The sequence below is a fragment of the Oncorhynchus keta genome, chromosome 29 (assembly GCF_023373465.1).
Source record: "Oncorhynchus keta strain PuntledgeMale-10-30-2019 chromosome 29, Oket_V2, whole genome shotgun sequence".
NCBI lineage: Eukaryota > Metazoa > Chordata > Actinopteri > Salmoniformes > Salmonidae > Oncorhynchus > Oncorhynchus keta.
Genome location: NC_068449.1, coordinates 46,063,760 through 46,192,292, shown reverse-complemented (window position 1 = coordinate 46,192,292; position 128,533 = coordinate 46,063,760). Strand labels below are relative to the sequence as shown.

At 44.1% G+C, this 128,533-nt stretch overlaps 4 protein-coding genes, 1 long non-coding RNA gene and 1 pseudogene across 16 annotated transcripts in view; 4 read left to right on the top strand and 2 right to left on the bottom strand.

The window, feature by feature from the left end:
• Positions 1 to 16,653: 16,653 nt before the first annotated feature.
• On the bottom strand, positions 16,654 to 23,638 carry LOC118362999 (uncharacterized). The gene is made up of 3 exons (XR_004821303.2): positions 23,376 to 23,638; positions 17,178 to 17,283; positions 16,654 to 17,094 (listed from the first exon to the last, which is right to left on the bottom strand). It is a non-coding gene; the product is annotated as an uncharacterized LOC118362999 (long non-coding RNA).
• On the top strand, positions 21,450 to 50,754 carry stra6l (STRA6-like). Of its 5 annotated transcripts, none has more exons than XM_052486668.1 (18): positions 21,450 to 22,469; positions 26,047 to 26,161; positions 28,309 to 28,409; positions 35,943 to 36,073; positions 36,803 to 36,923; positions 38,235 to 38,280; positions 40,474 to 40,599; positions 42,534 to 42,607; positions 42,866 to 42,977; positions 43,105 to 43,258; positions 43,653 to 43,728; positions 43,850 to 43,931; positions 44,038 to 44,086; positions 45,282 to 45,399; positions 45,710 to 45,829; positions 48,548 to 48,711; positions 49,020 to 49,178; positions 49,784 to 50,754. In XM_052486668.1, the coding sequence occupies exons 1-18, from the start codon at positions 22,465 to 22,467 to the stop codon at positions 50,032 to 50,034; spliced, it is 2,004 nt and encodes a 667-aa protein (XP_052342628.1). In that variant the 5' UTR covers positions 21,450 to 22,464; the 3' UTR covers positions 50,035 to 50,754. The 5 variants fall into 5 exon arrangements, with proteins under 5 accessions (XP_052342628.1, XP_052342629.1, XP_035599646.1 ...); XM_052486669.1 differs by having other exon boundaries at positions 21,452 to 22,469; positions 26,047 to 26,119; XM_035743753.2 differs by lacking the exon at positions 21,450 to 22,469 and adding an exon at positions 25,759 to 25,882 and having other exon boundaries at positions 26,047 to 26,119.
• Positions 50,755 to 56,845: 6,091 nt separating this feature from the next.
• LOC118361858 (tudor domain-containing protein 7B-like) lies at positions 56,846 to 69,035 on the top strand (annotated as a pseudogene).
• A 1,452-nt stretch (positions 69,036 to 70,487) lies between these two features.
• Positions 70,488 to 97,033, top strand: LOC118361857 (tropomodulin-1-like). Of its 8 annotated transcripts, none has more exons than XM_052486665.1 (12): positions 70,488 to 70,934; positions 71,589 to 71,840; positions 72,672 to 72,881; positions 74,489 to 74,645; positions 76,773 to 76,889; positions 80,000 to 80,089; positions 82,746 to 82,876; positions 84,947 to 85,054; positions 86,685 to 86,828; positions 87,774 to 87,918; positions 89,140 to 89,265; positions 89,698 to 97,033. In XM_052486665.1, exons 3-12 carry the CDS (start codon positions 72,756 to 72,758, stop codon positions 89,754 to 89,756), a joined length of 1,203 nt encoding a protein of 400 aa, XP_052342625.1. In that variant the 5' UTR covers positions 70,488 to 70,934; positions 71,589 to 71,840; positions 72,672 to 72,755; the 3' UTR covers positions 89,757 to 97,033. The 8 variants fall into 8 exon arrangements, 6 of the variants coding, with proteins under 6 accessions (XP_052342625.1, XP_052342626.1, XP_052342627.1 ...); XR_008086327.1 differs by lacking the exon at positions 70,488 to 70,934 and having other exon boundaries at positions 71,088 to 71,840; positions 89,698 to 90,958; positions 96,973 to 97,033; XM_052486666.1 differs by lacking the exon at positions 71,589 to 71,840.
• A 1,676-nt stretch (positions 97,034 to 98,709) lies between these two features.
• LOC118362996 (complexin-1-like) lies at positions 98,710 to 109,840 on the bottom strand. Its single transcript, XM_035743751.2, has 4 exons — positions 109,526 to 109,840; positions 108,574 to 108,691; positions 104,501 to 104,679; positions 98,710 to 99,929 (listed from the first exon to the last, which is right to left on the bottom strand). Exons 2-4 carry the CDS (start codon positions 108,602 to 108,604, stop codon positions 99,735 to 99,737), a joined length of 405 nt encoding a protein of 134 aa, XP_035599644.1. The 5' UTR covers positions 108,605 to 108,691; positions 109,526 to 109,840; the 3' UTR covers positions 98,710 to 99,734.
• Positions 109,841 to 118,120: 8,280 nt separating this feature from the next.
• The window catches only part of LOC118361856 (bifunctional UDP-N-acetylglucosamine 2-epimerase/N-acetylmannosamine kinase-like), a 42,717-nt gene continuing 32,304 nt past the window's right edge, over positions 118,121 to 128,533 (top strand). The window contains exon 1 of the mRNA XM_052486656.1: positions 118,121 to 118,390. The gene's annotated coding sequence lies outside the window, so the exon portion shown is untranslated. The remainder of the gene's footprint in view (positions 118,391 to 128,533) is intronic.

Genomic DNA, 128,533 nt, shown 5'->3' with positions numbered 1-128,533 from the left:
GTGTTAACTTACCTCCAAATGAACTTCATTGCCATACAACACTCCTTCCGTGGCCTCCAACTGCTCTTAAATGCAAGTAAAACTAAATGCATGTTTTTCAACCGATTGCTGCCCGCACCTGTCCGCTCGTCTAGCATCATAACTCTGGATGATTCTGATTTATAATATGTGGACAACTACAAATACCTAGGTGTCTGGTCAGGCTGTAAACTCTCCATCCAGACTCACATTAAGCATCTCCAATTCAAAATTAAATCTAGAATCGGCTTCCTATTTCACAACAAAGCATCCTTCACTCACACTGCCAAACATACCCTCGTAAAACTGACTATCCTACCGATCCATGACTTTGGCGATGTCATTTACAAAATAGCCTCCAACACTCAGCAAATTGGATGCAGTCTATCATAGTGCCATCCACTTTCTCACCAAAGCCCCATATACTACCCACCACTGTGACCTGTATGCTCTCGTTGGCTGGCCATCGCTACATATTCGTCGCCAGACCCACTAGCTCCAGGTCATCTATAAGTCTTTGCTAGGTAATGCCCCGCCTTATCTCAGCTCACTGGTCACCATAGCATCACCCACCCGTAGCACACGCTCCAGCAGGTATATTTCACTGGTCAGCCCCAAAGCCAATTGCTTCTTTGGCCGCCTTTCCTTCCAGTTCTCTGCTGCCAATGACTGGAAACGACTTGCAAAAATCACTGAAGCTGGAGACTCATATCTCCCTCACTAACTTTAAACATCAGCTGTCAGAGCAGCTTACAGATCATTGCACCTGTACATAGCCCATCGGTAAATAGCCCACCTAACTATCTCATCCCCATATTGTTATTTATTTTTTTGCTCCTTTGCACCCCAGTATCTCTACTTGCACATTCATCTTCTGCACATCTATCACTCCAGTGTTTAATTGCTAAATTGTAAATATTTTGCCACTACGGCCTATTTATTGCCTTACCCCCCTAAACTTACCTCATTTTCACACACTTTATATATACTTTTCTATTGTGTTATTGATTGTACGTTTGTTTATTCCATGTGTAGTTCTGTGTTGTTGTTTGTGTCACACGGCTTTGCTTTATCTTGGCCAGATCGCAGTTGTAAATGAGAATTTGTTTTCATCTGACCTGGTTAAATAAAGGAGAAATAAAGGGGGAATCCATGGAACTACATCACTGCAACATGTATTTCATAATCTTTGGCTAAGAAAAGTAGGGTTGTGTCTCAAACGGCACCCTGTTCCCTATATAGTGCACCACATTCGACCAGGGCTCATAGGGCTAGGGTTCTATTTAGGACACAACCTCACTTTCCTGTCAGCGGACTTGTCAACCTCATAATAAGCAGTGAGAGACTGTGAGATGGGGCACTCTCACTGTCTATCCATCACAGGAGGTTGGTGGCACCTTAATTGGGGAGAACGGGATCGTGGTAATTACTGGAGTGGAATCCGTGGAATGGTTCAAATATATCTAACACTTGGTTTCCATGTGTTTGATGCTATTCCATTTTGTCAGTTCCGGCCATTATTATGAACCGTCCTCCTCTCAGCAGCCTCCACCGTCTATCCACTGACAACTTGGCTGGAAAAGTAGTGATGCTGCTGTGTGTTATGCACCTCGTCGCCTTTGAAGGTCAAGTAAGCCTGTTTTCTGTGTGATATCTTAGGGTTTCATTTAATTTAATTTAATCGAATTCTCAAAGAAAGCATTGATTAAACCATGGAGTATTTCAGTAACTGTGAGAAAGTCTTGATTCAGGCATCTGCTGGAGTCAAGGGATGATGAAACTATGTTGAAACTATAATGGCTAGGTGGCCAGATGATATACCAGTTTTAATGTACCATCCATGAGATAATGGGTAGATGTGTATGATGTTGTCTAAACCGTCATGGGTTGGCATTGCATTTCACTACACCCGCAATAACATCTTTTGAATATGTGTATGTGACCAATATAATTAGATTTGATTTGATTGTGATAACATTCTTGAGGCGATCTGGAAAAACATTTTAATATACTGTTTGAAGCGAACTCTGGACATCACAGAAAGGTGAGGCTGATCTTGTCATGTTTAATGTATACTGCTGTTGAAAAATTTGGGGTCACTTAGAAATGTCCTTGTTTTCCATGAAAACATACATGAAATTAGTTGCAAAAGGAATAATACATATAGTCAAGACGTTGACAAGGTTAAAAATAATGATTTAAATATATATATTTTAAATTAAATAATAATTGTGTTCTTCAAACTTTGCTTTCATCAAAGAATCCTCCATATGCAGCAATTACAACCTTGCAGACCTTTGGCATTCTAATTTGTTGAGGTAATCTGAAGAGATTTCGCCCCATGCTTCCTGAAGCACCTCTCACAAGTTTGATTCGCTTGATGGGCACTTCTTACGTACCATACGGTCAAGCTGCTCCCATAACAGCTCAATAGGGTTGAGATCCGGTGACTGTGCTGGCCACTCCATTATAGACAGAATACCAGCTGACTGCTTCTTCCCTAAATAGTTATTGCATAGTTTGGTGCTGTGCTTTGGGGCATTGTCCTGTTATAGGAGGAAATTGGTTCCAATTAAGCAGGGTAGCCTTCCTTCTTCAAGATCCCTTTTACCCTGTACAAATCTCCCACTTTACCACCACCAAAGAACCCCATACCATCACTTTGCCTCCACCACGCTTGACAGATGGCGGCAAGAACTCCTCCAGCATCTTTTCATTTTTTCTGCGTCTCATGAATCTTCTTCTTTGTGATCCAAACACCTCAAAATTAGATTTGTCTGTCCATAACACTTTTTCCCATCTTCCACTGTTCAATGTCTGTGTTCTTCTTAATATTTTATTTTTATTGGCCAGTCTGAGATATGGCTTTTTCTTTGTAACCTCGCAATGAAGCCCAGCATCTCAGAGTTGCCTCTTCACTGTTGACGTTAAGACTGGTGTTTTGCGGGTACTATTTAATGAAGCTGCCAGTTGAGGACTTGTGGGGCATCTGTTTCTCGAACTAGACACTCTAATGTACTTGTCCTCTTGCTCAGTTGTGCACCGGGGCCTCCCACTCCTCTTTCTATTCTGGTTAGAGCCAGTTTGTGCTTTTCTGTGAAGGGAGTAGTACACAGCGTTGTACGAGATCTTCAGTTTCTTGGCAATTTACATTTACATTTAAGTCATTTAGCAGACGCTCTTATCCAGAGCGACTTACACATTGGTGCATTCACCTTATGACATCCAGTAGAACAGTCACTTTACAATAGTGCATCTAAATCTTAAAGGGGGGTGAGAAGGATTACTTACCCTATCCTAGGTATTCCTTAAAGAGGTGGGGTTTCAGGTGTCTCCGGAAGGTGGTGATTGACTCCGCTGTCCTGGCGTCGTGAGGGAGTTTGTTCCACCATTGGGGGGCCAGAGCAGCGAACAGTTTTGACTGGGCTGAGCGGGAACTGTACTTCCTCAGTGGTAGGGAGGCGAGCAGGCCAGAGGTGGATGAACGCAGTGCCCTTGTTTGGGTGTAGGGCCTGATCAGAGCCTGGAGGTACTGAGGTGCCGTTCCCCTCACAGCTCCGTAGGCAAGCACCATGGTCTTGTAGCGGATGCGAGCTTCAGTTATATATATGTTCAAGACGGCTATCTCAAAACAATACCTGGGAACATCTGCTGATGGAGACTATCTACTAGTTAAGTGCTAACTTTTTATCTTTCTTATTCACAACTAATCACAAGCTAACATTACTTCTCCTTCGCTAGCTAGCCAATTTAATCTGTATCAAGGAAATTCAGTGTTGCAGCGTAACACAATCACATCAAGCAGTTGAAATGACAGCAAACTATGTGCATTTTCATTTGTTTTACCTTAGATTCAATTGCTGGGAAAAACACAAAACCCAATATCAGCGTCTAGAGGCAACAGGCAACTTCACCCTTTTCTGTGAATTCAGTGGAATGAAATATTCAGAATGTGGCAGCAGATAGAAATGTAATCAATAGAGCTTGACACAATCAACCCCTATTCTATATGACATGCAATAATATCATACTTGTTGTACACAATGCATTTCTAACTGAGCGTTATTTAACGTTACACCTCTCCTGACTGCCCATATCCCTGGTCTTATTCACCTTATAGTCGTCAGGCAAGGGAGTTGCTAGGAGGGTCTGACATCGACACACAAATTACATCATCATCACCAGATAATAAATGAATAGGAAATAAAGAAAGTAACCTCTGTCAGTGCCAGTTTGTCTTGTTGCCAAGTCAATCAGCGTTTTTCTCTCAGCTCCTGTTTTTTCCCAGTCTCTCTTTTTCTCGTCCCCCTGGTTTTGACCCTTGCTAGTCCTGACTTTGAGCCCGCCTGCTTGACCACTCTACCTGCCCCTGACCTCGAGCCAGCCAACGAGAGCATAAGGTCACAGTGGTGGTTAGTACTGTATATGGGGCTTTGGTGACAAAATGGATGATACTGTGATAGACTGCATCCAGTTTGCTGAGTAGAGTGTTGGAGGTTATTTTGTAAATGGCATCGCTGAAGTCGAGGATCGGTAGGATAGTCAGTTTTACGAGGGTATGTTTGGCAGTGTGAGTGAAGGATGCTTTGTTGCGAAATAGGAAGCCAATTCTAGATTTAATTTTGATTTGGAGATGTTTAATATGAGTCTGGAAGGAGAGTTTACAGTCTAGCCAGATACCTAGGTATTTGTAGTTGTCCACATATTCTAAGAGTAGTGATGCTAGTCGGGCGGGCGGGTGCTGGCAGCGATCAGTTGAAAAGCATGCATTTAGTTTTACTAGCGTTTAAGAGCAGTTGTGGAGGCCACGGAAGGAGTGTTGTATGGCATTGAAGCTTGTTTGGAGGTTTGTTAACATAGTGTGTGTTACGATAAATGAGTGATGAGGTGTGGAGTCAGGCGCAGAGAGCAAAAGATGTGGGAAAAAAACACGCTTTAATATCCCGGAAACATAACATGAACAAAAGTGGAAACACAAATGAACAGAAATATAAACGGACAGTGTGAAACCCAAATGCAAACAAAAATACACTCAAACAACAAAACAGACGAACAAGCCCGCACGAAACAGAAGCGGGCTGAACAGACTATATATAACCCTACCCTAACAACAAAACAAGAAACAGGTGCTACCAATTAGACAGAACTAAAGGAACACAGAACAACGGATCGGCGATAGCTAGTAGACCGGCGACGACGACCGCCGAGCGCCACCCGAACAAGAAGGGGAGTCACCTTCGGTAATATTCGTGACAGCACCTCCCCCCTGACGCGCAGCTCCCGCAGCGCGCCGATGCTGGCCTCGGGGACGACCCGGGGGCCGAGGCGCTGGGCGATCCGGACGGAGGCGATGGAATTCACTCAAAATAGATGGATCTAGAATATCCCTCACCGGAACCCAGCACCTCTCCTCCGGACCGTACCCCTCCCAGTCAACGAGGTACTGCAAGCCCATCACCCGGCGTCTCGAGTCCAGAATAGCTTGTATCTTGTACGCCGGGGACCCCTCGATGTCCAGAGGGGGCGGAGGAACCTCCGGAACCTCATCTTCCTGCATGGGACCAGCTACCACCGGCCTGAGAAGAGACACATGAAACGAGGGGTTAATACAATAATACGAAGGAAGTATTAATCGATAACAAACCTCGTTTATTCTCCTCAGGACTTTAAATGGCCCTATACACTGCGGACCCAGCTTCCGGCAGGGCAAGCGGAGGGGCAGGTTTCGGGTCGAGAGCCAGACCCTGTCCCCAGGTGCAAACACGGGGGCCTCACTGCGGTGACGGTCAGCGCTCTTCTTCTGCCTTATACTCGCTTGGCGTAATGACTATTGGACAGCCCTCCAGGTCTCCTTAGAGCGCTGTACCCACTCCTCCACCGCAGGAGCCTCAGTCTGGCTCTGATGCCACGGTGCCAGGACTGGCTGGTACCCCAACACACACTCAAATGGTGACATGTTGGTAGAGGAGTGGCTTAGTGAGTTCTGGGCTATTTCTGCCCAGGGAATATATCTTGCCCACTCCCCTGTCCGGTCCTGGCAATACTGGTTAACTGGTTAACTTATGGTTAACTCTCTCCACCTGCCCATTACTCTCCGGGTGATACCCTGAAGTCAGGCTGACCGAGACCCCCAGACCTTCCATAAATGCCCTCCAAACATGGGAGATAAATTGGGGGCCCCGATCAGAAACTATATCCTCGGGCACCCCGTAGTGCCGGAAGACATGGGTGAAAAGAGCTTCCGCAGTCTGTAGGGCCGTAGGGAGACCGTGCAATGGGATAAGACGGCAGGACTTAGAGAACCGATCCACAATGACCAGGATTGTTGTGTTACCCTGAGAGGGGGGAAGGTCAGTAAGAAAATCCACCGATAGATGGGTCCACGGCCGTTGTGGAACGGGAAGAGGTTGTAATTTACCTCTTGGCAGGTGTCTAGGAGCCTTACTCTGGGCGCACACCGAACAGGAGGAAACATAGAATCGCATATCCCTCCTCAAAGTGGGCCACCAGTACTTCCTCTCAAGACCTCTCACTGTCCTAAAAATACCTGTGTGACCCGACGAGGGTAGACAATGAACCCATTGAATCAATTGATCACGAACAGCCAGCGGCACGTACCTACGACCCTCCGGACACTGTGGAGGCGCAGGTTCCTCCCTTAGCGCCCGCTCGATGTCCGCGTCCACATCCCATACTACTGGTGCCACCAGCTTAGCTGCCGGAATGATGGGAGTAGGATCGATGGACCTGTCCTCAGTGTCATAGAGTCTTGACAGCGCATCGGCCTTAGTGTTGAGGGAACCTGGTCTATACGACCAGTGAAATTAAATCTAGTGAAACGAAATCTAGGGAAAAACATGGCCCACCTTGCCTGACGAGGATTCAGTCTCCTAGCTGATCGGATATACTCCAGGTTACAGTGGTCAGTCCAGATAAGGAAAGGGTGCTTAGCCCCCTCAAGCCAGTGTCTCCACACCTTCAGGGCCTTAACCATAGCCAACAACTCCCTATCCCCCACATCATAATTCCGCTCCGCTGGCCCGAGTTTCTTCGGAAAAAAAGCACAGGGGCGGAGCTTCAGTGGCGCACCCGAACGCTGTGAGAGCACCGCTCCAACCCCAGCCTCGGATGCGTCCACCTCTACTATAAACGCCAAAGAAGGGTCCGGATGCGCCAACACCAGCGCCTCAGTAAACATCGCCTTCAACTTATGAAAAGCTCCGTTCGCCTCTGCTGACCACTGCAAACGCACCGGCCCCCTCTTCAGCAGTGAGGTAATAGGGGCAGCTACCTGACCAAAACCCCGGATAAACCTCCGGTAGTAATTGGCAAACCCCAAGAACCGCTGCACCTCCTTTACCGTGGTCGGAGTCGGCTAATTACGCACGGCCTTTACGCGGTCACCCTCCATTACCAACCCAGAGCTGGAAATGCGATAACCCAGGAAGGAAACTGATTGTTTGGAAAACTCACATTTCTCCGCCTTCACATACAGGTCATGCTCCAGCAGTCGTCGAAGAACCTTGCGCACAAGAGATACATGCGCAGTGCGTGTAGCGGAGTAGATCAAAATATCGTCAATATACACCACTACACCCTGTCCGTGCAGGTCTCTGAGAATCTCATCCACAAAGGATTGAAATATAGCTGGAGCATTCTTTAAACCGTATGGCATGACGAGGTACTCATAATGGCCAGAAGTAGTGCTAAATGCAGTTTTCCACTCATCTCCCTTCCAAATACGCACCAGATTATAAGCACTCCTGAGATCCAGTTTAGTGAAGAACTGCGCTCCGTGAAATGATTCCACTGCTGTAGCAATGAGAGGTAGTGGGTAACTAAAACCCACTGTGATGGAATTTAGACCTCTATAATCAATACACGGACATAAACCACCATCTTTTTTCTTCACAAAAAAGAAACTTGAAGAGACAGGTGACATGGAGGGCCGAATGAACCCCTGTCCCAGAGCCTCGGTGATATAAGTTTCCATAGCCACCTTCTCCTCCTGGGACAAAGGATACACATGACCAGCGAAGAAGAAGAGGAGGACCAACAGAAATCCAACAAACTTGACGCCGTAGCCCCCAACAACGCCAGTACACATGGACGGGACTCGACCCAGAATGCAACGGCAGAGTGCCCGGCGACTCCGGAACACACGATAAAGAAGGGAGAGGAAAGGAGGGCAAGACGGAGGAGTGTAAACGACCAGAGAAGGATGAGGAGGAGAGAAAAGACGAGGAGATGGAGACTGATGTGGTGCCTGGAAGAGAGGATGAAGAGGAGGAGGGTGAGAGGAACGATAAAATAGCAGCAGGCAGTCTGTTGGTCAACCCTCTGGAACCTCTCAATGCAGACAAGATCCAGATCAAAATAGCTGAGCTGGGGAATGCCTGCTGGGTGCACAAGCACTTTACAGACGACATCCAAACTCGTCAGTACCGTTCTCTGGAGGTGCTGATGGGAGCCGACTACGGGACGCCTGCTGATATCTGGAGCACTGACGCAATGGCTTTTGAGCTGGCGACAGGAGACTACCTGTTTGAGCCTCACTCTGGGGAGGACTACTCTAGAGATGAAGATCACATAGCTTTGATCATTGAGTTGTTGGGTAAAGTTCCTAAGAAGCTGATCCTGGCCGGAAAATACTCCAAGGAGTTCTTCACTAAGAAAGGTGACCTGAGGCACATTACCAAGCTGAAGCCGTGGGGTCTGTTGGAGGTGTTGGTGGAGAAGTATGAGTGGTCTAAAGAGGAGGCAGCAACCTTCGCTAGCTTCCTTTTCCCAATGTTGGACCTGGTACCAGAGAAGAGAGCTACGGCTGCAGAGTGCCTCCGACACGATGGATCACCGACATACATGAACATATGTACATACACACACACAAACATACATACGTACTCACAAGCATTCACACACACACACACATATAAGAGGAAGCCGTTGCCAGCACCATGCCTGCATTGCCTCCCTAGTGGCTCAACACACGCACAAATCACGCTAGACTGGCTACTGAAGCCCTACTGGTGGCCTTCATAGAAAACACTGGTTCCAGATAAATAAACACAAGGAAGCCCGATCCAGCAGCACTATATCTATTTATGTCTCTCTCTTTTACTTTTTCTTTTGGTACTGACTGGATATGACTTGAGTATCTGATCTCTTTTTCTTTATTTACTCTTGTTTTTGGTCCTTCTGTAGCACAGTTGGTAGAGCATGGCGCTTGTAACGCCAGGGTAGTGGGTTCGATTCCCGGGACCACCCATACGTAGAATGTATGCACACATGACTGTAAGTCGCTTTGGATAAAAGCGTCTGCTAAATGGCATATATATTATTATATTGGCATATATTACTCCTGGGGAGTGCAGCGTTACCCTGGAGGTTTATCACGCAATCCCCCTGCCTATGGGGTGGTAATTGGGTCGCCTTCTTTATACTGAAAACGATAGCCAAATCGTCATACTCAGCTGGAATGCGCACGGTGGAAACCTGGTCTGGACTCTCCACCGTTGTCGCACCGATGGAAACCCCTACACACCTGCCTGAACACTCATCAGACCACCCCTGTAGAGTTCCCTGTTTCCACGAAATCGTAGGATTATGAATAGCTTGCCAGGGAATCCCAAGTACAACTGGAAACGCAGGTGAATCGATAAGGAACAAACTAATTCGCTCCTTGTGATTCCCCTGCGTAATCATCTCCAACGAAATTGTGTCTTTCTTCACCAGCCCTGACCCTAATGGTCGACTATCACTTTTACTAACGGAATCCTCAACCTCTGAGCGAGTCCGCAATCTATAAAGTTTCCAGCTGCGCCTGAATCTACCAGTGCCTTATGCTGGAGAGAAGGAGAATAATTAAGGAAACAAATTAATAGGAACATGTGACCAACAGGAAACTCTGGGAGAGTGTGGTGCTTACTCACCTGGGGTGACCGATGAGTGTTCTGCCTGCCCTCTCGATTCCCAGATGAATTCCTCCAGCACCGACCAGACGTGTGCCCTCTCCGGCCACAACTGGTATAGGAGGAGCTTCCTCCTCCAATCTCCCTTGACGTGGTCCCTCCTAGCTCCATCGGGATAGGAGCAGGAGGGTCAGGAGGTAGAACTGACAGGACCCTTTCAGAACGTCCACGAGCAGCTAGCAGATGGTCCAACCGGATCGACAGGTCTATCAGTCCATCCAGGCTAAGTGTAGTATCCCGACAGGCCAGCTCCCTACGGACGTCCTCTCTCAGGCTACACCTGTAATGGTCTATCAGGGCCCTGTCATTCCACCCTGCTCCAGCGGCCAAGGTCCGGAACTCCAGCACGAAGTCCTGCGCGCTCCTCATCCCCTGTCTAAGATGGAACAATCTCTCACCCGCCGCTCGACCTTCTGGAGGGTGATCGAACACGGCCCTGAAACGGCGGGTGAACTCTGGGTAGTTGTCCCTCGCTGAGTTGGGCCCGTTCCAGACCGCATTAGCCCACTCCAGGGCTCTACCGGTAAGGCATGTGATGAGGACCCCTACTCTCTCCTCCTCCGAGGGAGCCGGCCGAACGGTGGCCAGGTAGAGGTCTAATTGAAGCAGGAATCCCTGGCACCCCGTCGCTGCTCCATCGTACTTCCTCGGAGGCGTCATGAGCAGAGCGCTGGAACCGGATCCAGATGGGGGAGATGGTAAAGTTGCTGGTAGGAGGGTCGGTGGGGTAGTAGGGAGACTATTCCTCTCCCATCGATCCATCCTCTCCATCATCTGTTCCATCGCTGATCCTAGGCGATGGAGGATGGACGTGTGATGATGGACTCTCTCCTCCATAGTGGGAAGAGGAGTGGTCGCTGCTCCTGCTGACTCCATATCGGGGTGCGGGCTTCTGTTTCGATAAATGAGTGATGAGGTAGAAGAAGGGGTAGAAGTATACAGAATGGTGTCGTCTTCGTAGAGGTGGATCAAGGAATCACCCGCAGCAAGAGCGACATTGTTGATATATACAGAGAAAAGAGTCGGCCAGAGAAATGAACCCTGTGGCACCCCCATAGAGACTGCCAGAGGTCCGGACAACAGGCCCTCCGATTTGACACACTGAACTCTATCTAAGACGTAGTTGGTGAACCAGGTGAGGCAGTCATTTGAGAAACCAAGGCTGTTGATTCTGACAATAAGAATGTGGTGATTGACAGAGTCGAAAGCCCTGGCCAGGTCGATGAAGACGGCTGCACAGTACTGTCTTTTATTGATGGCGGTTATGATATTGTTTAGTACGATGAGGTGCACCCGTGATCAGCTCGGAAACCGGATTGCACAGCGGAGAAGGTACGGTAGGATTCTAAATGTTCAGTCATCTGTTTGTTAACTTGGCTTTTGAAGACTTTAGAAAGGCAGGGCAGAATGGATATAGGTCTATAACAGTTTGGGTCTCGATCAAATCAAATTGATTTATATAGCCCTTCGTACATCAGCTGATATCTCAAAGTGCTGTACAGAAACCCAGCCTAAAACCCCAAACAGCAAACAATGCAGGTGTAAAAGCACGGGTGTCTAGAGTGTCAGTCCCTTTGATGAAGGGGATGCCCACGGCAGCTTTCCAATCTTTAGGAATCTCGGTCAATACGAAAGAGAGGTTGAACAGACTGGTAATATGGGTTGCAACAATGGTGGCGGATAATTTTAGAAAGAGAGGGTCCAGATTGTCTAGCCCAGCTAATTTGTACAGGTCCAGGTTTTGCAGGTCTTTCAGAACGTCTAATATCTGGATTTGGGTGAAGGAGAAGCTGGGGAGGCTTGGGCAAGTAGCTGCGGGGGGTGCGGAGCTGTTGGCCCGGGGTTGGGGTAGCCAGGAGGCAAGCATGGCCAGCCGTAGAGAAATGCTTATTGAAATTCTCGACTATCCCTTGGATTATAATAAATACCAGAGCTCAAACCATCTGCCTCCTGTGTCTGCATTTGGGTCTCGCCTTGTGTCGTTGTAGGGGTTTAATAAAGTTTATTCAATTGAAGGGACTATGAAACTATGTTGAAACTATAATGGCTAGGTGGCCAGATGATATACCAGTTTTAATGTACAGTACATGAGATTGTGGTTAAATGTGTATGATGTTATCTAAACCTCCATGGTCTGACATTGTAATAACATTCTTGAGGGGATTTGAAAAACATTGTAACATACTATTTGTTTTCTTCAGGTGCAGAAGAAGAGAACTCTCGACTTTACAGAAAGGTAAGGCTGATCTTAACATGCTTCATGTTTAATGTAATTGCTGCTTCTTAAACTAAACCTTGTGTGAATTCAGCTTGGGTTGAAGTTTCCCCTAGGTACAGATCAAGGATCATCTTCCCCTACCCTAATAATAACCTTAACCATTAGCGGGGAAAACGCAAAACCCAATATCAGCATCTAGGGACAATTTCAACCTATATTGTGAATTCAGTGTCATAAAACATTCAGAATGTTGCAGCAGATAGAAATGTAATCAATAGAGCTGACACAATCAATCCCTATTCTACACGACATGCAATCATATCATTCAGACTTGTTCTACACAATGCATTTCTAACTGAGCATTATGTAGCATTACACTCTCCTGACTGCCCATGCTTCAACAGTAATGTGATATTGTTTTGCAGCCATCTTGTGGTGATATGGGGGAGATCCTAGCTTGCACCGATGGCAACACGAGTGTGCACTCTGTGTTCAGAGACATTGAGTACTGTACATACCTGGGTTAAGCATTGTTTGAAATCATTTCAGATACTTAAACTGGGCTCGGCTAGTTCCAAAACCTTGCCCATCCGGCATTCCAGACAAGTTGAAACACAAAAAGAATTTGAACGATTTCCCTGGAACACAGCTGCTCCTTTCTCACAGCCCTGTCCAACATTGTCACTATAAGGCTGAGAGAGTCAGTTTACAGCAACAGCACTTAACATGTCCAGTAAAACAATGAAGTACAAGGGACTGAATTCAATCAAACCAGTATTTCAGGAAAATCCACATTCTGTAGGCTCCTACAATGTAATGTTGTGCCCACTAAGGCGCTTCTGGAACCACGTTTCCATCCACAGTTTATGTGAGTAAAGTCAAACGACAATTAAAAAAAAAATCATGACAGCTGTGATGGAAACAGGTAGTTTAGGTCAAATTGTATAAATGCAGACAGATAGGCCTAATTTGTTGGCCATGATGGGATCTTTTTGTGTCGGTATAATGAATTATGCGAGAAATGGTGGTGGAAACGTCTTTAAGCGTAAATATTGACATAATAACCATAATATCAAAGTAAACTTGAAGTCACGCAATGATGTGGTGTGTGGTACTCCCACTACAACTCGGGAAAGCACGCAGATTATTAGGATACAGATTAAATCAATTATGAACATCACAGGATTGTGAAAGTGCAAGATGACCTTGATGCTCCTTTCCAATACCTATTGAGGGTCTTATTTTGGTGACATGATGATCAATGCTTGACTGCCGTTTGACAAGTAAAATTATTCTTGCTCTTATCCATAGTAATCTCATCATATAGACTAGTGTCATGCCCTGGCCTTAGTATTTTGTGTTTTGTGTTTTCTTTATTATTGTGGTTAGGCCAGGGTGTGACATGGGTGATTAGGTGTTTTTCTTGTCTAGGGGTTTTGTAGTTTATGGGATTGTGTTTAGTTAAGTATTCTAGGTAAGTCTATGGTTGCCTGGAGTGGTTCTCAATCAGAGGCAGGTGGTTATCGTTGTCTCTGATTGGGAACCATATTTAGGCAGTCATATTCTTTAGGTCTCTTGTGGGTGTTTGTTCCTGTCTCTGTGTTTTGCACCAGTTAGGACTGTTTTCGGTTTTCTTGTTTTGTATAAGTATATTGTTCATGTTATCATGTGATGTTTATAAATAATAACGTTTTGGTCCGCCTCTCTTTCACCAGAAGAAAACCGTAACAGAATCACCCACCACAACAGGACCAAGCGGTGTGGTGACAGGCAGCGGCAGCAGGAGCAGCGCAAAGAGGAATGGACATGGGAGGACGAATTGGACGGTTAAGGACCCTGGGCACAGCCAGGAGAATATCGCCGCCCCAAAGAAGAGCTGGAGGCAGCGAAAGCGGAGAGGTGCTGGTATGAGGAGAAAGCACGGCGGCGCGGATGGAAGCCCAAGAGTCAGCCCCAAAAATGTATTGGGGAGTGGCACAGGGAGAGTGTGGCAGAGTCAGGAGTCAGACTTGAGCCAACTCCCCCTGTTTATCGTAAGGAGCCAAGGAGGAAACCAGAACCAGAGCCGGTGTTGGAGGTGAGCGAAGCAGAGACTGTGAAGGAGTTAATGGGGAAATTGGAGGAGAGTTTTGTCGGGGCTTTGATGGCACCTGGGTCAGCTCTCCATACTCGTCCTGAGGTGCGTGCTAGTTGGCTGGTGAAGATTGTGTCAGCCTCACGCACCAGGCCACCTGTGCACCTCCCTAGCCTTGCACGTCCTGTGCCAGCTCAGCGCTACAGTGCGCCTAGCAGTGCTAACCGTGGCGGGCGTGGTACTGGTCAGGCACGGTGTTATGCGGTGGAATGCACGGTGTCCCCAGTACGCATGCTTAGCCCGGTACACTACATCTCAGCTCCTCACAACTGCCGGGCTAGGGTGAAGATCCAGACAGGGCGGTTGGTGCCAGCCCTGCTCTCAAGATCTCCAGTACGCCTTCACGGTCTGGTCCATCCAGTGCCACCTCAACACACACGCCCTCCGGTGGCAGCTCCCCGCACTCGACCTGAGGTGCGTGTCCTCGGCCCAGTACCACCAGTGCCAGCACCACACACCAGGCCTACAGTGCTACTCTCCCGCCTGTCATGAGCCGCCAGAGTCTCCCGCCTGTCATGAGCCGCCAGAGTCTCCCGCCTGTCATGAGCCGCCAGAGTCTCCCGCCTGTCATGAGCCGCCAGAGTCTCCCGCCTGTCAGCATGGAGCAGCCAGAGCCGCCAGTCAGCATGGAGCAGCCAGAGCCGCCAGTCAGCATGAAGCAACCAGAGCCGCCAGTCTGCCAGGATCCGCCAGAGCCACCAGTCTGCCAGGATTCGCCAGAGCCGCCAGTCTGCCAGGATTCGCCAGAGCCGCCAGTCTGCCAGGATCCGCCAGAGCCGCCAGTCAGCTTATTTTCTTTATGCAGATTTTTAGAATATTTAGAACCTGTCGCCAATTGGATGGAAACCTTGATAATGACACACAGATACTACAGATGTAGGATCTTAATTTGAGCTAGTTTGCTACAGCAGGGAAAAAATCCTGCAGCAACAGGAAATGTGAATTATGTGGATTATACTGATTGGACATTTTTGTAGGGGTTGGCACATTTTTGAAATGACAAACTTTAGAAGCCTTTTTAAAACTCAAATACACTACAAGTTTGCATTTCCTGGAAAATTCAGCAACAAAATAGTGATAAAATTAAGATCCTAAATCTGTTCCTCCCATTCCTTTCTCTACAGGGAGACCAGAATAGACCTCTTGGTCATGGAGGAGAGCTGCTAAGTGGGGTCTGACATCACCAAACAACATGACCAGATATTAAATTAATTGGCAAATGTATTTATTTTGAAATGTTGAACATTTCCTAATTTTTTGAAATGTTGAACATTTTCTAATTGTTTGTTGGAGTTTCCCAATGACTCACACGGTAGCCACACTATAACCCATTAACAAAACGAAAGTTCAGATTTTCACAGAGAAAATAGAGAAAATAACTTAAAAGGAGGAAAGGCAACAAATTCGATCAACAACCATATCAAAAAGCATCTCTGAAACCTTTACATTCCATAGCCCTTGCTTGATGTACACTAGTGTAGAGCAAAAATACAGTATTTGTAAACCAAAAGTAAAGCTGCCTTCAAATGCTCCTTGAAAAGGTGAATGATCAGAGCTGAAATGTCACAACTCGTAAACGTGGGTATCAAAATCACCTCAGACTTTCCCATTTGTAATTGAAACTTGGAGGGGGGTTATTTCAGAGTTGGAAAATTGCATTAGGATTACAGTGAAAGCAGTACTGCACAAAGCTCTGCCAATCAGGCAGCTTGAGGGACAAACGGGCCAATCAGTAGGTGGACATCATGACACCTCAAAGATTCATACTAAGTCAGTCAGTAGATGTTACGTTTCTACAGTGTTGCATTATAACCGCTGCAGCCTCTGCAATAGGTTATTGGTTAATGCAATAGATTGTGTGCTGCTGCCCTCTTTACTCAGCACCTCTCGTACTTGTATGCACAGGTGACAGACGTTTACATACACTATTGACACAGGCCTCCCCTTGACTTCACTTACTTGACTTCTTTCAGCTCCTAGTGGAGCAAAGGGCCTCAACGGTGCATCTCTAGTTAACTCTGTTCTGGGCAGTTTCCTTGACCTCATTCCAGGTGGTTCCTGCCTTCTTCACAGGGCCGGATTTACGAACGGGAACGCGCCCCGGGGACCCCAACCCCCAGAGGGCCCACTGGAGGTCAGGGGCCCTCCAGATAGCATATTAACATGTCATATGCCATGGACAAATATGTAGAATTGCCAGAAAATAACTTTAAATCTGAAACATTCTCTCAGCGGCATAGCAAAACGTTAAACCTGCAACATTCTCTCAGCATCATGGCAAAATGTGTAGAATAACATGAGCAAACAGCACATTCAAATCAAAGTTTATTTGTCACATGCGCCAAATACAACAGGTGTAGTTGACCTTATAGCGAAATGCTTACTTACAGGCTCTAACCAATAGTGCATAAAAAGTATTAGGTGAACAATAGATAAATAAAGAAATAAAAACAGTAAAAAGGTAGTGGATAACAGTAGCGAGACTATAAAAGTAGCGAGGCTATAAAAGTAGCGCTATAAAAGTAGCGAGGCTACATACAGACTAATCAGTCAGGCCCAAGATCCAGCCCTGCTAGTTCATCTCTTCCTCATTCATCCTTTGTCCATGTCTTCTTTATCTTTGGGTGTCATCCCCACATCTACTGTAGTCTTTGTGAACAGGTCATGCTTTTCAACTGCGACAACTTCGTACTCGAGAGAGTGGAGGCCATCAGTATCCATCGTCTTTAACGTAATGGTCTATTCTCTTGAACCTGCAGGGCAAAATAATCAACTGTCATCAACATTTGGAGTATAGTTGGGGAACTTAGTGAATGCGGTTGTTCTAAAGCTTTACCTCGAAGGATGTTCGTTGTTATTTTTGTCTCTTTCGTGATGGATCATTCCGGAATTTTCCGACTACGCCGTACGGACGAGGGATGGACATTCCTCTGTTATTCACCCTATGGAAATAAGACCAGTGAAAGGAATTTGATTAAATTGATTAAGAGAAGATGAAGAAAAAAACGTTTTAACAAAAAGCATCTTCTCCAGCACCACCGCAATGTCAACATAATGCGGCAAAGGCAGGTTTCTATGTTTTTTAGTTGAAAAGATAAGTGTTAAGTGAAAGATGTGTTTCCGATGACATCATCCGGAGATACTGATGACATCATCCAGTGTGCATCACGTGATTTTATGAGCAGGCAAAAGTTAGTAAGATCAAGAGTTACGATGTGGTACAGTGTTAGGGATCTATCTATTCAATCTATTCAATCCGTAGCCCTAAAGTTCTGCGTTGTAGCCAGAGTTACATTTAAAAGCAATGTTCCTGTGTTAGTGGAGACTGCATTCCCGGGGAAACGCTGCATATGTCGGTTCCATCGGGAAATACCTTCACATTTAAATGGCGTAATCTCTACCGCTTCGGCGATACAGATTGCATCGAGCCCTTAGAGTCCTTTCCCCCCCCTGGGTAATACAGTAGGTATGAGGAAACATTAACAACCCCTGAGTCAGCATTTAATCCTTTAAAGTGATAGTTCACTCAAAAATAAAGGTTATCTTTCGAGGTCGACATCGTCCTCGACAAGCCAAACTTGTCCATGGAGACAGACAGGTGTCTGGGCTGGCTGAAGCATTCGTAGGGGTTGCGGTCATCCATGGGGATGATGTCCACGCCACTGAACACAAAGCAGTCGTAGTCATACTCTTTCAGGGCCTCAGCATAGCCAATGTTCACCAGCTTGGCCCTGTTGAACATGTTCTCTCCATCCTAATAAAGGTAAAAGGCATCCTCAAGATGAATATTAAACATCTTACTGTAAACCAATCAAATGTATTTATAAAGCCCTTATTAATTCAGTAGATTTAACATGTCACAAAGTGCTATACAGAAACCCAGCCTAAAACCCCAAACAGCAAGCAATGCAGATGTAGATGCATGGTGGCTAGGAAAAACTCACTAAAAAAAGCAGAAACCTAGAGAGGAACCAGGCTCTACGTCATTTAAGGGCCATATTTCTGGAAACACATTAGGCCTAATTTTGGTCTTAATAGAATGCTGAATGGATAATCTTCATTGTATTATCTATTTAGTGCAGGACTAGGCTTAATCTGTTTCCCGGGAAACAGGCCCTAAGTGTTTCATTCAAGTGTTTAAATGTAAGTGTTAAATTTAAGTTTTACATTTCCAAATGTGTGTTGTACTGTACCTCATTGATCTGGGATATGTCCAGGATAGCCTCAGACAACAACATTGATGTATACGCTGACTCGGTGAGCGAGTTTATTAGCAAGTGCATCGGAGATGTCGTACCCTCTGTGACTATTAAAACCTTCCCTAACCAGAAACCGTGGATTAATGGCAGCATTCGCGCAAAACTGAAAGCGCGAACCACCGCTTTTAATCATGGCAAGGCGACTGGAAACATGACCGAATATAAACAGTGCAGCTATTCCCTTCGCAAGGCAATCAAACAAGCAAAGTGTCAGTATAGAGACAAAGTACAGTCGCAATTCAATGGCTAAAACACAAGACGTATGTGGCAGGGTCTACAGTCGATCACGGATAACAGGACGATACAATGCCTGCTACCAAAGCCTGTGGGCTCTCCTTCTCCGTGGCCAACGTGAGTACAACATTTAAACGCGTTAACCCTCGCAAGGCAGCCGGCCTAGACGGTATCCCTAGCCTCGTCATCAGAGCATGCGCAGACCAGCTGGCTGGTGTGTTTACGGACATATTCAACCAATCCCTATCCCAGTCTGTTGTCTCCACATGCTTCAAGATGGCCACCATTGTTCCTGTTCCCAAGAAAGCTAAGGTAGCTGAACTAAATGACTATCGCCCCATTGCACTCACTTCTGTCATTATGAAGTGCTTTGAGAGACTAATCAAGGATCATATCACCTCAACCCTACCTGACACCCTAGACCCACCCCAATTCGCTTACCGCCCCAATAGGTCCACTGACGATGCAATCGCCATCACACTGCACACTGCCCTAACCCATCTGGACAAGAGGAATACCTATGTAAGAATGATGTTCATTGACTACAGCTCAGCATTTAACACCATAGTACCCTCTAAAGTGTGCAACTAGGTCCTGGACTTTCTGACGGGCCACCCCAGGTGGTGAAGGTAGGAAACAACATCTCCCCCACCACTGATCCTCAACATTGGGGCCCCACAACGGTGCGTTTTCAGCCCTCTCCTGTACTCCCTGTTCACTCATGACCGTGGCCATGCATGCCTCCAACTCAATCATCAAGTTTGCAGACAACACTACAGTGGTAGGCCTCATTACCAACAATGACGAGACGGCCTACAGGGAGGAGGTGAGGGCCCTCGGAGTGTGGTGTCAGGAAAATAACCTCTCACTCAACATCAACAAAACAAAGGAGATGATCATGGACTACAGGAAATAGCAGAGGGAGCACCCTCCCATCCACATCAACAGGACAGTAGTGGAGAAGGTGGAAAGTTTTCAATTCCTCGGCATACACATCACGGACAAACTGAAATGGTCCACCCACACAGACAGCATGGTGAAGAAGGCGCAACAGCGCCTCTTCAACCTCAGGAGGCTGAAGAAATTTGGCTTGTCATCAAAAATTTTACAGATGCACAATTGAGAGCATCCTGTCGGGTTGTACCACCGCTTGGTATGGTAATTGCACCGCCCTCAACCGCAAGGATCTCCAGAGGATAGTACGGTCTGTGCAATGCGTCACCAGGGGCAAACTACCTGCCCTCCAGGATACCTACAGCACCCGATGTCACAGGAAGGCCAAAAAGATAACCAAGGAGAACAACCACCCGAGCCACTGCCTGTTCACCCCGCTATCATCCGAAGGCGAGGTCAGTACAGGTGCATCAAAACTGGGACAGAGAGACTGAAAAACAGCTTCTATCTCAAGGCCATCAGATTGTTAAATAGCCATCACGAACATAGAGAGGCTACTGCCAACATACAGACTCAAATCTCTGGCCACTTAAATAAAAAGGTATCACTAGTCACTTTAAATAATGCCACTTTAGTAATATTACATATCCTACATTACTCATCTAATATGTACAGTGGGGCAAAAAGTATTTAGTCAGCCACCAATTGTGCAAGTTCTCCCACTTAAAAAGATGAGAGAGGCCTGTAATTTTCATCATAGGTACACTTCAACTATGATAGACAAAATGAGAAAAAAAATCCAGAAAATCACATTGTAGGATGATTTTTTTATGAATTTATTTGCAAATTATGGTGGGAAATAAGCATGCACAATTGGTGGCTGACTAAATACTTTTTTGCCCCACTGTATACACTGCATTCTATACCATCTACTGCATCTTGCCTATGACACACACCATTGCTCATCCATATATTTAAATGTACATATTCTATTCATCTCTTTACATTTGTGTGTATTTGTGTGTATAAGGTAGTTGTTGTGAATTTGTTAGATTACTTGTTAGATACTACTGCATAGTCGGAACAAGAAGCACAAGCACTTCACTACACTCGCATTAACATCTGCTAACCATGTGTATGTGACCAATTAAATTCGATTTTGATTTGAAGATTTACATGCTAAAATCGCCACCGCGATATTTGTACATTTTGAAGTGATAAAGTGTTGATTCTTTGAAGTGAAGTGTTTAAACTTCTTTTAATCGTTAAACTAGTCTTCAAGATGAATGCGCGTCTCATGAACTAATGCTGATTAATCACATATCAGAATCCTGCAATAAAGAGGGGAAGGGTTTCTGTCCGTAATGTGTCTGTGTTTCTGTTGTATTCTCAAATGAACATTTCCTTGTTGTCAGGCTGTAAGATCTCTGATCTCTTTTATTTGATTGTCACTCTGTCTCAGTATATCAGCTATCTGAATCCATTTAGCAGCTTGACATACGGCTTGCATCACCAATGCAGCCACAGGCCTACAGTATGATGGCATTACTGGCCTGATGGTAATCTGAAGCAAAGAGTAGCTACAGTGCATTCGGAAAGTATTCAGACCCGTTGACTTCTTCCACATTTTGTTACGTTACAGCCTCTTTCTAAAATTGATTAAATTGCCCCCCCTCATTAATCTACACACAATACCCCATAATGACAAAGCAAAAACAGGTTTTTAGAAATCTTTGCAAATATTTTTTTTTTTTAAACAACGGAAATAACACATTTACATCAGTATTCAGACCCTTTACTCAGTACTTTGTTGAAGCAACTTTGGCAGCGATTACAGCCTCGAGTCTTTTTGGGCACAGCTATTTTCAGGTCTCTCCAGAGATGTTTGATCGGGTACAAATCCGGGCTTTGGCTGGGCCACTCAAGGACATTCAGAGACTTTCCCCGTGGCCACTCCTGCGTTGTCTTGGCTGTTTGATGAGGGTCGTTGTCCTGTTGGAAGGTGAACTTTCGCCACAATCTGAGGTCCTGAGGTTTTCATCAAGGATCTCTCTGTACATTGCTCCATTCATCTTTCCCTCGAACCTGACGAGTCTCCCAGTCCCTGTCGCTGAAATACATCCCCACAGCAGGATGCTGCCACCATCAAAGTTCGCTGTAGGGATGGTGCCAGGTTTTCTCCAGACGTGGCGCTTGGCATTCAGCCCAAAGAGTTCAATCTTGGTTTCATCAGACCAGAGAATCTTGTTTCTCAATGTCTGAGAGTCCTTTAGGTGCCCTTTGGCAAACTCAATTTTGACTCTCATAGTCTGAATACACTTGTAAATAAGGTATTTCAGTTTAAAAAAAAATACATTTAAAAAAATGTTTTAAAAAACATAAGTTTTCGCTTTGTCATTAGGGGGTATGTAACTGACAATTTACCTGTAAGTCTATGTCGTTGTTTTTTTGTTTGAATTGTTTACGTGTTCGCTATGCGGGGAAATTATAAGACAAACGGAACGACGTGGCTAATAACTGTTGTAACGGGGATCATTATCGTAGCAACACACCTTTGGAGTGAAGGCAATACCGCGCTGTGTTAGCTAAATTTTCATGTCTTCGGGTGTAGTTCGTAAAGGTTGAAGTGTGTATGTTAGGATGGAAACGTTAGAATAATTAAGGATGAACCGTGAATTCATGCCAGGAATAATAAATGTGAAGTTTTGATTTCCTCCCTTCTGTAATAAGCAGCCAATGAGGTATTTTTCCTTTGTTCATGTGTTTTAATCTGATACTGTTATTGCTCCGGCTAAACTTGTTTTGTATGTAAGCACTTCAGAGGTTTGTTACCAAGCTAATAAGTCACTCGTAAGACCGGAATGTTGTAAGAGTGTGCTTAACTGTATTTTCATTTACTTTATAGTTCTCACGGAAGGTGATAATTCTGACTAAAACTACAGAATAAACCCGCCAGTTAAAATCACGGAACTGTTGTGCTCGTGGTTATTGGAGGGGCTACAGGGTATTTATTGTATGTAGATAGATGAGGAAAAATGTTTATTTCATACATGTTAGGTATAAGGCCGTAACGTAACAAAATGTGGAAAAATGAAAGTATGAATACTTTCCGTATGCGCTGTACATCTTGTTCCTGCCCTCTCAGGGGACGCCACATGATACACAGAACCGCTTCTACGGGCATGTGGAGAGGGTTCTTAAAATGTAGCATCCAATCAAAATCTTGTCAGCGGACCATTCAAACCGTTTTTACAATACAAAATTCTCCAGGCCCCCTAGGGAGGCGTGACAACAACGTGATTTTGGAGGTATGGTAACGTGAAATGAACACATGGGTAACATGAGAATCATGATGTTACATCATTGTTAGTCATACCAAATTCACTATATATGTATTTAATGTACTTCTACTATGCGAGTCAAGAAATATAACATTATATGAAAGCTATGATCAAGTTATGATCAAATTATTTAATCAACAATAGCCTTTTAGCTTACTATATGCCATACATGTGCCATGAAAGGACATCATTAAGAAAATATTTAGCTTATTTTCAAATGTCTTCACCTGATTTTGAAAAAAATAATCAGTGTCAGAATATCCATATATTTGCATATATTTAGAAATTATACAGCACATTACTTACTATTTTCTTTCATTATTTGTTCTTTTCCGAAGTGACTGCAAGCGGATAACTCTATAATAGACTCCTGATTTTATTAATCCATCTTCAGTTTGGTTATCCTTCAAACTGGACAGCAAAGCATTCCTACTCGATTCAGTAACATTTGAGTACCAGAAATATACTGAGAAATATAAGAGACCTAAAAGCAAAAGCCTGCAGAATATTTTTTTCACCATCTCACCGGTGTGTGCCGTGAATCACAGGCTACAACACAAAAGTTTACTAGTAACAAGCTTACCCACCACACTCGTTGGTATGCTCGACCTGCCCGGCCAGTTTTTCTGCCAACATTTGACGTCAGACTACAAAACAACAATTGACCAACCTTATGTCTTTTGTGAGGCACTTTAACATCACATAAAAACCAACCTGTTGACAAGCCTCTGAACAAACCCGACAGTATCGGTATCTTGCCGCCTTAGTTTCTACCGGCACCAGCCACCACTGGGCTATGGCTGAGAGAAACTATTATTTTCCTGTATTTGATTTATTGTGGATATTGATTGATATGGAATAAACATGATTGTATGTGCCGGAAGACACAGACAGATGCATTCCCTTTACGGGAAGGGAACAGGTGTTAACCAGATATGTGTAACGGTTTTCTAGGTGTGGTGAAGGAGAGTCGGACCAAAATGCAGCGTGTAGATTGCGATCCATGTTTTATGGAAAAAACACGAATCGATACAAAACACGTAACGAAAACAGCCTATACTTGTGTCAACTAACACAGAACAAGGACACTAAGGACAATCACCCACAACACAAACAAAGAATATGGCTGCCTAAATATGGTTCCCAATCAGAGACAACGATAAACACCTGACTCTGATTGAGAACCACTCCAGACAGCCATAGACTCTGCTAGATCACCCCACTAGCTACAATCCCACTATATACCAAAACCCCAAGACAAAACACACCACAATACAAAAACCCCATGCCACACCCTGGCCTGACCCAATACATAAAGATAAACACAAAATACTTCGACCAGGGCGTGACAATATGCTTAAGTAACATATTTAATTTATTTAAATTATTGTCACGTGTTAGTCTATAATTATCTGTTGTAACTACAGTGCCTTTAGAAAGTATTCACATCCCTCGAATTCTTCCCAAAAAATTGTGTTATTAATTATGTTATTAGACATTTTTACAAATTAATTAAAAATGAAAAGCTGAAATGCCTTGAGTCAATAAGTCGCTCTGGATAAGAGCGTCTGCTAAATGACTTAAATGTAAAATGTAAATGTAATAAGTATTTAAACAATTTGATAATGGCAAGCCTAAATAAGTTCAGTAGTAAAACTGTGCTTAACAAGTCACATGCTACATTGCGTGGACTTACTCTCTGTGTAACAATAGTGTTTAACATGATTTTTAAATTACTTTGTCATGCCTGTTCCTGCTCCTCCTCGGGCGCCAGGCTACCCTTCATTACGCACACCTGCCACCATCATTACGCGCATCAGTACTCATTGGACTCACCTGGACTCCATTACCTTGTTGATTTCCCCTCCTATATCTGTCTGTTCCTCAGTTAGATTATTGTGTCAGTATTATTGTCGTTTTGTTTTCCCCTGTCCAGACACTGTCCGTATTCTGTTCCTCTCCGTTTTTCATTAAATGTTCACTCCCTGTACTTGGTTCTCATACATGATTCCATGTGTTATTTCATAGTTTTGATGTCTTCACTATTATTATACAATGTAGAAAATAGTCAAAATAAAGAAAACCCCTTCAATGAGGAGGTGTGTCCAAACTTTTGACGGGTACTGTATATTTATTAAAAGCAGACATTGATTATCTCTTTGAACATGGTGAAGTTATTAATTACCCTTTGGATGGTGTATCAATACACCCAGTCACTACAAAGATACAAGCGTCCTTCCTAACTCAGTTGCCTGAGAGGGAAACCGCTCGGTGGTTTCACCTTGACTCCTATGGTGACTTTAAAATAGTTACAAAGTTTAATGGCTGTGATAGGAGAAAATTAGGATGGATCAACAACATTGGATTGACTCCACAATACTAACATAAATTACAGAGTGTATCGAAAGAACTCAACCGTCAAAGCACTGCTTCCTCAAAATAAAACCTTTTGTTTCTTACTGTCCCTCAAAGCACCATTGAAAAATAGCCCATACAATAATACATTTTACAGTGAAGACGAGTGACAAGCTTAGTAATGATAAACTCACAGGAAAATAACCATCCTTTGGAGAGAGAACCTGAATGGAATCGATGCTATGGTTATCTGTTACTGGGCTCTCTGTTGACCATGCTATCGCACAGTAACATATCAGTGAAGTTTGGGGTCAAAGGTACGTCACATGACCGCAACTAGGAAACGGGGCTTTGAGAGCTATCAGTAGAGAGTACTTTCTGTTGTCGCTTTTAAGAACGGTCTTTTATGTTACTCCCTTGCTCGTTGAAAGTAGTTTCAACATGATAAGAGACAACATGTGAGTGCAATTCAAATTTGGTCCAACTACTGTATCAGTTAGAAGGGGATGCTTGATAACTGTAAATACGCACATCTTACTAATTTGTTCATGGCGGAAATGTATTATTCAGTCTGAAAGTCCACTTCCCTTTTTCTAATTGTTTATTTATCTTTGTCTTGAAGGGGCTCTCCAAACCAGACCTGTGACAGTGGTGTATCCATGGACCTCTTCTTACACTATTCTCTCGTTCCGTCGGTAAGGGGTCTCTGTGTCCTCGTACAGTACATTAACATCCAGGTAACACTTTACTTGACACCTAGCGTCATAACACGTTATGATACAGTCATAACCATGTCATTATATGTCATAACCATGTCATTATATGTCATAACCGCTGCCATGACCTGTCATAATATGATCATAACACTGTCATAATATGATCATAACACTGTCATAATATGATCATAACACTGTCATAATATGATCATAACACTGTCATAATATGATCATAACACTGTCATAATATGATCATAACACTGTCACAATATGATCATAACACTGTCATAATATGATCATAACACTGTCATAATATGATCATAACACTGTCATGACCCATATGTTTACACCTGTTGGGACATATATTGCATTATTTTATGGCTGATTGTGACACCTACATATGAGTGTCAAAACCCACATTTATTCAAATGTGTTTTCTTCCCGGCCAAGAAGTTTCCATTTGAAAGTTTGTTTCTTAAATCCTTTGTTGTTGTAATGAATTCTTTAAAGTCAGGTTTTTACACTTTATGACACTGTCAAGAAGCATTATGACCAGTATGATCGGAATGATGTAAGACAGATAGACCTATCACGTACATGCCCTTATGTCAGTCATCAGTCCAAAAAATGGGTGTCTTGTCCTGCTCCTGAAATCCTCTCCTGTATTCCCATCCCAGTCAACAGAGCATTGGGGTAGGTGCATGTCTGACATCAATGTGTTCACAATTACAATGATAATTCAGTATGGTCAATTTCAGAAAATGTTGTAGGCTATGGTGTAATGGAATGTTTTACGTTGTGTGGTAAGTTTTGTTGGTTTTGACAATCTTTTGTAGGTGTCATAACCAGCCATAAAATAACGCAATCAATGTCACATCAGGTCTACATGTATGTGTTATGACCATATTATGACAGGTTATGACAAGTTATGTCAGCTGTTATGACATTATGACATGGTTATGACCGTATCATAACGTGTTATGACACTAGGTGTCAAGTAAAGTGTTACCAACATCCACTGATGCCAGTAACACTACATTCTTAGAAAAAAGGGTCCGGCTGTCCCCATAGGAGAACCCTGTTTGGTTCCAGGGAGAACCTTTTTTGGTTCCACGTAGAACCTTTTAGGGTTCCATGTAGAACCCTTGGTGGAAAGGGTCCTACATGGAACCCTAAAGGGGTCATCCTGGAATCAAAAAGAGTTCTTCAAAGGGTTCTCCTATGGGGACAGCTGAAGAATCCTTTTTAGGTTCTAGATATCTCCTTTAGGTTCTAGATAGTGTAGTACATCAACATAAGATATATTCTGTTCAACTGTGTTTTTTTTACTACAGATATGCTAATGTAATAAGACAATGCTATTTTTCTGACAAATAATCATGTATTTAACTGTGCCTTCGGAAAGTATTCACACCCCTTGAATTTTTTACAATTTAAGTGTTCAATCCCTTTGTTATGGCAAGCCTAAAAAAATTTAGGAGTAAAAATGTGCTTAACAAGTCACATAATAAGTTGCATGGATTCGCTTTGTGTGCAATAATAGTGTTTAACATGATTTTTGAATGGGGTACAGAGATGAGGAAGTCAAACATACAATTATCTGTAAAATCTCTCAGTCGAGCAGTGAATATCAAACACAGATGATTTTTTTCCAATGCCTCACAAAGAAGGGCACCTATTGGTAGAAAAAAATGCAGACATTGAATATCCCTTTGAGCACGGTGAAGTTATTAATTACACTTTGGATGGTGTATCAATAAACCCAGTCACTACAAAGATACAGAATTCCTTCTTAACTCAGTTGCCTGAAAGGAAGGAAACCGCTCAGGGATTTCACCATGAGGCCAATGGTGACTTTAAAACCGTTAACAGAGGTTAATGGCTGTGATGGGAGAAAACGGAGGATGGATAAACAGCATTGTAGTTAGTCCACGATACTAACCTAAATGACAGAGGGAGAAGAAGGAAGCCTGTACAGAACAAAAGCCCACAAAGGAAATATAAATTATATTTAAATAAGAAATTCCTTGGTTTCCCAGAAATCCTGCTTATTCCCTTCTGATTCCAGGAATCCTCCAACCAGGATTTTGGGAAAATCAGGGAATTTATTGAAAGTTTCTGGAATTTTGCAACCCTAGTCTTTGCTCTCTTTTGTGTATTCTACATAGTTCGTCATCGTGGTTGTGCTGTCGGCCCTGCAGAGGAGATCCAGACACCTGCCCATTGATGAGAAGCTCCCCTTTCTCAACAACCGCTTTGGCATTGTTGTGTGAGTCACACCGTAACCCCTGACCCTTTACCGGTCAACCCATGCTGATCCTTAAAGATAGAGACACACCGGTTTTCATCTCAAATCACATCCTATTCCCAATATACAAATGTAGGATCTTAATTTGAGCCAGTTTGCTACAGCAAACAAATAATCCTGCAGCAACAGGAAATGGGAATTATTATGCTTTTGTCTGGGTTGATCCATTTTTCATCAGGGCAAATTAAGTCGGACATTTTAAAGTGGAAATTAAGAACTTAAAAAGCCTTTTTAAAATTTGAATACTCTACAAGTTTGCATTTCCTGAGGTGCAGGTTAATTGTCAGCAACAAAAGGGTGATTAAATTAGGATCCTACATCTGTAATGCTTTCTATATAGTGCATTTAACTAGGCAAGCCAGTTAAGAACAAATTCTTATTTTATAATGACGGCTTACCAAAAAGGCAAAAGTCCTCCGGCGGGGATGGGGGCTGGGATTAAAAATACAAATAAATTAAATACAAATATAGGACAAAACACACATCACGACAAGAGAGACAACACAGCACTCATAAAGCGAGACCTAAGTGTCAAGCATAGGTGTAATAGGTGGCAGGGAAGTCAGGCGCAGGAGAGTCAAATGGAGTGTAAATATGGAGTCTTTTAATAAAGTTCTACAAGTATGCTCCATAACAATAAATGTACAAACAAACAAAACATGGGTACGAAGACCCGACGCGCACCTATACAAACAATAACACTACACTGACAACAAATCAATCTCTGACAAAGACATGAGGGGAAACAGAGGGTTAAATACACAACAGGTAGTGAATGGGATTGAAAACAGGTGTGTGGGAAGACAAGACAAAACCAATGGAAAATGAAAAAAGGATCAATGATGGCTAGAAGACCGGTGACGTCGAACGCCGAGCACCGCCCGAACAAGGAGAGGCAACGACTTCGGGCAGAAGTCGTGACAGTATCCCCCCCCCCCTGACGCGGGGCTCCAGCTGCGCGTCGAGGTGCAGGGCGATCCGGATGGAGACGGTGGAATTCTGATAACATGGAAGGATCTAACACGTCCTCCACCGGAACCCAGCATCTCTCCCCCGGCCCGTACCCCTCCAAGTCCACGAGGTACTGAAGGCCCCTCGCCCGACGTCTCGAATCCAAAATGGATCGAACAGAGTACGCCGGAACCCCTCGATGTCTAGAGGAGGCGGAGGAACATCACGCACTTCAGCCTCCTGGAGCGGACCAGCCACCATCGGCCTGAGGAGAGACACATGGAACGAGGGATTAATACGGTAATGAGTGGGTAGTTGTAACCTATAACATACCTCGTTCACTCTCCTCAGGACTTTAAACGGCCCCACAAACCGCGGACCCAGCTTCCGGCAGAGCAGGCGAAGGGGCAGGTTTCGGGTCGAGAGCCAGACCCTGTCCCCTGGTGCGAACACTGGGGCCTCACTGCGGCGACGGTCTGCGCCAATTTTCTGGCGCCTTATGGCACGCTGAAGGTGGACGTGGGCTGCCTCCCAGGTTTCCTCAGCGTGCCGAAACCAATTGTCCACCGCAGGGGCCTCGGTCTGGCTCTGATGCCAAGGAGCCAGAACCGGCTGATACCCTAATACACATTGAAAGGGAGTAAGGTTAGTGGAGGAGTGACGTAGCGAGTTCTGAGCCATCTCTGCCCAGGGCACGAACTTCGCCCACTCCCCGGCCGATCCTGGCAATAAGACTGCAGAAACCTACCCACATCCTGGTTAACTCTCTCCACCTGCCCATTACTCTCGGGGTGAAAACCTGAGGTAAGACTAACCGAGATCCCCAGACGCTCCATGAATGCCTTCCAGACCCTTGATGTGAACTGGGGACCCCGATCAGACACTATATCCTCAGGCACCCCATAGTGCCGGAAAACGTGTGTAAACAGGGCCTCTGCAGTTTGTAAGGCCGTAGGGAGACCGGGCAAAGGGAGGAGACGACAGGACTTTGAAAACCGATCCACAACGACCAGGATCGTGGTGTAACCCTGTGAAGGTGGAAGATCAGTCAAAAAATCCACCGACAGGTGCGACCATGGCCGTTGAGGAACGGGTAGAGGTTGTAGCTTACCTCTGGGCAGGTGTCTAGGAGCCTTGCACTGGGCGCACACCGAACAGGAAGAAACATAAATCCTCACATCCTTAGCTAAAGTGGGCCACCAGTACCTTCCTTCAAGACAGCGCATCGTCCGACCTATCCCAGGATGACCAGAGGAGGGTGACGTGTGAGCCCAATATATCAATCGGTCGCGGACAGCAGACAGAACGTACAGACGACCAGCTGGACACTCAGGGGGAGAAGGCTCTGCACGTGACGCCCGCTCAATGTCCGCGTCCAGCTCCCACACTACCGGCGCCATCAGACACGAAGCTGGGAGTATGGGAGTGGGATCCATGGACCGCTCCTCTGTGTCATACAGCCGAGACAATGCGTCTGCCTTAATGTTCTGGGAGCCTGGTCTGTAAGAAAGAGTAAACACAAAACGAGTGAAAAACATGGCCCACCTTGCCTCGCGAGGATTCAATCTCTTCGCCTGCCTGATGTACTCCAGATTGCGGTGGTCAGTCCAGATGAGAAAAGGGTGTTTAGCCCCCTCAAGCCAATGCCTCCACACCTTCAAGGCTTCTACGACAGCTAACAGCTCTCGGTTCCCCACATCATAGTTTCGCTCCGCTGGGCTGAGCTTCTTCGAAAAGAAAGCACAGGGGCGAAGCTTCAGTGGCGTACCCGAACGCTGAGAGAGCACTGCTCCTATCCCAGCTTCGGATGCGTCCACCTCCACTATGAATGGCAAAGAGGGATCCGGATGAGCCAGCACAGGCACCGAGGTAAACAGAGTCTTCAGGTGCTCAAAAGCCCTGTTCGCCTCAGCCGACCACTGCGAGCGCACCGGGCCCCCCTTTAGCAGTGATGTAATGGGAGCTGCCACCTGACCAAAACCCCGGATAAACCTCCGGTAGTAATTGGAAAACCCCAAAAAACGCTGCAACTCCTTTACCGTGGTTGGAGTCGGCCAATTACGCACGGCTGTAATGCGGTCACTCTCCATCTCCACTCCTGAAGTGGAAATCCGATGCCCTAGGAAGGAGATGGATTGTTGGAAAAACAAACATTTCTCAGCCTTGACATATAGATCATGCTCCAACAGGCGACCAAGCACCCTGCGCACCAGGGACACATGCTCGGCGCGTGTAGCAGAGTATATCAGAATATCATCGATATACACCACTACACCCTGCCCGTGCAGGTCCCTGAAGATCTCATCTACAAATGATTGGAAAACTGATGGAGCATCATCAACCCATATGGCATGACCAGGTACTCATAATGACCTGAGGTAGTGCTAAATGCCGTCTTCCACTCATCACCCTTCTTAATACGCACCAGATTGTACGCACTCCTGAGATCCAATTTTGTGAAAAAACGTGCCCTGTGCATTAACTCAATAACCGTATTGATCACTGTGATTTTATTAAGACCTCGATAATCAATGCACGGGCGTAAACCGCCATCCTTTTTCTTCACAAAAAAGAAACTCGAGGAGACGGGTGAAATGGATGGCTGAATGAACCCCTGATGCAGGGATTCAGAGACATATGTCTCCATAGCCTCCGTCTCCACTTGCGACAGGGGATACACGTGACTCTTGGGATATGCAGCGTCTACCAGGAGATCTATCGCACAATCCCCCCGTCGATGGGGTGGTAATTGAGTCGCCTTCTTTTTACAGAAGGCGAGAGCCAAATCGGCATATTCGGTGGAACGGAAACCCCTAAACACCTACCTGAGCATTCTCGCAACCACCCTGTGAGAGCCCTCTGTGGCCAAGAAACAGTGGGGTTATGACAAACTAACCAGGGTAGGCCTAGCACCACAGAATACGCAGGAGAATCAATAAGGAAAAGACTAATCTTCTCCTTGTGACCCTCCTGCGTTATCATACACAAAGGTGCGGTAACCTCCCTGATAAACCCTGACCCTAATGGTCGACTATCTAAGGCATGAATAGGGATAGGCATATCCACAGGAACAATAGGGATCCCTAAACTATGAGCTAGACTTTTATTAATGAAATTCCCAGCCGCACCTGAATCAACTCGTGCCTTATACTGGGAATGCAGTGAAAAATCAGGAAAAGAGACAGAGACAAACATTAGTGCAGCAGAGGGCTCTGGATGAGAATGGTGCCTACTCACCTGGGGTGACGCCAGAATGCCCTGCCTGCCCTCTCTATTCCCAGAGGAACCAACCTGGCACCGACCAGCAGTGTGCCCTCTGTGACCATGAATGGTGCTCCAGCGGGAACCCCCTCCGGTCTCCCTGCGCACCATCCCTCCCAATTCCATAGGTTCGGGAGAGAGGGTGCGGGAGGATGGAACAACCAGACCCCGATCTAGACGTCCACGAGTAGCCAGCATGTTGTCCAGCTTGATGGACATGTCCGCCAGCTGGTCGAAGGTGAGGGTGGTGTCTCTACAGGCCAGCTCCCGACGGACGTCCTCGCGTAGACTACAACGGTAATGGTCGATCAGGGCCCTGTCGCTCCATCCAGCGCCGGCAGCCAAGGTCCTAAATTCCAAAGCAAAATCCTGTGCACTCCTCGTCTCCTGCCTCAGATGATAGAGGAGCTCACCCGCTGCTTTGCCTTCAGGTGGGTGATCGAATACTATCCGGAACTGGCGGGTGAACTCCTCAAAATGGTCCAACGCCGCATCCTCCCTTCTACACACAGCGCTGGCCCATTCCAGGGCTTTCCCGGTGAGGCATGAGACGAGGGCGTAACTCTTCTCACGGTCAGATGGTACTGGGGAGGCCGTGGCTAGATATAAGTTTAGCTTGAGGAGGAAACCCTGGCAGCCGGCAGTATCTCCGTTGTATCCCGTGGGTAGGGATAAATGGATCCTCGATTCCGGAGAGGAAAAAACGTTCACGGGAGATTCCGGTTGTGGTGGTGGTGGAGCTGGAGAAACTCCCTGTCTCTCCCAGCGATCCATTTTCTGGACAATGTGCTCCATGACGGAGCTGATACACTCAAGCTCCCTCGCTTGTTCCTGAACGCGTTCCTCCAGGTCCATGGGTATAGTGTCTTCTCCTGCTGACTTCATATATATTGGTCAGAGATTCTGTCAAGCATAGGTGTAATAGGTGGCAGGGAAGTCAGGCGCAGGAGAGTCAAATGGAGTGTAAATATGGAGTCTTTTAATAAAGTTCCACAAGTATGCTCCATAACAATAAAGGTACAAACAAACAAAACATGGGTACGAGGACCCGACGCGCACCTATACAAACAATAACACTACACTGACAACAAATCAATCTCTGACAAAGACATGAGGGGAAACAGAGGGTTAAATACACAACAGGTAATGAATGGGATTGAAAACAGGTGTGTGGGAAGACAAGACAAAACCAATGGAAAATGAAAAAAGGATCAATGATGGCTAGAAGACTGGTGACGTCGTACGCCGAGCACCGCCCGAACAAGGAGAGGCAACGACTTCGGAAGAAGTCGTGACACTAAGACGACAACATAGCATGGCAGCAACACATGACAGCACAGCATGGTAGCAGCACAACATGGCAGCAGCACAACATGGTAGCAGCGCAAAACAGGATACAAACATTGTTGGGCACAGACAACAGCGCAAAGGGCAAGAAGGTAGAGACAACAATACATCACGCAAAGCAGCCACAACTGTCAGTAAGAGTGTCCATGACTGAGTCTTTGAATGAAGAGATTGAGATAAAACTGTCCAGCTTGAGTGTTTGCTGCAGCTCGTTCCAGTAGCTAGCTGCAGCGAACTGAAAAGACCCAGGAATGTGTGTGCTTTGGGGACCTTTAACAGTATGTGACTGGCAGAACGGGTGTTGTATGTGGAGGATGAGACCTGCAGTAGATATCTCAGATAGGGGGGAGTGAGGCCTAAGATGATTTTATAAATAAACAGCAACCTGTGGGTCTTGTGACAGGTATACAGAGATGACCAGTTTACAGAGGAGTATAGAGTGCAGGGATGTGTCCTATAAGGAGCTTTGGTGGCTAATCTGATGGCCGAATGGTAAAGAACATCTAGCCGCTCGAGAGCACCCTTTCCTGCCGATCTATCAATTATGTCTCCGTAGTCTAGCATGGGTAGGATGGTCATCTGAATCAGGGTTAGTTGTGCAGCTGGGATGAAAGAGGAGCGATTACGATAGAAGAAACCAAGTCTATATTTAACTTTAGCCTGCAGCTTTGATATGTGCTGAGAGAAGGACAGTGTACCATCTAGCCATACTCCCAAGTACTTGTATGAGGTGACTACCTCAAGCTCTATATCCCCAGAAGTAGTAATCACACCTGTGGGGAGGGGCATTCTTCTTACTAAACCACGTTACTTTTGTTTTGGAGGTGTTCAGAACAAGGTGAAGGGCAGAGAAAGCTTTTTGGACACTAAGAAAGCTTTCCAGATATCAACACTAATACAATCAAGGTACGGCAGAGGACAGGGAGAGCTCTAAGGTGTTGATTTAGGACACTTGAATGTGCATTAGATGGCAACAGGATCATATTATACAGCAATTTCATCAGGTAACATGAAACAAAGCAGGCGAGAGGTGGTTAGAATAGGATGGGTGTCCAAAAGTCTGTGTAACCAATAGAGTCAGAGTCCGAATGTGGGAACAAACATAGTCTGTCCCACGGTACGGTAAACAAGAAAGTTCATAGTCAACAAAGCATGCAGGAGTCATGAGGCAAAAGAGCAAAATGCACAAGAAAAAAAAAACGACTTTGGGCTAGCCATTGTAAGTTCAGAGTCACTCGCCCCAACAGTGCCTGTGTGTTGGAGGCGAACGAAAGCTCGATAGAGAGGGGGGTACCTGTACCAGACAGGGGGAGACAAGCCAGGGCAGACGGTGAACAGATCGCCAGGTGGAATCCAAGCAGCAGTGCAGCAGGCAGCGGGAGTAGGTGTCACACCCACTTGGGAGAAGCTTTATTTCTGGAGGCAGATTTCTTTTAGAAAATACCAGTGGATGGTCTCTGAATAGCAGCAGGGTGCTTCAAGGTCTCTGGATTTGGGAGGGGTATCCTGTGAGTCTCCTGCCATGTGTTGGGCTCAGAGGCTTCGACACCTTTCACTTCACGCCTCAGTGCTAAATGAAGTTGTATCTGGTCTGTCCAAAGTTAGATTGTAGGTTTGGAGTTTTGATCTGGAGTAAAGGTTATGCTGCGGAGGGTAGCGTCCTGCACATATCCCTGCCGAAAAATCCAAGTTTCTCTAACTCCCAAACTATGTTATTGTAAAAAACATGTTAAAAATGTTGAGAGCTCACATGCAAAAATGCACCCTAGATGGGGTAGGGTATGTACTCTGATCAAAAGTACTACACTACATGGGGAGTATGATGTGTGGCTCTGGTCCTAAATACTGCACTACATGAGGGATAGGGTGTGATAGAATATTTGAACACTCTTCATAGATACAAACATACTCCTCTTACTACCCCCTCCCTCTCAGGCCTCTGGACCTCATGGAGAACCTCAGTAACAGATGGTCCTATGGGTTTGCCTTCGGAGCTGTATCGTCCAGTGTCTTGCTTCTTTTCTCAGAGCATTACATGACCTTCAACGTTCCACCCTGGGCCAAAGGTAATTCAAAATGTTTCTGAGTGAATGGAATACTGAACAGGGGTGTGTCAGAACGTCGTTTAGCGAGTGGAACGCCAGTGTAGCAGGAGTGTCAGGCAACATTAGAGCCTCAGAGGGGTCTCAGCACCTGCTGGGTTTCTCATCTCCCTAGTATCAAATCAAATGTATTTAATAAAGCCCTTTTTTACATCAGCAGATGTCACAATGTAAGAGCACGGTTGTCACGTCGGTATGAAGGATCGGGAGACAGGCGCAGGAATGCGTAATAAGGTTTTTTTAATGACCCAAACTACAGCGTGCCATGTAAATGCACGGGGATGAAGACCAAACAAACACGTAGACAAAACACAGGGTTGAAACCCAAACAAAAAAGCGAGGAGTACCTTGATTAAATACACAAGCGCACAATGATACTACACGGGTCGAGACCCGTAATCATCTGCACAATGCAAGCGGCATGAAAGCCAAAACAACACAGCACAGGTACTCACACGACCAAAAGACATTGGAACAAGGATCCGTGACAACGGTGGCTGGGAGAAACTCCTTAGATTGGCAGGAACCTAGGAAGAGTACTTGATTGATTCATGAATGCCACTGTTTGCTGTATTGTGCACTGTAGCTTTGATAATGGTTAGGGCTGGGAGTTTTTCCTGACCACATAGCCCTAGTGACAATGATATGTGCACTGCTCTCAAAACAAGCTAAACTTTGTCTTTGTCTTTGCAGCTTTTGTGTACCTTGTGGGTGCTCTCGAGGTGGGCCTGGCCTATTTCCCTTTCTTTGCGTGTCTGTCAACCCCTTGCAGAGAGTTTGGGGCTGTTCTGGGAATCCTCTACTCTTTGACATGGTGAGTGCGCGTTTGATGTGATGTCATGATGTAGGGTCAGGAGTTTTTACCGACCCTGAGACCTGACCGGTTGAAGTCAGGGTCCAGAGTTTTTTCTGGTCAGGCAGGGCACATGGTCAGGACGAATATCTCCTGGCTCTATAGGGACTTACAGTGCTGTGAAAAGTATTGGCCTCCTTTCTGGTTTTCTATATTCTTGCATATTTTTTATGCTGCATGTTATTAGATATTCAACCAAAACCACATTTTAGATCAAGGGAACTACCACCACCATGCTTGACCGTTGGTATAAGGTTCTTACTGTGGAATGCAGTGTATGGTTTTTTGCCAGACATAATGGTAGCCATCTCATCCAAAAAGTTGACTGAAGTTTACCAAAAAGCGTCTGTAAGCACCTGGATGATCATCAAGATTCTTGGAAGAATGTTCTATGGACAGATATATAACAAAAGTATAACTTGTTGGACGACATGGGTCTCATTATTCCTGGCGACAACCAAATACTGCATTCCACAGTTAGAACCTTATACCAACGGTCAAGCATGGTGGTGGTAGTGTGATGGTTTGGGGATACTTTGCTGCCTCAGGACCTGGATGACATACCTTAATAGAAGGAACCATGAATTCTGCTCTGTATCGGAGAATTCTACAGGAGAATGTCAGGCCATCTGTCTGTGAGCTGAAGCTGAAGCGCAGCTGTGTCATTCAGCAAGACAATGATTCAAAACACACAATCAATTCCACATGAAAATGGTAAAAAAGCAAGAAATTGGACGTTTTGGAATGGCCTATTCAAAGTCCAGAAAGTCTTAAGTTAATTGAGATGTTGTGGCAGGACTTGAAACGAGCAGTTTATGCTTGAAAACCCACAAATGTCGCTGAAAAAAGTAGTTCTGGGGGGAAAAAAGCAGTTTTGAAGTCTGCCAAAATTCCTCCACAGCAATGTGAGACTGATCATCAACTACAGGAAGCATTTGGTTGCAGTCAAAGGTGGCACAACCAGTTATTGAGTGTAAGGGGGCAATTACTTTTTACACAGGGGAATTGGATATTGCATAACTTTGTTATTTATAGAAATAAAATAAGTATTTTTTATGTTGTTATTTGGTTCCCTTTTATCTAATGTTAGGTTTTGGTTGAAAAATGATGCAATAACAGGGAAAATCCGAAAGGGGGGAAATACCTTTTCACGGCACTGTACCTGTAGACAGCTTGATTTAGTCATTACAGGAACTGCCCAGCGATTTTACTGAACAGGAGTTGTGTTGATCTACGGACTCCCTATAACAGCCTGGTTGGTTTTATTTGCAGGATAATCATCACGCTGTGGGATACAGTGATGTGTCCCATTGGTAAGGTAGGTGAGTACTCAACAAGCCAACACATAGTCGTTTACCCTCGCCATTCAGTATACTTTAAACAATGTGGCATAACAGGCTGGTATAGCAAGGTGGTTTAGCAACATATACTGCCTGCAAGCAAGAGTACTGTAGTCAGTGGTGATTTTAGCATGTAAATCTTTGTGGGGCAAAAAAAATAAAAAGTGGGATGCATGCCAGCAAAGCCACTACACAACACAACACTAAACAATACATTAATTGCACTATAACGGTGACAAAAGGGTCTTACAATGGGCCTACATAAAGCTGTCCAAACGGCAGTCCCAACATCTTACCACAGCCTCCTTTACTGCCTTTCAAAAAAACAATGCTGATATTGCTGACTTACTTAAACAAATGTGGTTTATAATGACAATTGAAATGTACAAGCTATGGCATAAGGGGACGACAAGCGGATAAAAGGCCATCCGTAATTTCGATTAAGGCATTAATGAGCGAACTAGGACGGACGTAGTCGTTTTAACTATTTGTTTAGCACTTTCAAATGTATGGTGACAGAATTCAGAACATGGGCCGTTCTTACAGTGTTCTCCCTGTACACCAAGTCAGAACTGTAGGATAAATAAAGTGGGCATATAAGCAGACAATGAAAGCTCTTACAATATTCAATGATTACATTTCTCTTAAACAGGTTATAGGCTACAGTAGAACAGTCAGAACAGTAGACAAAATTAAGAGGGGTAAATGAACCACATTTTTAGGGTGAGGCACATGGACTACTACCATCTTACTACACAATATACACTTAGTATTACTTTCTTAGCTACAGTATGCATACTGTATCTCCCTAGCATATTACATCATTTATGAAGCAGCATACAATACATTTTTAGACTCACATTGTTGCACTCGGCTCACTTGAACAGGAAGGTGGCACAGCGATCCTCCAAGTTAACAGTTGTTTTGAGTGCGGCACAAATCATGCTTCATTGACAGTGTGGCCAATGTTGAATTTTTATAATTTTTAATTGGAAAACAGACCCTTAATCCCAGATTTGGGACTACACAACCACTGTCACTGATTCCTTCCAAACCACTCATTGAATTTGCGATTTCCAACTGTAATGTTCAATGGCCGATGAGCACCGATACGATTTACCTATAATTTCTCTTCAAATGACAAGGACTAAAAAGGATTTGTCAACTTGATTCATGTTGATGACTGCTATCTAAGATTGTGAAGTATGATGTTGAAATGATCAGTCCAATCAAAGCTACGGTAGATATAACGTGATTTGACAACCTTTTATCTGTGGCCAATGACCTTGAGCCTTCTTGGATGGGCACTTCTATGGCAGCAGCCGAATGGCTAGAATTTTCAATGTCTCCTCTTACTCTTGGCAGTGACGTAAAGTCACCCATGAGTGATAGAACACTGAGTCAATCACTGCGCAACGCTCCGTATTTTCTGCTGGCTTGCCCCACCACCACAGAAAGCACTGAGCTAGGCTGAAACACCACCATTTTGGAGCTGCCTTACTCAAGACAACAAAAAAGAGACCATGTTTGTATGCTGCTCTATTAACTCAATGATATGTCATTTTTTACATTGTTTGCAAACTGATATGTGACACGTATTAATGCCAAAATAACATGCAAAACAGGCAAGCCCCCCCCCCAAAAAAAGGTGAAAATAAAAATGGATATGCACTCTTCTGGGAAGGGGTGACGAACCACCAATATGATGATTGTGTGATAGAATGTGTTGAATCCATTTTGTGTTTCCGACATCCTGGCATGATAGCACAGAAAAACAGAAAAGCCTGTCTGAATAGCAGACAAAATGTGTCTTATCCTAACTTGATTGGCATTGAATACCTGTCGTTGATTCTATTACCACTCACAAAGCAGGTTTGCATCCGTTTATTAGCATTGTCATTATGTTCAAATGCTTATACACTGTATAACATTTAACATATTTCCCAAGCCATTCATCTCACATATAGTTCCCAGTACAGTATGTGATGTCATTGCATTCAATAATATATCTTTATCACACATGCCAAATGAGTTATTCCTCTCACTTACTACGTTTAAAATCTATATCCTTGACCATATTTTCCAAGTCATTCATCACTCTTTACAGTAGGTGTGGCCTATGTATTTATGTGTCTATGACTGCCATGTGAATTTGAACTTGTACTCTGTAGATACTGGGTAGTCACCAGAAGCTTGTCTACCAGTGGCCGACCATTTTGTCTCTCGTATTCCTCCTGGGGCGGTTCACATACATGCTGGTCAAAGCTGTTCGGATTCGACTCCAGCTTGAAACTGAGGTGAGAATTTCAGTTGGAGAAATAGTTGTTACCACATCCGTTTGAGGATTTGTGTCAGTGAAATGGGGAAATGAATCTCAATAGCGTATATCAGATATGATGAAATACATACTTGTGTTATTTTACGACTCATATTCAAATGAGATTTACAGTTGAAGTCGGAAGTTTACATACACCTTAGCAAAATACATTTAAAATCAGTTTTTCACAATTGCTGACATTTAATCCTAGTAAAATGTCCCTGTTTTAGGTCAGTTAGGATCACCACTTTATTTCAAGAATGTGAAATGTCAGAATAATACCTGAGAGAATGATTTATTTCAGCTTTAATTTCTTTCATCACATTCCCAGTGGGTCAGAAGTTTACATACACTCAATTCGTATTTGTTTGCATTGCCTTTAAATTGTTTAACTTGGGTCAAACATTTTGGTGTAGCCTTCCACAAGCTTCCCACAATAAGTTGGGTGAATTTTGGCCCATTCCTCCTGACAGAGCTGGTGTAACTGAGTCAGGTTTGTAGGCCTCTTTGCTCGCACACTCTTTTCAGTTCTGTCCACACAATTTCTTTAGGATTGAGGTCAGTGCTTTGTGATGGCCACTCCAATACCTTGACTTTGCTGTCCTTAAGCCATTTTGCCACAACTTTGGAAGTATGCTTAGGGTCATTGTCCATTTGGAAGACCCATTTGCAACCAAGCTTTAACTTCCTGACTGATGTCTTGAGATGTTGCTTCAATTTATCCACATAATTTTCCTTCCTCATGATGCCATCTATTTTGTGAAATGCACCAGTCCCTCCTGCAGCAAATCACCCCCACAACATGATGCTGCTACCCCTGTGCTTCACGGTTGGGATGGTGTTCTCCGGCTGGCAAGCCTCCCCCTTTTTCTTCCAAACATAATGATGGTCATTATGGCCAAACAGTTCTGATTTTGTTTCATCAGTCCAGAGGACATTTCTCCAAAATGTATGATTTTTGTCCCCGTGTGCAGTTGCAAACCGTACTCTGGCTTTTTTATGGCGGTTTAGGAGCAGTGGCTTCTTCCTTGTTGAGCGGCCTTTCAGGTTATGTCGATATAGGACTCGTTTTACTGTGGATATAGATACTTTTGTACCTGTTTCCTCCAGCATCTTCACAAGGTCCTTTGCTGTTGTTCTGGGATTGATTTGCACTTTTTGCACCAAAGTACGATAATCTCTAGGAGACAGAACGCGTCTCCTTCCTGAGCGATATGACGGCTGCGTGGGCCCATGGTGTTTATACTTGCGTACTATTGTTTTTACAGATGAACGTGGTACCTTCAGGCTTTTGGAAATTGCTCCCAAGGAAGAACCAGACTTGTGGAGGTCTACCATTTTTGGTGAGGTCTTGGCTGATTTCTTTAGATTTTCCCACGATTTCAAGCAAAGAGGCACTGAGTTTGAAGGTAGGCCTTGAAATACATCCACAGGTACACCTCCAATTGACTCAAATGATGTCAATTAGCCTACCAGAAGCGTTTAAAGCCATGACATCATTTTCTGGAATTTTCCAAGTTGTTTAAAGACAGTCATCTCAGTGTATGTAAACTTCTGACCCACTGGAATTGTGATTAAAACTTTTTTTTTTTAAATTACTTGTGTCATGCACAAAGAAGATGTCCTAACCGACTTGCCAAAACTATATTGTGTTAACAAGAAATTTGTGGAGTGGTTGAAAAACGAGTTTTAATGACTCCAACCTAAGTGTATGTAGACTTCCGACTTCAACTATATATATATATCATGAACTTCAGATCATTCCGAAAAAAATGGCCATCACAACAAGGGGAGAGATCTAGGTTAGCATTTACTAGTCTTCAGCATGCCAAAAGGTCTTTAGACATGCCCGACTTTGAGGAGCAACCATCCAATGAATGATGAGTTTGTCTGTTGACAAGAATCTTCTTTCAGGACCAAGACCAGCTAATCCAGTGTCACCAGGCCAAGCATGTACAGAGGTTGTTGAGGAGGATCCCTATTGAACAGTAAGGAGAAACACTGGCTCATGATATATTCTGTGGTTATATAAAAGTAAATCATTGGTAACAGCCTGTCACACCATTGATAAATACACCACCATTGGCCTGGTTTCAAAATTAGGCCTACTATGTTCAACACGTGACAATCATTCACATTTCATCGTTGGTCATGCAAACATTCAGCATCAACTGGTTGTGTGTCTTAAAGATTTTTCATGGAGCGTTAAGAATGGTTTCGTTAAATTCCGGTAATCGTTTTTATAGGAAACTGGAGGCCAGTTGGTTCCAGAGGAGGGTCTATGACTGGGACCCCCACTTCAAGTTCCCTAACAGAATGATCGGCACATCCATCATATCCCTGATTGGCTTATACACGGTTCGCCTTGTTATATGGGCGGGATTAGGTTTTTCATGTGTTATTTTACACTTATTTTAGGTATTTTATTTGACATATTTTTGTGTGCTTCTGACTGTGTGCTTTGGGTGTGTCTGTCCTTCCACAGATGACTTTGGCTGACTATAGTCTCAGTGACTATGCGTTTGATAAATTGGATGTTCTGAAAGACCAACTGAAGAAGCTGGCTTTTTCCTGCAATGAGACAGAGATATTTGTAGCTATGATCCCCCAATTTGAGGAATTCGCTCACGTTGCCAGAAGTAAGGAGCGTGGTTTAGACTATTGTGTGTGTGCATGCTTGCGTGCGTGTGTTGCCGCACCCACACTCGTAGAAAGAAAGGTGCTATCTAGAACCTAAAACGGTTCTCCGGCTGTCCAAATAGGAGAACCCTTTGAAGAACCCTTTTGGGTTCCATGTAGAATCCTCTGGTTCTACATGGTTCCAGAGGGTTCTATCTGGTTCTACATGGTTCCAGGGGGTTCGACCTGGAACCATAGGGGACAGCCCCATAGGGGACAGCCAAAGAACCCTTTTGGAACCCTTTTGGAACCCTTTTTTCAAAGAGTGCAGAGTTTGCCTGAATATTTGTACCATTATCATTCATCAGTCTGCATAGTTTACGTGTCAGTTTGTTTGTTTGAATGATTTTCCAGACTGCTGGCTAGCCACGACCATCTTTGCCAGCCTAACGTCTGTGTCATACACATTCCATGTGTTAGCATGCTACCGGTATGTCCTGTTTGATGCAGTTATTCCACAAATATTCCATATACTGTATATACACAGTATAGATTATGTAAATTATGTATGATCTGTGAGCATTGCTGTTATAATTTTAGCCCTGTCACAGGAAACATCTGAAGAGATTGTGGGCGGGGGAGAAGGCCTTTCTTCCTGAGAAATTCCATAATCCCAATTCTGCAGTCAGTGTGGTGAGTAGCAGCGCATTCCAATGCCAGAATGTTCCACAGAATTATTGGGAATGTTTTTTGTAGTGTCAAAATATTTAAGAGTCATATTTTGTAACGTTACATACAGGCTGCCATCACAAGATACTCCGGATGGCAAATAGCATTTACTTTGTGGGGTAAGACAACCTTTCCTCTTCCTTTCAGCCCACACGATACATACTTATAAGGGGATATATAGAATGAGACATAAACAGTCACCTCCAAAATGATTGCCACTCTTGATAAAGATGAGCAAAGAATACTGTGGAAAATAAGTAATACCAATACAGAGACATATTATATGATAAACAAAATACTCATTTATGCTAATAAAATTGCTCAGAGAATTTTTTTTCGTTTTAAGTAATAAAATGAAATCTCAAAGATATCTGTGAAAATGATTTTCCTGTTTTCAATGCTTTGTGCGCCTATCCCTTGCAAGGATGACAGCGCTAAGCCTTTCTCCGATAATGCTGAATGAGATTGAAAACTGTGATGGCCATTGCACCCGGTTTTAATCCAAGTGCCAATGCCGTTTAGCAAACTCCAGGAGTTTACATTTGTTGTTTGCTCTCAATAAAATAGCCTATTGGCATGGTGTTGGCGTCTAACTTTTGAGTTGGAGGCTTGGTGACCACAAGATTTTTTGATGTCATCCGAACTGTCTTCCTCACTGTGTGTGGGGACAAGATCCACTTGGGTCCTCTACCAGGGAAGTTTACCACAGTTCCAGTGGTTTAAAACTTTGTAAATGTTGCCCTAATAGTGGTAAGTGGTATATTTGGTTTTTCAGGGTATTTTTTGGTACCCATTGCCTAATTTATGAATGTCAACAACCAGTTGTCTCTTTTCATTTGTGATTTATTTGCCTTTCCGCATGGTGATGGATGACAAAGGGATTTTGCACGTGTGTTACCTCATTTTTATACCCCAGTGAAACAGCAAGCCAAGGAAGGCCACAATACAGTTCCTTAAACTGAGATACATTTTTTAAAAGTAGAATGTTAATGCAGATTTTATTTAGTTTGATTTTATTTATAATAATCTTCAGGGTTGCCAGTAATATTGACAGGTATCTTTTTTAGATAAAAAAAAAACAACTTCTTAAGCGTAATCTCTTTCTCCGAACAATTGTATTAGTATAAAACTATGTAATTGTCACTTTTTTGGGGGGGATACAGTATAGCGCAGTATTTGTATTATTTACAGTCTTTTTTGTTCATCTTTATGAAGGGTGCCAATAATTTTGGAGGTGACCGTGAATAATTATTTATTGGATAGGTAAAAGATAAATAAATGCATTCTATCTGAAAGTTCTCCAATTTCTTCCAGGTTTTCTAATTGTTCACTTTGTCCAGTTCGTCTTTGCGTTGCTCTTTACCTACGGAGTGGTCCTCCCCATCCAAAATGGAAGAGTGTTGGAAATGTTGACCAACATGGGAACCATTCTGTAAGTGTACTCCATGGGACAGTTTCCCAGACCCAGATTAACAGAGAATCTCCATTGAAAGTGTTTTTGAGTCCAGGATTAGGCTTCATCTGGATTTGGGAAACTGGCCCGTTCAGTGCTTTAAACAGGCTCTAACTATTCAGAAATAAAACATATTCAAGGAGCCGCTCAGCTCATATGAAAAAATGTCACTGATCGCTGGTATTTCTTTACCCATTGAGCGTTGACGTAACATATTTCCTGGGTATGTATACATATCCAAGCAGTGTGAGTTTCCTTATCCTGTATGAAGTAACGTTCTCTCTATCAGTTTGACCATAGGTATCGTTATAGGATTGGTTATACTACAGGTGGTGCTGGTCCAAGTGTTCTTCCTTCAGGACAAGATCTCACCGTCAGACAGGAAGAAACCTCTGGCACTCAACAACAGGTGGGGTATTATGCAACACAGGCCATACCTCTTGACCTAACGTTCACCTTAGCCTACTGGTCACCAGTCATTCACCCATCACGGACTCTACCCAGTCTTTGGAATGCTCACACAAAGAAAGAAGAATGCTTAACAGTTCCTTAATTAAAGGATTTCAAGGGAGGACATGGTGCATGATTAAACACCCACATGTACAGTACCAGTCAAACGTTTGGACACACCTACTCTTTCAAGGGTTTTTCTTTAATTTGACTATTTTCTACATGGTAGAATAATAGTGAAGACACAACACTATGAAATAACACATGGAATCAGGTAGTAACCGAAAAAGTGTTCAACAAATCAAAACATATTTTAGATTTGAAATTCTTCAAAGTAGCCGCACTCTGCCTTGATGACAGCTTTGCACACTCTTGGCATTCTCTCAACCAGCTTCACCTGGAATGCTTTTCCAACAGTCTTGAAGGAGTTCCCACATGTGCTGAGCACTTGTTGGCTACTTTTCCTTCACTCTGCGGTCCAACTCATCCCAAACCATCTCATTTGGGTTGAGGTTGGGTGATTGTGGAGACCAGATCATCTGATGCAGCACCCCATCAATCTCCTTCTTGGTCAAATAGCTCTTACACAGCCTGGAGGTTTGTTGGGTCATTGTCCTGTTGAAAAACAAATGATAGTCCCACTAAGCGCAAACCAGATGGGATGGCGTATCGCTGCAGAATGCTGTGGTATCCATGCTGGTTAAGTGTGCCTTGAATTCTAAATAAATCACAGACAGTGTCACCGGCAAAGCACCCCCACACCATCACACCTTACACGGCAGTTGGAACCAGAAATCTCAAATTTGGACTCATGAGACCAAAGGACAGATTTTCACCGGTTTAATGTCCATTGCTCGTGTTTCTTGGCCTAAGCAAGTCTCTTCTTATTATTGGTGTCGTATAGTAGTGGTTTCTTTGCAGCATTTTGACCATGAAGGCCTGATTCACACAGTCCTCTGAACAGTTGATGTTGAGATGTGTCTGTTACTTGAACTCTGTGAAGATGCAATGGGCTGCAATCTGAGGTGCAGTAAACTCTAAGGAACTTATCCTCTGCAGCAGAGGTAACTCTGGGTCTTCCATTCCTGTCGTGGTCCTCATGAGAGCCAGTTTCATCATAGTGCTTGATGGTTTTAGCAACTGCACTTGAAGAAACTTTCAAAGTTCTTGAAATGTTCCGTATTGACTGACCTTCACGTCTTAAAGTAATGATGCACTGCTATTTCTCTTTGCTTATTTGAGCTGTTCTTGCCATAATATGACTCAAACGCGTTAAGAAGGAAATAAATTCCACAAATTAACTTTTAACAAGGCACACCTGTTAATTGAAATGCCTTCCTCATGAAGGTGATTGAGAGAATGCCAAGAGTGTGCAAAGCTGTCATCAAGGCATATTTTGATTCGTTTTGGTTACTACATGATTCCATGTGTGTAATTTCATAGTTTTGATGTCTTCCGTATTATTCTACAATGTAGAACATAGTAAAAAATTTAGAAAAATCCTTAAATGAGTAAGTGTGTCCAGACTTTTCACTGGTACTGTACCACAAGAGGTAATGACTGGAGCAGAATCAGTGGAATGGTATCAAACACATGGTTTCTATGTGTTTGATGCCATTCCATTAGCTTAGTTTCAGACATTATCGTGAGCCGTCCTCCCCTCAGCAGCTTCCATTGTACTATACATATCATACTGCAAAGGTAAATATTGGGACAAAAATTGGCATTGGACTTCCTGGTTTACATCATAATATCTTTTCACAAGTATTTTTCTTTACCCACAGCTATTTATTTTAGTTGACCTTAGTTACGCAAGCTTTTCTTATCCCAGGGTTAACGCTGGGGATTAGTAATAGTGGTTCTCACCTGCTAACGCTAATGTCCACAAGCTAATGTGAAGCGTTAAACACAACCAATAAGTTAATCTTGCATGTCTCTGGTGACAGACTGGAGGAGATTTTATGGGTTGACACAGCGTTTCACCCAAACCAGAGCTAGTTGAGCTTCATAATGCATACATGTGTGGCAAAGACAATGTGCAGTCAAGCTGTTTGCACACACACACAAGAACACACACAACCACAGACACAACACGCATGCCGTGACCCCACTTTGGCATGTTCTGCATACATATCAGGAAATACATACACTGAGTATACAAAATATTAAGAACACATGTGAAAGCTGTGATCTTATTAATGTCACTTGTTAAATCCACTTCAATCAGTGTAGATGAAGGGGAGGAGACAGGGTAAAAAAATAAATAATAATCCTTGAGGGAATTGAGACATGGATTGTGTATGTGTGCCATTCATAGGGTGAATGGGCAAGACAAAAGATTTAAGTGCCTTTGAATGGGACATGGTAGTAGGTGCCAGGCTCACCGGTTTGTGGCAAGAACTGCAACACTGCTGTGTTATTCACGCTCAACAGTTTCCTGTGTGTATCAAGAATGGTCCAACACCCAAAGGACATCCAGCCCACTTGACACAACTGTGGGAAGCATTGGAGTCAACATGGGCCAGCATCCCTGTGGAACACTTTCGACACCTTGTAGAGTCCGTGCCCTGACGAATTGAAGCTGTTCTGAGGGCGAAATATCGGGAAGGTGTTCCTAGCGCTTGGTGTACTCAGTGTACATTGTTGACATGGCACTCTATGGTATCTCCCCTTTTAGGAAGGCGTTCCACAACTTCAACTACTTCTTCTTCTTCTACAACGTTGTGATGGGCCTGAGTAACTGCATCCTGCGTCTGCTAACCAGCTGCGTGGTGGGCACCTGGCTGGTGTCACGCATCGACCGTACCATCATGCCGAAGGGATACGAGTCCATGGACCCTGGTCAGTTTCGTGACCTAGTTAGGGCCCCCCCGCCCCTGAGTTCACCTTTAGTTTTTTGCCCCAACACTACACAGCTGATTCAAATAATCAAAGCTTGATGATGAGTTGGATAATTGAATCAGCTGTGTTGTGCTAGGGAAAAACACCAAAACGTGCATCCAGAGGAGTGGCCCCAGGACTAAGGTTTCGCAGGGCCTGTAATATAGGATTTATACAGAAGGTGGCAGCATTTGACAGGATTTGTATGACAAAGATTGTGTGGCAAGTAAATGTCATATAGAATGTAACTCTTTGACTGTCTATTTTAGGTTACAGTACTTGGATCGGGATGATTTTTGCAGACCACTACCACAACAATCCTGTCATGGTGTGTTTCTGCCATCTTCTCCTGTCCAACACCACGGCGAAACAACAGAGGACCACAGAGGCAGCATCCTACTCCACGTTCAACAACACATCTTCGCCAGGTCAGTTAACATTAAGATGTCATGAACACAGCTGCAGATCAAATAATGGGCTGTTTAAAACATAATTTACTCTAGGTTGAAGTTTCTCATCATGTGAGTGTATATTAGACTAAATAGTCCTTGAGATCAGAAGCTTCTGAGAGCACAAATCATACTAACCTCCAGTTGTGTAAAGTACCTAAGTAAAAATACTTTAAAGTACTACTTAAGTAGTTTTTGGGGTGTATCTGTACTTCACTATTTATATTTTAGCAATGACATTTATGATACTTAAGTATATTTAAAAACAAATATTTTTAGACTTTTACTCAAGTAGTATTTTACTGGATGACTTTCACTTTTACTTGAGTCATTTTCTACTAAGGTATCTTTAAAATGATGTACTTTTTCCGCCACTGCAAACCTCAGTAGCCCAACCCAGACTTGATCAAAAGAGACAAATTAGCAGATCTTGGACGCCCCACAACTCACACAAGTGACATTTGAGACCTGAAATAGGAACACTGGGACAATACATATTTTGTAGATAATGTCAGTCTCTCTCTAATACCACTGTGTTGTAGATTCAGCCCGTGGAAGTTCTCTCTATTACCACTGTGTTGTAGATTCAGCCCGTGGAAGCAGGGCCAGGCGGCGATGGATGCTCCTCTACACCCTGATGAAGAACCCACGACTGATCCTCCTGAGGAAGAACAGGACCTCGTCCAGTCCCACTCACCACCAGGACACTGTGGTCCAAGCCTGGCTGCTGGCCTCTCAGACCGAACAGATGGGACAGGCACCAGAGATGACGGCCACAGCCGCTACAGTTACGTCAGATCAGACGATGACCAATGGGCAGGCATTAACTGACTGATTCTGCTCCGGGTTTATACACGCGCGGCCTGAAATAGTGTAGTACAATACTGTGATGTAACATTTAGTAGACCTACAGACATTCCGAGGACACGTTTTGGCTCATGAGTGCTACACTTGATACTACAGGCCAATTCTTCTGTAGGCCAAGCTCTTACAATGTATTGTATTGTATGTGATGAATAATATGATTAATGTATTGTAAATTCGGGAAATAGCTACATAATTACTTCTACTGTGAAAGATGACAGGACAAATGGACACAGTTATGCTTTTTACCTCATAATGGCCCGTTTGTTTTTAGTAGGCCACATAGCCGCGGGAAGTAGAGGTGCTGAGGGCGCTGCAGCACTCCCTGAAAAATCATCATTAAAAAAATATACAGTACCAGTCAAAAGTTTGCACACACCTACTCATTCAAGAGTTTTTCTTTATTTGTACTATTTTTCTACATTGTAGAATAATAGTGTAACCCTTGAATGAGTAGGTGTATCAAAAATGTTGACTGGTAATTGTATATACATTTTAAAATATGTTTATTCTTAAATATGTTTTTTTTTCTTCTCATAAAAATAGTGCACTGGGCCTTTACTACTATTAGCAGAACAATATAGATGTCTGTAGCTCAAGCAACAAAATAATTCAGCATCTCTGCTCTGGCAAAAAAGCTAGTTGTATAATTAAGAACAGTATTTTGCAGGATTAAATTGTAGGAATTGAAGTCCCTTTCTCTTTGATTGTCATTCTAATGGAATCCAGAAAGAACAAAACCATGTCCTCACATCAAAGGTGCAAAGTTATGGGTAAAGATACAAAACATCCACATCAAATTAATTATTTTTATTAATCAAATGACATCAATCAGTCAATCAATCAAATGTATTTATAAAGCCCTTTTTACATGTCACAAAGTGCTGTACAGAAACCCAGCCTAAAACCCCAAACAGCAAGCAATGCAGATGTAGAAGCACAGTGGCTAGGAAAAGCTCCCTAGAAAGGCCAGAACCTAGGAAGAACCTAGGAAGAAATCTAGAGAGGAACCAGGCTCTGAGGGGTGGCCAGTCCTCTTCTGGCTGTGCCGGGTGGAGATTATAACAGAACAGGGCCAAGATGTTCCAACGTTCATAGATGACGAGCAGGGTCGATAATAATCCCATTGGTTGTAGAGGGTGCAGGTCAGCACCTCAGGAGTAAATGTCAGTTGGATTTTCATCGCCGATCATTCAGACTTAGAGACAGCAGGTGCGGTAGAGAGAGAGAGTCCAAAACAGCAGGTCGGGGACAAGGTAGCACGTCCAGTGAACAGGTCAGGGTTCCATAGGCACAGGCAGAACAGTTGAAACTGGAGTGGCAGCATGACCAGGTGGACTGGGGACCGCAAGGAGTCATCAGGCCAGGTAGTCCTGAGGCATGGTCCTAGGGCTCAGGTCATCCGAGGGAAGAGAGAGAGAGAGAATTAGAGGAGCATACTTAAATTCACACAGGACACCGGATAAGACATGAGAAATACTCCAGATATAACAAACTGACCCTAGCTCCCCGACACATAAACTACTGCAGCATAAATACTGGAGGCTGAGACAGGAGGGGTCGGGATACACTGTGGCCCTGTCCGACGATACCCCCAGACAGGGCCAAACATGCAGGATATAACCACACCCACTTTGCCAAGGCACAGCCCCCACACCACTAGAGGGATATCTTCAACCACCAACCTACTACCCTGAGACAAGGCCAAGTATAGCCCACAAAGATCTGCCCCACGGCACAAACCCGCAACCCGGACAGGAAGATCACGTCAGTGACTCAACCCACTCAAGTGACGCACCCCTCCTAGGGACGGCATGGAAGAGCACCAGTAAGCCAGTGACTCAGCCCCCGTAATAGGGTTAGAAGCAGAGAGTCCCAGTGGAGAGAGGGGAACCGGCCAGACAGAGACAGCAAGGGCGGTTTGTTGCTCCAGTGCCTTTCCGTTCACCTTCACACCCCCGGACCAGGTGGCGCAGGTGGGTGGCCAGGTGGCCCCCGGACCGGGTGGCGCAGTGGTGAAGGGCGTTGTCCTGCAGCGCCAGCTGTGCCACCAGAGACTCTGGGTTCGCGCCCAGGCTCTGTCGTAACCGGCCGCGACCGGGAGGTCCGTGGGGCGACGCACAATTGGCCTAGCGTCATCCGGGTTAGGGAGGGTTTGGCCGGTAGGGAAATCCTTGTCTCATCGCGCACCAGCGACTCCTGTGGCGGCTCGGGCGCAGTGCGTGCTAACCAAAGTTGCCAGGTGCACGGTGTTTCCTCCGACACATTGGTGCGGCTGGCTTCCGGGTTGGATGGCACTGTGTTAAGAAGCAGTGCGGCTTGGTTGAGTTGTGTATTGGAGGATGCATGACTTTCAACCTTCGTCTCTCCCGAGCCCGTACGGGAGTTGTAGCGATGAGACAAGATAGTAGCTACTAAACAATTGGATACCACGAAATTGGGGAGAAAAAGGTTTAAAATTCAAACAAAAAAAATAAATATGATATGTTCGTCAAAAAAGAGATTAGGGTCCAGAGTAACGCCGAGGTCCTTCCCAGTTATTTTTGCGATGGCTGTACAACAGTCAAGATTAATTGTCAGGTCCAACAGAAGATCTCTTTGTTTCTTAGGACCTAGAACTAGCATCTCTGTCCGAATTTATAAGTAAAACATTTGCCACCATCCACTTCCTTATGTCTGAAACACAGGCTTCCAGGGAGGGCAATTTTGGGGCTTCACCATGTTTCATCAAAATGTACAGCTGTGTATCGTCCTCATAGCAGTGAAAGTTAACATTATGTTTCCGAATGACATCACCAATAGGCAAAATACAGTTAAAGTCAGACGTTTACATACACTTAGGTTGGAGTCATTAAAACTTGTTTTTCAACCACTCCACAAATGTCTGGTTAACAAACTCTAGTTTTGGCAAGTCGGTTAGGTGCATCTACTTTGTGCATGACACAAGTAATTTTTCTAACAATTGTTTACAGACAGATTATTTCACTTATAATTCACTGTATCACAATTCCAGTGGGTCAGAAGTTTACAGTTGAATATGCCTTCAAACAGCATGGAAAATTCCAGATAATTATGTCATGGCTTTAGAAGCTTTTGATAGGCTAATTGACATCATTTGAGTCAACTGGAAGTGTACCTGTGGATATATTTTAAGGCCTACCTTCAAACTCCGTGCCTCTTTGCTTGACATCATGGGAAAATCAAAAGAAATCAGCCAAGACATCAGAAAGAAAATGGTAGACCTCCACAAGTGTGTTTCATTCTCGGGAGCAATTTCTAAACGCCTGAAGGTACCACGTTCATCTGTACAAACAATAGTGCCAACTATAAACACCATGGGACCATGCAGCCGTCATACCGCTCAGGAAGGAGACGCATTCTGTCTCCTAGAGATGAAGGTACTTTGGTGCAAAAAGTGCAAATCAATCTCAGAACACCAGCAAAGGACCTTGTGAAGATGCTGGAGGAAACAGGTACAAAAGTATCTATATCCACAGTAAAATGAGTCCTATATCGACATAACCTGAAAGGCCGCTCAGCAAGGAAGAAGCCACTGCTCCTAAACGGCCATTAAAAAAATCCAAACTATGGTTTGCAACTGCACATGGGGACAAAGATCGTACTTTTGGAGAAATATCCTCTGGTCTGATGAAACAAAAAAATAACTGTTTGGCCATAATGACCATCATTATGTTTGGAGGAAAAGGAGGGAGGCTTGCAAGCCGAAGAACACCATCCCAAACGTGAAGCAGGGGTGGCAGCATCATGTTGTGGGACTGCTTTGCTGCAGGAGGGACTGGTGCACTTCACAAAATAGATGGCATCACAAGGAAAGAAAATTATGTGGATATATTGAAGCAACATCTCAAGATATCAGTCAGGAAGTTAAAGCTTGGTTGCAAATGGGTCTTCCAAATGGACAATGACCCCTAGCATACTTCCAAAGTTGTGGCAAAATGGCTTAAGGACAACAAAGTCAAGGTATTGGAGTGGCCATCACAAAACCCTGACCTCAATCCTATGGAAAATGTGTGGGCAGAACTGAAAAAGCGTGTGCGAGCAAGGCCTACAAACCTGACTCAGTTACACCAGCTCTGTCAGGAGGAATGGGCCAAAATCCACCCAAGTATTGTGGGAAGCTTGTGGAAGGCTACCCAAAATGTTTGGCCCAAGTTAAACAATTTAAAGGCAATGCTACCAAATACTAATTGGGTGTATGTAAACATCTGACCCACTGGGAATGTGATGAAAGAAATGAAAGCTGAAATAAATAATTCTCTCAACTATTATTCTGACATTTCACATTCTTAAAATAAAGTGGTGATCCAAACTGACCTAAGACAGGGAAATTTTATTAGGATTATGTCACATCCTGACCTTAGTTCCTTTTTAATGTCTCTATTTTGGGTTGGGGAGTTCATTCTATGTTTTGTATTTCTGTGTTTGGCCTGGTATGGTTCCCAATCAGTCTATCGTTGTCTCTGATTGAGAACCATACTTAGGTAGCCTGTTCCTTACCTGTGTTTGTGGGTAGTTGTTTTCTGTTTTGTGTTGTTTCACCTGACAGGACTGTTTCGTTTCTTACATTCTCGTTGTTATTTTTGTTTCGTGTTCCGTTCTATAAAAATACTTACATGGACACTTACCACGATGCGTGTTGGTCTGATCTTGACTACTCTTCCTCAGACGAAGAGAACCGTTACAGATTAAATGTCAAGAATTGTGAAAAACTGATTTTAAAAGTAGTTGGCTAAGGTGTATGTCAACTTCCGACTTCAACTGTATATAGTGAAAACAAGAGTGGTCCTAAAACGGAAATTTGAGGAACACTGATTTACAGTTGATTTGTCAGAAGACAAGCCATCCACAGAGCCATCCAACTGATAGATAAGATCTAAACCAGGCCAGAACTTGTCCGTGTAGACCAATTTGGGTTTCCAATCTCTCCGAAAGAACGTGGTAATCGATGGTATCAAACGCAGCACTAAGGTCTAGGAGCAAGAGGACAGATGCAGAGCTTTGGTTTAACGCCATTAAAAGGTGAATTACCACCTTCAGAAGTGCAGTCTCAGTGCTATGATGGGGTCTAAAACCAGACTGAATCATTTTGTATACATTGTTTGTCTTCAGGAAGGCAGTGAGTTGCTACGCAACAGCTTTTTCAAAACTTTTTTGAGAAGAATGGGAGATTCGATATGATCGTTTTTTATATTTTCTGGGTCAAGGTTTGACTTTTTCAAGAGAGGCTTTATTTACACATCTGGTGGATAGGGAACCATTTATTATATTCAACATAGGAGGGCCAAGCACAGGAAGCAGCTCTTTCAGTCATTTAGTTGGAATAGGGTCCAGTATGCAGCTTGAAGTTTTAGAGGCCAAGACTATTTTCATCAATGTGTCAGGATATATAGTATTAAAAAACTTGTCTCTGAGCTTTGGAGAAATATGCGGAGTCCGTAAGAGGAGTCCGTAATTTGCTTTCTTAAGATCATGATCTTTTCGTCAAAGAAGTTCATGAATTTCTCACTGCTTAAGTGAAAAGCCATCCTCTCTTGGGGAATGCTGCATTTTAGTTAGCTTTGCAACAGTATCAAAAATCAATTTTTCATTGTTCTTATTCTCCTCATTTAAGTTGTAATGTGGCTCAGTTGGTAGAGCATGCTGTTGGCAATGCTCTGGTTGTGGGTTTGATTCCCTTGCGGGACCAGTATGCAAATGTAACCATAAGTTGCTTTGGATAAGAGTGTCTACAAAAATGAATGACTAGACCATTTCAGTTATTACATAGTTAAACATCACAAAAGTAGTGTACTGGGCCTTTATTACTTCTGTATTAGCAGACTGATGTAGAAGTCTTCAGCACCTGCAAAAAAAAATAATAATCTGCATTCTCCCCATCGCAGCACTCCTACCCCCAAACTATGTCCAGCAGCTATAGTATGCCACACATACTGTACATAGGCCACAGTCAAGTGTATTTCAATATGTAGACATTCTGGTTGCATCAATGATTGTAATTGAGTATCTTTGACTTGAACGTGATTAATTACATTTATGTAAATGTCTTACAATAAAATAAATCACATATTTACTAAAAGCTGCCACGAATGCTGATAATTATTACATTTGACAACCTGAACGCGAGGGAACGTGGGCGCCCCACACGCGACTTTTAACAATAGCCATGTACGTTAGCTAACGTTAGTTTGAAGCTTGGATACTTTCGTTACAATAACTTCCAGTGAACTTGCCCGCTAGGCGCTAGTTAACGTTAGCAGACGTTGGCTAGCTAGCAGCATTTTTTTTGCCAGCAACGTTAAGGCTACAGCTTACCCGTAGACAGTAATATAGTGCAATGACTGACATTGGATACAGTTGCTCAGGACAATGCATGTTTATAGGAAAAGTTACTTTGAAAAACGTGTTTGACCGCCCAAAGATCGGCGTCCCCCCATGACAGGTGCCCCACTGTTTTGTCATCCAGTTCAACTTACAATCAAAACAAACTTTTGTAACCTTCTAAACATCTTTGCTGCAATCACCACTTTTGTTTGGTTGGCTAACAACAAACACTGGGAAAGCCGTAGCCTAAGTGGGCAACCGTATAGCTAGATAGTTTTTGAGCTGGTTATATCGAGGTAACTTTAACTTAACTACATATATACAGCTGAAGTATTTAGCGAGCATATTTGAGGCCTTGGTAAGTGTGTTTGGTGACTGTAGAACCTAACTGACTTAGCTATCTAGCGCAATGATTGAACATTCATTCTAAATTGTCTCTATTTGTTTATTTGTATTTAAGAAGGAACAAAATGGCCCTGCAATACAAAGTAGTTCATTCGTAATTTTGTGTTGATACTGACAGCTGTCTTCTTCATTATGTTCCTGACACCTGTCTGATGAAGAAGATGCTCCGGGCTGTCCTCCAGGCCAATAAGAACGGGGTGTCCATCAGGCGGAATACAGGTCGCTGACGGGGGAGTTCATTCCTGACCGAAAGCTTGGCTACCCTTCACTGGAGTGCTTCCTCCGCAGTACCCCCTCTGTGGTCAGGATGGAGAATTGCATGGGGGAGGCAAGGCCTTCGTCCCAATAAACGGGTGGCTGGTATCCTAGTGGTTAAGAGCGTTGGGCCAGTAACTGAAACGTCGCTGGTTTGAATCCCCGAGCCGACTAAGTAAAAAAATCTGCCTTTGTCCCTCGGGAGCAAGCAGCATAACCCTTATACCATCCGTTTCCTTTCTACCTGCCACTTTCCTTTTAAATCTAATGAAGGGAAGTGAAGACGTACACATTTCAGGAGGAAGGACAGATTTGGAGTTTGAGGAGAGTTGAGCTAGTCAGATTCAAGTTTTAAGCCAATAGGTGTCACTTTGTATGAGCTTGTACTCTCCATATTTCTCCTGTAGATAATGTGCTTTGCTGCAGTCTGTCAAGAAACGGCCCACATCGCTCAGCTGGTCGCTCTTCAGAAGTCCAGCAAGAGGGCGCCTGGCAGCTCCCAGATGCTGAACTGTCAGATGAGGTCGAAATTGGCTTCAAACTTTGTGTTCTATGCTAGGTCTCGTCTGTCCTTGTCACAGTCAGTGTCATCTGGCAATGGCTCTTTTTCTGAATGTGTCTTTCCTCGATGGCCCAGTTAACTATTCCTTTGAGAACTTTATTTTTTTTCCAAAAGAGCTAAGAATAAGGGCCTTTCAGACCAAAATCATATTTCTCTCTCCGTCTCTCTCTCTCTCCTGATTCTTTGCACATATTAATACAACCAGTGAGTGAGAAAGTGAAGCAGGATGCTATCATCACTGACATCTACCTCTTCCATCTCTCCCCTTGTCTTCCTCCAGAGAAGCCTCGCATGTCCCTGCGTCAGCCTGACCGTGCTCCAGTGCGCTCTGGCTGGAGCCAGCCTTACACCTCCATGGGACCCCAATGGCCGCAGAGCTACAACACCTGTGGAGGCTTCAGCGCATGATGAGAGGGTCAACCCCCCCTGCTCCGGCCCCTACAGAGTCAGAACAGGGAGTCCATCACTGAGGTGAAACAGAGTGAGAGGTGAGTGGAAGGAACACATGTTTTAGTATGAGAGGTGTGGAGGGCACTAACGCATACCATTGTGTAAGACATAGGTGGTTTGTGATGTTATACCGTATTCAATGTCATTTGATGTAACGTTACTGCAGAATGTCTTCTCTGCATTCAAATAGTACCAACAGATATTACTCTACCTCTGTTTTTCTTCAGGCCAGACAAGAAATGTACCTTTTCATTCTAGACTGGTGAATGAAGTCAACCATCGCATTATGAATACCACCCAGAAAGCTCCTGGTAAGTCAAGTGGGACCCTCCTTTCTCCAGTTGGAGATTTGGCTAATTCCATAGCAGCAGATTCATAGTGGAGATTTTGTCTGAAATCCGAAACACAGAGTATTTCTTCCTAGGAAGTGTATGCTGTGTATCCCCGTAGAGGCCATCTGGTTTCAAAGAACATTTTATTAGCCACACGCGCCGAAAACAACAGGTGAAATGCTTACTTTACAAGCCCCAAACCAACGGTGCAGTTTAAAAAAGTACCAAGAAGAAATAAAAGGAAGAGTGCATCTGTCCTCTGGACGCTTTAGTGATGGTAGTGTTACTGTACAAAACATTTGAAAATGATTTCACCCTACTGAACATGACTTGCTGGTATACTATGTAATAATGTGTCATCCATTCATCCTACTATTTCCCAGCTCCCTCCATTACCATCAGTAACGTCTCTGCACCTCCTCCGACGCCCAAAGCCCTTCAGCCGGGAGGCTACAACCCCCAGGTGGTCCAGAGTCGGATCTCTGAAGTGCTGAAGAAGTACTACAGTGGTCTGTGGCTGTCCAAGCTGCCCTGTGTGTACCGGAACATGCACAACCAGGACCTACCTGGCCAAGCGGTCATAGACCTGGAGAACTGGACACATGTCTGCTCAGTAAGTATCTAGTGGAAAATCATATTATCTTTGTTTCCCTTCTATCAGAAACTAAAGGAATTGTTTTGAAATGATAGAATAGCTACCAGTTTATTTTTCACCCACAGATTTTCGTAAACATTCGATAGTAGCGCCTTTTTCCTGTAGTGTTTTGAGATGTTTCGTGCACTTTGATGCATTGAGTGAAACTTTGTGTTTCAGGTTGAGAAGCCCGTTAGTACCAATCAAGCAGATAGGCTGGTCTACCCCCCTCAGCCCAACCCACCAGCCTTGCTGTCGCACCAGTCAAACCCGCAACGGCCCCTTATACTGTCAAACCAGCGACAACCCTCCTAGTTAAACCCATCACTACCGCTCCAGGCAAACCAGTCACCACCAACCCAATGAAACTGGCTCCTCTATTCTACTCACTGCAGAGCCCCTCCTTGAACCAGAGTCAGACCTCGCCCACTCCACCGGCCCCCTCGTGGAAGCACTCCCCGACCCATACCCCCACCTCTCCAACTGCCCCCTCTACCTTGTGGAAGCCCTCTCCTTCCCACCTTCTCCCTACACCCACCTGTAATTTGTGGAAACCCCTACTTCCACCTCGCCCTCATGGAAGCCCACAACTACCCCCCCCCCCCCAACTCCTCCCTTCCTCACCTCCCCCACATGGATGGGCTCCCCTACCCCCACCACCCCTATCCCCCCTCTCCCCTATAGCGGTGAGCTTCCCTGCGGAGGCGTGCCTCAGACTGAAGGAGCTGCTGTCTAAATACAGCCACGGCCTGTGGGCCCATGCCCTGCCAGGAGACCTTCAAGGCCCCCCTTCCCAGAGGACATCCTGGCCAACCTGTCTCTCTTACAGGACATCTGCACTGTGAAGTACCCCATGCCCGACAAGAAAAATAAGGCCATCCTTTACGGCCCCGCCACGGAGTACAAGGCCAAGGTAGGGCTGCCTGTTCTCCTCCAGAAATATTATTGTATTTATTCATTGTTTAATTCAGGTAATCAGATATTGGAGTCATTTCTGATTCCTCAATTCCTGGAGTCGGGAATCGACTCTTGAAATTGATTCCCTCTCAATCCTGAGCCGACTCCAATAGAAGAAACTGGTAGAAAACACATTGGCACAACTGTAGTAAGGTATGTTGTTTGGACATGCAGATGAGCAGCACCCCGTCCTCCCCGTCGGGTTACAAGCTCAACAGCACCCACATGGTTCCTCCACTGCTGCTCCCCAAGGAGGAGTTCCCCTCAGTGCTGGTTGTGGAGGCAAGCAGCATCGACCTGGTCATCCTCAGGTAGCTTATTTCTTTGGTCATTTGATTATTTCTTTTGATAAATTGCTCGTCTTTGACATTGCAATTTCGAGGGCATTTCATGAACTTTTCAGGTCATTTTTGCTGCCTAAAGCCTCTATTTTCCTGTTTAGAAGATTCCCTCCCATGCAACATTTCCTGCGGTTTCCGGAAATCCTTCAACTAAGATTTCAGAAAAACCTGAAAACTTTTGGGAAATGTTGGGGATTTTACTTTTCTTACTCAGCTACATAGGCGAGGGCTACTCTCAGGCAATGGAGGAATCCATGACAACGGTCTACAGCCAGCTCAGTGCTCAGAGGCTCCTCCCCTTCCCCTCGGCTGGCCAACTTGCGGCCGTCAAAGTGGAGAGGGGCGAGGAGGTCGCCATGGCCCAGGTCTGTGAGGTCATGACCGACAAAAGTCAAGGTAAGGAAGGTCTTGGAGGGGCAAGCTTGATGGAGAATCTTCATTGAAAGTTCTATTTAGTTCAGGACTAGGCTTAATCAGTGTCCAGGAAATTTCCCCTATAGGTTTGTGAAGCGCTGCAGGGAACTGTGAGTAAAAACACGATTAGGTGGTGAAAAGTTGAACAAACATTGGCCTATTAAAATGTGGTGAAAAGAGAAGTGTGTGATAATGGGTTAAAAGGTCTTTGAAAGCCAAGTTATTAAACAGATTACCGACCATTTCGAATCCCACCATACCTTCTCCGCTATGCAATCTGGTTTCAGAGCTGGTCATGGGTACACCTTAGCCACGCTCAAGGTCCTAAGCGATATCATAACTGCCATCGATAAGAGACTACTGTGCAGTCGTATTCATCGACCTGGCTAAGGTCGATACTGTGAACCATCAGATACTCCTCTCCACCCTCTCCGAGTTGGGCATCTCCGGCGCGGCCCACGCTTGGATTGCGTCCTACCTGACAGGTCGCTCCTACCAGGTGGCGTGGCGAGAATCTGTCTCCTCACCACGCGCTCTCACCACTGGTGTCCCCCAGGGCTCTGTTCTAGGCCCTCTCCTATTCTCGCTATACACCAAGTCACTTGGCTCTGTCATAACCTCACATGGTCTCTCCTATCATTGCTATGCAGACGACACACAATTAATCTTCTCCTTTCCCCCTTCTGATGACCAGGTGGCGAATCGCATCTCTGCATGTCTGGCAGACATATCAGTGTGGATGACGGATCTACACCTCAAGCTGAACCTCGGCAAGACGGAGCTGCTCTTCCTCCCGGGGAAGGACTGCCCGTTCCATGATCTCGCCATCACGGTTGACAACTCCATTATGTCCTCCTCCCAGAGCGCTAAGAACCTTGGCGTGATCCTGGACAACACCCTGTCGTTCTCAACTAACATCAAGGCGGTGGCCCGTTCCTGTAGGTTCATGCTCTACAACATCCGCAGAGTACGACCCTGCCTCACACAGGAAGCGGCGCAGGTCCTAATCCAGGCACTTGTCATCTCCCGTCTGGATTACTGCAACTCGCTGTTGGCTGGGCTCCCTGCATGTGCCATTAAACCCCTACAACTCATCCGGAACGCCGCAGCCCGTCTGGTGTTCAACCTTCCCAAGTTCTCTCACGTCACCCCGCTCACATCCGCTACAAGACCATGGTGCTTGCCTACGGAGCTGTGAGGGGAACGGCACCTCAGTACCTCCAGGCTCTGATCAGGCCCTACACCCAAACAAGGGCACTGCGTTCATCCACCTCTGGCCTGCTCGCCTCCCTACCACTGAGGAAGTACAGTTCCCGCTCAGCCCAGTCAAAACTGTTCGCTGCTCTGGCCCCCAATGGTGGAACAAACTCCCTCACGACGCCAGGACAGCACCTTCCGGAGTCAATACACCCCCCCCCCCTTAAAAGAAAAAGAGTTCAGTGTGTCAAATCGGAGAGCCTGTTGTCCGGACCTCTGGCAGTCTCTATGGGGGTGCCACAGGGTTCAATTCTCGGGCCGACTCTCTTCTCTGTATACATCAATGATGTGATTATTTGATTCACCTCTACGCAGACGACACCATTCTGTATACCTCTGGCCCTTCTTCAGACACTATGTTAACTAACCTCCAGACAAGCTTCAATGCCGTACAACTCTCCTTCCGTGGCCTCCAACTGCTCTCAAATGCAAGTAAAACTAAATGCATGCTCTTCAACCGATCGCTGCCCGCACCCGCCTCCCCGTCCAGCATCACTACTCTGGAAGGTTCTGACTTAGAATATGTGGACAACTGCAAATACCTAGGTGTCTGGTTAGACTGTAAACTCTCCTTCCAGGCTCACATTAAACATCTCCAATCCAAAATTAAATCTAGAATTGGATTCCTATTTCGCAAAAGAGCATCCTTCACTCATGCTGCCAAACATACTGACCATTCTACCGATCCTCGACTTCGGCGATGTCATTTACACAATAGCCTCCAACACTCTACTCAACAAATTGGATGCAGTCTATCACAGTGCCATCTGTTTTGTCACCAAAGCCCCATATACTACACACCACTGTGACCTGCACGCTCTCGTTGGCTGGCCCTCGCTTCATACTCGTCGCCAAACCCACTGGCTCCAGGTCATCTACAAGTCTATGCTAGGTAAAGCCCCACCTTATCTCAGTTCACTGGTCACCATAGCAACACCCACCCGAAGCACGCGCTCCAGCAGGTATATCTTACTGGTCACCCCCAAAGCCAATTCTTCCTTTGGCCGTCTCTCCTTCCAGTTCTCTGCTGCCAATGACTGGAACGAACTGCAAAAATCACTAAAACTGGAGACTCGTATCTCCCTCACTAGCTTTGAGCACCAGCTGTCAGAGCAGCTCACAGATTGCTGCACCTGTACATAGCCCATCTGTAAATAGCCCATCCAACTACCTCATCCCCATACTGTATTTATTTATTTATCTTGCTCCTTTGCACCCCAGTATCTCTACTTGCACATACATCTTCTGCACATTCTACCATTCCAGTGTTTAATTGCTATATTGTAATTTTTTTCGCCACCATGGCCTATTTATTGCCTTACCTCTCTTATCCTACCTCATATGCACATGCTGTATATATAGTTTTTCTACTGTATTATTGATTGTATGTTTGTTTATTCCATGTGTAACTCTGTGTTGTTGTATGTGCTGAACTGCTTTGCTTTATCTTGGCCAGGTCGCAGTTGCAAATGAGAACTTGTTCTCAACTAGCCTACCTGGTTAAATAAAGGTGACATACAAAAATAAAAGAATGGCCTTATAAGGATACTTTTCTGCAAACTTTTTAGCTGGATTTTACAGTCTAGTGTAAAAAATAATAATCATGGGAAGCAGGAAATAATGAGGACGTTTTTATTGGCCCTTCCTATACAGGTGTCCATTCCACATCACCTACAAGGCCCTGTTTATAACCAGTCTTGTCTTGTTGCCCCTCAGGTGTTTTACCTGGACCACTAGCCCAGTAACCAGCCATGCAGGTGTACTACTAGAAGACTGTGCCTTGTAGGTTTTCAGTCCACAGAGAGTTCAAGGCCCTGTTTATAACCCGACTGTCTTGTTGCTCTACAGGTGTACTAGGTGGACCATGGCTTCTCTGAGGTCCTCAGTAGAACCACACTATTGCAGCTGCAGAAAGACTTCCTCAAGCTGCCCTTCCAGGCGGCTGGCTACCTGTCTACTAGCTGGTAACCAAGTTCAACTCCCATTTCCCCCATTTCTTCTGAGCGTTGCAACTACGATGTGTCTCCTGAAAAGGATTCGTTGGAAAGACGAGTTGGGATTTGTGTGATGGAGAATACAAGCAGGTAGCTAAATGTAATGTTTATTTACACGTGACACGTCACCACAGTTAGTGGCATTCCACATTCTCCTGTGTTTAATCCGCTGTCTTTATCCTTCAGGGATCCTCTCATATCTAAGTACCTCTGGGATGTAATATGGGGCAAGAGGTTGATTTTAATCGCTTTTGTTCTTTTTCCATCTCTCTTTCCCGCTCTGTTTTCTCTCTGCAGCTCCCTCTCCCTCACGCTTCTGTCACCATCTCTTTCTCCATTTCTCTCTCTCTCCCTCACGCTTCTGTCACCATCTCTTTCTCCATTTATCTCTCTCTCCCTCACGCTTCTGTCACCATCTCTTTCTCCATTTCTCTCTCTCTCCCTCACGCTTCTGTCACCATCTCTTTCTCCATTTCTCTCTCTCTCCCTCACGCTTCTGTCACCATCTCTTTCTCCATTTATCTCTCTCTCCCTCACGCTTCTGTCACCATCTCTTTCTCCATTTATCTCTCTCTCCCTCACGCTTCTGTCACCATCTCTTTCTCCATTTCTCTCTCTCTCCCTCACGCTTCTGTCACCATCTCTTTCTCCATTTCTCTCTCGCTCCCTCACGCTTCTGTCACCATCTCTTTCTCCATTTCTCTCTCTCTCCCTCACGCTTCTGTCACCATCTCTTTCTCCATTTCTCTCTCGCTCCCTCACGCTTCTGTCACCATCTCTTTCTCCATTTCTCTCTCGCTCTCTCACGCTTCTGTCACCATCTCTTTCTCCATTTCTCTCTCGCTCTCTCACGCTTCTGTCACCATCTCTTTCTCCATTTCTCTCTCGCTCTCTCACGCTTCTGTCACCATCTCTTTCTCCATTTCTCTCTCGCTCTCTCACGCTTCTGTCACCATCTCTTTCTCCATTTATCTCTCTCTCCCTCACGCTTCTGTCACCATCTCTTTCTCCATTTCTCTCTCGCTCTGACTTGCACGCTTCTGTCACCATCTCTTTCTCCATTTCTCTTGCTCTCTCCCACACGCTTAGGTGTCACAATCTCTTTCTCCATTTCTCTCTGCCACCCACGCTATCACCATCTCTTTTTCCATTTCTCTCTCAAGCTCTCTCACGCTTTGTCACCATCTCTTTCTCCATTTCTCTCTCGCTCTGGAACGATAACTGTCACCATCTCTTTCTCCATTTCTGCAATGCATACTCTACGCTTCTGTCACCATCTCTTTCTCCATTTCTCTCTCGCTCTCTCACGCTTCTGTCACCATCTCTTTCTCCATTTATGTCGCCATCTCTTTTTCCATCTCTCTCTCTTTCTGTATCGCTCTGTCTCTGACTTGCTGGGAGCAGCATAGGGTCAGCCTCGGAGTGGAGCACATTATGGCCTTGCTCTATGGCACACCGGCAGTAGGTGTGACAAAGATGACACCCAGGCCATATGCCACCCAGGTTATACTCTATTTTTGAAAGAGTACATTAACCAAGACCATACGAACATTTATGACAGCTGGACGTACTATGGTCAGAAGGATACAGGAAGAAAGATGGAAGCAAGATAACTGATGACTAACACGTGAAACATAAGCATGCAATGCATACATTATTTTTAGGACGTGAAAAGGGTTCTACCATCGTTATAACCTAACCAAAAGCAGATATGAGCTTTAGTGGGTGTGAACTAGCTCTGAGATGAGAAGAAAATAATAAAATGCCACGGGAAGCTATTTTCATATAGAGGGAGGGGACTCTATATGTTATGCAAAGACAGGATCCTATAAAGGCAGGACTCTGTAATATGAGAATTTAGTCTCTTTCTATGGAGGGGCTCGGCCCTGTTACGTTTGTGATAGGGTCCTTCCATGGAAGGGCTTGGCCCTGTTATGTTTGTGATAGGGTCCTTCCATGGAAGGGCTTGGCCCTGTTATGTTTGTGATAGGGTCCTTCCATGGAAGGGCTTGGCCCTGTTATGTTTGTGATAGGGTCCTTCCATGGAAGGGCTTGGCCCTGTTACGCTTGTGATAGGGTCCTTCCATGGAGGGGCTTGGCCCTGTTACGCTTGTGATAGGGTCCTTCCATGGAAGGGCTTGGCCCTGTTACGCTTGTGATAGGGTCCTTCCATGGAAGGGCTTGGCCCTGTTATGTTTGTGATAGGGTCCTTCCATGGAAGGGCTTGGCCCTGTTATGTTTGTGATAGGGTCCTTCCATGGAAGGGCTTGGCCCTGTTACGCTTGTGATAGGGTCCTTCCATGGAAGGGCTTGGCCCTGTTATGTTTGTGATAGGGTCCTTCCATGGAAGGGCTTGGCCCTGTTATGTTTGTGATAGGGTCCTTCCATGGAAGGGCTTGGCCCTGTTATGTTTGTGATAGGGTCCTTCCATGGAAGGGCTTGGCCCTGTTACGCTTGTGATAGGGTCCTTCCATGGAAGGGCTTGGCCCTGTTACGCTTGTGATAGGGTCCTTCCATGGAAGGGCTTGGCCCTGTTATGTTTGTGATAGGGTCCTTCCATGGAGGGGCTTGGCCCTGTTATGTTTGTGATAGGGTCCTTCCATGGAAGGGCTCGCTTTTGCTACTTTGTATTAAAGTGTATATTGAATTCACAAGTTCTTGTATGCGTGTTATATTTCTGAGACGATTCTCCACGACATCGCCTGGTCAAACTGGGCAATCAGTTAGTCAGGGAGGTGACCAAGAACCCAATGGTAACTTTGACAGAGCTCCACAGTTCCTCTGTGGAGATGGTTGTCCTTCTGGAAGGACTCCCATCTCTGCAGCACTCCACCAATCAGACCTTTATGTTAGTGGCCAAATGGAAGCCATTCTACAGTATTTCTAAAAAACTGTTTTTGATTTGTCATTATGGGATATTGTGTGTAGATTGATGAGGGGGGGGGGGCAATTGAATCCATTTTAGAATAAGGCTTTGACATAACACAATGTGGAAAAAGTCAAGGGGTCTGAATACTTTCTGAATGCACTGTGTCAACTGTTTTTGTACTACAGGTGTGGTAACAGCTAGCTGAACAGCTGGTTCAGAATGTCATTTGGGAAGAAATTGCAGTAGGCACACTTTAAACAAAACTATTGAATTTGCTTGCTTCAAGAGCAGCAATATGATGCTTGAAAAAGTGAAGCATAGACGGATGAGAGTTGATTAGACATTTAGAAGCAGGTGTGATCCACAGCTGGCGCAATGAAAGAATTGGGCCACAGAGTTGTCCTCATTAGCATAGCTTTCATCAGCTTTCAGAAGACACGAACTGAAAGTAGGCACACTGGATGTCCAAAAAAGACAAGATGAAAGGCTCTAACTTGGACTGATTTTAACCCTCTCTTCCCCTTTAGTTAAAAGCACTTTGAAAAAGGAAAAAGAGACATATTTTCGATTGATTTTCCTTCTGTACTGTTAGATCTTCAAGGTTTCTAACCCTCTCCCTCCTTTCCTCTATGCGCTGTAGATCTTCAAGCTGAACTTTAAAATGAAATGTTATTGATTTTCCTATGTCATGTTGATCTCCAAGCATTTTTAACCCTCTCCTTTTCTATAGAGCTTGTTTACCTGTTTACCTCTCAGGGCTCCCAGGATGTCACCAACAGTGTTAACCACCAGATGGTGACCTCTGACCTATGGAAGCACCCCGCATTCCCCGGACCCCAGAAGGACGGCCTCCCTACCCCCAGTTTCCTCGACACCATGGTCGCCAACATGGTGGATCAGTTTACCCTCGACAGCCCAGCCTGCAGCCCTATCCCTGTCTCCACCAAGACCCCCAGCCCTCTGGAGGGTGCCGGGGACACGTCAAAAGTGCTCACCCCCACTTTGGTCACCTGCGCTTGGGGAGAGAAGCAGCTGGCGCTGACCCCTCTCATGGAGCTTCCCCAGGCGGGCCAGAACATGGACGTCTACGTGTCTGTGGCCTGTCACCCGGGACACTTTGTGCTGCAGCCGTGGCAGGTAACCAGTTCAAGAGAGCTGTCAATATCTGCGTCCCAAATGGCACCCTAATTCCCTACATGGTGCACTACATTTGCACAAAAGTAGCGCACTATGTAAGGGAAAAGGGTGCCATTTGGGACTCTGCAGAGAAATGGTTAATGGCGTAGCTTAGTCTTAGACATTGATTTTGTTTAGTCTTGGCGATGACGTGTATTTGGATATATGTTTTGTATATTTTAGTCCATATTGTTGAACTCCCGTGACAGCGATTTCTCTGTCAAACTGTTTTTTTTTATTGCTTTCAGTGTGAACTAAGACGACTAAAACAACATATAAAGTATGTAGAAAAGATAACCGTTCTTTATCATTTTTTTAATATAGTCTTTGAGGACCGACAATCATCAAAATAAAAGCTAGACAGTCAGGGAGAATTGAAAGTTCAAAAAACAATGACTATAGCAGTATATATTTTATTATGTCCTTCTATTATTATCCTTGTCTCATCGCACACCAGCGACTCCTGTGGCGGGCCGGGGACAGTGCGCGCTAACCAAGGTTGCCAGGTGCACGGTGTTTCCTCCGACACATTGGTGCGGCTGGCTTCCGGGTTGGATGCGCGCTGTTTTAAGAAGCAGTGTTGGGTTGGGTTGGTTGGGTTGTGTTTTGGAGGACGCATGGCTTTCGACCTTCGTCTCTCCCGAGCCCGTATGGGAGTTGTAGCGATGAGACAAGATAGTAACAATTGGATACCACGAAATTGGGGAGAAAAAGGGTCAAAAAAGAAAAGCCCACTTTTTTATTTAAAAGGTATCTCACCAACAGATGCATATCTGTATTCCCGGTCATGTGAAATCCATAGATTAGGGCATAATGAATTTATTTCATTGACCAATTTTCCTCATACGAACTGTAACTCTTGCATGTTGCGTTTTTACATTTGTGTTCAGTACATTTTGAAATGTGTCAAATAAAACACAGGACCCGTACAAGCTGATGGGAGAGATGGTCCTTTACAACAAGGAGACGCCGGCCCGGAGATGAACAGAAAGGCCAGGCCAAGGTGGACCATAAGTGAGTGGACAGATTAGGGCCTGGAGGCCTCCACAGTTTTTTTGATTTTATACAAATGAAAAAAGCCAGTCACACACTTGTCTCCGGAATGAAGTCTGACTTCATTGTGTTTTTAGTCCTTGCTGATTTATGGGCTTTGTTTGGTTTCGTTTTCACATGGCTGAGGCAATATAACTGTTAGAGAAGAAGCCCCTGGCGGCCCAGGTGGAGTGTGTGGTGGAGGCGGAGCTTCCCTGGGACAGGAAGGCGATTGGTGGATTCATATATTGAATTTCTTTGAGAATGACAAAAATACATAAATAGCCAGTAGCGACATATATTTAAAAAAGAATAACGCAAAGTCACTAGTTGCATCTGAAAGGGCACCCTATTCCTTACGTAGTGCACTGCTTTTGACCAGGCCCCAGTTCAGAGGAGACAGACATCTGTGTACACGTGACTTCCCAGAGGAGCTGAGTACCGCCCCGTAGAACCGGACTGGACAGACCGAACGCACAAGACTGTTGTGGTATCCTTTTCTTATCCCGCACAGGTAGAACTCTGCCAGAGTCTATCATATACGCTGAAATTGTGTACAGCACTGCCTTGCAGCATATAACTGTTGGTATCCCTTTCACTTATTCCACGGGTCACAAAGATCTGCCAGAGTGTCACAGGTCATTGGGGAGCCATTTATGCAGAAGCGTGGTCTTATCAGCATAGCAATGTATGAAGCATAGAGCTGTGTTTTTTTCTTCTTCCTTATCGTATGTGTGGGGGTGGGGGTGAATCTATTTGCAGTTGTGCATATACAGAGAAAGGGATTAAACAGCAGTACCGACCCCCATCGATCTCCTTAGTAGGTTATGTCGTTCATGTGTATATACAAAAAGTGTCCTTTATCGTTCAGTTTCAATCTTCAATCAAATACTTTGCATAGAATGTTATTTGCTGATTTGAGTTATTATTCAGCACCAATTTATGGTCTTTGCAGTTGATCTGTTTTAAGCCATTTGTCCTTCTAACTTGTGATTTTGTTTTTGTCTTTTACTTAAATATATTTGAACTTTTAAATAATAACTTAAGTCGACTGTATTTTATTCGTTTTTCAATACCTTGACTTTTTAAATGCTTGAAATTGATTTGACTGACGCGTATTTTGCTTTTTGTGCGTGACATCTCACAGTACTAACATAACTTTTGAAGGAAATGGATGAATATAGATTTAGCTGAATAAATTGATAATTCAAAAGCACTACTTTGTTATTAGTAATGAACGATAATACAATGTATAACTACTATGCTGTTTTATACCGTCAGTGGAATATGAAAGGAGAATTCTGTTTTGTGAATTTTGTTCATTTAAAACATTATACGAAATGGTATTCAGTGACAAAGGTTTTTATTATTTACGATGAAAACGCGCTATTGTTTTTGCTGTTATTCTAATGTACCGGTAATGTCTACTCTAACGGTAATGTAAATGGCGAGTGTATCATTATAATGGCGCATGTAGCTCACTTGCCTGAAGAACAAGTGTGACATCACTTGACTGGCAGCGCCGGGTGAGGAGGAGTAGGGGTTCGGTGAGTTTACTTTACCTTCGTGGGAGTGTTGTACCACATTACTCAAACCACTGAAAGACGAGTCGAAAGCAAAGTTCAGGATTACAACTCGGCTGCAGTTGACAACATTCGCGGATATCCTTGCGGATTCCCAACTTTTTTCCCACCCCACCCCTGGTTGCGGCGTACTTTTACTTTCCTTGTATGAAGCGACTCTTTAGTGTGACTCGACTGGCCAGAAAATAATCCATATCTGGTCAAAGTATTCAACTGTCACAAAGCAGGACCCGTTCGCTATAAATATCCGGGATAAGCAGTGGAGGAGGTACGTGCATATGAAAACTAGCGGACTAGTCCTTAACAAATACAAAAACTCACGAATAATTAGCATATAAAGAACTTTTGCCATATCCCATGTTTTAACCCAGACTCTAACTAAAGCTTCAAATGAACCGGTGTTCCCTCGAAGTGTGGGGGGGGGGGGGGACTGAAGTATTGTGTTACTTTGAATAAACTGATAGGGACAATTACAAGCGTTCTAAACATGAACTTGTCTCCCAACTCCACTTCTTTCCTAATATAGTATAACATTGTTTGCAGTTAACATAACATATATTATATTGGAACAAATGGGCATTTTAAATAACATTGTGAAAAGATTGTCAATTCAAGCATTTTGACAGATTTTAGTGTTAAGTTCTTGAATGTCACTTGTATTAGCCTAATGTCTTACAATTTGTGCGGTATGTGTAAGTACTAAGTAAGTAGTACTTATGGTATGTGGTTGTCTTACCTAGCTACCTTAAGATGAATGCACAAAGTTGCTCTGGATAATGACCTTTGCTAACTGACTTAAATGTATAGGTAATGTAGTACGATAACCTTGAGGTAGGAAGCTAGGATACACAGTCATTATGTTCATAATCATGCATTGCTACATCAGACTCCAGGCCTCTGTAAATATGTTCCCTTTTCCAAGGTGACTGGGAGTGACAGGGGAGCAGTTTTTATCAGCTGTCCCCCATCAGGGTTTAAGAAGCAGGCCAGGCTTTCCACTGCAGTTTGGCCCACAAACCTTCAACTCCTCACTGACCAGCAGGAGGCTAGTTTAGTTGTGAAGCCAAACAACAGACAGAGTACTGGGGTGTATTTATTAAGCCGATTCTGTTGAAAAACCTTTTTTTTTATACTCCTAATGGAAAACGGTTTGCAACGTTTTGGACAAATTCAGGTAGGTCCTTCCCTGTTTTGTTCCGTTTGTTTCTTAAATGGTATACAGTTTCCGTTTCAAGAAAATTAAAGAACTGCAGGCCTATCTCCTTAAAACAGTGGTTTCAAAATGTTTTTGGGTCGTGATCCTCCACCTAAAGTTAGTAGTTATTTTTTACATGTAGACTACTATCGGAAGTTCAGTACAATGGCAGTGGTTCACAAATGTTTATTTTGACCCACATGAAGATTGTGGTGTTTTTTTTACATGACCCATCAAGCCTGTCCCAATTTACTCCCTACCCCTAGGCCCTAACCCTCTGATGTTTGCAGATCTGAATTGCCTCAGTAGGTATTGGCCTAAGCAATGTAGTGATGACGCCTCCACTATATTGATTAAATCTTACAGATCTGCAAACATTGAAGGGTAAGGGATGTTTTTAGCCGTGCTCTGGGCTTGGGACACAACCCACTAGTAGGAACCTACCCCACCCAACATTTTGAGAAAAAAAACCTATGCCTTAAGGTAGTTGGCTGAAGTGTTGTTGGACCTGGAAACAGCATTCTTAATGCATTTTTTTATTTTTATTAAAAACTTAACGGCATCTCTGGGCATTCCAGGCCATTAATTAAGCAACACAAGTTAGTTTCTGTTAGTCAAGGGCCCACTTTTCAGTGTTTATCCAACACATCAAGTTATTGGTGTTTACCAATAGTCTCTCATCTCAAATGTATTGTATAGATGCAGTGTTTTGATTTTGCTGGTAGGTCTGCCTTATGACTCAGCTAGTTGACCAATCAAACCATATTGACTAAACCTTGTCTTGTCTGTTTTTCATCCACCTTCTTGCAGACTTCCTTTTGAAAACGTCGCTGGGCACTTTTTTAGTTGTCTTTTTTTTGGGGTGGGGGGTCATTGGGATTCTATCGCGCCACCATGTCCACCTCCTATAAGAAGGAAGTAGTGAACTACAGGGACGTGGATGAGGATGAACTACTGAAGAAACTCTCAGAGGAAGAGCTACAGAGGCTGGAGGATGAGCTGGAGGAGTTAGATCCTGACGTAAGTCTAAAACTCTGATCTTCTTGGTGTGCGCGCGTGGTTATGCGTACATCTGGAGCTAGGAGTTCGATCCTGACGCAAATCTAAAACATTTATCTTTGTACAAGCTCAACAGAGATGGGAGATTCTCGGTAACAGGACAGTGCATTTAATCACGCTATCACGTTCAAAAGTCTAGGACTATGAAAAGATCCTTCAACCAAACATACAACCCACTATGAAGTAGACCGTGGAATAACACTTGGATATTAAGGTTTGCAGGTGTACCAGAGCCTTGGTTAAGAGTAGCTCACTATATAGGCATTAGGGTGCCATTTGAGAAACATGGGGAGAATCTCAATTGCGTCCTCTCGCCTCGCCTCCTCAAAACCCATTGGAGGAGATGGTCTGAGGGGTGGGACCTCTGGCTTTCTCGTTAATGGGTTTTAAGGAGGCGAGAAGCAAGGACTTGAGGAATTTGCAGGAACTTGAGATTCTCCCACAGACTAAGACTGACAAATGATACTCAAACCAATTTAGTCATGAGTACATCTTAGCTGGAAGCGTTGTTGGATGATGATGTAGCCCAAGTCTGTCAGATTGATTTCAGATTTCATAACTTTAATTTTTAAATGTTTTTAATATATATTTTTTTAATCCTTTGAAATTCTTATAGAGCATGAACATATTAACCTATCATATCACGTTCATATCATATATTAGCCTATATATCGTATCACTGTATATTCAATTCTAATATGCAGTTGTAGGTCTAAACAATACAGTGATCCTCAAACCATCTTCCAAAGCCAACTTCCCAGTGAAAGTCGAGAAAAACAGGGATTTCTCATAGTGTAGGCCTCACCTGTTATTTATAATATAATATATGTTAAGTTATAGGCCCATCAGATATGTATGATACTGTATAAGGCGGCGGTGCTTGACTTCATCTTTATCCGTAAGCAGTTTGTCTGTCGGTGTTGACACAAGCTGTAATAGGTTTATGATGAATGGCCGACGGCTCACAAAGTCTGGACACCTACAATACCAGGAGTGCCAGCCCAGGCTTAGATGACTGTGTGTGTGTGTGTGTGTGTGTGTGTGTGTGTGTGTGTGTGCATCTAGTGGTGCTAGTCCGTCTTTCCCTGACTTTTGACGATATCGTCCAGATCTCCCATAGAGCCATGTTAAAGAGTTAAACTGATATGTCAGGTATAAATACTGTGTCTTTAAGTGGCCAGTTCACTGTAGGTGCTGAAAGCTAAGATAAGATATTGGTCTGTCGCTATAATATGGACCTGGTTTAGCATTCTGCGGTCTAAGAATAGCTGTCTGGGAACTGCCTTTGTTATTTCTGTTAGTGTTATTTTAACACAGTTAGTGATTGTGTGTGTCCTTTCACTCTTATATTCGGGCTATACGTCACACTAGAAAGTGTGTTACTATCTCAATGTTTAATGTTTCGAGAGTGGGCGGAAATGTTGTATGTAAACAAGTGCAATCCCACCCATTGCTATCATTATTGGCCAATGACGATCCTTCCTTGTGGTTCGAATACCCTCTTACCTAGAGTAAGTGCAAACAATTGTTAGCATTATCGGCCAATGATAAATCCTTCCTGTCTTTAGAATGCCCTGTTGCCGGCCGGGATGAGGCAGAAGGATCAGACCAAGAAGGCGCCGACCGGAACCTTCCAGAGAGAGAACCTGGTAGCCCACCTGGAGAAGCAAGCCAAGGAACATCCTGACAAGGAGGACCTGGTTCCGTTCACTGGAGAGAAGAGAGGTATGACCGCAGGCCCCGGCAGGATAGAATACCACTATAGGCCTGTGCTTCACTGGAGAGAAGAGAGGTAGGAAGGACCCTGTTAGATCTGATCTGAGCATCATCTCCACTTGTGGTGGTGGAGCCATCCTCCTATTGTTTCCATGTAATCCTGTCAGATCTATGAACACAGAAGGGATATGGGCTAGCTTGGCTAGGGGAAGTGGCTGAAGGCCAACGTGGACTGTGGCCAGGGACATATAAGCAGTGATAATAACCTTTTGAGGTGAACCTTACTGCCCAGCGGGCCGAGATCCAAATATTTTCAGAACATTACAGCCATTTAAAGAAAGGCCTAAAGTCCTACATCCATCAGAACCAATCAGTGGTCTCAGACAATATCTAGTTCCAGGAAACTGGACCCCAGTCACAACCCAGTTTGTATGCTGGTTCATCTGTTCTTGCCTATATCTGGACATATCCAGCTACGAAACTGCCTGAGTTGAGTCTGCCTACCTATCAGACCAATTAAGATCTCAGACTGTCTGGTTCTGGGAAACTGGGCCTGCCGCAATTGAGTCCTCTAGTTCGTCCTTCTTTATATCTGGACATATCAAGGTAGAAATCAGGGCCTGGTGCCAGCTGACTCATCCCAGATCCACTCAAGTGTAGATGTAGCCTGCTGGGTATCAGCCTGCCTCTTTGTGTGTACGCCAGACAGCGTACAGTCTGGGGGGATCAGTTTCAGCGAGGTGAGGCCTGGAATCTCCAATCTTGATCACATAAGGAGTATTATTTGGGATGTGAGGTGATTTGTAGATCACTGATTCTGTGCAGACCGGCTGCAATGTAGCCGATCTCCAACACTCAAGCAAGCACTGTGTCTCAGCCAAGCCTGATAGATGACAGGTACCGACCAACCACGGAGACGAACATCCTGCTACATCCTGGCACCCAGCAGCTAGCCTGAAGGTGAGGTGACTTTCCAGTTGGAACATCTCCACTGGTTCCACAGACCCCAGAACAGATAATCCAGGCTACAGTCAAAGCCAGCAGGACAGACGGTGCTGTAACTGATCCTGGACCTGGAACTGATATGAGTAAGACCTCAGACCTCTGGGCATGTATTCATAAAGAGTCTCAGAGTAGGAGTGCTGAACTAGCATCAGTTTAGCCTTTTAGAGCCAAATGAATGTGATTACATGGACAGGGAGGAACCTGATCCTAGATCAGATACGGTAGACTGTGGCTTCGTCCCAATTCTTTTTTCCCCCCAAAGTCTGCACTTGCACACTTCCCGTTTATGGATTTATTCCCTCCAGTCAAATATTCGTTTTAGATCCATGACAGGGAGTGTGCAAGACAACTGCACAGTCTGCAAACTTTGGGAGAACGGCTTATATTTGGACCACACACACAGCCTGTCACTGCAGCCTTCCTCCCCCCCAGTGTTCGTTCACATAATCCTGTTCCGGTGTTCTGAGGTTTGGCCGGGGCGGCGTGACGTGGGGCGCTACATGTCAGACATGGCTGGGTATTCGCCCCCATCTGTCCCAACAGGCTGCCTGGCTTTTTTACAGCTCACTCTGAGTGACGATATGAGAAGCGCCCCATGATGTAAGATGATATTGCATATCAGCCTTGTATTTTCCATTATCAGTCGGTGTAACCTAGATGGAATTAAAATGGAAGTTTTCCTCACAGAATGTATGGTCATGTTCACTATGTAATGGTAGTTGGCTACTGGTGATTGGGTAATGATCGGTCTATTTTAGTATCGAGGCATTGATTTTTCTGCTTTCCTGCAGTCAAATTGACCAATTTAAAGCATTTCATTAGAAACGAGCTAGTTCTAGTTCCAGCGAGCTAGTTCAAATTCAATCAATCAAATGTATTTTATAAAACCCCTTTTTACATCAACAGTTGTCACAAAGTGCTTTACAGATAACCCAGCCTAAAACCACAAAGAGCAAACAATGCAGATTCCGAAGCACGGTGACTAGGGAAAAAGTACCTAGAAAGGCCGGAACTAGGAAGACGCCTAGAGAGGAACCAGACTCCTAGATGTGCCCGGTCCTTCTTCTGGCTGTGCCGGGTGGAGATGAATAGTGGCATGTGTTGTATTAATGATTGTCCCCTATCTTCCAGGTAAAGTCTTTATACCTAAGGATATGGTGGACCCCATCATGGAGAATGTATCTCTGGAGCCAGAGCTGGAGGAGGCACTGGCCAACGCCAGCGACGCTGAGATCTGCGACATTGCCGGTAGAAAAACCATGCACCTTCACGTACACACTCCCCTTTACAGACGGACGTAAACAGATCCCTTTGTGCCATCTTTCCCCGCTATCGCCGTTCCTCTTTTATTTTCAGTCTATTCACCAACTTCAGCTAATATAATCGAAATCCGCGCTAACTAAACAGTCACTTTAGAACGGTCACTGACACTCAATCAACTTCGCTGTTCAGTCCTCCGTCAGTAACTTCCTCCTTTTCTCTAACTCTCTTCTATCTCTTCTAGTGACCCCACCCTTCTCCTTCTCCCCCCCCATACGCTGCCATCGTCATCACCCCTTCCGTGACTGCTGTTGGACACCATGGTTGCCCTCTCTCTGGGCCTTATGACAAGCAGCCGCGGTATTTGCCAGCCCACACACTAGCTAGGGCCGCGACGATACCAGTACCCGTTAGTATCGTGGCAAGGAAGTAAAACACGAAGCGAATTTAGCTTCTTTAGGAAAACGGCTCTAATGCGGGAAACAAACATCATTATGTTGTCATCCAGAGTCACATTCATTTAATTTCCAAACTGAAGCACACAATATTTGACATACAGCAGGTTTTTATTAAAGGACCAAAGAGTTTGGTCTGCTGTTTGGTCTTTCATTTTTTCCTCGGGTACTGCTGGTTCATATACTGCTATCGTCCCGGCCCTAACACTAGCTGCACATTTATCTTGACTGCATTTCTCTCCGCTTCCCTAAGTGTTAGTGCTAATCGGTGACTAGTTGTTTGTTTGCCAGCGTTTTGTTTTGGTCCTCCCAGACATTTCCAATGGTTTGTAATTAATCCACAGCCTCCTCATGGTGAGTTTCCAACTGACTCTTCACGGCTGCTTAAAATGGACGGCTCGTTCTCCATTGTTTATCTCAAAGAAAACAAACTGTTCTCACACTCTATCATTCTGACAGATGAAAATAATACACTGGCTCTTTTCTTTTGTTGCTTCTCTGCCGAACTGCCCTCTTTTCACTCCCCTTTGTTAATTTCTGCTCCAAGTCATCTACGGTGGTTCAGAAAGCACATTTTATTTGAGTTTTCCCATCAAACTGGACACAAGATAAAACTACTACTTCTAATAATAATACATTTGATTTAAAGCGCTTTTCAAAAACCCAAGGACCATGAACAGTAAAAGAGAGGGGGGAGCAAAGCTAAAACTAAGGTTCAAATTAAAGCTAAAACCGTGATCTTTGCGATAATCAAAAACATGTTGATTAGTCAAGCATGTTCCTGCAGTTCATAGGGACCGTTGTAACTGTGGCAGCAGAGGACACCCAAGCCAGGGAGAATGTCTGCATTGTGTGACGTCTGCAACAGTGACATGTGCTATTTAAACAATGTATTTAATAATGACTTGCAAACGCTGGCATCGACGCACGTGTTGTTCTTTTGTATGTCTGGCTATGACAGGGATGACTATCTACTGCTGTGTGTGAAATGTTTTGCGAGCCGATTGTTTGGCTTGGAAGTTTGCGAGGTTTGAACGAGGCAGCTCTCAAGGCCCACTTGTGGGTGTCCTGTCTGCTGTCTTAGTTCAGCATATGATGTTTACTTGGCTAAGGAGAGCGTTGGCACTCACACCCACGTCAACTCTTCTGTGTTTATCCCTCAGTGTTCACGTCATTTGACACAATGTACTCTCGCGCTCTCTCTCTCTCTTCTCTCCCCCTCTCTCTCTCTCTCTCTCTCTCTCTTCTCTCCCCCCTCGCTCTCTCTTTCTCTCTCTCTTCTCTCCGCCCTCTCTCTCTCTTTCTCTCTTCTCTCCCCCCTCTCTCTCTCTTCTGTCCCCCTCTCTCTCTCTTTCTCCTCTCCCCCCTCTCTCTCTCTTTCTCCTCTCCCCCATCTCTCTCTCTTTCTCCTCTCCCCCTCTCTCTCTCTTTCTCTTTCTCCTCTCCCCCTCTCTCTCTCTTTCTCTCTTCTCTCCCCCTCTCTCTCTCTTCTCTCCCTCTTCTCTTTCTCTCTTCCTCTCTCTCTCTTTCTCTCTTCTCTCCCCCTCTCTCTCTCTTTCTCTCTTCTCTCCCCCTCTCTCTCTCTCTTCTCTCTCTTCTCTCCCCTCTCTCTCTCTTTCTCTCTTCTCTCCCCCTCTCTCTCTCTCTCTTTCTCTCTCTTTCTCTTCTCTCCCCCCCTCTCTCTCTTTCTCTCTCTTTCTCTTCTCTCCCCCTCTCTCTCTCTTTCTCTCTTTCTCCTCTCCCCTCTCTCTCCCCATCTCCCCTCTCTCTTTCTCTCTTCTCTCCCTCTCTCTCCCCCATCTCCCCTCTCTCTCCCCATCTCCCCTCTCTCTCCCCATCTCCCCTCTCTCTCCCCCATCTCCCCTCTCTCTCCCCTCTCTTTCTCTCTTCTCTCCCCATCTCTTCTCTCCCCTCTCTCTCCCCATCTCCTCTCTCTCTCTTCTCTCCTCTCTCTCTCTTCTCTCCCCCTCTCTCTCTCTCTCTTCTCTCCCCCCTCTCTCTCTCTCTCTTCTCTTCCCCCTCTCTCTCTCTCTCTTCTCTTCCCCCTCTCTCTCTCTCTCTTCTCTTCCCCCTCTCTCTCTCTCTCTCTCCCCCATCTCCTCTCTCTTCTCTCCCCCATCTCCTCTCTCTTCTCTCCCCCCATCTCCTCTCTCTTCTCTCCCCCATCTCCTCTCTCTTCTCTCCCCCCATCTCCTCTCTCTTCTCTCCCCCCATCTCCTCTCTCTTCTCTCCCCCATCTCCTCTCTCTCTCTCTCCCCCATCTCCTCTCTCTCTCTCCCCTCTCTCTCTCCCTCTCTCTCTCCCCATCTCTCTCTCTCCCCTCTCTCTCTCCCCCTCTCCCCCTCTCCCCTCTCTCCCCTCTCCCCTCTCCCCTCTCTCCCCTCTCTCTCTCCCCCATCTCCCCTCTCTCTCTCCCCCATCTCACCTCTCTCTCTCCCCCCATCTCCCTCTCTCTCTCCCCCATCTCCCTCTCTCTCTCCCCCATCTCCCTCTCTCTCTCCCCTCTCTCCCCTCTCTCTCCCCTTTTGTTTCTAACTACTTTTTTATATTTCTGTCTCCCTCCTTCTCTCACTTAATGTTTCTTTCCCGTTCTCTCTCCTTCTGTCCATCTCTCCATCTCTTCTCTTCCCTCCCTCCCTCCAGCCATTCTGGGAATGCACACTCTGATGAGTAACCAGCAGTACTACGAGGCTTTGGCCAGCAGCAATATAGTCAACAAACAAGGCCTTAACAGTAAGTGTACCGTGTGTGTGTGTGTATGTGTGTCCCTCCTGTCTGTGCCAAAGCTCTCGGCATCGTTTTTAACAATGATTCCTCTGTTTATCCTTTCATGTATTGTACTTATTCGGGTTTTGCTTTTCAAGTGGATTTGAGAAAGAGTGGCACCAACGGCGTGTTTCCAACGGCGTGTTTCCAACGGCGTGTTTCCAACGGCGTGTTTCCAACGGCGTGTTTCAGACAGTTCACAGAAGTTAAAAATAAAACATGAATTGGAACCAACATCAAAGGTCCAAAGAGAACTGGACAAAATGTTCCTGTTTACAACTGAAGACCTTTACAATCCTCCGTTGCACCATTTCTGGCGTTAAATAATATAATTGAAAAACGTGTTGATTTAGCCAAACAAACTAAGTGCAGCAAATATTTATTAACTTTCGACATTGAACATCGAGTGCATTTGTTATTACTGATTTACATTATATGCTGTGCATTCGGAAAGTATTCAGACCCCTTGACTTTTTCCTCCGTTTGCTACTTTACAGCCGTATTCTAAAATGGATTAAATAGTTTTCCCCCCCTCATCAATCTATACACACTACCCCATAATGACAAAGAAAAAACATTTTTTTCCAAAGTTTTGCAAATGTATTTTATTTTATTTTATCGGAAATATCACATTTACATAATTATTCAGACCCTTTACTCAGTACTTTGTTTAAGCACCTTTGGCAGTGATTACAGCCTCAAGTCTTCTTGGGTATGACACAACAAGCTTGGCATACCTGTATTTGGGGAGTTTCTTCCATTCTTCTCTGCAGATCCTCTCCAGCTCTGTCAGGTTGGATGGGGAGCGTTGCTGCACGGCTAGTTTCAGGTCTCTCCAGAGATGTTAGATCGGGTTCAAGTCTGGGTTCTGGCTGGGCCACTCAAGGACATTCAGAGACTTATCCCGAAGCCACTCCTGCGTTGTCTTGGCTGTGTGCTTAGGTTCGTTGTCCAGTTGGAAGGTGACCCTTGGCCCCAGTCGGCGCTCTGGAGTTGGTTTTCATCAAGGATTTCTCTGTACTTTACTCCGTTCATCTTTCCCTCGATCCTCACTCATCTCCTAGTCCCTGCTACTGAAAAACATCCCCACAGCATGATGCTGCCACCACCATGCTTCACCGTAGGGATTGTGCCAGGTTTCCTCCAGACGTGATGCTTAGCATTCAGGCCAAAGACCAGATCATTTTGTTTCTCATGGTCTGAGTCCTTTAGGTGGATTTTGGCAAACTCCAAACGGGCTTTCATGTTCCTGTTACTGAGGAATAGCTTCTGTCTGGCCACTCTACCATAAAGGCATGATTGGTGGAGTGCTGCAGAGATGGTTGTCCTTCTGGAAGATTCTCCCATCTCTTCAGAGGAGCTCTGACGGAGTGACCATCGGGTTCTTGACCACCTCGTTTGTCCGGGCTGACAGATCTATGAAGAGTCTTGGTGGTTCCAAACTGTGTTCTTGGGGACATTCAATGATGCAGATTTGTTTTGGTACCCTTCCCCAGATCTGTGCCTTGACACAATCCTATCTCGGAGCTCTACGGACAATTCCTTTGACCTCATGACTTGGTTTTTGCTCTGACATGCACTGTCAACTGTGGGACCATATATAGACAGGTGTGTGCCTTTCCAAATCATGTCCCAATCACTTGAATTTACCACAGGTGGACTCCAATCAAGTTGTAGAAACATGTCAAGGAGGATCAATGGAAACACGATGCACCTGAGCTCAGTTTAGAGTCTAATAGCAAAGGGTCTGACTTACGTAAATAAGTTATTTCTGTTTTTTATTTGTAATACATTGGGGAAAAAAATGTTTTCACTTTGTCATTATGAGTATTGTGTGTAGATTGATGAGGATTAAAAAAATATGTATCCATTTTAGAATAAGGCTGTAATGTAACTAAATGTGGAAGATGTCAAGGGATCTGAATACTTTCCGAATGCGCTGTACGTATTGATAATAACATATTTCTGTTGTCTGTGTTTTCCAGTGTACTTAGTATAAGCCTGTGTTTTCCAGTGTACTTAGTATAAGCCTGTGTTTTCCAGTGTACTTAGTATAAGCCTGTGTTTTCCTATAGGTGTTGTCCAGTGTACTCAGTATAAGCCTGTGTTTTCCTATAGGTGTTGTCCAGTGTACTCATTTACATTTAAGTCATTTAGCAGACGCTCTTATCCAGAGCGACTTACAAATTGGTGCATTCACCTTATGAGATCCAGTGGAACAGTCACTTTACAATAGTGCATCTAAATATACGCTCTAACACAGATCAGATCTATACGCTCTAACACAGATCAGATCAGTTATATATGCTCTAACACAGATCAGACCAGTATATATATATATATATATATATATATATATATATATATATATACGCTCTAACACAGTATAAGCCTGTGTTTTCCTATAGGTGTTGTCCAGTGTACTCAGTATAAGCCTGTGTTTTCCTATAGGTGTTGTCCAGTGTACTCAGTATAAGCCTGTGTTTTCCTATAGGTCTTGTCCAGTGTACTCAGTATAAGCCTGTGTTTTCCTATAGGTGTTGTCCAGTGTACTCAGTATAAGCCTGTGTTTTCCTATAGGTCTTGTCCAGTGTACTCAGTATAAGCTTGTGTTTTCCTATAGGTGTTATCCAGTGTACTCAGTATAAGCCTGTGCCTGATGAGCAGCCCAACTCTACTGACGTGGAGGAGACGCTGTTGAGAATGCAGAGGAACGACCCTGACCTGCTGGAGGTCAACCTCAACAACATCAAGGTGCTACATTACGTTGATTCACACACACAGTTAAAAAGATGTATACGATGTCATTATGTTCTCCTTCTATACCTTTTCTATTTCCTTTTTTCACCCTTTAGTCATTTAGCAGACGCTCTTATCCAGAGCGATTTACAGTAGTTAGTGCATACATTTTCATATTTAAAAAAATTTAATACTGGTTCCCCGTGTGAATCGAACCCACAACCCTGGCATTGCAAGTGCCGTGCTCTACCAACCCGAGCCACACAGGACCCACAAAGGAGAGACACGTATTTTCATAGTACCACACTATTCTCAGTCTGACTTCAAGAGGTCAGGGCAAACCTCCACTCTGGAGTCCGCGTTACAGTGCCTTGCGAAAGTATTCGGCCCCCTTGAACTTTGCGACCTTTTGCCACATTTCAGGCTACAAACATAAAGATATATAAACTGTATTTTTTGTGAAGAATCAACAACAAGTGGGACACAATCATGAAGTGGAACGACATTTATTGGATATTTCAAACTTTTTTTAACAAATCAAAAACTGAAAAATTGGGCGTGCAGTATTATTCAGCCCCTTTACTTTCAGTGCAGCAAACTCTCTCCAGAAGTTCAGTGAGGATCTCTGAATGATCCAATGTTGACCAAAATGACTAATGATGATAAATACAATCCACCTGTGTGTAATCAAGTCTCCGTATAAATGCACCTGCACTGTGATAGTCTCAGAGGTCTGTTAAAAGCTCAGAGAGCATCATGAAGAACAAGGAACACACCAGGCAGGTCCGAGATACTGTTGTGAAGAAGTTTAAAGCCGGATTTGGATACAAAAAGATTTCCCAAGCTTTAAACATGCCAAGGAGCACTGTGCAAGCGATAATATTGAAATGGAAGGAGTATCAGACCACTGCAAATCTACCAAGACCTGGCCGTCCCTCTAAACTTTCAGCTCATACAAGGAGAAGACTGATCAGAGATGCAGCCAAAAGGCCCATGATCACTCTGGATGAATTGCAGAGATCTACAGCTGAGGTGGGACACTCTGTCCATAGGACAATTTGTCGTATATTGCACAAATCTGGCCTTTATGGAAGAGTGGCAAGAAGAAAGCCATTTCTTAAAGATATCCATAAAAAGTATCGGTTAAAGTTTGCCACAAGCCACCTGGGAGACACACGAAACATGTGGAAGAACGTGCTCTGGTCAGATGAAACCAAAATTGAACTTTTTGGCAAAAATGCTAAACGTTATGTTTGGCGTATAAGTAACACAGCTCATCACCCTGAACACACCATCCCCACTGTCAAACATGGTGGTGGCAGCATCATGGTTTGGGCCTGCTTTTCTTCAGCAGGGACAGGGAAGATGGTTAAAATTGATGGGAAGATGGATGGAGCCAAATACAGGACCATTCTGGAAGAACCTGATGGAGTCTGCAAAATACCTGAGACTGGGACGGAGATTTGTCTTCCAACAAGACAATGATCCAAAACATAAAGCAAAATCTACAATGGAATGGTTCAAAAATAAACATATCCAGGTGTTAGAATGGCCAAGTCAAAGTCCAGACCTGAATCCAATCGAGAATCTGTGGAAAGAACTGAAAACTGCTGTTCACAAATGCTCTCCATCCAACCTCACTGAGTTCGAGCTGTTTTGCAAGGAGGAATGTGAAAACATTTCAGTCTCTCGATGTGCAAAACTGATAGAGACATACCCCAAGCGACTTACAGCTGTAATCGCAGCAAAAGGTGGCGCTACACAGTATTAACTTAAGGGGGCTGAGTAATTTTGCACGCCCAATTTTTCAGTTTTTGATTTGTTAAAAAAGTTTGAAATATCCAAAAAATGTCGTTCCACTTCATGATTGTGTCCCACTTGTTGTTGATTCTTCACAAAAAAATACAGTTTTATATCTTTATGTTTGAAGCCTGAAATGTGGCAAAAGGTCGCAAAGTGCAAGGGGGCCGAATACTTTCGCAAGGCACTGTATATTTAGGTTATTCTCCAGTCTTTTTCAAATGCATTAGTCGTCCGTCCGATTTTAAAACGGTCGTCGGTGTGTGTGGCTTTATTGTGTTCCAGAACATTCCAGTGAAGACACTGAAGGCTTTTGCAGATTCCCTGATCGAGAACACTGTAGTGGAACGCTTCAGCATGGTGGGAACCAGGAGTAATAATCCCGTAGCCTTGGTGAGTATTGCTGTTTTACCAAATCACCTGCACAAATGATTGTAGCAGTTACATCAGACAATGTGAATGTACACGTCTCCACGTCTTAATTAAAAAGGCATATCAATCTGGAAATTCAATTTAAAAAACGACCTGTGGCCTGGTCAAAAATGCAGTACCAGTCAAAAGTTTGGACACACCTACTCATTCAAGGGTTTTTCTTTATTTTTGCTATTTTCTACGTTGTAGAATAATATTGAAGACATCAAAACTATGAAATAACACAAATGGAATCATGTAGTTACCAAACAAGTGCAACACAAATCCAAATACATTTTATATTCTTCAAAGTAGCCTTTTGCCTTGATGACAGCTTTGCACACTGGCTGCTCTTCCTTCACTCTGCGGTCTAACTCATCCCAAACCATCTCAATTGGGTTGAGGTTGGGTGATTGTGGAGACCAGGTCATCTGATGCAGCACCCCATCACTCTCCTTCTTGGTCAAATAGCCCTTACACAGCCTGGAGGGGTGTTGGGTCATTGTGCTGTTGAAAAACATGATAGTCCCACCAAGCGCAAACCAGATGGGACGGCGTATCGCCGCAGAATGCTGTGGTAGCCATGCTGGTTAGGTGTGCCTTGAATTCTAAATAAATCACTGACAGTGTCACAACCGAAGCCCCATCACACCACCTCCTCCATTCTTCATGGTGGGAACCACACATGTGGAGATCATCCGTTCACCTACTCTGCGTCTCATAAAGACGCAGAGTATTTGACTCATCGGACCAAAGGACAGATTTCCACCGGTCTAATGTCCATTGCTCATTTTTCTTGGCCCAAGCAAGTCTCGTCTTCTTATTGGTGTCCTTTAGTAGGGGTTTATTTGCAGCAATTTGATCATGAAGGTCTGATTCATGCAGTCTCCTCTGAACAGTTGATGTTGAGATGTGTCTGTTACTTGAACTCTGAAGTATTTATTTGGGCTGCAATTTCTGGGCTGGTAACTCTAATGAACTTATCCTCTGCAGGAGAGGTAACTCTAGGTCTTCCTTTCCTGTAGCGGTCCTCATGAGAGCAAGTTGAGAGGATGCCAAGCGTGCACAAAGCTGTCATCAAGGCAAAGGGTGGCTACTTTGAAGAATCTCAAATCTAACATGTATTTAGATTTGTTTAACACTTTTTAAGTTACTACATGATTCATGTGTTTTTTTCGTTGTTTTGATGTCTTCACTATTCTACAATGTAGAAAATAGTAACAATAAAGAAAAACCCTTGAATGAGTGGTTGTGTAACTTTTGACTGGTACTGTATGTAACCGGTGTGAAATGCCTAGCTAGTTAGCGGGGTGCGCGCTAATAGCGTTTCAATCTGTGACGTCACCCGCTCTGAGACCTTGAAGTAGTTGTTTCCCTTGCTCTGCAAGGGCCACGGCTTTTGTGGAGTGATGGGTAACGATGCCTCGTGGGAGGCTGTTGTTGACGTGTGCAGAGGGTCTCTGGTTCGAGCCCAGGTAGGGGAGAGGAGAGGGAACGAAGGAACACTGTTACATGTATATAGGGAAAATGGTGCCATTTCAGACACAGACATGCCTGTAATTATAGCCCATATAAATATACTGTCCCCGTTTGCTGTGTCTCTGTGCCTCAGGCCCTGGCAGATATGCTGAAGGTGAACACCACACTGAAGAGTCTAAACATAGAATCCAACTTCATCACAGGGACAGGTATCCTGGCTCTCATTGCCTCACTGCAGTCCAACACAACCCTGCAGGAACTCAAGATCGACAACCAGGTACAATGAAATACAGCACAATCGTTATTGGAGACCTGGGTAAAGCCAAAATGTCCCATGTATTTCTCAATGATGCTTTACGATGCCAAATGTCAAATACATGTCGACAATCCTTCCTCCGAAAGGACCGTTCTCTGGAAAACATTTTGTGAAAATCCCAAAGAAATCGTGGTCTTTTTTTGTTGTCGTCCTGGTTTCGTGAGGAATCGCCTGTGTTTTGCCGTCACGGTACCCAGCCCGACCAGTTACAATAAGACGTCACGAGGACCACTTGAGTCTACTGTTTCAACAGGGTCAGATTGTAAAAAGCAAATCATTAAATTCATTCATTGTGGTGTGATATTTCTGCCAGTGGAACACTTAGTAGCCGTTATTCCTTCCCAGTGGGGAAAAACTGGCTGAAAAGGACATCACTGCAACCTGCTTAATCAGATTGCAGCCAAAACGGGTTGAAATCTGGTTGTTGCAACGACCTAATTTCAACCAGTTTTGCCCACGCCGGTCTACTTCTTGCCAGTGAATAATTTTTCCTAACATAAACTATGCTGAATCTCTTTGATTCCGGAATGTTTTATATTTATACACTTTACTAACAACATCACCTTTCATTTTATCCATTGTGCCGAATCGCGGATGAACAATACCCAGTGGTCAAGCTGGTTGAAATGACGACCAGAAATGGCATCATTGTAACCGGTTATTTCAAACAGGACATTGGGAAATCATCTAGGTTCACTGGTTTACACAACGTAATGTCTGGTTTTAAATTGGTTTGTAATGGCGTCATTTCAACCAGTTTTACCCGCTGGGTGATTCCTTCTATGTCCACCCCCCCACCAATTATTTAAGCTGCTCATCTGACAATGCAGACAGGCTCAATCAAACGCTCAATTTGGAAAGGAAATAAATACTATTTGAACCCAGGTCTGATTCCCCTGCCTCCAGAGCCAGCCGCTCGGTAACAAGGTGGAGATGGAGATAGCCAGCATGCTGGAGAAGAACACCACGTTGTTGAAGTTTGGCTACCACTTTACCCAGCAGGGCCCCAGGCTGAGGGGCTCCAACGCCATGATGAACAACAATGACCTGGGTGAGATGACAGTTCTGCTAATGCTAACAACCTGGCTGAGATTGAGGTTCAAAGACTCACTCACAAACAATGGATTAAAATATCTCTTTTGTACTCACTGTTTCTCTCCCATCGTTACTCACAATCTTAGAGAGGTTCAGACACCCACCCACCTCTCACTCCATTTTCCAAAACAACGTTGAACTAATGAAACCTGCTACAGAAGGTGCAGAGCATGCGTCGGCTGTAACTAGACCTTGTCATCCATCTTAATTCGCCATCACTGTTTTATGTAACTAAATAATGGGAGGAGCCAAGCCAATCACAGCACTCGGCTGTTTGGATCCCTTCCTGGATGATGACCTCACTAGAACTAAAGTGGTGTTCCAGTGAAACACTCCCAGACTTCCCAGTGTGATCCCTCACAACAGCTGAGACATCACTCGAGACATGGGACTGCATCCCAAATGGCACACTATTCCCTTTATAGTTCACTAACCCGTACAATAGGGCTCTGGTCAAAATTAGTGCACTACATGGGGAATAGGATGCCATTTTGGATGTGCCCTCAAATTAGTCTATTCGGGGACTTGGGTTGTTGCCGAACACATTCGGGGCCGTCTGATTGGTCCAGAAACCCATGGGTTGGGCTATTGAAAATTCACCATTGGCATTGATGATCTGATTGGTTAGAGATGATCCAATCGATGATGCCTTTGTTTAGTACAACATCCCTCGTGCCCCTCGACACCACAAAACGACTTCGGTGACGGCAGTCTCAGAATAAAGTCTTGCAGCGGAAGATCTTAGTGCGAGTCATCGGGCTAAATGTTTTGGGTCCAAAACACATGATCAAAGACTGTAAAAAAAAAATTAAAAAAAATTAAAGAGATGGTCTTGTACTAATCTCTTGGAACTAAATGATTGACCTAGTTTGCACACAAACATCAATGTGTCATCGTGGTTGTTTTACATAACGATGACATTTTCTCTTGAACACGGCATGGTACCAGTTCTATCTACTTCCAAAGATGTGCAAGAGGCGCTCTCGTCTTGGTTGACGTCTATATGATCATAGCACTTTTTCTCTTCCAGAGTGAGTGAAAGAGAATGCATGTCAGATCTGTCAACTGTCACTCACTGTTTGTGTGTAAGTGTGTGCGTGTGCTTCACTCATATTGCTCGTGTGTCTATGTTTGTTTGTTTGTTTGTTTTTATGTGTTTACCACTGTTGTGTTGCAGCTCGGGTAATCCGATCTGATCATCACTCGGACAATTCCTTTACCCTCACTCTGTCCGTGCCGGAACTGGAGAGGGCATTTGGTAAAAAAGTACAAGCCGAAACTCACCAAACCCAAGACCAAGAAAGTAAAGACAGCAGTTGTATCGTCCTACCTCTTCAACCTGACGCTTCTTTTCCTTGAGTTCTACCCACGACTCCCTGCGTGGTGCCTTCCATTCCTCCTCGTCATCTCTTCTCTTCCCGACAGTGGCAGATCTTTCTTCAGTAGTTCTTAAGTGGGTCTTTTACAGAAGGGGACTGCTTGCTTAAGGGCTCTTTACAGTTCAAGCTTCTATTTTCTTCTTAACCGTCTCTTTCAAACGTTTGGAACAGTTTTTTTCCCCCTGCTTTCTTTACCTGTTCCCAAATCTTTCAAACTGTTTTTCTAAACTTTTCCTTCATTGCCATTCCTTTTGAGTCAAGTATTTGTTGTGTTTGAATAAAACCTGATTTTACCTGAAGCTGCCTATGTGTTTTAATAGTTGGACTAATTTCAATTTCTTCTTCTCTGACCACAGTAAGAAAGAGAAGGCTTGAAGGAGGTCCCATCTTCCCCAAGTGTCGGACAAGTGTGTAGCGCCGTGCCAGGCGGCAGCACTGCCCGGGCCCGCCCAGCCCCGTATTCAGCCAGACGCACTCCAACAGAAATCCCATCAACCCCTGCTTCCGAAACCCGAACCTCGACCCCTCCGCGATGACAGAAATCTTTCCAATTCGAATGTCAGGGGCTTTGGCAAATCTTGTTCCTAATGTGGAATGGAGTTGATCTACTATTGTAAAAAAAAAAGGTTTTCCCTTCACAGATTTCTACTGATATCGGTTTAGATATCTTCAGTAATAATAATAATATCTGGTAATTGTGACATAGAAGCAGCCCACATACAGAAAATATTTATTTTGTTGTTATTTTGTTTACTGGAGATTAACTTGTTGTGGTTGAAGATGTTACACCCATAATGTATATTGTACCACATGCCAAGGGCAGCAGATAGCCTAACGGTTAAGAGTGAAAGGTCGCCGGTTCAAATCCCCGAGCCGACTAGGTGGAAAAAAATCTGACGGAGGTGCCCTTGAGCAAGGCATTTAACCCTAATTGCTCCTGTAAGTCACTCTGGATAAGAGCGTCTGCTAAATGACTCAAATGTAAATAACTTAACTTGCTTATGATGTTAATACCACATTACGGATTTCAGCATTTCGCAACCACATAACTTAATGTTTTAAGACAAGTTGTTAAGTCTGCACTTTGTGCTGTCTGTAAGCAAAGGCACATAACGGTACATGGAAGTTATGTTCAGAGGAATTGTTAAAGATTAAAAACATTTGGGGTGTAAGTTGTTTGTCAAAGTTGACCCCATAGAGACAACCACTAAAAGCTGGTCCTAGATCAGTTTGTCCGCTATGGTGTAAATTCTGTAGTATTACTGATCTCTAGTCAGTTTAAGTCTTCTCGGTCAAACCTTACACAGAGTGTAACTGACAGTTAGACTTACAGGTTATGTCGTTGTCTTTTGTTTGAATTGTTTATGTGTCCGCTGTGCGGGGGAAATGATAATACAAGCGGAACTACGTAGCTAATACTGTTGTAACGGGGATCCTTATTGTAGCAACACACCTTTGGAGGGAAGGCAATCCTGCGCTGCGTTAGCTAAGTTTTCATGTCATCGGGTGTAGTTCATAATGGTTGAAGAGTGTATGTTAGGATGAAGTGTGAATTCATGCCAGGAATAATAAGTGTGAAGTTTAATTTCCTCCCTTCTGTAATAAGCAGCCAATGAGGTATTTGTTCCTTTATTCATGTGTTAATCTGAACCTGTTATAACGCCGGTTAAACTGTTATGTATGTAAGCACTTCAGAGTTATACCAAGCTAATAAGTCACTCGTAAGATAAGGTCGTAAGAGTGTGCTTAACTGTATTTTTCATTTACTTTATAGTTCTCACGGAAGGTGATAATTCTGACTAAAACTACAGAATAAAGCCGCCAGTTAAAATCAAGGAACGGTTGTGCTCGTGGTTACTGAAGGGAGCTACAGTGAGAACTCAATGCTCTTCACGAGCAAGAGAGAAAGAAGAATCTCATCCAGCTGTAAAACATCTACAAGATTCCCAAATCCTGGTAGACCTTGTCATCTGCCAGATAAGAGTTTTGCACCTACCTGCAAACTAAGAAGAAAATCTCCACATAAGGAAGCATCGTGAGGCAACATAAGGTCAAGACTAACAGGAAAGTCAGACACGCAAGTACAAGTCAAGGTGTTTGAAGGTGGTCCTAGCCTTCTGAACAGCTAATAAGAGACTTTAAGATCACAATTCGTAAGGACTGGAGATAGTTGTCTATTTCATAAAGACTCTGGTATTATGCATTTGCTCTTTCTATCTTAATGTATCGCTGGTATGTGTATTACTGAAAAATATTATTTGATACTTACTAAATATATATATATATAGTCACAAACATTAAGGGTCAGCGTACACCTATTAATTCTATTTTCACCTGTAAGTTAATAGTGTAATTGTTTGGTAAGGTGTTTGTTCAAGCCTTTGTTTCAAGCATTATACATGTTTATACCACGTACTGAGGTATAAATTACAGTGAATTAGAGTATAAATTACCTACTCACTTATCCAAACCTTAGCTAGAATTGATTTGACTTGATTTAGAATGTCAGAAAGAGGTAGTTTCACTAAAGGTGATAGAGATGGGGTGGGTCAAGTTGAGCAGCTGCAGCAACACCTCGCAAACTTCGAGCCTTCATCAGAACAAACAGAGCAGCAGGAAGAGGTAGCACAACAAGAGCCACGAAAAGGTGAGAGGGTCCGCAGGTTAACTGAAAAGGGCAGAGAACTGCGCGACGAAAGGTGGAGACAGCTCGAACAACGTTTCAGGGTCAGCTATGAGAAGTGGAAGGCTCTGGTAAAGGAAGCAAAACTGTCACTGACAGGTTGTTGCTCTGAAGACCTACTAGAAGACCTCTTAAACAAGATTAGCCATACCTCTACAGAGCTAAACCGTGTCTATGTAAATTTGCGTCAAATCGACATTCCCGACAACGATATACGACGCAGAGTTGATACTTGTGAAGCAGTTACAATGTCTATTATCAAGACTGTAAGGTGTCATTTAAAAGGCAGGGAAGAAGGTCAAAGTAACCAGATAGAGTTGCACTGGAAGGACAGCAATTCCTTGTGCATGTCCGAACTCTCACATAAGTCAAGTCCCAACTATCAGCCCTCAAGTGCTTCCTCCCAGTCTCAAAACAACTCAAAGGTCAACTCCAGATGCTCAAGCGTGTCATCTGTCAAGAGACAAGAGGCTGCGGCGGAAGTTGCTGCTAACCAAGCAGCTTTAGAAGTAATGGTTAAGCAAGAACGCCAACTAGAAGAGCTTCAGCGACTCGAAGATGAAGATAAGAAGAGGACAGCGGAGCAAGAAGCTGAGGCTGTGAAACGCAGCTTAGAAGAAGCTAGGCTGCGAGTCAAGTTAGAGGTAGAAAATGCTGCCAGACGAAGGACACTAGAAGACAAGCGTAGAGAGTTAGAGCACCTAGAAGTGCTCAAGAAACTAAATGCTGCCAAGGCGCGAATGCAAGTGTATGAGCAAGATGAAAACTCAGAGGACGAGAAGAGAGAACTACTCTCTAACTGCAAGTATGTGAAAGAAGTCATGCACAGAAGTGGCTCATTTCACAGTCTCTCACCACAACATGTTGTGACAAGCACACAGCAAGAAGATGGCACCAAGACCATGTTCAGGTTACTAGCGGAAGCAATCAGTGAAAGCCGCCTCCCCATACCAGAACCAGTAACATTCAATGGAGAGCCTCTCTCGTACACTGACTGGAAGGTCTCTTTTCAGACTCTGATAGACAGGAAGAACATACCAACAACTGAGAAGATATATTACTTAAGAAAATATGTCGGTGGGCCTGCCAAGAAAGCCATCGAAAGTTACTTTATGTTAGGAACAGAATCAGCCTACCATGCTGCTTGGACCATTCTTGAAGAAAGGTACGGAAACAAATTCTTCATCGCCAAGTCTTTCAGAGATAAGCTCAATGCATGGCCTACGATAGGATCCAAGGACAGTCTTGAACTTAGAGACCTTGTAGACTTTCTTCGCAGCTGTGAAGCTGCTATGTCTCAGAATAAGGGCCTGGAGGTGCTTAATGACTGTAATGAAAACCAAAAGATCCTCGCTAAACTTCCAGATTGGCTAACTTCAAGATGGAATAGAAAGGTCACAGACATCTTAGAAGAAACGGAGATCTTTCCTAGCTTCAGTCAGTTTGTGAAGTTTCTCACAAGAGAAGCCAAGATTGCTTGCAATCCTGTAACATCCCTTCATGCTTTGAAACCAAGTGAAGATGGGAAACTTAAGACGCCAAGGATTCAAAACCCCGGAGCAAGGGTATTAGCAACTAACTCTGATGAGAAAGATACTGTTACTAGTTGTGTCTTCTGTGAGAAGTCAGGTCACAGTCTCCACAAATGCTGGAAGTTCATGGATAAGCCCACCGCAGAGCGACAGAAGTTTGTTCAAGAGAATAAATTGTGCTTTGGCTGTTTAAGGCCTGGCCATCGATCGAAAGATTGTGATAACAGGAACACCTGCGACACGTGTCAGAGGAGGCATCCATCCTGCCTGCACGAAGATCGTACTAAAGAAAGGTTAAGGGATAGGAAGACCTCACAAGATAAGGGGACAAGAGCGTCAAGTGAGGCCATATCTAACAGAGTCGTAAGGGACATTAACACTCACACCTCCACAATCATTCCAGTATGGGTGTCAACCACAAGTGAGCCAGATCGTGAAGTTCTTGTGTATGCACTTCTTGACACCCAGAGCGACACCACTTTTATCCTTGAAGAGACAACAAAGGCTCTCAATACAAGGAAGGAGCCAGTCCAACTGAAACTCTCTACAATGGCTTCAAGAAATACCACTGTGCCCTGCCAGAAGCTGTCTGGTTTGCAGGTTAGAGGGTTTTACTTGGAGAAGAAAATCCCTCTGCCAACGACCTACTCGAGAGAGTTTATTCCTGCAAACAGAGATCATATTCCTACTCCAGAGACTGCAAGAGCATGGTCTCATCTTGAACACATTGCAGAGGAGATTGCTCCTCAACAGAGCTGTGATGTCGGTCTCTTAATTGGCTACAACTGCTCCCAGGCTCTCCTTCCAAGAGAAATTGTGTCTGGTAAGGGAAATCAGCCTTTTGCTCAGAGAACAGATCTTGGCTGGAGCATAGTCGGCTATGGAAATCCATGTATCGACTATGGCGACCCTATTGGAGTGAGTCATCGGGTTATCGTTAGACAGGTGATGCCAAGCCTTCAATCTTCTTCCAACCTCACAAATCAAGTACACTATGTTTGTAGAACACATGCAAGAGAGGTAATCACAACACTGGACATTATCAAGACGCTTGAATCTGACTTCAACGAGAGACCTGCAGAAGAGGACCTCATATCTCAAGAGGATATCCGGTTCCTGAAGAAAATGAAAGAGGGCATCAGACGTAAGGACAATGGACATTATGAGATGCCGCTGCCGTTTAAGGAAGAAAGACCCAATCTGCCGAACAATAAAACATGTGCAGTTCACCGACTCAAGTGCCTGGAAAGGAGCCTAAGGAGAGACAAGCAGTACTACAAGGACTACACAGCATTCATGGAAGAGACTATAGCTTGTGGAGATGCTGAGAAGGTCTCTAAAGAGGAAATTAACAAGCATCCAGCATGGTATATCCCGCACCATGGAGTTTATCACCCACAAAAGCCTGGGAAGATACGAGTCGTCTTTGACTGCTCAGCTAAGTTTCGAGAGACGTCCTTGAATGATCATCTCCTTACCGGTCCAGAGTTGACAAACACATTGCTGGGCATCCTTTGTCGTTTTCGTAAGGGTCCAGTTGCAATCATGTGTGACGTAGAGTGCATGTTCCACCAGTTTCATGTGAAAGCAGAAGACCAAGATTATCTACGGTTCCTTTGGTGGGAGAACGGAGATCTAGAGTCTCAACCCTCAGCGTATCGTATGAAGGTCCACTTGTTCGGCGCAGCTTCATCTCCTGGTTGCGCCAACTATGGTCTCAAACATCTTGCTGCCGAAGGACGAGGAAGCTTCAGCGAGAAGTCTATCCAGTTCATAGAAAGGAACTTTTATGTTGATGATGGGTTGACGAGCGTATCGTCTGAAGCTGAAGCGGCCCAGCTGGGGAAAGAAGCAAGAGAGCTTTGCAGCATCGGCAAACTTCGGTTGCACAAGTTTATCTCTAACAGCAAGGAAGTTATAGCCACAATTCCCAAGGAAGAACGTGCCAAGGGTGCCAAAGACCTGGATATGGCTCTGGGTGAACCACACATGGAGAGAGCGCTTGGTGTACTGTGGTGTGTCGCATCAGACGAGTTCCAGTTTAGAGTAGTTGTCAAGGAACGCCCACTCACAAGAAGAGGAGTGTTGTCTACAGTAGCCTCTGTATATGATCCGCTTGGGTTTGTGGCACCCTTTGTCCTGGTGGGGAAGCAGATCTTGCAGCGGATGTGTCGTGACAGAATCGACTGGGATGACCCCCTTCCAGATGACCTACGTTCCCAGTGGGAATTCTGGCTCCAAGGTCTACAAAACTTGTCTGAAGTAAGGATCCAACGAAGCTACTTGCCATCAAGTTTCAAGGAGGTGCAGAGTTATGAGCTCCATCACTTCTCCGACGCTAGTACCTCAGGTTATGGAGAGTGCTCATACCTCAGAACAATCAGCACCGCAGGAGAAGTTCATTGCTCCCTAGTTATGGCAAAGTCGAGAGTCGCCCCTTCCAAGGTTACGACCATACCACGACTGGAACTTTCAGCAGCGGTGGTAGCTGTTCGAACAAGTGACATGCTCAAAAAGGAGTTAGAGATACAAGGTCTACAGGAATACTTCTGGACAGAGTCGAAGGTAGTTCTTGGCTACATCAACAATGAAGCCAGAAGATTCCACGTCTTTGTAGCTAACCGTATTCAACGCATTAAACCTCCAACACAGACAGAAATGGAGTAAAGACTGAAGAAACGCAAGGATTAATGACATTGTCATTTTGCAAGATGATACTGCACCACGCAACCAGTGGAAATTGGCAAAGGTTACAGAAGTGTACCCGGGACAGGATGGCCGGGTGAGAAGATTCAAGTTACTGATCAGCGACTCAACCGAAGATGAGAGAGGTAAACGCATCACCAAACCCACCTGTCTGGAGAGGCCCATCCATAAGACAGTCACCCTCCTGGAAGCCGATCAAGAAACCTGCAGACCCCTTTCACAGAAATCACTGGTGATTGGTGGGAGTGTAACTGACAGTTAGACTTACAGGTTATGTCGTTGTCTTTTGTTTGAATTGTTTATGTGTCCGCTGTGCGGGGAAATGATAATACAAGCGGAACTACGTAGCTAATACTGTTGTAACGGGGATCCTTATTGTAGCAACACACCTTTGGAGGGAAGGCAATCCTGCGCTGCGTTAGCTAAGTTTTCATGTCATCGGGTGTAGTTCATAATGGTTGAAGAGTGTATGTTAGGATGAAGTGTGAATTCATGCCAGGAATAATAAGTGTGAAGTTTAATTTCCTCCCTTCTGTAATAAGCAGCCAATGAGGTATTTGTTCCTTTATTCATGTGTTAATCTGAACCTGTTATAACGCCGGTTAAACTGTTATGTATGTAAGCACTTCAGAGTTATACCAAGCTAATAAGTCACTCGTAAGATAAGGTCGTAAGAGTGTGCTTAACTGTATTTTTCATTTACTTTATAGTTCTCACGGAAGGTGATAATTCTGACTAAAACTACAGAATAAAGCCGCCAGTTAAAATCAAGGAACGGTTGTGCTCGTGGTTACTGAAGGGAGCTACACAGAGAGAGGTTGCTACAAAGCGTTGGTTCTAGATCAGTTTCGTGACGAAGTCGATATCTACTTAAGACTGACCAGGTGAAAGCTATGATCCTTTGTTGATGTCACTTGTTAAATCCACTTCAAATCAGTGTAGATGAAGGGGAGGAGACCGGTTAAAGAAGGATTTTGAAGTCTTGAGACAATTGAGACATGGATTGTGTATGTGTCATTCAGAGGGTGAATGAGCAAGACAACAGATTTAAGTGCCTTTGAACTGGGTATGGTAGTAGGTGCCAGGTGCACCGGGTTGAGTGTGTCAAGAACTGCAACGCTGCTGTTATTTTCATGCTCAACAGTCCCTTGTGTATCAGGAATGGTCCAACACCCAAAGGACTTCAAACCAACTTGACACAACTGTGGGAAGCATTGGAGTCAACATAGGCCAGCGTCCCTGTGGAACACTTTCGACACCTTGTAGAGTCTGTGCCCCGACGAATTGAGACTGGTCTGAGGGCGAAAGGAGGGGTCAAACTCATAAGGTGTCCCTAATGTTTTGTACACTCAGTGAATACTTGTTTTGTTCACCTGTGTGTTGGTCACTGACGGACAAACTGATATAGGACCAGCTCTTAGTGGCCATCTCTGAAGCTGATTTGGAATGAGGACATGTCATCATGGCAAGTTATGATTGATTATGTTAAATGATTACTTTAGTTACACAGTAAAGGGAGTTGCAGCATTTCCCCCCCCCCCTTTTTCAGTTACGCTGGTCGAAATGCTGTCAGTTGAATGTGTCTTGCAACCCAAAAGTGTGCAAACTATGAATTCACTGTCATCACTCTGTAGCCTATCAAAGCCCAAGAAAAAGCATAAAGACAAACGACTTGTCCTGCCTGTTGTAAGATCCTATGAGATGTTTCCTTTAATGAACACCCCTTCAGGTATTGTTGCTATGTGGCCAGGTATCAGAGTTGTCATGCACCATTTGTTTTGAGGGGAGCACTGATGACTAAATTCAATATCCTATCGTTAAATCTGTGTTAAAATAAACAATATATATTGGATGAAGGATGGATGAGGGGGATACGTGCCCCCTCAGATTCAAAGGGCATAATGCTACTGATTAGGTATATTACTGTATGGTCAAAAGGGACAACTATAGTGTGTACAACAACCCATCACCATATGAACTACTGCTGAATATGACTGTGTTTTCCTTGCCCTAGCCTGGCTGTTGTTCTTTCTTGAGTATGAGTATGTTTTTGTTAAGATAGTTCACACAATTGTATTTTGTTGTTGTTCATGGATAAATCAGGTTTGAAAGTATTGTGCACTGTGTTTATTTGTACTGTTTTTACACTTCTGCACCAAACCACGTATGACACGCCCTCTTGGGGAAAGTTGAGAGAACTACATAATTCCCACCAGCCAGGCCCCCAATGAGTCACGACCGGACCAACCGCTGCTGCCAAAGTAAGATGCTTTGGTCCGTTGGGATTGGTGGCTGACTGGATATTTCCTGCTAAGAGTACCCAAATATTTCTCACTTTTTAAGTTACGTCCTATGTTAATATTTATTGTACAATAACCTATCCTTCTCAAATGTAATCTCCCTAAAGAACAAGACATACCTCCCACAGCATTGAAAAAAAAACAACCTTTGTGTCTGTGAACCAGTTTTATTAATTCTCAAGCAGAACATACATGATGGCCCTTTTATTGCTGATAGCATTCCATTCTGATTACCAACACTACATTCTTACAACCACCCCACAACCAAGTACAACAGAATTATCAAGCATTATTACCCTCTTCATTCTTAAACTGTTCTTAGCTAATTATGACTTTGACCAACCTTCTGGCAGTTCAGTGGGAAAACAGATGTCCCTTTTTATTCAGGTGATGGAAAAGCTAGCCCTCCAGTCAACACAGATTTTGTAATAGCTTTAGAAATCATGATTAAATAACTTTTTTTTAAATATATATAGCAAATCCTGATAGCGTTGTTGTTGAATTCCGGTTTAATGTCGAAGCATAACGTTTTAAGTAGTACTGATAACCCTGGTCACCCTCCCCGTCCCCAAAAAATGTAAATGAAATTCCTGAATGCGTACATTTTATAACCATTATTACATTATACCTTATGATAATATAACGACATTCAAAATCAGAGTTATTGCCATATAGTTTTGCGTGACTATGAGAGGAAAACGGATATTGTACATATTCACAACTTGACTTGACAAATGGCATGCAAAGACGTAAGGTACACAGAATTGGAATATAAAATTTAGTTTAGACCTATGGCTACAACGGGCCATACCGAGCTAGACATGACGACACAGTATATGGACATATATACGTACGCACGTGTGCAAACATTTTCACATAAACCTCATAGACAACCAAACATTACCCTAACATCATGATATGATTCTTCAAATTTCATTTAAAGATAAAATATGGCTTATAGTGTTATTCTCTGATGTTTTTGTTTTTAGAAAGACGTATGATGATTTCATTTTTTCCAACCAACCTAAAACAGGTGAAGCGAGGAATGTTTTTTAAATGTTAATTTCCGTTGCTAACTCTCTGCTGCAGGGGGCCAGAAAAGTAATCTAAAACTCTCACCAAGAAGGATACCGTAACAACCTAATGTAACTCCAATAAACGTTTTTGCTCGGCTACTTCTTCAGCATGTCTTGGAGAGGACCAGGGAGGTATTTCATGACCGTGTCCATGATGCTTTCCTCTTCGTCGTCGTCGTCTCCGCAGCCCTTGGGCACTGACGATTTAGGACGGGTCAGACTGCCCTCTGCAGACTGCTCCATAGCAGCCTGCGCCTCAGCCTCAGCCTCCTCCCTCTTCTTAATTCCGTACTGGAAAAACATGATGAAAGCTTTATAATAGAGATGACTATCAATGTGTCAGACTGCCCTCTGGAGAAAACGGATTGTAAAAGTAACAGCGTTATAATAACATTGTCTCAGAAAATACGCTTCTTATGAACGCCACATGGTTAGGAGGGAGATGGGGAGTGATACAGGAATGGTAAAGAATGTAAAGAATAACAAAACATTTAAGCATTAGGTCAGGAAATACAGGAAATATAGTGGGGGTGGAGTTATATTAGAATGATGTACTTCATAAGGGCATTAATTAACAATAATTTGGCAACATAAACGTTGGGCGCGTTCGAGCGCATAACTTTTGTTACGTCGTTGGTCACTGCCTTTCAAAGTGTGTTGCATTATGGTTATGAAAATTGACTGACTTGCGACTAGATGTCGATTGCATGGCCTTTACAAAGCTCATGTTATCAAAGGCAGTGGCATGTATTCATGGATGCCAAGGGAAGCCAGGCGTACCCAAATATTTGACCAATAAAAAATAAATAATACAATTCTAAAATAATTTGTCTTTTGTCTCTCTCTGTGTTTTCATAATTTTCTGTCAATTCTCAAGTTGCTGAATCTCATCTGAGAAATCAACGAGTGAGGGAAACAGAGCCCCTCTGTCTCCGTGTGTGTATTCCATGTATCTGATACTGTCTGGACCAAAAGAGTATAACATTTTGTCGCCGTAGCATTTCAATGATTAATGCCAGCAAGCAGTTGGCCACCCTTGATAAAACAATTATAAAGTATTTAGCCAATCAGCATTGAGCTGAGCTCAACTGTGGATTGTCCTGGTGCAGCAAAACACCCCGCAAGGGAGGCCAGTTTGGATTTGTCTTCAGACCAATGAAAAAACAATTTTCAGAAAAACGTCTCTGTTTTTGGTCTGCTTGTGTTGACGTCCTGCAGTGGCTAGCTTGCTAAATCGGCCTTTTCCTAAGCCATGGATGGAAATGGGGATTTTGAATTATAGTTTTTACTTAGTCATTGGCCTGTACAAAGAATGATGAAGGCGATTCAGATCTAACCCTAAATTAATATGTTGTACCACTGGCCTGAGACGATTGAATTTCAATATGTATCCTAGATGTCGCCTAGAAGGAGCATGTTAACTAGCTAGCTAACTTAGCTGGTTCATTGTTGCTCATGTAAGGAACAACAAAAACTAAAAGTGCACTGCACGATAGAGCCACAGACTGTTTTGCCAACATGAAAGAGAGGAGGATATCATTTGTGTTCAACTAGTCTACAAGTAGGGTGAGTAATAAAAAAAAAAGTGTTTTACTTGTGCACGCACACAAACCCACACACAGAAATCAGTACCATGGACAGCCACATGGTGCTGGAAAAGCGGTGCTCCTTTTGTCTTTGTGCTGTGGTTCTAAATCAGTAGTTAGTTGTTTTAGTAAACCATCAAACATGAACTTGCTTGACTATGCTGCAGGTGATAACTGTTTGTATGTAATATATATATATATATATTATATTTGCTTTGTGGACTTCACCGGACAGATGTTGCCTTCTGGTTTTTTGATGAAACAAACGTATGTGTAGTTGAATTTATTCCGCCACTTTGTAACCAGTCTTTTTGTTGTCACAGCCTTATTGTATATCGCGGTGGTGTATGATCGAATGGGTTACAGAGCAAACAACACACTTATCCCAACATCTGTTGTAATGTGTGTTTTTTACCGACTTGGCTTGGCTTCCTCAGTGATTTCACCCACCCACTGCTACTGATCAAAGGTCATGCAGTTTCTTATGAAGTCGCCTTCTCACCAACTGCACCGTGGGAGGAACTATTTGTCACTATTTGTTTGTTTGTTTGTTGCTTTTTATCTGACCCATGTGAACATGGACAAAAATTGGACAGAAACAGGAACAAACGTTACCAGGATTCTAAAGCTACAGGGGATACAAATGAAAGTGACATTTGAGACCTCTCTCTCTAAACAATTAGTTGTGCAAACGTTATGTTTTCGGTTTGTGAGTGTGTGATTATGGGGGTATAGAAAAGTTTATTTAGATATTTATACAGAATTAAAAATATAAAAAAACAATAGCAACAATGTTGACACTGCAATGTTGATCTGTGCCTTGCGGTCGGGAAACCCACTACAGTGTCCGACCTTCGGGCTGTTGCAGATGCACCTCCCCCGACTTCACTCTCCAACTTTTGTCTACAGTTCGGCTTCGTTAGGCTTACCGCTCAAACACACCCATTCTGTTCTAATGCTGTAATGCTGCTGCATATTACTGGGGTCCGTGACCTCGATGCTGATTGCACGTTAGCTGTAATTCAATCAAAATCACTGACTGGAACAGGCCTCTGGGGTTCGACCAAAATAACATTCTTTGTGCTCTCACTGTGCTAGGAGAATGCATGGCATGTCATCTTGTGGAGAAAGGGGGAAAAAAACTCCAAATGGAAAAGATGTATTAAAACTCGCCCTCTTGCTGTACAAGAAGAATGTTGTTTTTGTACATATTCTGCAAATCCGTTGAACGTTTTTGAATGAACTACTGGGAGGGAAGTGCAGGCTTTCGTTCCAACCTTGCAGTAACACACCCGATTCAGCTAGTCAAGGTCCAGACTGAGGACCTTGACTTATTTGATTTAGGTGTATTATTGCACAAAACTGCACACCCCGAGGAACCCTGGGTAAGGGCTATTCCAGGGCTATATATTACAGGAAATTGGGACAGGATTCGATACCAAATGTAGTGTGAGCCATTGTTGTACAGTAGACCTACGTAATAGCATGTTACAAAAATCTATTTTCTAACTTAAATAACAGAAACCTGGAGATGTGATGTCACCCACTCTGTTAGAAGTAAGAGAGTTTTGTGCACGTGTGGTGTGTGTATGTGTGAGACAGAGAGAGAGTGAAAACACAAATCTGTGCTAATTAATTTATCTCTCAGAACAGAAACCCAACTCTTCTTCCTCTGACATATTGTGCACAGCTGTTACTAGCGCCTTTGTGCTTTTTGGGTTATTTTTAGGATCTGTCAAAAAAACGTTTTTGTTTTTTTATTCCTTCCAAAAACAGAACTGTATATGTCTTATATGTCTTTATTTGTGTTTTACTACACTGTTAGAAAAAAAGTGTAGAAAGTCTAGAACCTTAAATGGTTTTTCAGCTGTCCCCATAGGATAACATTTTAAAGAAACCGTTTTGGTTTCAGGTAGAACGCTTTAGGTTCTAGGTAGAAACCTTTTGAGTTCCATGTAGAGCCCTTCCCACAGATGGTTCTACATGGAACCCAAAATAGTTCTACGTGGAAACAAAAAGGGTTCTCCTATTTAAAAAAAAACAAAATGTAACCTTTATTTAACTAGTTATGAACAAATTCTTTATTTACAATGACGGCCTAGGAACAGTGGGTTAACTGCCTTGTTCAGGGGCAGAACGACAGATTTTTACCTTGTCAGCTCAGGGATTCACTCTACCAACCTTTCGGTTACTGGCCCAACACTCCAACCACTAGGCTACCTGCCGCCCCAATGGGGACAACCAAAGAACCCTTTTGGAACCCTTTTTCTAAGAGTGTAGGCCAGTGCTACCAGGCTGACATCAACCTTGATATCATAGTCCGTTGAGAGAATTCAGGAGAGAGAGCAACCTTGAGGATGAGGGAAAGGAGGGCTGGAAGGCAGAGGTCATCCTGTCTTTGGCTGTCTCTGCCGTTCTGCTTTTCAGAGTCTCTATTCCCTAGCTGTTATCTTCCTGCACGGTGGTGGCTAGTGGTTACATAGCAACCTCCACTAGCAACCATGCAGCAGTGCATCAGGCAGCTGAAGAGGAGCACCGCTTTAAACACGTTGTAACATGGGAAATGTAGTCCTTCCGGTAGCCAGATATGAGTAAACATCATTTTACAATAGTTTCCCGTTTCTTACGTTTAAAACTGACCTTTCATTTTTGCCTCGCGCCTCGGGTGAGCCGCGTCGTGTATGACATTTTTTTTTTGTTAAGTGAAAAAAATCTGCGCTAAACTTCCAAAAAATGGGGGGCCATGCCATGAAAAGGGGGAAATTGTTTTGTTTCTGTCAAGCGAGTGAACAGTGGCCTCGACTGCAGCTCCATTAGCTGACCCCTTCTCTCACTGGGGCCTCTGCCAGTGTGGAAACAGGATAGCTAGCAGCTCTATACCGTCGGACCAAACTCACTTTCTCTTCCTGTACAGTAATTAAATGTTTTATTTTGTTAGTGTATTTAGGCTGTTTGAAAAGGTTCGAATCCTAAGCAACCTGCCTTACAAGTGCTATAAGCCAACATAGCTACTTTACTAGGTCAAAGCTGTGTGTTGGAACATCTTGATAGAGTAAGGGTGAAGTAGGCCTTGTGAATTTCCTTTCTCTTTCGGCTTCAGATCTGCCTACTTCTCACCCCCCAATTTTTTTGGTTTTTAGTAATAACTAGGGCCCGGGAGTTTTTCCAGCTCAGATCAAGAGGTAAAGAGAGAACTCAGGGCCCAACATGAACTAAAATTGCCAGTTGATAGAAAGGCAGTGTGTATAACTGTTCAACGTCACATTTATTATTTACCTTGTCTCTGATGCCTTGTCGCATTGATTCCCTCTCCACTTCCATCTTTGCATATTTATCTTTCCTCTCCTCCTCCTGCTGCCTCAGAGCCTCTTGTCTTTCTTCCTCTTTCTTCTCTGCATCGGGGTCGGGCTCTTCCTTGTCTCCTCCCATCATCTTGCCCACATCAGGTGGCCCTCCTGGGTAACACAAAGACATAGGGCTTGTTCGACATTGCAGCCGACAGTGCAGGCGACTGCCGACCTGACTGATCTACAAATCACCTTGCACCAGAAATAACTACTCATTATTTGTAGATCAGTCAGTCAGTCACCATTTACCCACAACGCATCATGGATTTGATGATCACGGACACAGCCATTGGCAACTGTCAGACAGGCTTACTTACTTTTAACATAGACTGTCATATTGTACGGTAGGCCCAAACAGACCGCATTTACATACATTTTTAGTCACAGACACATTATCCAGAGCAACTTTCAATTGACATCCAGCGCCTTACAATCAGTGAAGTAGTCACATTTTATTTATTTTTTAGATCACTGGGACAAGGACGAGGGAGCACTCTTGTCATTTTTTTCCCCGTACAGAATATGCAACGAGATTAACTGTTTTCGGTGATCCTCATACAATGAGAAACTAAATCGTGTTCTCATGTGGAGCCATCCATTCGTAACACAAGTTTTACTCGCACGTTTCAATGCAGAGAAATGCTGAATGTCAGGAAAAATGTTATGTCACAGTCGCAAGCATTCTGCCAAATGAGCAGAACTGTTACAGTCCGAGGTATTGCCCGACAGTGCCTCACGACTGCATGCTTGGTCATGCGAGAGAGGGAGGGGGAGAGAGAAAGAGAGAGATAGAAAGAGGGAATTCCAGGAGACTGTTGTGCCCCCTGGGGTGAGCTGCTAGTCTGTTTTTTCTTTTCTTTTTCTTGCTCATCAGCATAAAAAAGAACTGCAGCAAAACGGAGAGCAAGAGAGATAGAGAGAGAGAGAGAGAGAGAGAGAGAGAGAGATAGAGAGAGAAAAGGGAGACTGCTGCTCCTGTAGCCGGTCGGTGGGTCAGGGCTTATAGAGCTGACTGCAAATCTACATTCTCTCCCTGATCAGATAGAATCCAGGTTATATAGCATGGTGTCACCAAACTGAACACCATACAATCACTGGGGAGCACACTCAGCAGAGTGTTCAGTCTGGTTTAACCAGGATATATCCAGTCCAGGTTAGTTTCAGCAGTTTCAAAAACAGCTGTGCTTAGTAATAGGCAGCATCATCAACCCCCCACCTCTGTCTCTCTCTCTCTCTCTCTCTCTCCCTCCCTCTCTCTGTCTGTCTCTCTCTCTGAGTTTGTATTGTGAGTTGATATGGGCAATAGTTATAAATAATCACAGCTGGTTTTTGGTGTCGTGTTCTGATGATGACTGCAGTGTGTGTTTTCTGTTTCATTGCACGCCATGTGCTTTGAAGAGGAAGGAGTGTTTCATGCCGTCGTGGGGCACATTAGATTAAGGATTAAAGAGGGCCCTTTATATGAAACTGTGTAACTATGCATCATCTCATAAACCGTCTTGCTCGCCCTCCTCCCCCTCCTCCTCCCCCTCCTCTTTGTCGTCCTACTCCTCTCCGTCATTACCACTCCTCGGGATGACGAAGAGTTCTACTTACAGTTCTACTGTCTCTACCGTTTTGACATTGGTGGGGTATAATTCCTTATTTATAGATTCTGGGCTATGCACTGAAGGAACTCAAGGTCACACACTCACTAAGGAAAATGATTAGCTTTGCAGTACAGAGGGAGGGAGTCGGGGAGATACAGGAAGCAGTTTAGTGCACCCCCTCGCTGATACAATCTCATCTAAGTGCTTTTGAATAATGAGATTAGCTTTGACTTTCAGTCAATTATCGAGCTAGAAGAGCATCTGAAGATGCCTCCATTCTATTTTCTGTTGAGGAAAGAGAAATAGTTGCCCCTCGGCAGTACAGTACCCTTCACAAGCAGGATAGATTCCCTGCAGGCTCAATAAAACTGTAGGTTTTCTTGGAGGTTAGAAATATGGCTGTTTCTCCCCTAGGCTCAATTGAAGTCTAGGTGGACCGAAGCCTCACCGTTATACTGGATCTCACAACTATCAGATCTGGTCCCTTTAGATCGGCGGACGCCAAAGGGAAATAGGCTGGCTAGAGGAAAGGAGGTTGTTTTTAGATTGGCTGTTAGTCTTTCATAGTCCTGTGTGTGGATGTTCCTTTTCTCCTTCCATTCCAATGTTTCCCATTAGGCTCCACTATGTGGTGGCGTGTTGTGGGGTTCATTTGAAGGACTAGGTCTTGGTCTGACACTGGTCTTGCTCAAGTTCAGATCCTCCTCAGATGAATCTTGAGCTGCTGCCTCGGTCATGATGACACACTGGGTCTCGGTTTGATCCGGTTTGTGCCAAGTCAGCAATGAGACACACCTTGGCCCAGATTCCATTGAGTGTATGTTTGCTATCATAAAATAGCTTGCACATCCAGTTTCGGCATTCACGGCCTCTATTCACAAAATGTCTCAGAGTAGGAGTGCTGATCTACGATCAGATCCGCCCTCTTATGCATTATGATTTCAAAAGCCAAACTGTTCCTAGATCGATCAGCGTTTCCGACGCATTGTAAATACGGTCCCAGGCAATCGGAAGAGGAGTGTAACAAGGAGGAGAGTTGTACTAACATGTGTATGAGTCATATGCCATAACAGCAATCTGAAGAGGCTGGTCAATAATCTCCTTCTGCACTTCTTCTTTGCACATCAATCCATGACAGGAAGGGTGCAAGTGCACACTGCAAGCAGCAGTGGACTGGGGATGCGTCTGAAATGGTTGCCTATTACCATATGGTCCTGGTCAAAAGTAGTGCACTATGCGTAGAGAATAGGGTGCCATTTGGGAAACACATTTGGGTGATGGAGTAGTCAGTGAGTGTGGTGGATTCTGGCCTCTGTCACCAGCCACCTGGAGCTTGATTGTCCGTGTGAAATTGTTTTTCATCGGTCAGGTGACAGAGACATCATGCAGGGATGTATAAGAGTTCAGATACATGGAAATCAGAGATGAGATTTGTGGATAAATGTGTGATATATATATATATTTAAAACATGATAATAATTAGTTGTGAATTATGTTCATCAAGTTTTTTTTAAATGATCATTTATTGACTGGCGTATTTAATTCCTTGATGTGTCTGTTGAGGAGTCCATCTCTTCTGCTTTACTGTCTTCACTGTACCTCTGCATTCAGGCTCTGTGGTTTAAGTGGACTACCGCGGACCAATGAATGAAAGTTATCTGTTTAAATGTGTTGGCTGACAATCAACATTATATTTGCGACAAGTATCTCAAAGTTAACTGTAAGGGAAAAATGTATTTAGTTAAGCCTGAATTAGTTCAAATGATACAAAAACATTTGGTTGATATTCACAGATAACAGGCGGGATTATATGAGTGTGAAGTAGAATTAGAGTGTAGCTGTGTGCATCTGCAATCAAACACTTTAAATGCTGGTATGTGGGAAAGGGGCAATGCTACTGTTTGTTTCGGGATTCTTATCATGGAGACGGGTGAGAGCACGGGGGCTATGCAGAGAGCTGGTGGTTGGTCCTGCATTTCAATGAGAAATGTAGCCTACCTCTCGCAATCTCGACTCCCACACACAATTTCTATAGGCTGCTCAGCCAGTGCAGCAGAAGACCCCAACAATGCAGAAGACCCCAGCAAATATGATGGAAAAAGTACCACAGGTGTACAGCATTATATTTGTCAAGACCAGGTGTTCATCAAGTTTGACCTTAACATTTTGTTCTAATATAGAGTCTACATCAGTTTGGTCCATAACGATAAAGGGACAATGTTAGTCTAAAAAAAATTCAATGTTATGGATATAGCTTATAACTATATACCTATTCATTAACTTAGAAATAATTCATAGAGTTGAAAGAATGGCACACGTAATGTATTTTCCCATCCCGTGTACAGTATATGCTGCATTGCCTTTGAGTGTCCGACACGACCCTGGTAATGGTGCAACGCGTTAATCAACTTACCTCCCATAGCTGCCTTCATTACAAAATTCATGATGATGCTTTAAGTCTTGCCTCCCCTCAGATTCACAGTTTCACGTCAGACAGGACAGATGCTGCCCAGGTGCCAGGAGAAGGAAACCTTAGAAATTAAGACAGTAGAGGTTCAGTGGTTATATTGGCCCATAACTCACTTTCTCCATCAATGACCGTGTGTCTCTGCACCCTCCTTTTAGTTTGCAAATGGAATGGTGTGATTTACAAACAAGATGCGTTGTTGGCTACACCTCCTCCGGGTAGTGCTAACCTCAAATGTATAGCCCACTCTATTTTACGAATTTATTCTGACGGAGATGAAGGTCAATTTCGAGCGGTTTTCTTGGGGCATATTTTGTAAAAAAAAAAGGCTATAAATTGACGGCACTAGTGTCGTAAATAACCGCCCCAACGTTGGTATAACGTAGCCTAGTACATTGCATGGGGCCAAGCTTTCCTGTACTGTACATCAAATGGGAAGAAGCAGCCTCATGTAAGCATAGGCTACCAGACACGATATAGCACCCCAATGCCGAAAACAGCGTTCATTTGAACAGGCAAATATATAAGGCTAATCAATTCCTCGAGTCCATAATCCGCGTTTAATGTCAAACTTTAAATTGTCCGGATTCAGTCATATGGTTTAAAACCCATATGCACGGTGAGTTTTAGCCTACGACGTCCCAAGTAGCCTAACCATAATCCCAATCATGGCTAATTTGAAATGAATAGGGCCTACGATCACGTTTGAAAAAAATATTCCCTTTTATTCGGGACACATAACCTTGTCTGAACCCACACACAGCTACAAAAGCAATGGCAAAAATCACTTCCTTTCTCGGGCGAGGAGCGATTTCAGCACCATTGTTGGGGGGACAGCTCCCAATTCGTCCCACAACATCAACATCTCTTGTGTCTTACGATCGGGACATGCGATTACCTTTCCGAGCGCCTTGGATCTCTCAAAATAGCAAAGTTATCCTGGCAAAATATGGAAGTTGTCGCGAAATAAAGAGGGTGTGGAGATCCTTAGATGCTCACTCTGAGCATCCCTGCCGTATTTCCACCGTCTTCCTGGCTTCTGCACAACGACTGCACGCGCGTCAGGGGAGGGAACTGCAGTTGCTGTCTGATGATGAGGAGAGGTGGGTAATCACATGGAGTTCTACCAACCTTCTCCCAAACGTCCCACGCCTTCACTGACAAAAAACTGCCCCGGACTTGCAACGTCTGCTCCCCCTAGTACCCAAGATTTGGCTACTAGGTTACACCGTTTGGCAAATCGCCACTTTGATACCCCAGCTTAGCTATATATAAACTCTCTAATAAATGTACCTTCAAAAGTCTGACCTAAATGTTTTCGCAAATAGGGTGAATGCACACTTCAGCTGACGTAGGCTTCTTCTGTAGGTTACTCACTTCATGCACCATTTCGTTAGCTCGTTAATTCATTAGAATCGATATGTTGATTTATTTAAAGGTGGTTACAAGATGTTTAGTCAGCGTTCTAGTCTATATAGTTCGGTACTGCGCCGAGGTGCAATGTGTTTTATGTCGGATAATAATTGATTGGATTTATATAGTGCTGTTCTACCAACTGAGGTACTCGCAGCGCTTTACACAGTAGGGGGAAACTCACCTCATCCACCATCAGCGTGTAGCGCCCGTCTGAGTGAGGCACGGGGACCTTTTTTTGTGCCAGAACGCTCTCCACACATCAGCTAGAGAGGTGAGGAGTGATATATACCAATTAGGAATGAGGGGGATAATTAGGTGGCCATGATGGAATGGGGCCAGGTTGGGAATTTAGCCATGACACCGAGTTAACACCCCTGTCCCACCCAAAAGACGGCATCCTATCCAGGACAATGTCCCCGTCACTGCGGCATTGAGATCTCCTCAGACCAGAGGGAAGTCCGGCCCTCCAACACAACTTCCAGTAGCATCTGGTCTCCCATCCAGGGGCCGAACAGGACAGACCCTGCTTAGCTTCAGATGCAAAATGCAGGGTGTCACGCTGCTGGTTCGATTATCATGGCACGCTTTGTTTTAGAGATTTGAAGCTTGAAATCCGAAATTGTTTTTTAATGTAAAAAAAAAAATCAACAAATAAAGCGTGGATTGTTCTCCATTCAACCCTGATTCAGAATATACACTTTTCATACTCATGGCATGTTTGGTTCAATAGCTATTGTCGAGTTTGAAAACCCCCCACACAAAAACAATGTCCGCGGAGTATCTAATGTAAAACGGAATATAAAACAAGCTCCTTTTCTAGTCAAGAATCCAATTACCCCGACAAAAATGGTAATTTCAATGAATTTTCCTCCAGCCACTGTGACTTTGCAAACCTGCATGAAAACAACGCTAAATGAGACCAATAAGAATGTGTTATAGGCTTAAACCACTGTCAAATGTAGGGAATGGATAGAAGAGCATGTTTCATTCATATTCCCCACCAGGCTCCAAAGATGCTCAGAAAACTGTTTTAAAATGTCATAAACCATTTCTTCCCCTTACCTTTTATCTTAGTCTTATCTGAAGCTGAATAAGTGTTTCTTTGTGGTGATAAACAGGGTTTGGGTCTGGTACATTCATTCCACATTCCAAAAAATGATACACAGGGTCAACAAGCGTGTTTTTCATTTCTACTGCCTGTTGTCGGTTATTTGAAACCATTCCGTTTGTAAGTCAAGTGAGCATCAAAACAAAATGCATGACATTTCAGTTGATGCATTGGTGCACCTCATTTAAATTACAGCAATTGAGCTTAAGACAACCAGACAAGGTTACTCAACTTTTTATTTTACTTTTATTTTACCACGTTATCCCATTTTCAATGGAGAATATGGACAGAAAAATCAACCAGGAAATAAGAACAATAAACAAAAAAGCTAAATGACCCCAAAGAGAGGAGAAACAGGTCTCCTACAACACTGCACATGCCCAGAAGCTACTGTATGAATTAACTATTCGTCTGCAGTCTCCTAGCTGCTCCCTCAATCTCTCTCTCACCCTCTCTTCCTCTCTCTCTCCCCCTCTTTCTATCTCTCTCTTTCGATCTCTCTCTTTCACACACACTTATCTCAGCCACTCCCCCCCCACCTGCCCCACAGTCTCTCTTTTGCTCTCATCCTCTCCCCATCTATGAGTCTCTCCCCCTTTCTCCCTCCATCTTTCCAATCTCCCCCTCTTCACTTTTCCCTCCCTCGCTCCCTCGCTCCCTAACTCCGAAATGAAATTTGCATTATTTAACAGCCCCAGCAAGGGTGACTTCGTCTTGGCGTGCTTGACATGCTGCCTGCGCCCCACTGCCTAGTGCTAGTGCCTATATACCAAGCCCCACTGCCTAGTGCTAGTGCCTATATACCAAGCCCCACTGCCTAGTGCTAGTGCCTATATACCAAGCCCCACTGTGAGTCTTTGGAGCCAGGCAGCTATACTAATAACTGACTACAGTAGAGGGTTAGAAGAAGGGCTGCCATAGAATCCATTCATTCCTCAAAACACTGGGACTGTATCCAGTCGAAACACACTGACACAAACATCCATTATTCTCTATATAGAACCCTTGTGTGCTGTAAAAATGACATCACTGCGTTACAGAAACTCACACCAGAGAGGGGGATTCTGGGAGTTCCATTGAGCTGTATTGGAGAACATTGGAGGAGAGGAAGAGATTGAACCATTTCACTATTTGACTGCTAACACAGTGGTTGGCAATGAGAAATGTTGCTTTTTGTCACGTGTAAAAAGCTTTGATATATCAGGAAAGGATATTTGCCATTGTGGAAAAATGTTGTGGGGGCCTGTAGTGTTTTCAACGTCATTACATTCTGAGAAATATGAATCAATTGTACATTTCATACATTTTACATTTACATTTTAGTCCTTTCGCATATGCTCTTATCCAGAACAACATCACCGTCTGGATGGTTCAGTAGTGCATGCATACATTTTCATACTATCACACTCCTTATGATATTCTTAGTCCAACTCCCCTCATCTGTGCGGAGCTGAAGGACACCTCTCTCTCTCTCTCTCTCTGTCTCTATTGTGCTTTTCCCGAAGTAGAGCAGAGCCGAGGAGGAGGGGCACGTTTGCTTTGAAATTAGTGTCAATCAACTGCACTCTGTGGTCTCTGGAGGAGGTGTGACTGCCTGCCTGTCTGCCTCGCTGGACTTCCTCCGCAATGCGTAAAGGGTTCACACCCCAGCGAGGGCGGGTCCAGCTCGGCCGGACGTCCTGCAGCTATTGTGATGTTAAGAGCTTTGAGTGATCTCTCCCCACTGACTGGGCCCTGACTCTGTCTGGCTGGGCGAAGGAAACAGCCCAGACAACAGGGGAGGGGGGGGAGTTGGAAAGTGTCCATAAGTGCTGCATACCTTACAGAGAGCTGGAGATGTACTGCAGATTGCGTCCCGACTCCCGTTCCTAGACTACTCGGAGGCAGCTACATCATTTTCTTAGCCCCCCTCCCTATACTAAATTGCCCCCACCCACCCCCCTCTCTCTTTAACACACTACACACCCCCTTTCACTCTGGGTTTTTAAGATAAAGTGTTTGTTCATGACATTGGATGTGTGTTGCTCCTGAAGGGTTTTGGGTTCATCTAATTAGCGCAGTGAGGATATTTGGCTGAAAGCCATGTTAACACACAATTAGTAGAGAGACGGTATTTCCGTGTGTGATACAGAAAGTCTTGGTGTCAAATGTGAATATTAGCTCCAGATGTGGACCCCAACAGGCTTCCTTCCGCTCCTTGCTACTGCGCATAGGGGAAATGCCCTCGCGAAATCACACTTAAGTAAACTAGTGGAACACTGTTCAGGTTTTTGCTTTCTCTGTGTATGCTCATGCATACCTTTTCATCCTTGCGTGCACACCATTACTGGTTTGATTAACAACGAATTCGGTGATGACTTGCTCACTACCTTAGCGAGACTGCAGCCGTACACCCCCCATTTTGTCAGAGTGTTTCTGAACTCTCTGTGCCATAACCTTCAAATATTTCTTAAAAATGTATTTTGAAAAAAAGTCTACTATCTTTGTCTGATGTGCAGCCCAGCCCACTGTTCAATTCTCCCTGCATTGCTATGACAAAAAAAGCCTATTGTACTTAATCTGTTAAAACACAGATCCAGTCCAAATAACTTAACACTCAGCGATATTCATCACTGGTCATCGGGAACCCTCTAAACCCATAACCAAAAATATCCATCATCACAAAGATATCCATCCACCATCTTAGTCCCCCCCAAAGAGCATTGAATAATGTGGTTCTAGATTTGCTAACTCAGCAGAAAGAGAAAGATCTGGGGGCCCCAGTATATGCCCTGTATTGATTAAAGGCTGTTGATCGATACTGCACAGTTGATGGTTAGTAGTTTTATGAGGGGCAGTCATGCCGTTCCCACTTTGTTTTATGGTCCTCTTCACCCTCTGCTGACCCAGCACTCTTTATAGGCTCTGGCTAGGGGCCAGGCAGGGGGAGGCAGAGAGGAAGGCAGGCTGGGGGAAACCGACCCATTCAGGGAGACCATGTAGGCTGGGGGAGACAGACCAGACAGGCATGCCGGGAAGTATAGGCAGGGAGGGAGGCAGGACAGGAAGGCTGGGGGAGGTCAGGCAGGCAGGCAGGCAGGCAGGCAGACAGACAGACAGACAGACAGACAGACAGACAGGGGGTGCGGGGGCATGTCTTTAGTTCAGCCTCCGAACATCCTCTGGAGTTCAGTGGCAGAGGGGAACGTTTGATATTGTGTTCACTAAGGGCTTTGTTTGTTCTCTGTCTGTGTCCTCGTAGAACAGCGAGCTTGTTATTCTGCAGTGTTTGTGTAGTGCTTTGCTGTTACTGTGTCCCTCATCGATTGTGAGTCATGCATTGAAAAGAGAAGTACAGTCAAAAGGATATTTGATCATATTTTGTTATAACAATGATATTACCATATCCGTGTAAACATTTGTGTATAACATTAAGTGGTTGAATAGGAGTTGTGTAGGTGGTAAAGGTGGCTCTAAATCATGTTGCATTTCCACAATCATTTTGAAGAGAGATTTGTTCTGCTCTGTTCTATGCTGCCGTCTCCTGACGACTGCTGACACTGTCACCCCTCACAGCACGTGTGTTGGTGTATTGATTACATGATTACCAGCTTTGACACACACACACACACACACACACACACACACACACACACGGGACTCACATGCACACGCACATAAACCCATGCACACAAGGGCGGGCGCGCATACAAATCACTCACACAAACTGCTGTTAACTGGTCATTTAATCGCTGTGTAGGTCCATGAATACATATGGTAATACATTCAAGGGGTCATGCATATTTTACAGCTTTAAAAGGTAGGCGAGGGAGAAAACAGTGAGTGACCAGATATATCCGAATCTTCTAAAGATATTTCAGGTCATACCTCTCCTTTAAAAATAATCTCCACTTCAACTGATGATAGCATATGCAGTACATAAACAATCCCATAATTGACATGCGTGGTGTGGTCCACACAGAAATACCTCCAAGGCTGCGTGTGTGTGTATGACTTTGCAGATATGATGGGTTGCCCTTGAGAGACCTTCACGAGCATTGCAGGGATGATGAAATGCACTCTCTCTTACTGTATTCACTCTACCTCCCTCCTCTGACCAAAACAGGGAACTGCACCCAAATCAGATGCGCAGTGAGCACACCAGCGTTCAAAATGCAGGGGTGCATCGAGGGAGGCAGTCGTGCGACTGAATTGTTGGTCCACACAAACGTCTGGGTGGTTCAAACAGCTTCCTTTCTGCTGTAATTACTTCCTGAATTCATTATTCAAATGATGAACTGCATTTTAAAGGGGTGAATTGGATGCTCTCCTAGCTTCTACCCTGTAACGTATATACGGTGTAGCCTACAGGCTACACCTACAATTGCTGTTAAGGGCAAACACTATACAAATGGTCAAATCAGTTAGTCAACCGACATTTAAAACATAATCCAAATCAAAAGTAGATGCCCTGGCTCCTGAGCGTAACAAAGCAGAGCTTATTTTTGTTCTGTACAAAATGAAGTGACAAATATAATGGAAAATACATACATTGTCGATATAGCCAATCTCTTTGGATATTTATCTAATCTTTTCTCGTCCAGATAAGTCTTCCTATAACACAGAGCACTGTGATAAGTGCTTCCTGTACTGCCCCGTAAGCAAACCTGAATTCAAAATGGACAGGAAAATTCTCTTTTGACTTGGTTGTTTAATAGTGTTGGGGGAGAGGGAACCCAGTTTTGTGGGGGAACACCTGAGCAGTGGAGCTGGACAACAGAGGGGAATAGGGAATACCTGATAACCTGCCCCCTGTGGACAATGTAAATGTAATGGGGTTGTGTTGTGACTAAGACCAGTGAAGTTAAGGGCTAATTCTTAGACTTCTAAGGGGCGACTTTATAGTCAGCCAGATACTGTACATACTTCACAAAGGCGACTGTTAAGTGAATCAACCTGGGGACTAGTAGTTCGCTTTGTTTACCAAACGTCTATTGAAAGAAGTGTTTGCAAGTACCTAATTTAATCTAAGCGTGCAAAGAAGATTTTTTAAAATTTGTTTTTGTCTGTGTAAAATGCATGAAATAGGGTTCCGGCTGAAAACATAGTCAGTTCCAAGGAGCCCATTGCAGCAGTGTGACAGCCTTTTGTTCATTCAACACTTACCTGGACAAGTCCCCGAGGTAGCACTGTTCTTTCATGATGTCTGGGGTTGGTGGGGGGGGTGGGGGGGTGTCTGCATTCTGGTCTCTGTGCACGTCCTACTGCGTCACACAACCCGCCCCCTCCATCACCCCCTACCTCGCTCTCTCACTCCCCTCTCCTCTCTCACTTTGCAGCTCTCAAGGCTTAACACCAGCCAGCTCTTATGCAATCCAGCCCTCACTTGTGGAAATAGCCCTGCAATGCAGCACAGTTATGAAATAGCAAGCCGCACTGCTGCTGTTGGGTTGTGCTCAGGATGGAGGCTGAGAGAGATGCTCAGTGAAGTGGCTGCAAGCGAGAGAGGGAGGTTCAGCACAGAGTATCTGCATTCATAGAGGGGGTTGGAGATGGAACACCCAGAGAAGAAAGTCCTTGAGAAATAACTGTTTTTCAAATCCTCTGTTTTTCTGTAGGCTACTTCATTGCTGCCTCTGATGACTGCAAGCACGCAGATTTGCAGAATTCAGAAACATCTGAATGAAGGAGTTGATCAGACATTTGATTGAAAATGCTACCCTAAGAGGACCAAAATCACTTGAAAGGTGTTGTAGCAGAGGTAGCCTGGTAGTTCGCTGAGCTACGTGCGCTCATTTGCCTGATGGGTGACCTTACCTGAGACCTTAAGTTCATATAGATAACACCTAGACTTTAGCTTAGCGGGATATTATGAGTTGAGTGACGACCATAGACCTGTGAGGACCCACATTTGATACCCGGCCTGTTCAATGAAACTCATCCAGGCCAGGGGTAGTCATTGATTAAAGAAACATTTCAGAGAAAGAGCACCATCAAATGGCAATGAGAATCCTTCAGAAACTAGAAAAGGGTACATTTTCTGAAGAAAATATGTGTGCTTGCATCAGCTTTTACTACATGTTTCAGATACAGTGTATGTATTCTAGTTAGATGAGTTGTAAGTATTGGTCTAGATTAGAGCTAGTCTGGTCCCAGATCTGTTTGTGCTTTTGCCAGCTCCATTGCTGTCACTGTCGAGCCATACATAATTGGCATCAGACTGACAAGGCGTTGACATGATGGTATGAACAGACTGGCACACAATCTAGTTGGTCTTGATCTATAGTCTTATAGAAGGTCAAAATATTAAGTCTAGGGAGAGGTCTAGGACTTGACCTGTACTATTAGACTAGTTAGATGTCTAGTTGGTAGAGTTGGTTTTTGGGTGCGGTTGAGTTGGCTTAGACCTAAATCTACGATGAAGTTAGAAGCTCCCCCTGGGTTCACAGCTTTTTTGTTGTTGTTGTTGGGGGAGGGGGAGGCAAGTCCGAGTTTGGGGAAACCCTGGTCTAGTCAATATATGCCATTTAGCAGACGCTTTTATCCACAGTCATGTGTGCATACATTCTACGTATGGGTGGTCCCGGGAATTGAACCCACTACCCTGGCGTTACAAGCACCATGCTCTACCAACTGAGCTACAGAAGGACAAGGTCTGGAAGGCTCTCCCATCTCCACAGATGAACTCTAGAGCTCTGTCAGAGTGACCATTAGGTTCCTGGTCACCTCCCTTGACCAATGCTCTTCTCCCCAATTGCTCAGTTTGGCCAGCTCTATAAAGAGTCTTGATGGTTCCAAACAACCTCAATTTAAGAACGATGGAGGGCACGGTGTGTGTGTGTGTGGTGGGGGGGGCTGACCAGGTACTAGTAACCAGTAAACTGTGTCCTTCTCCCACGTCTGTCGGGCAACTTTTTCCACGCTGTTCTATTAACGAAGACAGGTGTTAGGCAGGAACCAATGGGATGCTTGGGGCAGGTGTTCCTGTCGATACAGGAATGTCCACATGCAGGAACAACCCTAAATTGCAGGCTGCAGTTGCACACTAATTGTACTGGCTCGGTGAGAGGTTTGCGCTGCTCGAATATAAAATGAAGTATATATTTTTTAAGATGTATATTTCGCGCACAATATGTGCCAATAACGTTATATTAGTTTGAGTATAAGTACCCGGGACTATTTCACGTTCACGCAAGCCTACATCTGAAAGAGACATGATGAGAGACCTTGCATGAAATTAGAGGATCTGCTTGAATAAAGGTAGGTAGCAAGTTAATTTAGTGCAACGTTCACGCTTCAGAGTATTGCAAACGCCAGCTTGGTAGTACCTAGCTAGCAAACGTTGACCTAGCTACAGTAGCTAGCTGACGTTAGCGGAACTACACTTTTGGATAAAGTTATCTTGCTCGCTAGCTAACGCAATATAGACAAGACAAACATATTGTGCTCCGTTATAACTAACTTCGCTATCATTTTAGTTAATGTAATATATGCGCATTTTCACTATGAATAACAAAGCTAGCTAGCCTAGTTGAAATTAGCTGAAGTTAGCACACGTAAGCTAGCTAGCAAGTAGGAAAGGTAGCACTAGTCAGCTATTCATCATATAGTTACCAAATGTTACATTTGTCATTGTCTGCTAACTAACCAGTGTGAATAAAGCGGGTTGAGTTAACTAGCTAACGTTCCCGCTAACGATGTTAACAGCAACCCTTCGATAGATAACTGCTAATAGCTTGTTGGCAACATAACCGGGCTACATAATCACTTGCTGATTTAGGCTTTTTAAGCTAATGGGTATGTAGCCAGCTAACGTTAGCTACTTGTATAAATTGAGACTGAGTTTGATATGGCAAGCCTAACTTTACAAAAATGTCTATTCAAACTAAAAAGTAAAGGTTAGCCTAATATTTGTATCCCCTGGCAAGTTTATTCTAGCTAGCTAACATACTGTATAATTGAAATAGCTACATTTTAATTAGCTAGACTAGTTAGTTCTTTCATGAGAAATATATAGTTAGTTGAAACTGGCTAATTCTCTACCTACATCTTGAGTTCAGCAATGCCCATTACTATTATTTAATGTACATTTGTGGCGTGAATGTATGGCGGGAGGCCTGTGTGCTGGCTATTAGAGAATACAGTAGATGAGTGTTTGTTGCTTCGGGTGTGGAATCAAATATTTTGTCCCACCACCTACTACTGTACATCAAAGTACATTCTTAGTATTCCTCTGTTTACCAGTGGGTGGCGCAATTTCACAATCAGCAACACGTTATTTTCATAAACTGCCTTTAGATTTGATAGTATATGATACAGATATATAGTATGAAATAAACAGACCAGGATCTGTCTTTGTTTAGGTACGAAATAGACGTGTGATGCAGGCCTATGTCTAGTCTATACAATCTTGGGAGGCAGACCCTTCATATCCTAATCAGACAGCACTAAAAGTTCTGTAAACACCAGCCCGAGAGTCTTGTAGGAAGTCGAAACAAAAAGGCAATGAATGCTAGATGCTACAGAATCACGGAGTTCACAGGATGTCATCAATACAATGACTTATTGCTAAATGAGTCAATGAGTCAAACTTACTGCTAAATGACTTAAATGTAAATGTAATACAATACACCAGTAAATCATTTGTGTCCTCAATCCTTGCACATCCAGTCTGGCGTCAACCACTATCAACAGATAGGAGAATAATCCATAACATTCAGTATCAAGTCTAGTGACCATCAACCCCCAACTTTGAGTATCACAAACACTGGAAATCATCTGTATTACAGATAGGTAAAATGTATAAATATTCAAAACATTCTATTAATTACTCTCAACTGAATATTCATTTTGTATTACACTTTTTATAGAATTTTAAAACATACAGTGAAGCCACTCAACATTTACATTCAGCAGACACTCCCATCCAGAACGACCCACTGGAGCAACCAGGGTCAAGCGGCCCCACCCAGTCGAACAAGGGACCCGCCCTAGCTCCCAACAGCCAGACCACCAACCATCTAAGATACCCCAACAGTTCCCATTTTTCCAAACAGTGAAATTACTTGACCAACAGAAAATAATATCAAAGATCTGTATATAATGACGAGATGCTTATGTTTATGTCCTAACAATGGGAGTTGTTAAGGCAGGCGGACAAGTTTAGGCCCAAAATAAGCCCATAGAAATGCATTGGATTAATTATGGACTGATTTTGGCGAGAGTGAAACTGATCCTACGCATGCATACAAGGACTGGACACTTTTTAATTAAGAGTTTAATGGAAACATTCAACAATGGTAAGTCTATCGCGTTACAGCCAAAAGGCTATAGCCTATTATTGAACATGCAACTCCTTAAATGTAATGGAAATATGTAGATTCTCGCCTAAATGGGCATACCCAAAGGTAACTTCTATTCAAGTGTAATAACGTGATTGTTACATGCAAAAACTTGGTATATTTGAAAAGAAGACATCTGGGAGATCGTGAGGAAATGATCAGAAGATATGAGTTACATAGTTCAGAGTACACAAGATCAAGCACACAAAATAACTGTTTTTTTTATATTGAAAGTCCTATGTCAAGCTACAAGTGAATTATTGATGACAACGTGAACAATATCAGAAAAATAATGGGATTAATAGACCTAACAACTAGAAATGAGCAGAAGTTTTAGTAAGTGGTGTCAGGTGTGGTTATGGGGCGTTTCCAAATCTCTGAGCCAGGTAGCAATAGTTCTCATTACGCATAAAGGTTCTAGGCCGAGGCCTCCCGAGTGGCGCAGTAATCTAAGGCACTGAATCGCAGTGCTTGCTGTGCCACTAGAGATCCTGGTTCGAGTTCTGGCCTTGTCTCAGCCGGCCTCGACCTGGAGTCCCATGGGGCGGTGCACAATTGGCCCAGCGTCGACCGGGTTTGGCCGGCAGGGATGTTCTTATCTCATTGCGCACTAGTGACTCCTGTGGCGGCCGGGCGCAATGCACGCTGACACGGTTGCCAGGTGCAGTGTTTCCTCCGACACATTGGTACGGCTTACTTCCGGGTTAAGCGGGCATTGTGTCAAGAAGCAGTGCAGCTTGGCTGGGTTGTGTTTCGGAGGACACACGGCTCTCAACCTTCGCCTCTCCCGAGTCCGTACGGGAGTTGCAGCGATGGGACAAGACTGTAACTACCAATTGGATATCACAAGATTGAGGAGAAAAGGGGGTAAAAAAAAATGTCTAGGCCTTGCTTTCTTCCATCCAGGTCGTCTGCAAATCCATGGAAACCTTATCTCATTGGCTAAAAGACTGTTAAGTTGCCATAGTAGCCAATCCCCTGTGTAATGGATGCCCACCACTCGTAAGAAGGCAACATTTTTGATGCGCAAAGATATAGTCACTCGGACATTCGATGTTGCTGTTAAGACATAAATCATCAAATATCATGGGCAATATGCTAGATTTGTTCATACCAACCAAATTATTAATTTGATACCCTCTATGTAGCTATAGCTCAAACACAGACAAAATCTCAGTTTACCTTGTAAGATGTTTGGTGAAAACGTTTTGCAATAAATATTTTGACTCTCGGGGCTGGTGATCAATAATTGTAGGTCACAGGCAGACAAATAAGATATCCTCATGATCTGTGGAATCCAGCCTTTCGGTGTGTATCAACGTATTCCGTGTTTTAGTTTATGCTTCACAACGCTAACCGGAATGTAGGTAGCAGCCATCTTGAAATGAGGTCATCGGCATGAAGGCACCAATCAATAGCCAAGATTCTCAGCTTTCCGCAGACACCCTGCTGTTGCATATAGGGATTACCCTTCTCATACCAGACTCAATTGAATAAAACAAATCTCATAGGCTCCCCAAATAAACATTTTGAGACTTAATGAGGCAGCTAATAATGCACACCTAATGCAAGCAGTTCCATATCATATCTATTTAATCTTTGTCAAGTGCTGAATATAATAAGCCCTTAACCAACAGTGCAGTTCAAGAAGTTAAGAATCTGTACCAAGTAGACTAAAATAAAAAGTAATAAGTAACACTAATAATAATAAGGCTATATACAAGGGGCACCGGTACCGAGTCAGTGTGGGGGGGTACAGGTTCGTTGAGGTAATTTGTACATGTAGGTGGGGTGAAGTGACTGCATAGATAATAAACAGCGAGTAGCAGCAGTGTACAAAAGGTAGAGCGGGGGGGGTGTCAATGTAAATTGTCCGGTGGCAATTTTATTAATTGTTCAGCAGTTTTATGGCTTGGGGGTAGAAGCTGTTAAGGAGCCTTTTGGTCCTAGACTTGGAGCTCCGGTACCACTTTCCGTGCGGTAGCAGAGAACATTCTATGACTTGGGTGACTGGAGTCTCTGACAATTTTATGGGCTTTTCTCTGACACCGCCTATTATATAGGTTCTGGATGGCAGGAAGCTTGGCCCCAGTGATGTACTGGGCTGTTCGCACTACCCTCTGTAGCTCCTTACGGTCAGATGCAGAGCAGTTGCCATACCCAGGCGGTAATGCAACCGGTCAGGATGCTCTCAATGGTGCAACTGTAGAACCTTTTGAGGATCTGGGAACCCATGCCCTATCTTTTCAGTCTCCTGAGGAGGAAAAGGGTTTGTCGTGCCCTCTCCGACTGTCTTTGTATGTTTGGACCATGATAGGTCATTGATGTGGAAACCTAGGAACTTGAAGCTCTCAACCCGCTCCATTACAGCCCTGTCAATGTTAATGGGGGCCTGTTCGGCCTACCTTTTCCTGTAGTCGACGATCAGCTCCTTTGTCTTGCTCACATGTTGTCCTGGCACCACACCTGCAGTTTTCTGACCTCCCTATAGGCCGTCTCATCGTTGTCGATGATCAGGCCTACCATTGTTGTCGTCAGCAAACTTAATGATGGTGTTGGAGTCGTATTTGGCCACGCAGTCGTGGGTGAACAGGGAATATAGGAGGGGACTAAGTGCCCACCGCTGAGGGGCCCCTGTGTTAAGGATCAGCGTGGCAGACATGTTGTTGCCTACTCTTACCACCTGGGGGCGGACCGTCAGGAAGTCCAGGATCCAGTTGCAGAAGGAGGGGTTTAGTCTCAGAGTCCTTAGCTTAGTGATGAACTTCATGGGCACTATGGTGTTGAATGCTGAGCTGTAGACGATGAACAGCATCCTCACATCTTTTTGTCCAGGTGAGAAAGGGCAGTGTTGAGTGCAATAGAGATTGCGTCATCTGTGGATCTGTTGGGGCGGTATGAGAATTGGAGTTGGTCTAGGGTGTTCGGGAGGATTTAATTGGTGTGAGCCATGACCAGCCTTTCAAAGCACTACATGGCTACCGACGTGAGTGCCACTGGGCGGTAATCATGTAGGCATGTTACCTTCGCTTCCTTGGGCACAGGGACTATGGTGGTCTGCTTGAAACAGGTAGGTATTACAGACCCCGTCAGGGAGAGGTTGAAAATGTCAGTGAAGGCACTTGACAGTTGGTCTGCGTGTGCTTTGAGTTCACGTCCTGGTAATCCATCTGGCCCAGCGGCTTTGTGAATGTTGACCTGTTTAAAATTTGTGTTCACATCGGCTACCGAGAGCGTTATCACACAGTCATCCAGAACAGCTGGTGCTCTCATGCATGCTTCAGTGTTGCTTACCTCAAGTCTAACATCCATATATTAAATCTGACAGTCTGCACTTTAACTTCAAAGTCATTATATCATTTCAAATCCAACGTGCTGGACTACAGAGCCAAAACAACAAATGTGTCACTGTCCCAACACTTTTGGAGCTTACTGTAACTATCGCAAACAAATATATGGCATGTTAATATACCTTGCCTAATCAGGGTCTATGTTTGGGATAGGCGATGTAGGATTATCAATATTTTCTATTGCAAACAATGTTCTCTCTATATAGATGGAGCATGGCCGTGTCTATCCAAACAGTGTCTATCCAAACAGTATATCCAAACAGTGTCTATGCAAACAGTGTCTATGCAGTGTCCTCTGCTTGGACCCGGATGGTTAAGAGGATGTAAACAGACAGCAGGTGAATGGGTCCAGAGATCTGTGTCTGTTTTTTTCTGGTTGCTTATCAAATAATATCGAATAAACCCTCCTCACAGCTGTCCATGTCCCTTAAAGTTGAGGATGTGGTTGTTACTGACAAGAAGCACATGGCTGAGCTCTTTAATCACCACTTCATTAAGTCAGGATTCCTATTTGACTCAGCCATGCCTCCTTGCCTGTCCAAAATGTCCTCATCTCCCACCCCTTCTAATGTGATTATCCCTGATGCTTCTCCCTCTTTTTCCCCTGCCTGGCTACAAAGTTTCTCCCTGCAGGCAGTCACTGAGTCCGAGGTGCTAAAGGAGCTCCTTAATTAAACTTAACCCCCAAAAAAACATCTGGGTCAGATGGTTTAGACCCTTTCTTCTTTAAGGTTGCTGACCCTATCATCTCCAAGCCTATCTCAGACCTTTTTAACCTGTCTCTCCTTTCTGGGGAGGTTCCCATTGCTTGGAAGGCAGCCACGGTTCGTCCATTATTTAAAAGGGGAGATCAAGCTGATCCTAACTGTTATAGGCCTATTTCTATTTTACCCTGTTTATCAAAAGTGTTGGAAAAACATGTTTATAATCAACTGACTGGCTTTCTTGATGTCTATAGTATTCTCTCTGGTATACAATCTGGTTTCTGCTCAGGTTATGGATGTCACTGCAACCTTAAAGGTCCTCAAGGATGTCACCATTGCCCTTGATTCTAAGAAATGTTGTGCTGCTATTTTTGACTTGGCCAAAGCTTTTGATACAGTGTACCATTCCATTCTTGTGGGCCAGCTAAGGAGTATTGGTGTCTCTGAGGGGTCTTTGCACTGGTTTGCTAACTACCTCAGAGTGTAGTGTATAAAGTCAGAAAATCTGCTTTCTCAGCCACTGCCTGTCACCTAGAGAGTACCCCAAGGCTCCTCAATCCTAGGCCCCACGCTCTTCTCAATTTACATCAACAACATAGCTCAGGCAATAGGAAGCTCTCATCAATTTATATGCAGATGATAGTCTTATACTCAGCTGGCCCCTCCCTGGATTTTGTGTTAAATGCTCTACAACAAAGCTTTCTTAGTGTCCAACAAGCTTTCTCTACCCTTAACCTTATTCTGAACAATTCCAAAACAAAGGTCATGTGGTTTGGTAAGAAGAATGCCCCTCCCCACAGGTGTGATTACTACCTCTGAGGGTTTAGAGCTTGAGGTAGTCACCTCGTACAAGTAGTTAGGAGTATGGCAAGACGGTACACTGTCCTTCTCTCAGCACATATCAAAGCTGAAGGCCAAAGTTGAATCTAGCCTTGGTTTCCTCTATTGTAATCGCTCCTCTTTCAACACAGCTGTCAAACTAACCTGGATTCAGATGACCATCCTACCCATGCTAGATTACGGAGACATAATTTATAGATCTGCAGGTAAGGGTGCTCTCGAGCGGCTAGATGTTCTTTACCATTCGTCCATCAGATTTGCCACCAATGCTCCTTATAGGACACATCACTGCACTCTACTCCTCTGTAAACAGGTCATCTCTGTATACCTGTCACAAGACCCACTGGTTGATGCTTAATTATAAAACCCTCTTAGGCCTCACTTCCTCCTCTTAGGCCTCACTTCCCCCTCTTGGGCCCCACTCCCCCCTATCTGAGATACCTACTGCAGCCCTCATCCTTCACATACAACACCCGTTCTGCCAGTCACGTTCTGTTAACGGTCCCCAAAGTGCACACATCCCTGAGTCGCTCACCTTTTCAGTTCGCTGCAGCTAGCAACTGGAACGGGCTGCAACAAACACTCACACTGAAAAGTTGTATCGTAATTTCTTCATTCCAAGACTCAATCATGGACACTCTTACTGACAGTTGTGGCTGCTTTGTGTGACGTATTGTTGTTTCTACCTTCTTGCCCTTTGTGCTGTTGTCTGTGCCCAATAATGTTTGTACCATGTTTTGTGCTGCTACCATGTTGTGCTGTGCTGCTACCATGCTGTGTTGTCATGTTTTGCTGCCTTGCTATGTTGTCTTAGGTCCCTCTTTGTGTAGTTGTTGTCTCGTCATGATGTGTGTGTGTTGTCTCATATATGAGGTAGCGATTATTGGAGGGCCAAAAAAGCTGATGCCGATTTTATAAATAAAAACATGTATTTGTAATAATGACAATTACAACAATACTGAATGAACACTTATTTTAACTTAATATATCAATAAATTCAATTTAGCCTCAAGTAAATAATGAAACATGTTCAATTTGGTTTAAATAATGCAAAAACAAAGTGTTGGAGAAGAAAGTAAGTGCAATATGTGCCATGTAAGAAAGCTAACATTTCAGTTCCTTGCTCAGAACATGAGAACATATGAAAGCTGGTGGTTCCTTTTAACATGAGTCTTCAATATTCCCAGGTAAGAAGTTTTAGGTTGTAGTAATTATAGGACTATTTCTCTCTCTACCATTTGTATTTCATTAACCTTTGACTATTGGATGTTCTTATAGGCACTTTAGTATTGCCAGTGTAACAGTATAGCTTCCGCACCTCTCCTCGCTCCTCCCTGGGCTCGAACCAGCAATACATCGACAACAGCCACCATCGAAGCAGCGTTACCCATGCAGAGCAAGGGGACGAACCACCCCAAGGCTCAGAGCGAGTGAAGTTTGAAACGCTATTAGCTTGCGCTAACTAGCTAGCCATTTCACTTTGGTTACACGAGCCTCATCTCGGGAGTTGATATGCTTGAAGTCATAAACAGCGCAATGCTTGACGCACAACGAAGAGCTGCTGGCAAAACGCACTAAAGTGCTGTTTGAATGAATGTTTACGCACCTGCTTCTGCCTACCACCGCTAAGTCAGATACTTAGATACTTGTATGCTTGTATGCTCAGTCAGATTATATGCAACGCAGGACACGCTAGATAATATCTAGTAATATCATCAACCATGTGAAATTAACTAGTGATTATGATTGATTGTTTTTTTTATAAGAAGTTTAATGCTAGCTAGCAACTTACCTTGGCTTACTGCATTTGCGTAACAGGCAGTAGAGTGGAGTGCACTTGTGGAGTGCAACGAGAGTGAGGCAGGTCGTTATTGCGTTGGACTGGTTAACTAAGCTTGCAAGATTGGATCTCCCGAGCTGACCAGGTGAAAATATGTCGTTCTGCCCCTGAACGAGGCAGTTAACCCCTGAACGAGGCATTTAACCCACCGTTCCTAGGACGTTATTGAAAATAAGAATGTGTTCTTTACTGACTTGCCTAGTTAAATAAAGATTAAATAAAGGTGTTAAACATTTTTTAAGCACAAAAAAATAAATACAAATCAGCGCCCAAAAATAGTTTTCCCGATTTGTTATAACTTAATCGGCCCTAATTAATCGGCCATTACGATTAATCGGTTCGACCTCTAATATATAAATTGTATCCCATCCCGCAGGAGGCCTTTTGGTAGGCCGTCATTGTAAATAAGAATTTGTTCTTAACTGACTTGTCTAGTTAAATATAATAAATGTAAAAAAACATTGATCCGGCTTTGTAGTATACATTTCAGGTTGTATCATTGTACCATTCCAACCCGTCCCTCAAACCTGGTAAAATAAGGGTTAAAAATTCATACGAATTTCAAACACCTGAGGGAGAAAAAACATCTTTATCAGACGTGGTTATGATATTTGCACAAAGGAAGGCCAAGGACTCAGGCTTTATGCCTAAGCAAACAAGGACCAATCGAAAGACACCCTGCAGATGGCAGAGCTGGCAAAAAGCCAGTACATATTGGACTGATGTTTTGACATGGTTCTTTTATGAGTAAGATTTATTATAACCTTAGTAATAATGTTAGGGACCGATTACAATAAAACATTTGACACATTGAATTATCAATGAAAACATTGAATTGTAAAATAATATATGTAATCGTACAAAAAAAATGGATCAACGATCTGATGTATTGCACTGTTATGCTTTAGCTTATGCTAGTTAGCACCATAAGTCCCTCGATTGGTTTTTAAAATGGGGAAAAAGAAAATACAAGAACTAATAATGAATCCAAACAAGGCACAAATGAATCCCTTTCTTTGACATAAAGCAATTACTCCTGCACTCTCAATTATCTGTACCAGGCAGGTTCCAGAACTAAGATGCTGATTTAATGCATTTTAGACGTTGCATGCAGAACACCCATACGAATATTATAGCTTATCCATAAGTATAAATATGAGCCCAAGCCTCTCCCAAAACAACCCAGAATATATTATACAGCAAAACAACAAAAGCCCATAGATTTAATATGGCTTTTGAACATAGTGCTTTCGGAAAGTATTCAGACCCCTTGACTTTTTCCACACTTTGTTACGTTACAGCCTTTTTTCCCTTCATCAATCTATACA

Excerpts from the sequence above, each read along its gene's own strand:
- stra6l (XM_035743752.2), top strand. Across the intron at positions 26,162-28,308 it reads TACAGTACATTAACATCCAG|TTCGTCATCGTGGTTGTGCT; the intron begins GTAACACTTTAC and ends TATTCTACATAG. Across the intron at positions 49,179-49,783 it reads CAACAACACATCTTCGCCAG|ATTCAGCCCGTGGAAGCAGG; the intron begins GTCAGTTAACAT and ends ACTGTGTTGTAG.
- LOC118361857 (XM_052486663.1), top strand. The coding sequence starts at position 91,844 with ATGTCAGAAAGAGGTAGTTTCACTAAAGGTGATAGAGATGGGGTGGGT.
- LOC118362996 (XM_035743751.2), bottom strand. The coding sequence starts at position 108,604 with ATGAATTTTGTAATGAAGGCAGCTATGGGAG. Across the intron at positions 104,680-108,573 it reads AATGAAGGCAGCTATGGGAG|GAGGGCCACCTGATGTGGGC; the intron begins GTAAGTTGATTA and ends TGTGTTACCCAG. Across the intron at positions 99,930-104,500 it reads GACAAGGCATCAGAGACAAG|TACGGAATTAAGAAGAGGGA; the intron begins GTAAATAATAAA and ends ATGTTTTTCCAG.